Source organism: Podarcis tiliguerta (assembly GCF_965153285.1).
Source record: "Podarcis tiliguerta genome assembly, chromosome: 6".
NCBI lineage: Eukaryota > Metazoa > Chordata > Lepidosauria > Squamata > Lacertidae > Podarcis > Podarcis tiliguerta.
The window spans coordinates 3,659,461-3,800,367 of NC_139539.1; the positions used below are offsets into that span (position 1 = coordinate 3,659,461).

At 49.0% G+C, this 140,907-nt stretch overlaps 5 protein-coding genes across 11 annotated transcripts; 1 reads left to right on the top strand and 4 right to left on the bottom strand.

The window, feature by feature from the left end:
• Positions 1-18,253: 18,253 nt before the first annotated feature.
• Positions 18,254-35,544, bottom strand: REM1 (RRAD and GEM like GTPase 1). 2 transcript variants are annotated; one of them, XM_083447645.1, is made up of 5 exons: positions 35,388-35,544; positions 29,215-29,551; positions 27,654-27,736; positions 24,017-24,199; positions 18,254-18,978 (listed from the first exon to the last, which is right to left on the bottom strand). In XM_083447645.1, exons 2-5 carry the CDS (start codon positions 29,546-29,548, stop codon positions 18,742-18,744), a joined length of 837 nt encoding a protein of 278 aa, XP_083303771.1. In that variant the 5' UTR covers positions 29,549-29,551; positions 35,388-35,544; the 3' UTR covers positions 18,254-18,741. The 2 variants fall into 2 exon arrangements, with proteins under 2 accessions (XP_083303771.1, XP_083303770.1); XM_083447644.1 differs by having other exon boundaries at positions 23,989-24,199; positions 35,388-35,535.
• A 2,646-nt stretch (positions 35,545-38,190) lies between these two features.
• On the bottom strand, positions 38,191-53,474 carry LOC310680706 (epididymal secretory protein 4-like). Of its 3 annotated transcripts, none has more exons than XM_083447720.1 (7): positions 53,322-53,474; positions 51,172-51,312; positions 50,234-50,373; positions 48,483-48,553; positions 40,355-40,447; positions 39,899-40,000; positions 38,191-38,253 (listed from the first exon to the last, which is right to left on the bottom strand). In XM_083447720.1, the coding sequence occupies exons 2-7, from the start codon at positions 51,268-51,270 to the stop codon at positions 38,228-38,230; spliced, it is 531 nt and encodes a 176-aa protein (XP_083303846.1). In that variant the 5' UTR covers positions 51,271-51,312; positions 53,322-53,474; the 3' UTR covers positions 38,191-38,227. The 3 variants fall into 3 exon arrangements, with proteins under 3 accessions (XP_083303846.1, XP_083303845.1, XP_083303847.1); XM_083447719.1 differs by having other exon boundaries at positions 53,293-53,473; XM_083447721.1 differs by lacking the exon at positions 40,355-40,447 and having other exon boundaries at positions 39,899-39,996; positions 48,479-48,553; positions 53,293-53,462.
• A 6,348-nt stretch (positions 53,475-59,822) lies between these two features.
• On the bottom strand, positions 59,823-78,918 carry LOC310680640 (uncharacterized protein C20orf96). Of its 4 annotated transcripts, none has more exons than XM_083447573.1 (11): positions 78,807-78,918; positions 77,266-77,370; positions 73,313-73,451; positions 72,993-73,120; positions 70,753-70,911; positions 68,552-68,651; positions 66,943-67,100; positions 66,729-66,830; positions 64,226-64,312; positions 62,177-62,295; positions 59,823-60,123 (listed from the first exon to the last, which is right to left on the bottom strand). In XM_083447573.1, exons 2-11 carry the CDS (start codon positions 77,323-77,325, stop codon positions 60,063-60,065), a joined length of 1,113 nt encoding a protein of 370 aa, XP_083303699.1. In that variant the 5' UTR covers positions 77,326-77,370; positions 78,807-78,918; the 3' UTR covers positions 59,823-60,062. The 4 variants fall into 4 exon arrangements, with proteins under 4 accessions (XP_083303699.1, XP_083303700.1, XP_083303702.1 ...); XM_083447574.1 differs by having other exon boundaries at positions 78,719-78,829; XM_083447576.1 differs by lacking the exon at positions 78,807-78,918 and adding an exon at positions 78,702-78,735.
• Positions 78,919-81,209: 2,291 nt separating this feature from the next.
• LOC310680666 (purine nucleoside phosphorylase-like) lies at positions 81,210-96,367 on the bottom strand. The gene is made up of 6 exons (XM_083447643.1): positions 96,148-96,367; positions 92,372-92,535; positions 88,542-88,645; positions 86,989-87,164; positions 84,641-84,831; positions 81,210-82,077 (listed from the first exon to the last, which is right to left on the bottom strand). The coding sequence occupies exons 1-6, from the start codon at positions 96,168-96,170 to the stop codon at positions 81,824-81,826; spliced, it is 912 nt and encodes a 303-aa protein (XP_083303769.1). The 5' UTR covers positions 96,171-96,367; the 3' UTR covers positions 81,210-81,823.
• Positions 96,368-123,524: 27,157 nt separating this feature from the next.
• SOX12 (SRY-box transcription factor 12) lies at positions 123,525-125,988 on the top strand. Its single transcript, XM_083444690.1, has one exon. It carries the CDS (start codon positions 124,681-124,683, stop codon positions 125,665-125,667), a length of 987 nt encoding a protein of 328 aa, XP_083300816.1. The 5' UTR covers positions 123,525-124,680; the 3' UTR covers positions 125,668-125,988.
• Positions 125,989-140,907: the final 14,919 nt, after the last annotated feature.

The window sequence follows — 140,907 nt, forward strand, 5'->3', positions numbered from 1 at the left end:
GTATTTCCTGTTGTTTCCATTTCTGGGCCAGCAACACCCTTGCAGCCGTCACTGCATATTGGAAAAACTTGCTATCTTTTCTCTTAATTTCCTTTCCAAGAATACCTAACAGAAATGCCTCTGGCTTCTTTAAAAAAGTATATTTTAGAATCTTTTTCAACTCATTATATATCTTTTCCCAGAAGCCTTTCACTTTCTTGCATTCCCACCACATATGGTAAAATGAACCTTCTTTTTCTTTACATTTCCAACACTTATTACATGTCTTATACATTTTCGCTAATTTTACCGTTGTAATATACCACCTATAAAACATTCTCATCACATTCTCTTTCAGTGTCATACATGCTGTAAATTTTAGGTTTTCCTTCCATAGTTTTTCCCAGTCTTCAAACTGAATATTATAACCAAAGTCTCTGGCCCAATGTATCATTACCGACTTGACTTCCTCATCTTTCAAATTCCACTCTAATAACAACTTATACATTTTCGACAGGACTTTAACTTCCTTATTTACTATTTCTGACTGGAATATTGAATCTTTATATGTATAACCACATTCTTTTACATCTTTCCTGAACATTTCATTTGTTTGGTAATAATGCAACCAATCATATACATGTTTTTTAACCTGTTCGTATGGTTTCATTTTCCATTTTCCTCCCTCTTCAAATAGCAGTTGGCCATATGTGGCACCATATATGTGGTGTGTCTGGTTTTGTGTTGGAGGCCGGAGGTGGCGCATTCATCACGTTAAATAATTCTCAGTGCATTTTTTGTTACTGTATTTTCATTGCTTCTTTTATTTCCTATATTGCATTTTATTGCATCACAATTTGAGTTCTGTGTAATACAAATTGAATAAAATGCAATGTGTAAGATGTGCATTAGAATTACTACAGCAGACAGAAAACATGTCTGCCGAGAGCTTCAGCAATTTTCAAGTGGGCTGTAAAGAGAAAAAAAGTTTGAGAACCGCTGCTCTGAAACATCTTCCATAAAAGGAAAGCACAGTGTGTTTGGGACCTCCTAGCTTTGTTTTTCAATTTTTAAAAAGGCGGTTGTTGGAGGTGTATCAATTTATGCATGGAGTAGGGAGATAAAAATGCAGAAAATTCAGTGCAGGCAAAGAAATAAGCAAGCTTTTTCCTCTTGGCCTAGCTAAGTTTTAGTGTGTTTCTGCATGTTGTTTCTACACATTGCTTGGTTAATTTATGGAATGTCCTCTCACAAGATGTGCTCATAAGCGCCAGCCTAGATGCCTTTAAAGTGGAATTTGACAAATTTGTGGGGGAATCAGTCTGCTAATGGCTATTGGTTGTGATAGCTATACCTCTATATTCAAGCAGGATGCCAAAGGTGGATGGTTCCTGACTTTAGGTTCTGCATATCTATAGAAGGATCTGTCTGGCCAGAAACAGGATGGTGGACTTGTCCAGTAGGGCTTTTACTTTTACACATGCACACACATTTCATGTATCGAGCAAAGTGTCACTAGTCTGGCCTTTAAGGTGCTACAATGCACTAATCGCCATTTTTCAGCCAATCAGTGTGGGACTGAATTGTAGGTGTCCTGAGCAAATTTGGTCCAAAATCTGTACCTGGAACTGCAAGCTGCAGATGGGTTAGGGCAGTGGTTTTTCCACCAAGAACTGCTCTCCTCTGTCACTTGACACAAACACACACACAGGGCTGTGCTTGTGTCTGATCAGCTCTGCTGGAGCCTGAGAAAGACCGAGACAGAGATAGGAGGAGCTGGAGAAAAAGGACACTTCTTGCTCATCCAGGACCCAGTGGCGTAGCGTGGGTTGTCAGCACCCGGGGCAAGGCAAGTAATTTGTACCCCCTAACCTGTGGATTTGCACCCCCTAACCCGTGGATTTGCACCCCCTAACCCATGGATTTGCACACCTAACCCTACCCCCCAGATGTTGCGCCCGGTGCGGCCGGCCCCCCTTGCACCCCCCACGCTACGCCACTGCCAGGACCTACTTTCTCCCTTTTGGTTCTACTTCTGCCATTACTGTCTCAACCAAGGGCCTTTGATTGCTCCACTCGGCTTGGAAGTCTCCAGCTGAACCACTCCCAACACAAGATGAATCAAGTGACAGCAATGAGGATGTGAAACAGAGAAGAAAACCGTGGCCAAGACAACCAGCACACTTCTCCAGCCATGGCTGGCTCCCCTCCAGGGCCAGCTGCAAGTTCATGACTGGGCTGGTTGGGACCGACAGCTGTAGTTTTCCAAAAGAACTGCAGAGCTCCAGGTTGGCAAAAGCTGCTTCGGGATGTTGTTGTTGTTGAGTCGTTTAGTCGTGTCCGACTCTTCGTGACCCCCTGGACCAGAACACGCCAGGCACTCCTGTCTTCCACTGCCTTCCACAGTTTGGTCAAACTCATGCTGGTAGCTTCGAGAACACTGTCCCACCATCTCGTCCTCTGTCGTCCCCTTCTCCTTGTGCCCTCCATCTTTCCCAACATCAGGGTCTTTTCCAGGGAGTCTTCTCTTCTCATGAGGTGGCCAAAGCACTGGAGCCTCAGTTTCAGGATCTGTCCTTCCAGTGAGCACTCAGCAGTGGTGTAGCGTGGGTTGTCAGCACCCGGGGCAAGGGAAGTAATTCGCGTCCCCTAACCCTAACCCCCAGATGTTGCGCCCGGTGCGGCCAGCCCCCCTACACCCCCCACGCTACGCCACTGGCACTCAGGGTTGATTTCCTTAAGAATGGGGAGGTCTGATCTTCTTGCAGTCCATGGGACTCTCAAGTGTCTCCTCCAGCACCATAATTCAAAAGCATCCATTCTTCGGCGATCAGCCTTCTTTATAGTCCAGCTCTCACTTCCATACATCACTACTGGGAAAACCATAGCTTTAACTATACGGACCTTTGTCCGCAAGGTGATGTCTCTGATTTTAAGATGCTGTCTAGGTTTGTCATTGCTTTTCTCCCAAGAAGCAGGCATCTTTTAATTTCTTGACTGCATTTCACCATCTGCAGTGATCATGGAGTCCAAGAAAGTAAAATCTTTCACTGCTTTGGAATGATCTTCTGATAATCCTCATAGCCTCCAGAGGGCAGCAGAAACCCATTGCATGGACCGGTCAGTCATGATGCCAAGAGAGACCATCCCAAACTCAAAGTGTGCATACCCTCCAACATTTCTCCAATGAAAATAGGGACGTCCCATTCCATAATGATAATTTTGCTATTTATACCCCACAGATCTTACTGGGTTGCCCCAGCCCCTCTGGGCAGCTTCCAACATACATAAAAACAAAATAAAATATTAAACATTAAACATTAAAAAAAACTTCCCTGTACAGGATTACCTTCAGACAGGGGGTTGGCTAACTCCATACCCTCCAACATTTCTCCAATGAAAATAGGGACATCCTAAGGACATTCTGGGATCAAATCAGAAACCAAGATATCTTCTCTAAAGCAGGGATGTCCCTGAGGAGCACTCAGAGGGTCTGCGTGTGTTTGGGTGCTGTGGAGTTAGATCAGGGGTCAGCAAACTTTTTCAGGAGGGGGCCGGTCCACTGTCCCTCAGACCTTGTGGGGGGCCGGACCATATTTTGGTGAGAAAAAAACGAACGAATTCCTATGCCCCAAAATAACCCAGAGATGCATTTTAAATAAAAGGACACATTCTACTCAAGTAAAAACATGCTGATTCCTGGACCATCGGCGGGCCGGATTGAGAAGGCGATTGGGCCGGATCAGGCCCCCTGGCCTTAGTTTGCCTACCCATGTTAGATTAACTGCTTTTTCCCATTGGTGGCATTTTAATTTTGGGGCAGGCTCCTGTTTTGTCAACCTTTTGGAAACAACTGAGAGTGAAAGAAAGAAAAGTTGGGAGTTCCTGCCAAGCCCCAAAGATCAGCAAATACTAACATAACAGAAGTGAGTTTGCCCAGTAAAGTCAGAGTATTCAGAATTTTATTTCCTCCTATTCTGAAGGCTTGGTGTGGATTATAAAGTAACAACAAAACTCAAGCCAAAAAAATGAATACAAGAAAGCAATGCTATAAAACTAATTCTTTTTTTTTTTAGATTAGAGTCTATAATTGCACAATAATATAGAAGTGTGTGTGGAGAAACAGCTACACAACAAGTTCCCAACATTATTGGACACAGCTACTAAAATTCTCTTTGCTCACAAAGAGCGATAGCCTCCACACATCCAGACTATGACATTCTCTTCCCTAACCTCGATTGCAAGGGGGGAAAGACAGAGATTTCAGTGGCAGGCTGCAATTGTTGTTGTTGTTGTTGTTGTTGTTGTTATGCCACCCACCTGACTGGGTTGCTCCAGCCACTCTAAGAGGCTTCCAGCAAATTATAAAACCCCAGTAAAACATCACACACTAAAAACGTCCTGATACAGGGCTGCCTTCAGATTTCTTCTAAAAGTCGGAAGGATGTTTATTTCCTTGGCATCTGTAACTGAAATATGTATCTGGGTTCACTGGAAAGAATAACCTCAGGAATGAGCAACGCCACAATCATCAGCCCATTTCACAGATTCTTCTTTTGGCTGAACGGCGCACGAGTGGAATGCCTCATTGCTGCTGGAACAATTAAACCCCTTGGGTGCTGTACCTCGTGAGAAGCTATTTATGTGACGCTTCCCATAGTTTGACCACTCTCAAGCACATCATTGCCTTCCCTCAGCTACAAAATGAGACCAGGAGTCGCAGCCATCAGAAGGTCAGCGGCTCAAATCCCCACGATGGGGTGAGCTCCTGTTGCTCGGCCCCTGCTCCTGCCCACCTAGCAGTTCGAAAGCACACCAGTGCAAGTACATAAATAGGTACCTCTCTGGCGGGAAGGTAAACGGCATTTTCATGCGCTGCTCTGGTTCGCCAGAAGTGGCTTAGTCATGCTAGCCACATGACCCAGAAGCTGTATGCCGGCTCCCTCGGCCAATAAAGCGAGATGAGCGCCGCAACCCCAGAGTCGGCCACAACTGGACCTAATGGACAGGGGTCCCTTTACCTTTACCTTCCCATAGTTTAACCACTCTCAAGCACATCATTGCCTTCCCTCCGCTACAAAACGAGACCAGGAGTCGTGGCCGTGTGGCTGAAATAACCCAGGCTATGCAGAAAGCCATTTCACACAAGCAGATTCCCACAATACGTGAATCTTTCCAGCCGCCTCTCTCGGGGACCTTCTCCTCTCTAGATCCACCTGGGTGCCATCTGCAGCACAACCAAGTGACCAGGTCCCCAATGAAACTGCCTTGTAAATGAAATCAAATGTTCCGCATAGCTGGAGGGCAGCCAAGGAGCTCTGGAATATTGGCTGCAATATGTATTTTCTTTCGGAATACTTCCCCCCCTTCTGGGTTGCTGGCAAGCCAGTTGTGTTTGTGTGCACGCACGCAAACTGTGTCACGGTTTCCTATCCCTCTGTGCTCCTCGGCGTAATGTAATCTAGCCTCTCCTGTTACTCAGAAGTCTGTGGCTATCAGCGGATCGGGGCGGCATCTGCTTGCGGAGTGAGTGACTCCTTTCCTTCAACTCTGCATGAACCCGACTTGAAAGGTGCAGAGGGCTTGTCGATTCACACCCCAGGCCATGTTTGCTTGCCTATCCTGAATGCCAACCTTCTATTAATGGAGGCGGAGGCAACTCGGCATGCCAGATCCCTCCCCTGATCCCATCACTGGCTCACACAAATGGTCGTGATGACCATTAACTCACAAAGACAAGCTCACAAAGGGGAGGAGGGACACCTACAGAAATCTTGTGGAGCAGGTGCTTTAATACGGTTGCTGGGAAATGACTTTGTTGTTGTTTATTGTTTAGCCGTGTCCGACTCTTCGTGACCCCCTGGACCAGAGCACGCCAGGCACTCCTGTCTTCCACTGCCTCCCACAGTTTGGTCAAACTCATGCTGGTAGCTTCGAGAACACTGTCCCACCATCTCGTCCTCTGTCGTCCCCTTCTCCTTGTGCCCTCCGTCTTTCCCAACATCAGGGTCTTTTCCAGGGAGTCTTCTCTTCTCATGAGGTGGCCAAAGTCTTGGAGCCTCAGCTTCAGGATCTGTCCTTCCAGGGAGCACTCAGGGCTGATTTCCTGAAGAATGGATACGTTTGACCTTCTTGCAGTCCATGGGACTCTCAAGAGTCTCCTCCAGCACCAGAATTGAAAAGCATCAGTTCTTCACGATCAGCCTTCTTTATGGTCCAGCTCTCACTTCCATACATCACTACTGGGAAAATCATAGTTTTAACTATACGGGCCTTTGTTGGCAAGGTGATGTCTCTGCTTTTTAAGATGCTGTCTAGGTTTGTCATTGCTTTTCTCCCAAGAAGCAGGCATCTTTTAATTTTGTGACTGCTGTCACCATCTGCAGTGATCATGGACTTAGACACTACTTAATTGAACTTTGTTGTTCTGACTTGGTAGACGAAACTGGGCCATCTTTGTTTTTTTAATCCTAACCATTTGGAAGGTGTAGCACCTCAGACAGCATGGGATGGATCAAATTGATCCCATGACTCCTAACTGACGTGTCCTTAAAAGCAAAGGCAGAGCAGGATGGAATTTATGGAGAGAGAGAGAGAGAGGATGATATTTATGATGGATAATACATAGCATCTCTAGATGGGTTTATATCAACTATTGTAATCTTGCTTAGGTAAAGGTAAAGGTACCTCTGCCCATACGGGCCAGTCGTGTCCGACTCTAGGGTTGCGTGCTCAACTCGCTCAAGAGGCCGTGAGCCGGCGCCGTCTGAAGACACTTCCGGGTCACGTGGCCAGCGTGACGAAGCTGCAGCTGGCGAGCCAGCACCAGAGCAGCACACGGAAATGCCGTTTACCTTCCCGCTATAAAGCAGTACCTATTTATCTACTTGCACCTGGGGGTGCTTTCGAACTGCTAGGTGGGCAGGAGCTGGGACCGAACGACGGGAGCTCACCCCGCCGCGGGGATTCGAACCTCCGACCATACGATCAGCAAGTCCTAGGCACTGAGGTTTTACCCACAGCGCCACCCTAGCTGGATGTTTTTACAGTGCGTGCTTGTATTGTTCTTTTTAAATGTCAGGTGTATGTTATCACTGACATGTTGGAAACTGAGATCTTGTTTTTGAAAAATCTCTCAATAAAATCAATTTTACAAAAAATAATAATAATGCTCTCAGTACCTACTAGTCATAATGGCTAAGTCCTGCCTCCCTTGTCGGAGGCAGTGTGTCTCTGAAGACCAGTTGCTGGGAATTACAAGTTGGGCGAGTGCTGTTGCAGTGCATAAACTACGGAACTCCCTGCTACAGGACACAGTGACGGCTACCAAGCTAGGTAGCTTTAAAAGAGGATGAGACAAATTCATGGAGGTGAGGGATGTTGAAGGACGCTAGCCATGATATCTATGTTTTCTCTCTGCTGTTGGAGGCACTATGCTTCTGAACGCCGTTTGCTAAAAACCACAAAAGGAAAGAGTGCTGTTGAACTTGGGTCTTGCTCATGGGCTTCGGAAGGGTTAATATAGTTGTCCACTGTAAGAAGGGAATGCTGGACTAGATGGGCTTTTTGTCAAATCCAGCGGCTAGGCTCGTTCTTCTGCACTTGCTGCAATGGGCTGTGATATATACTCAGAGTTGAGTGTGAATTTCACGCTCTTTATCCAGCTCACAGTAGCAATGAATGAATCTTTCCCCAAAACGTCCAGCTATATATACATTATTTACACAATGTGCCCCACGTGATTGGCTAATTCCAGGCTGCTCCTGTACGCCAATCAGGTTGTGGATTCACCTCCTCCAGAAGTCTGATTGGCTGCTCCTGCAGGCCAATCAGGTCGCTGATTCACTTCCACCTGGAGCTGGATTGGGTGGCTCCTGCGGACCAATCAGACTGCTGCATTCTGGATCCTATTGATCTAGGATTCAGCTCAGTACATAACAGGCTGGCCTCTGGAAATTGGTGGTCCTACAATTTCAAAGCCATATTTCCATTCATCGCCCCATAACTACAGGATGCCAGAACAGGCCATAACGTTCCTACATCCTCTCCGTGTTCTCCAGTTTGGAAATGGACCGGTCCCCTCTCAATACTCCTGGGACACGATGCTTTCCATTCCTTGCCTCTTCTTGACTTGTTCTCGTGACCCCATCAAAATTCTGAATGGACGCAGAACCTGGGTGAGGGAGAGGGAGATTCTTCCGAAAAGCACCCTTAAAAAAAAGAAAAAAAAGTCCAACGATCTATTTTAAGGCCCTAGAAGGGATGATTCATCATTGCACATTTCAGCCTAAGAGCAGAGATAAAAAGGCTCAAAGGACCGTTGGCTGTGTTTTGTTTATTGAGGTCTGGCCTTTTTCCTGGCTCTTTCCATTGGACAAAAACCGCCCATAAATTCTCTCGCACAAGTCCCACTGAAGTGGAAAGAAGAAGAAGTCGCCTCACACTGAGTCATAGCCTTGCTCCATCTTGCTCAGTAAAAAGCTGGACTTTGGTATTTCAAATCTCGGCGGTGCCCTGGAAGAGGTCAGAATTTGGCACTCCACCCAACTCTCGCCTTCTGTTCTGCTCAATCCTCTACATCACAGTTGCGATGCCCTGCAGCGCCCACAAGGCTTCCACTGCCCTAAATCCGCCTCTGCTCAGTATTGTCCTCATTGATGGACTGCAACTCTGCTGCATTTTGGATGGAAGCTAGCGGATGAAATTGCCAGGCTGAAGCTCGTGGAGGGACCTGGGTGTTGTGCTGTCATTCCCCAATTGCCTCTGATAGATAGATGAAGAAGAAGAAGAAGAGTTTGGATTTGATATCCCGCCTTTCACTCCCTTTAAGGAGTCTCAAAGCGGCTAACATTCTCCTTTCCCTTCCCCCCTACAACAAACACTCTGTGAGATGAGTGGGGCTGAGAGACTTCAGAGAAGTGTGACTGGCCCAAGGTCACCCAGCAGCTGCATGTGGAGTAGCGGGGAATCAAACCCGGTTCACCAGATTACGAGTCCACCACTCTTAACCACTACACCACACTGGCTCTTTATTCGCATTAGCCAACGGCCATGGCAACATAAAACAAGCAATATATACAAATAAAAAGACAGCAATGGGTAAAAAGGGCAATCAAATGACCAAGCCAATTGTCTCTGTTTTTTTTTTTCCTTTTTCTTTTTTGAAGGAGCATCTCCACCTCCATCATTCTGCCTGGACACTGAGGTCCAGCTCCAAGGGCCTTCTGGCAGTTCCCTCACTGCGAGAAGCCAAGTTACAGGGAACCAGGCAGAGGGCCTTCTCAGTAGTGGCGCCCTCCCTGTGGAACACCCTCCCACCAGATGTCAAAGAGAACAACAACTATCTGACTTTTAGAAGATATCTGAAGGCAGCCCTGTTCAGGGAAGCTTTTAATGTTTAACAGACTACTGTATTTTAATACTTTGATGAAAGCCGCCCAGAGTGGCTGGGGAAACCCAGCCAGATGGGTGGGGTATAAATAATAAATTGTTGTTGTTGCTGTTGTTGTTGTTGTTGTTACTATTATTTTCCATGGATGTCTGAGGTTGCTGAGGTTGCCTCAAGTCCCCCCTTGAGTAACAATAACAGTAATTTTATTATTTATACCCCACGACTCTGGGCAGCTTCCAACATAATATAAAAACATAATAAAACGTCAGACATTAAAAACTTCCCTGAACAGGGCTGCCTTCACATGTCTTCTAAGAGTTGTGTAGTTCTTTATCTCCTTGACATTGGATGGGAGGCAAAGCTGCGTTCTGGATTAGTTGTAGTTTCAGAATCACCTTCAAAGATAGCCCCATGTAGAGCACATTGCAGTAGTCCAAGTGGGAGATAACCAGTTTTACCTCATTCGGGACCAGGGAGTCCCCCATCCCACCTCGTCCACCTCAAACAGTACTTTTGCCTTGTTGACAGCAGCGAAGAGAACTTCAGCTCTTAAGCAAACCAGCAGAATTTCTAAATAAATGACTTTCTAGCTTTATAGTGCCTGATTGGTTCAAAATTGGGAAGGAGTGCGACAAGGCTGTATATTGTCTCCCTACTTATTTAACTTATATGCAGAATTCATCATGCGAAAGGCTGGGCTGGATGAATCCCTAGCCGGAATTAAGATTGGTGGAAGAAATATCAGCAACCTCAGATATGCAGATGACACAACTTTGATGGCAGAAAGTGAGGAGGAATTAAAGAACCTTTTAATGAGGGTGAAAGAGGAGAGCGCAAAATATGGTCTGAAGCTCAACATCAAAAAAACGAAGATCATGGCCACTGGTCCCATCACCTCCTGGCAAATAAAAGGGGAAGAAATGGAGGCAGTGAGAGATTTTACTTTCTTGGGCTCCATGATCACTGCAGATGGTGACAGCAGTCACAAAATTAAAAGATGCCTGCTTCTTGGGAGAAAAGCAATGACAAACCTAGACAGCATCTTAAAAAGCAGAGACATCACCTTGCCAACAAAGGTCTGTATAGTTAAAGCTATGGTTTTCCCAGTAGTGATGTATGGAAGTGAGAGCTGGACCATAAAGAAGGCTGATCGCCGAAGAATGGATGCTTTTGAATTCTGGTGCTGGAGGAGACTCTTGAGAGTCCCATGGACTGCAAGAAGATCAAACCTCTCCATTCTGAAGGAAATCAGCCCTGAGTGCTCACTGGAAGGACAGTTCCTGAAGCTGAGGCTCCAAGACTTTGGCCACCTCATGAGAAGAGCAGACTCCCTGGAATAGACCCTGATGTGGGGAAAGATGGAGGGCACAAGGAGAAGGGGACAAGAGAGGACGAGGTGGTTGGACAGTGTTCTCAAAGCTACCAGCATGAGTCTGATCAAACTGCGGGAGGCAGTGGAAGACAGGAGGGCCTGGCGTGCTCTGGTCCAGGGGGTCACGAAGAGTTGGACACGACTAAACGACTCAACAACAAACAACAACAGTACCTGTTATCAAAGACAGATAATGGAAGATCATACCAAGTTTTATGGTATTCTCAGGTGGGCGCCATTGCCATTATAACAAGGGAGGCGTTCATGGTGAGTTCTGGCAATTTTTCCAGAAAAATAGCATTGGCTGGAAGGCACCAGGTTTGCAAACGCTGCTCTAAGTCAAGAGGCCCTGGCGTCCTGTTATGTACTGAGTTGAATAGGATCCAAAAGGCAGCAGTCTGATTGGTCCTAGAACAATAGGATTCAGAATGCAGCAGTCTGATTGGTCCTAGAACAATAGGGTCCAGAATGCAGCAGTCTGATTGGTTCTAGAACAATTCAGCAGGATGAGTGGTCCACAGGAGCCACCCAATCCAGCTTTAGGTGGAAGTGAATCCACAACCTGATTGGCCTACAGGAGAATCCCAGAATTAGCCAATCATGTGGGGCCCATTGTGTAAATAATGTATATAAAGCAGATATTTTGGGGGAACTTTCATTCCTCACTACTATGAGCTGAATAAAGAGCATGAAATTCACATTTGACTCTGAGTATATTTGACCTCCATAAAGGATGGAACAGTCTGAAAAGAGGCAAGCTTGCTGCAAGGTATGCAGCCCAGCTGCAGAGAGAAGAGGAGCTCTGTGGGAGTCTCAGGCTGGCACTAACTTGCTTTGCTCTGCAGTCTCCCTGTCAAAGCTCCCAGCTGGGCTTCTCTCTCTCTCTGTGGTTGAAGCTGCTGCCCTCAATAACCACGCAAGATGGGAATTGATCTTACAACAGGCGGAGCGCTGTGACCAGAGGGGAAGAGGTTTGAAGCAGTGCCAACCCCAACGAAATGGTGCGTCGGGCCACTTGCCAGCAATTGCCGAGCGCTTTGTTTTAGCTGCTTCGACACGTCCCTGCTTTATCCCCAATAAGCAGATGCGATAAAATCAAAACAGCCCCGGCCGCAAATCCGTCGGGAAGGTCTCTTGCACAAGGGAAACCGAGGTGGTGCGATAGCCATCTTCAAATATCCAAAGGGCCGTCACATGGAAGACAGAGCAAGCAAGTTCTGAGTACGGGAGCTCGTTCAGGGTGCTGGGAACTGTAGCACTGCTGGGTGCTGTAACATGGTTTTCTTTGTGTGTGTGGGGGGGAGGTGCTTTAAAGGTATGGGGTGCATGCAGACAGCCTGGTTTGTACATGCACTGAAAAAATGAACCCATGCTGCCAATTCTCGTAGTAGACCAGTAAAAAGTAAGCAGCACATAAGCAGCACACAAAACGCTACCAAGCCATTCTGCGTTCTAAATCTTATATTAATAACCCAAAAATTGAGAGAGCAGTGTACAAGATCTACTACAGAAGCCACAAATAGAAAACTCATTCAAATTGTGTCTAAAAGGAAGATTCACTCTTTAAAGTTCCTTTAGCCAGGGATATCACCGATGTCACTGACACTTCGTTTGATCAAACCTATCTTCGTTGATATCTACAGGAGCCTGATTAAAGGAATTTTAAAGACCGAATCTTCCTTTTGGACACAATTTGAATGAGTTTTCTGTTTGTGGCTTCTGTAGTAGATCTTGTACATTGCTCTCTCAATTTTTGGATTATTAATATAAGATTTAGAACGCAGAATGGTTAGGTAGTGTTTTGTGTGCCACTTAAAGGTAAAGGTAAAGGGACCCCTGACCATCAGGTCCAGTCGTGGCCGACTCTGGGGTTGCGGCACTCATCTCGCTTTATTGGCCGAGGGAGCCGGCGTACAGCTTCCGGGCCATGTGGCCAGCAATGACTGAGCCGCTTCTGGCAAACCAGAGCAGCGCACGGAAACGCCCTTTACCTTCCCGCCAGAGCGGTACCTATTTATCTACTTGCACTTTGTTGTGCTTTCGAACTGCTAGGTTGGCAGGAGCAGGGACCCAGCAACGGGAGCTCACCCCGTCGCGGGGATTCGAACCGCCAAGTTTCTGATCGGCAAGTGGTTTAACCCACAGCGCCACCCGCGTCCCATGTGCCGCTTATGTGCTGCTTATTTTATACTGGTTTGTACATGCAAGCACACACACTTTGGGTCAGACCTGTTGCTGGCTTGCGGCCCCCAGCAGTTTGGCCAAGGTGGCTTGCGGACCTCGGGCCAAAAATGGTTAGCCACCCCAGTCACATCCGCTTCGCCTCCCCCCTAACCCGCCCTGCCGCTATCTCCCCCCTGACATGCTCCCTTTGGGCCCTGCATTTTTCTGGGCTAGACCTCACTCTTTCCACTCTGCCTAACTCCTCTTGCCAATTTTCCATCAAGGCAGCCGTGCTCCTTTCCTCTCCTCCCGGTCCACCCCCCCCCCTCCTTCTCACCTCCCACAGCCGGATGAGAACATGGATATTTTCCTTTGGGGGGGGGAGAGTGAGTGGGGTTGGGGGGAAGCAAGCAGCCCAGCCATCTCTTGGAGGAGAGGCCCTTCCGTGCCTGCGGTGCATGAAGACATCTGTTGCATTGCAAGGCTGGGGGGGGGGGCGCCGTTTGGTTGGAGAGAAGCTCTGAGGCTCCAACAATAACAAGACGCTTGACGGTTTGCAGAAACCCTGCTCCAGCCGGCGACAGAGCTAGCCTGGGGTTGTCCCAGGAATGGAACCACAGACCCGTAGAGCTCAAAGGGACCCCTGCAAACCATCTAGTCCATCCCCCCGAAATGCAGGAATATGCAACAATTCCGTTCGGGAATCGAACCTGCAACCTTGGCGTTATCAGCACCACCAGCTGATCTATCCACACATGCCAGGCCAAAAAGAAGCCAGAAATCACAGAACCATAGAATCCTAGCATTGGGTGGGACCCCCCAAAGGTCATCCAGTCCACCCCCTGCAATGCAGGAAATCTCATTCAAAGCATTCCTGACAGATGGCCATACAGCCTCTCCTTTAAAACATCTGAGGGAGGAAGGCTACCCAAGTTGGTGGCCTTCACTGCCTCCTGCATCAGTGAGTTCCATAGTTTTCATTATATGCTGCTGAACCCACCCTCAGTGCCCAAGCTAGAATTTGCAGCCATCTCCTGCCAGGCCAAAACTTTAATTTATTATTTATACCCCGCCCATCTGGCTGGGTTTCCCCAGCCACTCTGGGCGGCTTCCAGCACAATATTAAAATACAGTGGTACTTCGGGTTAAGTACTTAATTTGTTCCAGAGGTCTGTTCTTAACCTGAAACTGTTCTTAACCTGAAGCACCACTTTAGCTAATGGGGCCTCCTGCTGCTGCCGCACCGCCAGAGCACGATTTCTGTTCTCATCCTGAATCAAAGTTCTTAACCCGCGGTACTATTTCTGGGTTAGTGGAGTCTGTAACCTGAAGCGTATGTAACCTGAAGCATATGTAACCCGAGGTACCACTGTACAGTAATGCATCAAACATTAAAAGCTTCCCTAAACAGGGCTGCCTTCAGATGTCTTCTAAAAGTCTGGTAGTTGTTGTTCTCTTTGACATCTGGTGGGAGGGCGTTCCACAGGGCGGGTGCCACCACTGAGAAGGCCCTCTGACTTCTCACTTGACTTCTCACAGTGAGGGAACTGCCAGAAGGCCCTCGGTGCTGGACCTTAGTGTCCGGGCAGAACAATGGAGGTGGAGACGCTCCTTCAGGTATACTGGGCCGAAGCTGTTTAGGGCTTTAAAGGTAGCACCAACACTTTGAATTGTGCTCGGAAACGTACTGGGAGCCAAAGTAGGTCTTTCAAGACCGGTGTTATGTGGTCTTGGCAGCCGCTCCCAGTCACCAGTCTAGCTGCCGCATTCTGGATTAGTTGCAGTTTCCGTGTCACCTTCAAAGGTAGCCCCACATAGAGTGCATTGCAGTAGTCCAAGCAAGAGATAACTAGAGCATGCACCACTCTGGCGAGACAGTCCACGGGCAGGTAGGGTCTCATCCGGCGTACCAGATGGAGCTGGTAGACAGGCACCCTGGACACAGAACTGACCTGAGCCTCCATGGACAGCTGTGAGTCCAAAATGACTCCCAGGCTGCGCTCCTGGTCCTTCAGGGGCACAGTTACCCCATTCAGGACCAGGGAGTCCTCCACACCTGCCTGCCTCCTCTCCCCTCAAAACAGCACTTCTGTCTTGTCAGGATTCAACCTCAATCTGTTCTCTGCTGGGCCTGCACACCAGAAACTGGTCCAGGCATGGCAAGGATGATCAGCTGCTTGTTTCGGTGAGAGCACAGTTGCCTTTCTCCTCCTGACAAGATTAATGTCTGCGGAGTGCGTCCTCCGCTCTGCTCGCCTCCTTAAACAAAGCCTGGCTGCTCCCACCAGCGATGGAAACTTCTGACCTGACCCTGAGAAGGAGCCGATCCCCTGAGCTGAAATCAGCCCTGCTGGCTCCGGGCCCCGGTTTTCCGATTAAGCCACCCGTAACCTCTCCTTGCGAAGGCAGCACATATTCCCTGCTTAACCCTCCCAAGGGGGAGAAGCTCCACCAGTTTTGAGACCACCAGTTTTGCTTTCGCTTGGAGGAGTAAAACCAGGAGGCTCGGCCGTAGTTGCTTTATTTACAAATGTACAAGCAGTGCCTACTGGAAAAAAGCAGACACTTACTAAACCTTTTCGTTTTTGTAAAAAGGCAGTAGATTCCCAGAAAACCTTTTGGACAGTTCTAAACACACACAAACATACCCTCTTGCGGAATTTTGCACCACCAGTTCTGAATACAAGAAGAGACCCTCCAATTGTCCCCACTTTCTAGGGATAGTCTCGGATTTAGAAAAGCCGCCCCGGTTTTGGATTTGATCCCAAAATGTCCTGCTTTTCCTTAGGACGTCCCTGTTTTCAGCAGAGAAATGTTGGAGGGTATGGAGTTGTGCGACCCCCCCCCCTGCGAGCCAAGGAGATAAGTACCGTACTTTTCGCTCTATAAGACGCACCAGACCACAAGACGCACCTAGTTTTTGGAGGAGGAAAACAAGAAAAAAATATTCTGAATCTCAGAAGCCAGAACAGCAAGAGGGATCGCTGCGCAGTGAAAGCAGCAATCCCTCCTGCTGTTCTGGCTTCTGGGATAGCTGCGCAGCCTGCATTTGCTTCATAGGACGCACACACATTTCCCCTTACTTTTTAGGAGGGAAAAAGTGAGTCTTATAGAGCAAAAAATACGGTAATTATACAATATTTTGGAAGACATCTGAAGGCAGCCCTGTATAGGAGAGGATTTTTTTTGACGTTTTATGTTTTGTTATGTTTTCATATAAGGTGGAAGCTGCCCAGAGTGGCTGGGGCAACCCAGTCAAATGGGAAGGATATAAATAATAAACTTATTATTATTATTATTATTATTATTATTATTATTACAGTCATACCTCGGGTTGAAGTTGCTTCAGGTTGAGCGTTTTCGGGTTGCGCTCTGCGGCGACCTGGAAGTAATGGAACGTGTTACTTCCAGGTTTCGCCACTCGTGCATGCAGAGATGCTCAAAATGACATCATGTGCATGCGCAGAAGCAACGAATCGTGACCCGCGCACACCCAGACGCGGGTTGCATTATGCTCTGGATGCAAATGGGGCTCCGGAACGGATCCCGTTCGCATCCAGAGGTACCACTGTATTATTATTATTGAATAAAGGTAAAGGTAAAGGTACCCCTGCCCGTACGGGCCAGTCTTGACAGACTCTAGGGTTGTGCGCCCATCTCACTCAAGAGGCCGGGGGCCAGCGCTGTCCGGAGACACTTCCAGGTCACGTGGCCAGCATGACATCGCTGCTCTGGCAAGCCAGAGCCGCACACGGAAACGCCGTTTACCTTCCCGCTAGTAAGCGGTCCCTATTTATCTACTTGCACCCGGGAGTGCTTTCGAACTGCTAGGTTGGCAGGCGCTGGGACCGAACAACGGGAGCGCACCCCGCCGCGGGGATTCGAACCGCCGACCTTTCGATTGGCAAGCCCTAGGCGCTGAGGCTTTTACCCACAGCGCCACCCGCGTCCCTTTATTATTGAATAGGACCTCCCTATTTTCATTGGAGAAATGTTGGGGGGTATGCAAGAACCCTGTGGGTCAGGCCTGTCTAGTCCAGCATTCTGTTCTGACAGTGGCTGACCAGATGCCCCCAATTGAAGCCTGCAAGCAAGATCTGAGCGCCAGAGAAGTTGCCTCACCTGTGGTCTCTAGAAATTGGTATACAAAGGCATAGTGGGTCTGACGATGGAAGCAGAGCACAGCCTTTGTGGATAGCAAAGGTAAAGGTAAAGGGAACCCTGACCATTAGGTCCAGTCATGGCCGACTCTGGGGTTGCGGCGCTCATCTCGCTTTACTGGCCGAGGGAGCCGGCGTACAGCTTCCGGGTCACGTGGCCAGAATGACTAAGCCGCTTCTGGAGAACCAGAGCAGCGCACGGAAACGCTGTTTACCTTCCCGCCGGAGTGGTACCTATTTATATACTCACACTTTGACGTGCTTTCGAACTGCTAGGTTGGCAGGAGCAGGGACCGAGCAACGGGAGCTCACCCCGTCACAGGGATTCGAACCGCCGACCTTCTGATTGGCAAGTCCTAGGCTCTGTGGTTTAACCCACAGCGCCACCCACGTCCAATCAGATAGACGCTGTCAAAAGAAAGGCGTACTCCATGTCTGTACAAGAGGGAACCCTAGCCTGGCATCATAGTCCTATTTCAGAAACAGGGCATTTGAAAGATCGAGCAGGATAATGGCCTATTCTGGGATGCTTCCAAAATAAAACCATGGACCAGATGCAGGGGTAGGCAACCTAAGGCCAGGGGCCAGATCCGGCCCAATCGCCTTCTAAGTCTGGCCCACAGATGGGTGAATCAGGGTGTTTTTACATGAGTAGAATGTGTCCTTTTATTTAAAATGCATCTCTGGGTTATTTGTGGGGCATAGGAATCCGTTCATTTCCCCCCCAAAATATAATCCAGCCCTCCACAAGGTCTGAGGAACTGACCCCCTGCTGAAAAAGTTTGCTGGCCCCTGCTATAGAATTTGGGGGGCTAACACTTTAAAGGCCCTGTGAAGCTCACAAGCAAGGCGGTGGGTTGGGTGTTGCTGGAAACAAAACGCTGGGCTAGAGGGACCCCCTGACCCAGGGGTGCCAACCATTTTAGGCCCATGGGCACAATGGGATTTGGGCAAGATGTCCATGGTACCATTGTGGCCACAGGGACCGGGTTAGCAACCCGCACATTTCTGACCCATCAATGCAATAATATTCCCAACTGCAGCCTTAGAACTGTAGAATTGTAGAGTTGGAAGGGACTCTGATGATCATTCAGCCCAGGGCCCAGATCTGCCCCAATTGCCTTCTAAATCCAGACCAGCGTGTTTTTGCATGAGTAGAATGTGTCATTTTGTTTTAAATGCATCTCTGGGTTATTTGTGGGGCATAGGAATCCATTCATTTTTTGCTCTCCAAAATATAGTCCGGCCCCCCACAAGGTCTGAGGGACGGTGGACCGGCCCACTGCTGACAAATTTTGCTGACCCCTGGGCGAGAGCCTGCCATCTCCCCCAGAATCCGCACTATGGTCCCAGTTCAATGCGCTGCCTTCCGATGCAGTCAGAGGTGCCGCTCCAAGTCCTTCCTCCATCCCCCAAAATGGTTCTGAGAGGACCCCGCACATCTCCTTCCGGTTCCCCCACAGTTTTTGGCTTCTCCCTATCGGAAGGCCGTGTCCCAAGAGACTCAAAGAAGAGAGTTTGCAAACGCCTACGGACATGTGGGAATGAAGCCCAGGAAAACCCCTGGAAAAAACAGAGGCAAGAGCAGGAGGAGGAAGAGGAGGAAGAGGAGAAGATCAGCGGTGTCCGGTTCGCTCAGAGCACAGAGAGGTCATGGCAGGACTTGGAGCGGACTTTCAGCGCCACCTTCTTGTTGTTGCGCGCCACCAGCCGGTCGAGGAAGCGGCGCACCTTCTTGGTGAGACTCTCCTTGCGCTTGTAGAGCGACATGCGCCTCTCGTTGGCCTCCTTGCTGTCGCGGCGAAGGCGGATCTGCCGCACCACCCCCTCAAAGAGCTCGGACACGTTGTGCTGCAGGGCGGCGGACGTCTCGATGAACTTGCAGTCGAAGACCACGGCGCAGGCGCGGCCCTCTGCCGAGAGAAAAGGGGCAGCCGGTTAGGAGATGCTCCAGGCGAGGGGCAGAGAGAGACCCTGAGAACGTGAGGGTGTCTAAATAATAATAATAATAGTAATAATAATAATAATAATAATAATAATAATAATAATAATAATAATAATTTATTCTTTATACCCCGCCCATCTGGCTGAGTTTCCCCAGCCACTCTGGGCGGCTTCCAGTCAAGTGTTAAAAACTATATAGCATTAAATATTAAAAACTTCCCTAAACAGGGCTTCCTTCAGATGTCTTTTAAAAAGAAGATAGCTGCTTATTTCCTTCACATCTGAAGGGAGGGCGTTCCCCAGGGCGGGCGCCACCACCGAGAAGGCCCTCTGCCTGCTTCCCTGTAACTTGGCTTCTCGCAGCGAGGGAACCGCCAGAAGGCCCTTGGCGCTGGACCTCAGTGTCCAGGCAGAACGATGGGGGTGGAGACACTCCTTCAGGTATAGTGGACAGAGGCCGTTTAGGGCTTTCAACACTTTGAATTGTGCTCGGAAATGTACTGGGAGCCAATGCAGGCCCATGGCCCCTCGAGCCCACAGTGGCCAACCAGATGCCCCGGGAAGGAAAGCAGCAATCAGGATTCAAACACAAGAGCCCTCTCCCCTCCTGTCATTTCCAGCAGCTGGTATTCAAAACCATTGCTGCGGCTAGTAGCTATCACAATCCTCTCCTCCTGCTTAATCCTCTTTCAAAGCCAAGTTTGATGGCCATCATTGCCTCCTGTGGGAATTCCATAGTTTAACTATGTGCTGCATGAAGAAGAACGTCCTTTTATCTGTCCTGAATCTTATAACATTTAAGGGCAGGCCTTCCCATCTCTGGACCGCACCCAACACCAGGAAAACCCAGCTACAAAACCTAAAATCGTGGTAACTTCTACCATATGTGGTGCATGCTCTAGTTATCTCCCGCTTGGACTACTGCAATGCGCTCTACGTGGGGCTACCTTTGAAGGTGACCCAGAAACTACAACTAATCCAGAATGCAGCAGCTAGACTGGTGACTGGGAGCGGCCGCCGAGACCACATAACACCGGTCTTGAAAGACCTACACTGGCTCCCAGTACGTTTCCGAGCACAGTTCAAAGTGTTGCCGCTGACCTTTAAAGCCCTAAATGGCCTCGGTCCAGTATATCTGAAGGAGCGTCTCCACCCCCATCTTTCACCCAGACACTGAGGTCCAGCTCCGAGGGCCTTCTGGCGGTTCCCTCACTGCGAGAAGCCAAGTTGCAAGGAACCAGGCAGAGGGCCTTCTCGGTGGTGGCACCCTCCCTGTGGATGCCCTCCCACCAGATGTCAAAGAGGAAAACAACTACCTGACATTTAGAAGACATCTGAAGGCAGCCCTGTTTAGGGAAGCTTTTACTGTTTAATAGGTTATTGTATTTTAGTGTTCTGTTGGAAGCCGCCCAGAGTGGCTGGGTAAACCCAGCCAGATGGGAGGGGTATAAATAAATTATTATTATTATTATTATTATTATTATTATTATTATTATTATTATTACTTGTAAAGCTGTTGAGACTTTCTGGGAACTGTTATATAATGAGTTAAAGAAAATGTTTAAAAACACTTATGTTAAAAAAACCAGAAGCCTTTTCACTGAGTATAGTAGGTGAAGAAATACCACAAAAAGAGAGATAAAAGACTGTTTATGTATGCAACAACTGCTGCAAGAACTCTTTTAGCCCAAAAATGGAAACCACAAGAAGTACCAATGAAAGAAGAGGGGCAGATGAAAACGATGGGACTTTGCGGAACTGGCGAAGCTGACGGGAAAAATCCAAAACCGGCACAATCAAGTATTCCAAAAAGACTGGAGTAAATTTAACAACATTAGTAGGGTCATCTGAAGACTTGTCATGAGAAGTTTCTTACCTTTCTATATTTAAATTATGAGGTATTTTGTAATGAGTTATATTAGAAGTGGAAAATATATAAAATGCTGTGGTATAAAGGTTAGTTTTGAAAGCCAAGTGGTGGGAGGGAAGGAAGTTGACAGGCTCTAAAGAGCCAAAGAAGTAAAGTGGATAATAATGGTGTGATTATATATGTTTAAATAGAAAATTAATAAAAATTATTTTTAAAAAAACCCAAAACTTAAATCGGACCCTTCCACGCATGGGCATAGCCAGGATTTTTGTTGGGAGGGGCAGGCCTTTGTGGGTGGGGGAGAACCTCAGTTAGCTATGTATTTTTCTTGATTTTTTATTGATTGGGGGGGGGGGTAGCTGCCCCTCCCTGCCCCCCTGGCTACACCCATGTCTCCATGCAACCCGTTTATTCAGTGTTATGTACTAAGTTGAATAGGATCCAAAATGCAGCAGTCTGATTGGTCCTAGAACAATAGAATCCAGAATGCAGCAGTCTGATTTGTCCACAGGAGCCACCCAATCCAGCTCCAGGTGGAAGTGAATCCGCAACCCGATTGGCCTACAGGAGAATCCCGGAATTAGCCAGTCATGTGGGGCCCCTTTTGTAAATAATGTCTATAAAGCAGACATTCTGGGGGAACTTCCATTCCACCTCACCACCATGAGCTGAATAAAGAGCACGAAATCCACTCTCGACTCTGAGTATATTTCATTCAGGTTTCATCCGAATCTGCTTGCACAAAGTTTATGAAGGGGTTAGATTATATCCGGTCTTTATAGGGTGGAAACCCTGTGTCCATCCTAATACAGTGGTACCTCGGGTTAAGAACTTAATTCGTTCAGGAGGTCCATACTTAACCTGAAACTGTTCTTAACCTGAGGTACCACTTTAGCCAAAGGTCCTCCTGCTGCTGCTGCACCACTGGAGCACGATTTCTGTTCTTATCCTGAAGCACTATTTCTGGGATAGTGGAGTCTGTAACCTGAAGTGTATGTAACCTGAAGCGTATGTAACCCGAGGTACCACTGTATTGTCGTGGGCTGTTTGCACATCTTCCCGCTAATAATTCATTCATCCCAAACTTCTCTGTGCATCTCACTGTCGCTTTCCAAATGGCAAAGGGCAAAATGGTTTTTTTAAAAAAAATGATTTGTTGCACTTGGGCAACTGAAGGCTTTAATCCACTTTAAATATGCAAAGCATTAAGTTCTGGTACATGTGCCTTCCTTCCCACAAAATACTGTCAGTCTGGAGGCACCCTCGGTTATTTCTAGGGATTAAAGAAATCTAAAGTCAATTAATCAAATGTGCTTTTATCAAGTCTGTGCGCAAACATTTGCTTTTGGCCAGGAGACCAGCGGGGGCTGTGGGGAGTCACACTTTCGCTTGTTTCCAGACATTCCAAGACATCTCGGGGGAGGTTGTGCTATCAAGTAGCTTTCATTTATGGATATTTCTCTTAAAATTATGTGCCATACTTTTCCGTGTATAAGACGCCCCTATGTATAAGATGCCCCTATATGGGGGGACTCAAATTTAAGATAATGGGGGGACATGGCAGAAAGTTGTGGAGCTTTTTTTGCGGAGGATTGCCCAGAGTTGTTAAGCCTAAAATCGCTTACCCACCCGCATCACAAAATCTGCATATGTCTGTCCCCTTCCTGGCAGAAGCCAATTGCCTGCCCAAATGATGCAGCGTCGGACCCTATGCACGATCTACCCATGTATAAGACGACCCCCACTTTTTAGCGTGCTATTTAAGGAAATAAACCTAGTCTTATACAGTGGACGCTCGGGTTGCGAACGTGATCCGTGCAGGAGGCACGTTCGCAATCCGCAGCATTCTCAACCCATGACCTGCGCATCTGCACATGCGCGGTTCTGGTACTTCCAGGTTCGGTGCAGTGTGCAACCCAAAATCGCACAACCCGAAGCGTCTGTAACCGGAGGGATGACTGTACACGGAAAAGAACGGTACAGTCATACCTTGGGTTACAGATACTTTAGGTTGTGTTTTATTGGGTTGCAGGCAGCCGAAACCCAGAAGTACCAGAATGGTTGGCTTCCGGGTTTTGGCGGTCGAGCATGTGCAGAAGCGCTAAATCATGCTTTGCGCATGCACAAAAGTGCCAAATCGCAACCCGCACACCCACTGTATGTACTGTTTTTTTTGCTCCATAATATGCACTTTTTTCTCCTAAAAAGTAAGGAGAAATGTCTATGCATCTTATGGAGCGAATGTGTGGTTGATCGCTGGCTCCCTTTCCACCCCCACCCCCATGCCTAGGCCTCCATTGTTGAATGTTCTGCAGACGGAGACTATTTCCCCAGCAACATGTGACTGGCTGGTTAGATTGTCTGGAAACTGTAGAAATGGCTCCCTTTCCTTTCCTAAAGAAGCTGTAGAACTGTGAGTTGAACCCCATAAAAACAGGATTTTTTCCCTTTGCAAAGTAAGCTCAACAACTTTGAGCTGATCCTCAAAAAATGAGCTTTTCCCCTTTGCAAAAGAAGCTGCACACTGTGAGCTGATCCCCCTTTCCTCCTCTAAAAATTAGGTGTGTCTTATGGTCAGGTGCATCTTACGGAGTGAAAAATATGGTATTCCACAGTTTGAAAACCACTTTTCGGGGCACATTGCCGTCAGAAGGCAGCGTAGGATAAATTGAGAAACAAAACAGCATACAGTGGTGCCTCGCAAGACGAAATTAATCCGTTCCGCGAGTCTCTTCATCTTGCGGTTTTTTCGTCTTGCGAAGCAACCCTATTAGCGGCTTAGCGGCTATTAGCGGCTTAGCGCTTAGCGGCTATTAATGACTTAGCGGCTTTAAGAAAAAGGAAAAAAACTCGCAAGAACTCGCAAGACGTTTCGTCTTGCGAAGCAAGCCCATAGGGAAATTCGTCTTGCGGAACGACTCAAAAAACGGAAAACTCTTTCGTCTAGCGAGTTTTTCGTCTTGCGAGTCATTTGTCTTGCGGGGTACCACTGTACCAGCAAACTGCCATTCTCCCTGCTTTTTTCCTTCTCCCTCCCGCCGCCCCCCGAAATAAAGCAGGATTCCTCCCGAGGCCCCACAGGGTCCAGCCCAAGCCCTTTTCCACCCACCTTCCACAGACACCTCTCGGGAGCGCACCAGGTCTGTCTTGTTCCCCACCAGGATGATGGGGATGTTCTCTGCCTGACGAGTCCTGCGCAGCTGGATCCGGAGCTCGGAGGCGCTTTCGAAGCTCCCCCGGTCTGTGATGGAGTAGACGATGACGTAGGCGTTGCCCACCTGCATGCAGTAGTTGTGGAACCAGTTGTCTTCTTCCGGGGCCTGTGGGAAAGGCAAAAGGGCAACTTAGCACGGCTCCCCAGGGCAGCAGCGGTGGCTCTGGGAAGCGACAAAGGGAGGTTTCAAACTGGCATGGTCTCACAGCCTACAGAGATGAGCACCCCACATTTATTAGTGCATCTGTAGTACAAATCTAGTACAAAGACGCAGGTGGCGCTGTGGGTTCAACCACAGAGCCTAGGGCTTGCCGATCAGAAGGTTGGCGGTTCGAATCCCCGCGACGGGGTGAGCTCCTGTTGCTCGGCCCCTGCTCCTGCCAACCTAGCAGTTTGAAAGCACATCAAAGTGCAAGTAGATAAATAGGTACCACTCCGGCGGGAAGGTAAACGGCGTTTCCGTGCACTGCTCTGGTTTGCCAGAAGCGGCTAAGTCCTGTTGGCCACATGACCCGGAAGCTGTACGCCGGCTCCCTCAGCCAATAAAGCGAGATGAGCGCCGCAACCCCAGAGTTGGCCATGACTGGACCTAATTCACTGGACCTTCCTCCACTGGAACGGAGGAAGTAGTGGCCCCCCCAAAATTTGGGAACCAAATTTTCCTGAGTGATTTGTGGGGCATAGGAATTTGTTCAATTTTTTTTTTTCAAAATATAGTCCGGCCTCCCACAAGGTCTGAGGGACAGTGGACCGGCCCCCTGCTGACAAACTTTGCTGACCCTTGGTTTAGACCACAGGACCAGGCTAGGATCATGGTGGTCAGAGGTGGTCTCTGGCTTCTGGGTGACTGAATTGTCTGCTCTGCTTCATCCAACCCGCCTCCTGTTGGAAGTGCCATTGTCCTTTTAAACACACACACACAGCAGCAGCCCTGTGTCTGTCTGCAGATTAAAAGCTTCTGCCTCTGGGCCCTGTTTGACACAGCCTCCTTTTCGATCTGTCAGTGGCCTCTTCCTGCCCGGGGAGCTTCTCTTCCAAACCATGCCGGGCTGCCTGCTCAGCGCAGCAGAAGCAACACAGAACCGACCCAAACAAGATGCTGCCCCGCAGGAACAGGAAATGCAACGGCAAGGTACCGGCCTGATCCTGCAAGTGTCCAGCATCTGGACGGGGAATGGAAGCAGCCTGGCTTTGTCCCTGCAACTGGGTGCAGGGATAGCAAAAACACTTTTCTGTTTGGAAATGGTTAGGCGGCCCGGCAAAGCTGCAAGATGGAACTAGCTTGGGGACATAGGGAAGGAAGGAAGTTGCAGCTCATTTATGCTGGCTAAAATAATAATAATAATAATAATAATAATAATAATAATAATAATAATAATAATAATTTATTATTTGTACTCCGTCCATCTGGCTGGGTTTCCCCAGCCACGCTGGGCGGCTTTCAACAAAGATTAAAAATACATCAAAATGTCACACATTAAAAACTTCCCTGAACAGGGCTGCCTTCAGATGTCTTCTAAATGCCAGGGAGTTGTTTTTCTCTTTGACATCTGGTGGGAGGGTGTTCCACAGGGCGGGCGCCACCACCGAGAAGGCCCTCTGCCTGGTTCCTTGTAACTTGGCTTCACGCAGCGAGGGAACCGCCAGAAGGCCCTCGGAGCTGGACCTCAGCATCCGGGCTGAGTGATTGGGGTGGAGACGCTCCTTTAGGTATACTGGACCGAGGCCATTTAGGGCTTTAAAGGTCAGCACCAACACTTTGAATTGTGCTTGGAAACGTACTGGGAGCCAATGTAGGTCTTTCAAGACCAATGTTATGTGGTCTCGGCAGTCACTCCCAGTCACCAGCCTAGCTGCCGCATTCTGGATTAGATGTAGTTTCCGGGACACTAGACCTCTCTCTCTGGCCCTTGAGATGCTGGCAGCCACTTCCACTCCCCCAGCCTTACAACAACCCTGTAGGATAGGCCACTCTTATCTCCATGCAACAGAAGCCTGACTAGGGCAACCTCATGATTTGAGGGAACTGAATCGGGAACACTGTAGTTTCCCCCCCCAGCTGTGTGCCTCTCCGCCCGGCCGGCTCTCAATCTAATGGAATGTTTTGCACTTGTTTTTAATTGATTGCTCCCCAACCAAGGCTTTTGGAGATGAAGCAGCCGTGACAAATGTAAAGCGATCAATGGATGCTCCCACAAGCAACGCGGGCAGAAACTCACAGCCGGGACTCCAGCCTGGGAAAAAACCACAGACAACGAGCCCCATGCTGGATCACCTGGCCCAGATTTCACCAGTCTGGTGTCTTTCCAGATGTTTTGGACTGGAGATGATGGGAATGGTAGCCCAAAAAGTTCTGGAGGGCACCAGAGTGGAGAAGGCTGAGCTAGTTTGCCACGTTTCCAAATAATGGTGGCAAGCTGGATGCTTTGGGGAGGGTTCTAAGCAGAGCAGAACAGGGCCATTCACTCTGTTACTAAAACCCCAGTGCCTGCTAGTCAGATCTAGGCCTTTTCTGGAAATGGATGAGGCCCTCTGTTAAAAGCAGGATCCCCTAGCACAGGGGTCAGCAAACTTTTTCAGCAGGGGGCTGGTCCACTGTCCCACAGACCTTGTGGGGGGCCGGACTATATTTTGAAAAATAATAATGAACGAATTCCTACGCCCCACAAATAACCCAGAGATGCATTTTTTTTTAAAGGACACATTCTACTCATGTAAAAACACACAGATTCCCAGACCATCCGTGTGCCGGACTGAGAAGGCGATTGGGCTGGATCTGGCCCCCAGGCCTAAGTTTGCCTACCATGTCCTAGCAGATCTCTCCTCAATTTAGATCATTTGTCCATCGCTTTTAGTAAGCTTCCCATGTAAAATAATTATTTTGTGTTGCACCTTCTGAGTGTGCATCAAACAGCCAGAGAATAATAATAGTAATAATTTATTATTTATACCCCGCCGATCTGGGTGGGTTTCCCCAGCCACTCTGGGCGGCTTCCAAAAGAACACTAAAATACAATAACCTATTAAACATTAAAAACTTCCCTAAACAGGGCTGCCTTCAGATGTCTTCTAAAAGTCTGGTAGTTGTTTTTCTCTTTGACATCTGCTGGGAGGGCATTCCACAGGGCGGGGGCCACTACCAAGAAGGCCCTCTGCCTGGTTCCCTGGATCATACTTCCACCAGGCTCCTCCCTGCAATGTCCCCTGGCATCAGCTATTCCATCAGGCTGCAGCAGAGGAAGGAAAGGGAAGCGCTTCTCTATCAGCTTAGTTTAAGAGAGCAGCAACTTTTAGCTCCTCCTCTCCCTGAAGCTCTCCCCTTCTGTTTCCCCATTCTATGAATCCTCCTTGCTAGTTGTGCAATCTAGTCGTGATCTATCAAAACTGACAAACTGGAGTGTGGTGGAGTCTCCTTCTTTGGAGGTCTTTAAGCAGAGGCTTGACAACCATATGTCAGGAGTGCTCTGATGGTGTTTCCTGCTTGGCAGGGGGTTGGACTCAATGGCCCTTGTGGTCTCTTCCAACTCTAGGATTCTATGATTCTATGACCATTGGCCTACCCGCTTCTCAGCTTCCCAGGTGTCAATCACCATCAACGTTGTCTCCTCGCCGTCCACCGATAAGGTGCGCTCGTAGGTATCCTCTGAAAAGAGCAGACAAGGTCAGGATCAGCCGGGAATGGTCACCCCGAAGAACAGAAGCTGCACCTACCCCAGAAAACCTCATTGGGCCCAGAGCATGACACCTTATTCATGCAGCGCGTCGTTAGACTGTGGAACTCCCTCCCACAGGAGACCGTGACGGCCAAATTCAGGGATGAGAGAGGGCTATTGAAGACTCCTAGCCAGGAGGTCTATGCTTTGCCCTCCACAATTGGAGGCAGCAGTTGGAGGCACCAAAGACCACCTGCTGGAAACTACAGGAGGGGAGAGGGCTGCTGCTCTTGTGCCTGAATCCTGTTTGTGAGTTTCCCATAATGGGTAATAATAATAATAATAATAAATAATAATAATAATAATAATAAATTCCTCTCCAGCCGAAGCCAGGCTCAGGGCGGCTAACAACACTAAAATAGTGCAACATTATAAAAACATTATAAAAATTAATTAAAATCAAAATTGATGGCAACCATAAACTAAAGTTTTGTAAAGATTGCCAAAGGAGGGAGTCAGGCTGCACCCTGACCAAAGGGCCTGGTGGAACAGCTCTGTCTTGCAGGCCCTGCGGAAAGATGTCAAGTCCCGCAGGGCCCTTGTCTCTTGGGACAGAGCGTTCCACCAGGTTGGAGCTGCGGCCGAGAAGGCCCTGGCTCTAGTTGAGGCCAGCCTAACTTCTCTGTGGCCTGGGACCTTCAAGATGTTTTAATTTGAAGACCGTAAGTTTCTCTGTGGGGCATACCAGGAGAGGCGGTCCCGTAGGTACGAGGGTCCTAGGCCATATAGGGCTTTAAAGGTTAAAACCAGCACCTTGAACCTGACCCTGTACTCCACCAGGAGCCAGTGCAGCTGGTATAGCACCGGGTGAATGTGATCCCATGGCAAGGACCCCGTAAGGAGTCTCGCCGCGGCATTCTGCACCCGCTGGAGTTTCTGGGTCAGTCTCAAGGGCAGCCCCACGTAGAGCGAGTTACAATAATCCAGTCTGGAGGTGACCGTCACGTGGATCACAGTGGCTAGGTCAGGGCGAGAGAGGTAAGGAGTATCTGGGTATCTGGTTGGCCATTGTGAGAACAGGATGCTGGACTGGGTGGGCCATGGACCTGATCCAGCAAGCTCTCCTTAAGGGCAAGAGGTGTAAATGATCCTTGTCAAGAGAAGCAGAGGTGACCTCAGTGGCCACGAGCGGGAAGGTTTGCCGGCCAGGGGCCGGATCACTCCCACAGAGATTGTCCGTGAGCTGGACTGGCACAGCTTTGTTAGAAGCCACCCAGAGTGGCTGCAGAAACCCAGCTAGATGGGCGGGGTATAAATTATTATTATTATTATTAACAAGGAAATAAACTGAGTGATGCTAGTTCACACCACTGATACTCCACAAGGGCTTTTTCTAGGCAGTTGGAACCCGCCCCCCGGCCCCCTCTCATTCCTCCCCAGCCCCCCACCAATCACACGACAGCCCTACCTCTCTGCTGCTCAGGCAGATCCTTGTCTTGAACCCCAGCAAAGAGGTACATCAGGCTGGTCTTGCCCACGCCAGGGTCGCCCAACAGCACCACGCGGTACAAGGATTCCCAGGATTCCTCAGAGTCAGAGGACTCGGACGACCAGCTGCCACGGGGCTCAGGCAAGTGGACTTTGGGGTCACAGGAGGATGACTGACCCAGCTGTGGATGGCCTGGTTCAGCCTGGCTGGGACGGACGCCCAGCATCCCTGGGCGAGACCCATAGGGCATGGGCAGCGGGGTGCTGGCACGCCTTCTGGCAGGGCTGCCTCCTCGCTGGGTGTTCAGAGTCATCTTCTGCAACAGCAGGGAAAGAAAGAGAGAGGGAATTGATCTGAGATCAGCTTTTTTTTTTGCCAATGGCTGCTTCCTCCCGAAGTGAGTGGACTAGAGTGCCCGGTCCACTTGCGGTGGAGAAGTAACTGCTCTCAGAAGCCCTGCTTCTGTTTATCTGCCTTGGACACCAGCCCAAGGCAAACAGGCATAAATCATTCCCATCTGGGGCGGGGGGGGGGGGACCGTCCCGGAAGACGTTGTGTTACATCCAAACAACTTTCAAACTGCTGGGAGCAGGAGATTTCGACGGGCTGCTTGCAGAACTTCAAGGTAGCACCAGGATTGGGAAAGAGGGAAGTCTCTCTCGGGCAGCGTCCCAAGAAGCATCTCGTGGTCCATCTGGGATGCCGAGGCAGCACCCAAAAACGGCCTTGAGAACGACAGACCGTGTATATATGTATGTGTGGGTATAAATATATATCTCATGTATAAACATGAGTCAGCAGGAGGGAGGCTCCAATTAGAAGCAGCTAGCCAAAGATGAACTTTTTCCAAACTTTGGGAGGGGGGGGCACCACCCCCTTAGTTCCATAAACAGACCCCACCCTACCCTATAAAATGCATTTCTCAGAACAGCAGTTTGCACAACCCACTAAGGAAGAGAAAAGCACGGCGGGGTTCGAAACAGCAGCAATTGATTGCATTCAAAATCCGGGTCCAACTCCTTGGTTGAATTAATCCAACCAAACTGATGAACATGATCCGGCAACGCCAGCCTTGCAAAGCCTGAGGGTCACCTCCAGAGCCCCCACCCCAGCCTCTTAGTGCCCCCACCAGGGAATCCCGCCACTGATGAAGCCCAACAACATCTGGAGGGCACCAGTTTGGCAAAGGCTGCTCCTGGTCAGTCAGTTTTATTGCACATAGCCAAAGGCTGCCGCAGTGAACACAGAATCATTCAACAACGAAAAGAAAATACGCTGGATTAATACAAAAAAACTTAAAACATTTATATTATCAAGACATTACCTATTCTCAACAGAGCTCTAAAAGTACCTTAATATACAGGTTAAGACATTAAACAATAAAATCTATAGGCTAAAATCGTCACATGGCCACTAATATATGAAAAAATAATTAATACAATGTGCAATTATATTTGGAGTTTGGTGATAAAGATAGACTATAGCTTGATGTAAAGGTAAAGGGACCCCTGACCATTAGGTCCAGTTGTGGACAACTCTGGGGTTGCGGCGCTCATCTCGCTTTACTGGCCGAGGGAGCCGGCATACAGCTTCCGGGTCATGTGGCCAGCATGACTAAGCCGCTTCTGGCGAACCAGAGCAGCGCACGGAAACGCCGTTTACCTTCCTGCCGGACCGGTACCTATTTATCTACTTGCACTTTGATGTGCTTTCAAACTGCTAGGTTGGCAGGAGCAGGGACCGAGGAACGGGAGCTCACCCCTTCGTGGGGATTCGAACCACCGACCTTCTGATCGGCAAGTCCTAGGCTCTGTGGTTTAACCCACAGCGCCACGCGCGTCCCTTTTAGCTTGATGTAGATAGGGTCAGGGACACGGGTGGCGCTGTGGGTAAAAGCCTCAGCGCCTAGGGAAAAAAACCCGCAGGAAGTCGCAAGACATTTTCGTCTTGCAAAGCAAGCCCATAGCAAATTCGTTTTGCGAAGCACCTCCAAAACGGAAAACCCTTTCATCTAGCGGGTTTTCCGTCTTGCGAGGCATTCGTCTTGCGGGGCACCACTGTATTATGTTTTTACTGTGATTTTATTGGTGTTAGCCGCCCTGAGCCTAGCTCTGGCCGGGGAGGGCGGGGTATTATTATTATTATTATTATTATTATTATTCTTATTATTATTATGCTCTAACCAACTGAGCTGCAAGTCCCATATGATGCTGACGCTTCTGGGAGCCTGATTAACGGTCAGGCATGTGCATGGTCACAGAAGCTCACTGTATGACAAAAAATATGTTATTGTAATGATCCTCATCATCACCATTTTTATTGCATTTATAGCTCCCATTTTTCTCCAAGGAACTCAGTCTGGTGTACCTGGTTCTCCACTCCGCGGTTAACCCCCACAACAACCCTGTGAGGTAGAGTAGGCTGAAGGACAGTGACTGGCCCAAGGTCACCCAGTGAGCTACATGGCCAAGTGTGGACTGGAGTCCTGCCCTCCCAGGTCCTAGTCCGACACTCTAACCCAGGCATAGGCAAACTCGGCCCTCCAGATCTTTTGGGACTACAACTCCCATCATCCCTAGCTAACAGGACCGGTGGTCAGGGATGATGGGAATTGTAGTCTCAAAACATCCGGAGGGCCGAGTTTGCCTATGCCTGCTCTAACCACTACACCACACTATTGCCCATTTTTACAACAAAACAGTGCTTATTCCCAAGTACAGTGGTACCTCAGGTTACAGACACTTTGGGTTACAGACGCTTCAGGTTACAAACTCCGCTAACCCAGAAATAGTACCTCGGGTTAAGAACTTTGCTTCAGGGTGAGAACAGAAACAGTTTCAGGTTAAGAACGGACCTCAGGCATGAATTATGTTCTTAACCAGAGGTACCACTATAGATGTGTTTCACATCAGGGCAGCAGAAGCAAACTCCATTTTCCTCATTGTAACCGTAAGGATGCTATGCTTCAAGCATTCTCAAAAGCACAAAAGTTCAACTTTTGTTTTACAATGAAGACTAGCAAACTGTTTCTTGTTTGTTTCTGTTTTATTTTGGGGTTTGTTTGTTTTTGCGCTGACATGTCAGGAATGAAGCAGCAGTTGTCAAGCGTGGAATGGCAAGCATTTCACCCCAAGAAGAAAAAAAAATAAAGTCAAGCGTGCCTGGGCTCTCAGCTTCAGCCCTTTGGGTGTAAAACTACAGGATGTCAGAGTTCTGCCTAGCAAGGTTGCTGCGGCACCTTTGAAGACTGTCACAAAGCACTGGCTACCATAAATTATAGTTGGCAGAATGCATCTCCCTTTCCAAAATACAGTGGCTCGACTGGTTCATTCTGCACATCTGGGATCAAGGTCCTGCAAGCAGTTTTGCTGCCTGGCACAAAGTGAAGCGCCCCAATTGTCGCAAGACTCCTTTTCTCTAAGTCAAGTTCCTAGCCCTCGTGGACGCAAGGAAACTTGAAACCATGCAATTGGGTGGAATATCAGAGAACCAAAGGGGAACCTTGTTCTGCTCAGAAGGTTAAAGGGAAATCGAAAGCAGGTGACTTGTTAGGGCACAGCTCATAGTGTAGCAAAATAAGGAACATACTGTATATTAGGGCACAATAAAATCACCATGGTCTGGGTTTACAGGGAGCATTCCACACTCTGCAAAGCAATTTCCCAAGGCTCGCAGAAGAGCAAACTAACCAAAAGTCACTACGCACAAAGTTTTCCTGGGTGCAGAATCCAGATGCTACAGAACAATTTAGGGAAAAGGTGGGCAGATTGCAGGCTTTTTTGTGGGGGCACTGGAGCCCCAATCTCCACCAGCCAAATCCTGGTGCAGAATTAAAGAACACTGAGACAGAATTAATGAAACCCTGAGCCCAGGAATTTGCTGTTGAGTATCCGAAGTGAGCAGCGATCACACACAAAATCCAAGCCTGGTTACTGTTCAGTATAATTTAGGAACGTGAGAGTTGCCATCGTTTTGTTGCTGGTATTGTTAAAAACAACAGGGGATCAGAAACCGTCCCCGATCTACTGCAAATCACGCAGAGATCTGCCAGTAGATCCTGATTTCACCCCACACCCTGGCCTTTAGGGACAGCAGACCAGAGAGGAAAAGTTATCTCGACACACTTCATAAATGGGTGCCAGAAATGGCAGGGTTGGAGAGAAATGTCCAAATTTCAGTGTCAGCTCTTCAATCTCATCAGACTAGAGTCACACACACACACACACACCGCACAAAGGCTGGAGACGAGATGGAGCGTTAGAGCAGCTCCATTTCCTTTAGAACAGTTTCTATCCAAATGTGATTTTGGTTTTCAATGCAGTGTAAGGTAGTCTCTATGGGAGTATATTATATTTAATTATGGGGTATCAGAGTTTTTAGGGGGCTAACCAGGCTGGGATAGCTGGGATAGCAGGCTTGTTGGTTTGTGAATGTCTGATGTAGATTTTTCAGTTTCGTTGTTCTGTACGGGACAATGACACTAAAGATTATTGTATTGTAAAGGAGGGGGAGGAACTGTGCTATTTTTCTAGAAAAAGAGGTGCCAGGTGTTCATCACGAACACTTCCCTTGTTCTCTTATAACGGCAATGGCACCCACCTGAGAGGGGGCCTGAACTGAGTTATGGTGAGTTCTGCCTGAAAAAAGCCCTGGGGAGGAATATGGCTTTGCTTACTTCCCAGTTAGCAGGAGCTGAGCCCCCGCTCCCCAGTTCCTATGTCTTAAGGAGGGAGGGGGGCCTGGACTTTATTTATAAGTTGGAAAGGAAGCAAAGGGCAAAGGATGTGAAAGTTAGCCGTTGGAAACAGATGGAAAACATCTCTGAATTGCTGGGAAGAGCCAGCCTGGACGGTGGGGGCTCCAGGGTCCTGGGGGAGAACCAGCAACCCCCATGCTAACCCACCCCCACTTTGCACATTGAGGAGGCAAGTTCAGTCTTGTTTAGGGCGGCTTTCAAGAATTGTTCCTGCCTCTCAGTTTTGCTTTGCTCCCGATGGCCTGGCTGTTTTCAGATTTTTGCCTGCTGCCGAATCAGCTTTATCAATATTCACCGCTGCCTTCCTTTTCCCCTCATTATAACCATTATCTCTGTCCTGACTTTGAGGATATAAATCCCACCAAGGGGGCTATGTATTCTATTTTGCTGGGGACCATTTTTTAACAGCTGAAGTTGTGGATTTTTAGCAGCTGACAAACAAAATAGCTGGAGCCCTTCTCACTCCAAAAATAGTGTGTGTGTGTGTGTGTGTGTGTGTGTAACACAAGCAACAACATATCCTGTGGGGTTGTTTTCTTTTTTTTCCAACCCAGGGTCTGGTTTCATGGCAGTACCAGTAACCCAATGCCATGGCATGGTTTTGCCAGATTCCAAAACATGGTTAAAAATTCAGAAGGAAAGTTGTTTGCAATGAAGGACGCCATTGTCGTCGCTGCGGTGGCATCGAATTACACACATACACACACTACGCAGACCCTATGAACTGGCAACCAGTTTTCACTTCTGGGGTCCCGACCCTGGCATAAGAAGAATAAAGGCAAGAGTGCTCCAGAGCATGTGCAGAGAACATTTCCTTTTTGCTGATCTGAGCCCCACCACCGCCAGGCTAGGGCAAGGCAGCGCCAGGCCTTGGCACGTCTCAGAGTATTAGGGCTGGGGAGGGGGATATTCGGAAACTCTCTCTCCGAGGGGCCACGGCTGCACCAGCGGTAGCCCCCCCAAGCCCCGAGGGAGAGATCCAATTTCTCTAGCGGACCCGGTCGCTCTGGACGAATACAGTCCTATCTGAAGCAAGAAGAGGTGGGCAGGCAAAGAGGCTGTCCAGAAGTCGTCAGCCCTGAGCGCACTCTGCGCGCGCTCAGGAGCCCTCTCGCCCGCATTCTTATCCCCCAAAATTCGGAGCGGCGCCCTCCGCAAGTTTCCAAGAGAGAGCCCCACTTTCCAGAGCCGGGCACTGCGAAGAGAGACTCCGGGATGGCGAGGGCTGCCGCGCCCGGATTTGGAGAGAGGACCGAGATGGCGGAGAGCGCGGACGGTCCTCGGTCTTCCTCGCCGGGGAAAGGCGACTCGCCATCCGCCCCGTCTCCCGTGAAAGATATCCAGCCAGCCCTTCTCTGCGGAAAGTCTTTTTCCCCCGCCGCCCTGATCTCCTTACCTCCGCCTGCTGCTGGCGGCTCCGTCGGCAGGGCGCTCTCAAGGGGTCCCCACGCGCGTAAAAGCGCACCGCCTGTGCGCCCCGTCCATCGTGTCCAGCTCCATTGCGCAGCGCCGCGGCGCGCCGAGGGAGGGACTTTTAAGCCCGGGGAGGTCCCTGCGCGCCGCTCCTGGTGGGACACACCCCCTGCCAAACCCCAGCCAGCCGCCCTCCCGGACTCGGCCGGCGAGACGCTTCTGAGCTCGTACAGACGGCCCCGCGTCTCTCCAGCGCGTGACTGCCGGTGGCCTTGGCGAGAGCCTCCGCTGGAGAAGCTAAAAGGATCTGGATCAGCCCGAAGGTCCTTGAAAACGCGGGCGGGAGCGGGGTAACGCAGGCGCGCGGTGTTTATTCCCTTTTTATCAGATTAGAAAACTCCTCGCTTCTCAGGCACACGGCTCGGTGATCTCCGCTGTAGAGCAAGCAAGTGAGGAATAAGCAGTAAATAAACATCGCCAGGACCCGTCGGACAAAGTCGATGTTGGGGGCATCCGAAGTTGTTGAGCATCTTTAGCGGATTCGCCAAAGTTGTTGAGGGTTTTTAAGGATATCGCCCCCTGTTGAGCTTTTTGGGGGGAAACCACAGGTAGAAATACCCCCCCCCCCGCCCCAAAAGAGGACATCGCCCGCCCTCGCTTCCAGCCTGCTAAAAAGATCACAAAGAAATAGGAACTCGGCAGCCTTTTCCAGCCAATGGCCCGTCTAGTCCAGCGTCCTGTTCCCACGGTGGCCAACCAGATGCCTGCGGGGAAAGCAGCAAGCAGGATTCGAACACAGGATCCAGCACACTCCTGGGGTTCCCACCAACTGGGATTCAGAAGCATGGCTGCCTCCATCTGTGGCGGCAGGAATTACAGAAGTTGTCCCGGTTTCTGATTGGATCCTGCACCGTCCTGCTTGTTCTCATAAGGTAAAGGTACCCCTGCCTGTACGGGCCAGTCTTGCCAGACTCTAGGGTTGTGCGCCCATCTCACTTAAGAGGCCGGGAGCCAGCGCTGTCCGGAGACACTTCCGGGTCACGCGGCCAGCGTGACAAAGCCGCATCTGGCGAGCCAGCGCAGCACACGGAACACCGTTTACCTTCCCGCTGGTAAGCGGTCCCTATTTATCTACTTGCACCCGGGGGTGCTTTCGAACTGCTAGGTTGGCAGGCGCTGGGACCGAACGACGGGAGCGCACCCCGCCACGGGGATTCGAACCACCGACCTGACGATCGGCAAGTCCTAGGCGCTGAGGCTTTAACCCACAGCGCCACCCGCGTCCCTTGTTCTCATAGGACGACCCTATTTTTCATCGGGGAAAATGTTGGAGGGTAGGGAGGTGCCCGTCAGAATTTGTTGGGCACTGACTCCATCAGTCCCAGGGAGCCTGGCCTCTGGGCATGGAAGGGGAGTTGGAGATGAAGCTGGCATTTTCTGGAGCAGAGCATCCAAGAGGCAGCTTGATGATGATGATGATGATGATTATTCTTATTCTTATTTTGCGGACGAGGGAGCTCCTGACAGAGGGTGGCGCTGTGGTCTAAACCACTTGATGATAATATAATAATAATAATAATTCTGCAGAATTGCGGAATTGGCAAATTGACACGCAAACTATGTGATAAGGACAACTGTGACTTTAAAGAAGAATGGGAACCTTTTACAAAGTACTTAAAGAAACAACAAAATGAACTGGACTCCTTGGCATGTTTTTAATAATAATAATAATAATAATAGGAATAATAATAATAATAATAATAATAATAATAATAATAATAATAATTTATTATTTATACCCCGCCCATCTGGCTGGGCTTCCCCAGCCACTCTGGGTGGCTTCCAACAAAATATTAAAATACAAAATATTAAAATACATTATTATTATTATTATTATTATTATTTTGGGGGTGCGGGTGGTGCTGTGGTCTAAACCACTGAGCCTCTTGGGCTTGCCGATCGGAAGGTCAGCAGTTTGAATCCTTGCGACGGGGTGAGCTCCCGTTGCTCGGTCCCTGCTCCTGCCAACCTAGCAGTTCGAAAGCACATCAAGCGCAAGTAGATAAATAGGTACCACTCTGACGGGAAGTTAAATGGCATTTCCGTGCACTGCTCTGGTTCGCCAGAAGCAACTTAGTCATGCTGGCCACATGACCCGGAAAACGCCGGCTCCCTCGGCCAGTAAAGCAAGATGAGCGCTGCAACCCCAGAATCGTTCGCGACTGGACTTAACTATCAGGGGTCCTTTACCCTTTATAATGATAATGATTATGATAAAAATAATAATAAATAATTTATACTCCGCCCATCTGGCTTGGTTTCCCCAGCCAATGTGAGCAGCTTCCAACAAAATATTAAAAATACATTAAAACATCCGTCATTGAAAAATTCCCTAAACAGGGCTGCCTTCAAATGTCTTCTAAAAGTCAGATAGTTGTTTATCTCCTTGACATCTGATGGGAGGGCGTTCCACAGGGCGGGCGCCACAACCGAGAAGGCCCTCTGCCTGGTTCATATGTGTTCACCCCCCTCCCGTCATAGCCATTCTGCTCCCCCCAGAATAATGCTTCGGGCCAAGAGGGGAGCTTGCAAAGTCTGAGCTATAGATTTATTTTAAAATCAGTTTTTTTGGGGGGGGAGGGGGAAGCTGAAGGAAGGTTTGTTCTTGTCGTTGTTGCAGCACCAACTTTTAGAGGTCGGAGACAGGGAGGGGAAGACTTCGTTCCATCATCATTGTCGCCATCATCCGGACAGAGTAACTATTACCAAGTGCTTCTGATTAGTGTGAGAGAGTAAAGAAATGCCATTTCTGGGTATTAGAAATTAATCCACTTGTGGGGTGCATTGTTCTGTGGAAGAAAGGAGAGAAATTGGTAAAGAGGAAGAAAACGGGATGATTGATATTTATTTATTAGGAATATTAGTATCTCGCCATCCTAGTTCAAAACTGAGCCAACAAACAGATAAATTTAGAAACAGTAGTTCTTGTGTGGGTTTTTTTTGGGGGGGGGCGCTTATTTCTTCATTTCGTTCTTGTTTTTATTCTTTGTGTTTTTATCTTATATTTTTGTCTTGTACTTTTATGTTGTGAAACACCCTGAGGTCTTCAGATGAAGATAATAATATAATAATAATTTATTATTTATACCCCGCCCATCTGGCTGGGCTTCCCCAGCCACTCTGGGTGGCTTCCAACAAAACACTAAAATACAGTAATCTGTCAAACATTAAAAGCTTCCCTAAACAGGGCTGCCTTCAGATGTCTTCTAAAAGTCTGGTAGTTGTTTTTCTCTTTGACATCTGATGGGAGGGCGTTCCACAGGGCGGGCGCTACCACCGAGAGGGCCCTCTGCCTGGTTCCCTGTAACTTGGCCTCTCACAGTGAGGGAAGCACCAGAAGGCCCTCGGAGCTGGACCTCAGAGTGGTATACAAATTTAATAGCTAACTAACTAACTAAATAAGAACTTACAAACCTACAGTGGACGCTCGGGTTGCGAACATGATCCGTGTGGGACGCATGTTCGCAACCTGTTGGGTTGAAATAAACGACAGACGAGTGATAAGTGTCATACGGGAGGCATCTCTCGAGCAAGTCTCAGAGAGTCCCTTTTATTGAATATTACAGCATTGCCATGTATGTGCTTGTTGCTGATTGGTTAACACAAAGACAAGGCAAGGGTTGCATATAGGCTGCATATAGGCATTAATCATCAATAGATTAAAGGTTGGGAAAGGAACACAGAGTTAGACAGGTATGAAAACCTCCATTACTAAACTATCACTAATGATTGATATGCTCCTTTATTAAACTACTGATTGATATAGCAAAACTTAAAAGGGCATAACCATCGCATTCCATAGATGTGGTCAGCCGCGCATTAAGAACAGGAACAGAACAGGAACAAGTCACGGTACGATGTTTCATGAACTTAATATGAACTGAACATTCTAGGCAAAACAAAACATCTGATGGATGCAGCCTAAATGCAATCTGAGACTTGCTCGAGAGATGCCTCCTGTATGACACTTGTTGCTTGTCTGTCGTCTATTTCAACCCAACAGCAACCCGCAGCGCCCTCAACCCGCAGCGCCACATCTGCGCACACGCGGGTTGCGATTCGGTGGTTCTGCGCATGCGCAAAGCGTGATTTAGTACTTCTGTGCAAGCGCACACACCGAAACCCAGAAGTAACCCCTTCTGGTACTTCCGGGTTTCGGCACATCCGTACTCCAAAAATGCGCAACCTGAAGCGTCTGTAACCCAAGGTATGACTGTATTCTGCCCGTGAAAGAACAGGAGATAAAGTAAGTGTGTGTGTGTGCATGCATGCGCACACATATTTAATAACTGAATTGTAGGGTTGGAAGGGACCCCAAAGGCCATGCAGTCGAACCCCTTACCATGCAGGAATATTTTGCCCAACGTGGTTATCGAACCCACAACCCTGAGATTGAGAGTCTGCTGCTCTGCCGCTGAGACCTGCTTGCCTTACCGGCTCTTTCAAAGAATATGATGTTCCCCTCGGGAAATCCTTGAGCCAAGGCGAAATTCTTGAATTTATCTTCAATGGCGCCTCCAACGTCCAGTCTCCTACCTTTAAACACAAGCAAAGGTTGGGTAAGTCTTCCAACCTGGAAAGGCCCAAATCTCTGTTCGACATTCATAAAACATCTAAAGTATCTTCTTCCTGCCATCTTCCCCGGATGACCCATCAGACAGTCAGGAACAGGTTCCATCATGGAGCCAAGGTAGTGCTTTGATGGAGGGTCGAAAGGAGTCGAAAGCCTACAAAGGCGCTGACTTGTCCCCAGCGCTGGGGCAGAAATAAAATTGAAAATTCTTGGACAAGGAGCTTTGCAGAGCAAAGCTAAGTGGGGATGAGCCCAAAGGAAGCAAAGAGCTTTCTACTCAACCCCAGATATGCCCCATCCGATATTAGAACACGTACCAGACAGATACATCGCCGCGTAAGTGTCCAACGTCGCATGTAAAATTATATATCTATCATAATCAGCAGCCATGAAGTGAACTTTGCCTTTGTCTGCACAAGAAACAACATAAGATGTTAGCTATAAGACAACTTTGCCCCATATCTGTTCAGTTTCTGTTAATTGATTCTCATGGAAACTTACAGATTCTGGCTTCACACAATTAACTCAAGGCAGTGTCAATTTACTCTTGGCAGAAAGCCAAGGTCTGCTTGACCTAGAAACTACTTACTCTGATTGGTTAACGACCAGCACTCAACTCTGTTATCTAGGAATGCTAGCACAGTTTGTTTGTGTTAGGTGTGGTAGGAGTAGGAGTGCTGTGTATGGTTAAGAGAGAGAGAGAAAGAAAGGATTTATTTTGCTTTGTTTTGTATGCAGAAACTCTGCTGTTTTCTTTTCCCTTTTTAATAAATCCTGTAAATAGTTATTCTGAGTCTAGCTGACTAGTCATTTCCACCTCAACTAGCTTCTTCGCTGTGCAGGAAATCTCTGCTACGTTTGGGCTAAAGCCATTAGAGCTATGCCTGACATTTCAAAGTTCCATGAGGTTATGGGTATTGTGCTGCCAGCCTGAGTTGTGGTGGTGTCAGCATCAACGGTGTTGGTTCCAGTAGTTCCAGAAGTTGTTGTTCCTGTTGGTGCAGCAGATGGACACTGGCTGGTTCCTGACTGTTGTGAGCTGGTGACGCAGTGGACACAAGGACAACAGACGCAGTGTGTGAATGCTGGTTGCTGTGGTTCCTGTTTTCTCTCTCGGTGGTCGTGAGTAGCTGGTTCCGGGTTCCAGGGACATCGCTCTCAAGATGGCCTCACAACCAGTTCAGATGGCTTTTGAGCGTCTGAATGACTCCAATTACTTGCTGTGGTCGGAACGCATGCAGGCAGTGCTGCAGAGGGATCGTCTCTGGCAAGTGGTGAGTAAGTTTCCTGCGAAGCCTGATGATGAAGACCTCGATAAAGACCAAAGAGCAAGGGCCACAATTGTCTTGGGGCTGGAAGATTCCCAGTTGCCGTATGTGAGGGGAATCAAGACAGCTAGAGGTGTGTGGCAAGCACTTAAAGAACTCCATGTGCGTGAGACAGCGGTTTCCAAGCTGTTCATTCGCAAGGCATTGTACAAGGCAGTGTTACAGCCTGGGGTTACAATGCAGGAACACCTACACAGTTTACAGTTAAAGTTTACTGCGCTACAGGAAAGAGACTGTGCATTAGACCAGCAGGAGAAGGTGGCTATTATTTTGAGTTCTCTCCCGGAAAGCTGGGATAATTTAGTTTTGTCTCTAGAAGGTTTACAGGAGCGTGATTTATCAGTCAGCTATGTCACTGGGCGTTTGATTGAAGAATGGCAGAAGAGGCAAGAAAGGTCGTTTGCTGCAGAGGCTTCTACAGGCGGGCGGTTTGGAAGGAGTTCTCATGCCGTGCCAGAGGTGACGCAAAAGCAGCGTACCGGTGAGGAGTCAGCGTTTGCTGTTAGGCGTTGTTTCCGATGTGGGTCTTCAGCGCATCTAAAACGACAATGTCCGGAGTTGGTGCAGGAGCAGAGACAAGATCAGCAGCAGCAGCAGCAGCAGCAGCGTAAAAAGAAATTCTTCAAACGAAAACAGTCGGCTCAGCTGGTGACTGCAGAGGTCAAGATTGCTGATGAGAAACAAGCTGTCTGGGTGGTCGATTCGGGAGCGTCTCGGCACATCGTAAATTCAGATGAATTGTTTGTTTCCAAGAACTCAGCACAGCGCAGCCAGGTGGCTCTAGCAGACGGAAGTACTTCCGAAGTGATTTCGGGGGGTGCAGTTTTTGTTCCTTGTCTTCGTGAATGCCTGCAAAATGTACTTTGTGTACCTTCATTAAGGAGCAATCTGATGTCTGTAGATTGTTTGCTAAAAGCTGGGTTTAAAGTGTATTTTGAAGGAGACAGTTGCATTATTAAGAAGGCTGGTGAGATTTTAGGCACTGCTAAGTCAGAGGGAGGCTTGTTTTGGCTTAAAGCAGGATCTCAAGTTGCAGCAGTAGTCAGTAAATCTCAGCCTGCAGTGAAGAACAAAGCTATACATGACAACTGTGTGCACTTATTGCATAGGAAAATGGGGCATGCTGGCTGGAAAAGTATACTAAAAATGTCTGAATTGGCTGATGGGGGTGATTTAAAGAGTTGTAACAAGTACCTTGATTGTAATGTTTGTAAAAAGGTTAAAACCCACAGAGTCTCTTACCCCAGAAGTGACAGAGTTAGTGAGTCACCGCTACAGCTGGTTCACATGGACGTAATTGGTCCATTTGCTGTAAGCAGGGGTGGATCGCGTTTTTCATTAACAATTGTGGATGACGCCACGCGTTACTCTTGGGTTTTTCCCATGAAGAATAAGGGTGACGTGTTCACTAAGTTTAAAGGCTGGGTGGCATCTGTGGAAAGATTTCTGTCCACTAAACTCAGAAGGATTCAGACGGACAGAGGTGGCGAATTTATGTCAAATGCTTTTAGAGATTGGTTACAAAAGCGTGGCATTGGGCATAGAAAAACGAACACTTTTTCCCCAGAGGAGAATGGCGTTGCAGAGCGAAAACATAGATCTTTACAAGATATGATGTTTGCCATGCTTGATGATGCTGATTTGCCCATGTCTTATTGGGGGGAGAGCATGCTCACCGCATGTTATCTCCAAAATAGGCTCTTCCATCAAACAATAGGTACAACTCCGTACTTTAAATTGTTTCACAAAAAACCCAAAATTGACCATTTGCATGTGTTTGGATCAAAAGCCTGGGTATTAATTCCAAAACAAATGAGAAAGAAGGGAGATCCTAAGACCAAACAATTAGTGTTTGTGGGTTACCAGGAGCTGGGAAAAGGTTTCCGCTTTGCTGAAGGGACAAATGGCATTGTGATCTCCAGGAATGCCAGTTTTTGTGAACATAGTGGCTGGGAGAGACTACATGCCAATACTGAGGTTTGGTTTGAACCTTCTCAGGAGCTTCATGACTCTGAAGGTAAACATAGAGAATCAGAGTCTGAGGGGGAGGAAAGTTCAGATAAGAGCTCTCAAGAAAGTGGAATTAGCCAGAGACCAGTTGCTAAGCAACAAAAGAGAGGTCGTAGTTCTGAGGAGGAAAGTGGGTCAGAAGAAAAATTTTCTCCCAGAAGATCTAAAAGACAAAACAAAGGAGTGCCTCCGGTGCGTTTTTCTCCGGATACTGCAAATGTGTTTAGTGTAATTGCAGAGCCCAAGAGTTTTCAGGAGGTGTTAAAGTTACCAAAAGAGGAGGCAGAGCTCTGGAAACAGGCAATGGAGGAAGAGATGTCCTCTCTGAATGAGCACAAGGTCTTTACACCAGTAGCAGCGCCTGAGGGGGCAAAGATTGTAGGCTGCAGGTGGGTGTACAAACTTAAACCTCTGGTGACAGGAAAGTACAAATACAAAGCTCGTTTAGTGGCTCAAGGATACTCTCAGAGGCCTGGAAAAGATTATGACGAGACTTTTTCCCCTACTGCTAAGGCAGAAAGTGTAAGGCTGATTCTAACGCTTGGAGCAAAGAGAAAACTTCTGTTAAACCATTTTGATATCCAGACTGCATATTTACATGCACCAATATCAGAAGACCTGTATCTAGCCGAACCGCCTGGTTATGAGACAGGTTCCAATAGAGTGTTGAAATTAAACAAAGCTCTATATGGTCTCAAACAGGCTGCAAGATCTTGGAACAAATGTTTCCATGAGGCTTTAGTGTCATTTGGTTTCAAGCAGAGTACAGCTGACAATTGTGTTTATGTACGTGGTACAGGCAGTGATCAAGAGTTTTGTCTGATTTATGTAGATGATGTATTGTATGCTTGCAAAACTGATAAACAAACTAAAAGGTTTGCCAAGCAATTGTCCAGTAAGTTCAAAATGAAAGACTTAGGCCCGGTTAGGACATATCTAGGGTTGGAAGTGTGCTGGGCCCAAGATGGCAGCTGCCTAATTAGTCAGCAGAACAAAGTTAAACAACTACTGACTACATACAGGATGCAGGATTGCAAAGGGGCAGTGGTGCCTATGGATCCAGGTTTCATAAAAACACTTCATATAGATGAGAGTCCTGAATTTGAACATCCTGATGTATATCATTCTGTAATTGGAAGTTTATTGTATCTAGCACAGTGGTCCAGACCTGATATTAGCTATGCAGTAGGCATATTAAGTAGATTGGTCTCAAAACCCACACTAAATGCCTGGAAAGGGGTAAAACAAGTTCTGAGATACCTCAAACAGACAATTGGCTATATGTTACAATTAAATTCTTCAGAGGATGAAATGTTGGTTTGCTATTGTGATAGTGACTGGGGAAATTTGCCAGATAGAAAATCTGTCACAGGACTAGTCATAATGGTCGGTGGAGCTTTAATCAGCTGGCGGTCACGCAAGCAAGACATTGTAAGTGTGTCATCAACGGAATCCGAGTATGCCGCATTGAGTGAATTGTGCAACGAGGTGATTTATTTCAAGCATTTGTTAGCAGATTTAAATGTAAATTGTGGAGAACCAGTACAAGTTTACATTGATAATCAGGCTTGTATAACCTTAAGTAAAACAGAGGGTTTCAAATCACGTTCCAAACATATCTCTGTAAAATACCAAAATGTACGTTGCTGTGTACAAGACAATATAATCACATGTACTTATGTATCAAGTGAAGAAAATGTAGCAGATGTATTAACTAAACCATTGGCAAAGATAAAGAACAAGCAAATGTGCAAGAGTTTAGGTTTGCTGGAAAAATAATCTCCTACATAGGTGTTATTTGATGTTAATTGTCCAGCAGAATCTGTGAGGGGGTGTTCAGTTTCTGTTAATTGATTCTCATGGAAACTTACAGATTCTGGCTTCACACAATTAACTCAAGGCAGTGTCAATTTACTCTTGGCAGAAAGCCAAGGTCTGCTTGACCTAGAAACTACTTACTCTGATTGGTTAACGACCAGCACTCAACTCTGTTATCTAGGAATGCTAGCACAGTTTGTTTGTGTTAGGTGTGGTAGGAGTAGGAGTGCTGTGTATGGTTAAGAGAGAGAGAGAAAGAAAGGATTTATTTTGCTTTGTTTTGTATGCAGAAACTCTGCTGTTTTCTTTTCCCTTTTTAATAAATCCTGTAAATAGTTATTCTGAGTCTAGCTGACTAGTCATTTCCACCTCAACTAGCTTCTTCGCTGTGCAGGAAAACTCTGCTACGTTTGGGCTAAAGCCATTAGAGCTATGCCTGACACTTCAAAGTTCCATGAATATCTGTGCTCAAAGGTCTAGGGAGCAGCAGAAGCAACATTCTTAGGCACTTTAAATATTCACAAGATCTCCCGCCACCTCATTTGATATAGCTTTCTGGGGGGGGGGGTTTACAAAGATGAAACTCTGAGCCCGAAGAAGTGTCCCCCGCCTTTGCCACGACCGACCACTGTTAAAAGTAATGGTAAATTCTAACACTGAACCCTTGGAAATCCACAAAGGTGCTGTCCCCCTCCCGACCCTCTCCCCCAGAACGGCTCACTTTGGTTCCTCCCATGGGTAGGACTCGAATCCATGGCTCCAAGTTACAAGAAAGGAGATTGTGATTCAACATCAGGAAGAACTTTGTGAAAGTAAGAGCACTTCGACTCCTTCAAGAGGGGGTGAACTCTTGGTTCTTGGTGGTTTTGGAAGCAAAGGTTGGATAGCCATCCATCAGGGATGCTTGAATTGAGATTCCTGCCTTTTAGGGGGGTTGGATGAGATAACCTGGGGGCAGCGGAGCTGGACCTCAGTGTCCAGGTAGAACGATGAGTGTGGAGACGCTCCACAATGAGTGGAACAATGAGTGTGGAGTGTGGAGATATACTGGACCAAAATAAACAACAATCTGACTTTTAGAAGACATCAGCTCCATCTGGTACGTAGGCTGAGACCCTATCTGCCTGCAGACTGCCTTGCCAGAGTGGTGCATGCTCTGGTTATCTCCCGCTTGGACTCCTGCAATGCGCTCTATGTGGGGCTACCTTTGAAGGTGACCCGGAAACTACAACTAATCCAGAATGCAGCAGCCAGACTGGTGACTGGGAGCGGCCGCCGAGACCATATAACACCGGTCTTGAAAGACCTACATTGGCTCCCAGTATGTATCCGAGCACAATTCAAAGTGTTGGTGCTGACCTTTAAAGCCCTAAATGGCCTCGGTCCAGTATACCTGAAGGAGCGTCTCCATCCCCATTGTTCTACCCGGACACTGAGGTCCAGCACTGAGGGCCTTCTTGCGGTTCCCTCACTGCGAGAAGCCAAGTTACAGGGAACCAGGCAGAGGGCCTTCTCGGTGGTGGCGCCCTCCCTGTGGAACGCCCTCCCACCAGATGTCAAAGAGAACAACAACTACCAGACTTTTAGAAGACATCTGAAGGCAGCCCTGTTTAGGGAAGCTTTTAATGTTTGATGTATCACAGTATTTTAATATTCTTTTGGAAGCCTCCCAGAGTGGCTGGGGAATCCCAGCCAGATGGGCGGGGTATAAATAATAAAATTATTATTATTATTATTATTATTATTATTATTATTATTATTATTATTATCTGAAGGCAGCCTTGTTTGGGGAAGTCTTTAATGTTTGATGTTTTGTCATGTTTTTAATATTCTGTTGGGAGGCGCCTGGAGAGGGTGGGGTGTAAATAATAATATATTATTATTATTATTATTATTATTATTATTATTCGCTCTGCAGCTGGCAGCAGCCTGGCAATGTGAGGGTGCTCTCGGGCTCGGCTTCAGGGCGCGTAGCGAGGACACCATTTGCATCCTCAGCCCCTGGCTCAAAGGGAAGCTGAAGGGAGCCTGCCTCCAGGGGGCAGTGCCACCAAAATGAGGGAGAGAGGGAAGGGGTGAGGCTCCACTGTTGGCAGGGCTTCCTGAAGAGAAGAAGAGTAGTAGTTTGGATTTGATATCCCACTTTATCCCTACCCGAAGGAGTCTCAAAGCGGCTAACAATCTCCTTTCCCTTCCTCCCCCACAACAAACACTCTGTGAGGTGAGTGGGGCTGAGAGACTTCAGAGAAGTATGACTGGCCCAAGGTCACCCAGCAGCTGCATGTGGAGGAGCGGGGAAGCGAACCCGGTTCACCAGATTACAAGTCAATAGGAGTATACTCAATAGGAGTATAGCATCTAGATCAAGGGAAGTAATAGTGCCACTGTATTCTGCTCTGGTCAGACCTCACCTGGAGTACTGTGTCCAGTTCTGGGCACCACAGTTCAAGAAGGACACTGACAAACTGGAACGTGTCCAGAGGAGGGCAACCAAAATGGTCAAAGGCCTGGAAACGATGCCTTATGAGGAACGGCTAAGGGAGCTGGGCATGTTTAGCCTGGAGAAGAGGAGGTTAAGGGGTGATATGATAGCCATGTTCAAATATATAAAAGGATGTCACCTAGAGGAGGGAGAAAGGTTGTTTTCTGCTGCTCCAGAGAAGCGGACACGGAGCAATGGATCCAAACTACAAGAAAGAAGATTCCACCTAAACATTAGGAAGAACTTCCTGACAGTAAGAGCTGTTCGACAGTGGGATTTGCTGCCAAGGAGTGTGGTGGAGTCTCCTTCTTTGGAGGTCTTTAAGCAGAGGCTTGACAACCATATGTCAGGAGTGCTCTGATGGTGTTTCCTGCTTGGCAGGGGGTTGGACTCGATGGCCCTTGTGGTCTCTTCCAGCTCTATGATTCTATGATTCTATTCTATGATTCTAAGTCTACCGCTCTTAACCACTACACCACACTGGCTCTCACACTGGCTCCTGGGCACAAACTTGCTTGCTCAAGGCCAAGTGGGAGACATGGGCAGTTTCCAGCTTGCCCCTAAGAAGCAGCCATGTGGCAGAAAGCTTTCCTCCTACCCCTGCAATTGCCCAAGCTGGCGTGAAAGGGGCTTCCTGCTTCTGAGGTCTGCTTAAAACAAAATGGGGGGGGGGTTGACACATCAAAGCTACATGGCACTGGGCTCCATCACGGGCATGCATGACACGACACTGACACCCCCCAATCTCAGACCCAAGCCGCACCTCCATAACAAGATATGAGCATGACTCGTGGCTCTTATACCTACTGGGAACTTGGTATATACCGGGTCGGTTGGTGTGCATTAAGGTCTTGGTTGTTTGGGTACAGATGCCATTCCTGGAAAAGAAAGCTCAGTTGAAAGACTTCCACGCAAGAGACGCGGCCTTGTTTGGCCCTCCCTCTCCTGCTTGTGTTTTCTAGGGTTTGGGAAATAAGCATCGCAGAAACCCACGGATTGGGGATCCATCTTGTCACATGCCGCCCCGATCTCCATGCATCGCGATACCCCAGGGATCCCAGTGTTTCCCTCGCCTTTGTGATTCCTTTGAGAAAGGAGGCACAGCGGAGACGGGAGCGTCTTTAGGGTGCAAGCTGAGCCTACAATGGAGAGGTTCCTGGCCTCAACACCCTAGAAGGGTCTTTATTCTCCCACAGGTGCAGCTGTGGGTTCAGACAGATATGAGCCATGGACACCTTGACCAAGTCAGTCACCTTGCAGCCAACTCCAATCCAAGACTCAACTCTCCAACTCTGCCTGTTCTTCAGACTCAAGGGCATAGCTGTCAACGTTTCCCTTTTTTAAAGGGAAATTCCCTTATTCTGAATAGGATTCCTCGCGAGAAAAGGGAAAAGTTGACAGCTATGCTCAAGGGAGGCTGCCCTTTCATTTGCCATCCATTTGGGTTTCTGAATGGCTCGTCGCCTTCCTTTCGCTCTTCCCAATGGCTCATCTCCCAGGCGATTTCCTGAACTCGGATTATATTTTAACTTTTGCTTCTGTGCCCAGGTTAACCCTCCAAGCAAGGATTCAGTTCTAACTCCTGTTGGACCCGGGAATTTTGGGGAGTCTTGGTGCCTCCCAACTGTACCATCTTATAATTCTATGATTCTGTTACTATTGGCACATAAAACCCGTAATGATTTGGGACTAGTTTACCTATGAGATTGCCTTACTCTACATGTGCTCTCTCAAACATGTCGATCAGCAGAATTGGCACAGACACAAGTGTCACATATGACCCATTGTGCTGTTGTACGAACTGGGTCATTCGGTGTGGCAGCCTCAACACTTTAGAACTACTTGTGCTCTTTGTGGTGCCTGCTAAAAAATTCCCAGGGTTGAAAGTCCTGCCCAGTATGAATGAATTTTATTATTTCGGTCACAGACCAGTTGCAGCCCACATACAATAGCAAGGAAGTCATAAAACACGATAGGGATACATTTGAATTTGCAATTAGGTATAACAGGGACAATACAGATATAGCAACAGTTAAAAAATATATAAATTAAGGAACCGGCATTTGCCCACAGACAGCTTTCCAGGTCATGTGGCCAGCATGACTAAACCACTTCTGGTGCAACAGGACACTGTAACGAGTGCCTGAACTCACGGAAATGCTGTTTACCTTCCCAATGCCATGGTACCTATTTATCTACTTGCACTGGCGTGCTTTTGAACTGCTAGGTTGGCTTGAGCTGGGACAGATCAATGGGAACTCACTCTGTCGTGGGGATTCGAACTGCCAACCTTCCGATCGGCAAGCCCTAGGCTCAGTGGTTTAGACCACAGCACCACCTGCGTCCCTCTATAACCTCTTAAGATAAAGGAAGATAAAGAACTGGATCCTGTGACCTTCCCTAGGGACCAGCCTCATACCAAATTGGACCCTTCTTCCATCGAGCTCAGCATTGCCTAAGCAACCTGGCAAGACCGAGCAATGGCCAAAACACCACCCAATGATTTCAGGAAAAGGGTCCTAGGCCAGCATTGATTGGGTCAATTTGAGGGTACTAACAGCATAACATTAGCAGTGAGTTTCAAGTCGCCGCTATCAGAAACCGTCACACGGTGGTCCATCTGCGCCGTCAGATTGTCGAGTTCCGGCACCTCGGATGTAGAGGAAACCATTGCGACGGGATGCCATAAGCCTGCAATCTGAAACAGAATAACTGCATTGAGCAGCCAAACTCCTCCCGAGTATTGTCCTACCAGGGGTGAAAGCAGCAGTGATCTTGTATCTGGGAGAAGGGGAACCCCAAAGCAACAGGGCTTCTACTCTAGAGCAAAGCTGCTCAGAGGAAGAAGGCTGTCCAGAGTCTCAAGAAAGGCAAGACCAGGGGAGTAAGCAAAAGGGTCGCCATTATCTCCAGGAGAATCTGCCACTGGGTTCTGCCTTCTCTGCTGCTGATATCATCCCCTCCAACATTTCTCCAATGGAGATAAAGGTAAAGGGACCCCTGACCATTAGGTCCAGTCGTGGCCAACTCTGGGGTTGCGGCGCTCATCTCGCTTTACTGGCTGAGGGAGCCAGCATACAGGTTCCGGGTCATGTGTCCAGCATGACTAAGCCGCTTCTGGCGAACCAGAGCAGCGCACGGAAACGCCGTTTACCTTCCAGCCGGAGTGGTACCTATTTATCTACTTGCACTTTGACGTGCTTTCGAACTGCTAGGTTGGCAGGAGCAGGTACCGAGCAATGGGAGCTCACCCCGTCACAGGGATTTGAACCGCCGACCTTCTGATTGGCAAGTCCTAGGCTCTGTGGTTTAACCCACAGCGCCACCCCTGTCCCGCCAATGGAGATAGGGGCATCCTATTCCATCACCTCCAAAATTTCTCTGATGAAAACAGGGGCATCCTATGCCCACTAAACGAAGCGTTTGAGGGCCAAGCTCTTGGGGGCTTTTTCATCATGCCAATCTGGCTTGAAAGTCCCACCTGAAAATCACTTACCTTTCGGGGCTCGAAGTCTAACTGCACAGGGATGTGCGCAGCGACTGGGAATATGCAGGCAGGAGACAGTCCCAACACCAACAGCAGCACAGGCCTCATCCTGGAGGTGTCTTTCTCCTGATTTTAGCATGAACGGAGAACCTGGGAAGATGAGAACGAAGGATCAGCATCACAGCAGCCCAGTTTATAGATTTGCCTCCAAATGTCTTCCAAGCGAATCCACCCAGCAACGTAGGGGGCGAGACTGAGAGCAACAGGCTATGCTGTGGGCTGATGGAGGAATAATAGCAACACTTTTGATTGCCTTCCACCCTATACCTTCATTTACAAAGATGGGTGGAGAACTGTCTTGCCCAAGGGGCCGTTTGGTGTTGATCAAAGATTGTGGAGATCTCTTTGTGCATCAGAAGAAAGGAGTATAACACTCCTTGTTCTTTCAGAGAAGGGAGGTTAAAGACTGACACATGCCAGTTCTGGGTAGGAGCTGAGATCACAGGGGTTTAAAGACCTAAAGAAGGCTGATCGCCGAAGAATTGACGCTTTTGAATTATGGTGCTGGAGGAGACTCTTGAGAGTCCCATGGACTGCAAGAAGATCAAACCTCTCCATTCTGAAGGAAATCAGCCCTGAGTGCTCACTGGAAGGACAGATCCTAAAGCTGAGGCTCCAAGACTTTGGCCACCTCATGAGAAGAGAAGACTCACTGGAAAAGACCCTGATGTTGGGAAAGATGGAGGGTGCAAGGAGAAGGGGACGACAGAGGATGAGATGGTTAGACAGTGTTCTCGAAGCTACAAACATGAATCTGACCAAACTGCGGGTGGCTGTGGAAGACAGGAGTGCCTGGCGTGCTCTGGTCCAGGGGGTCACAAAGAGGCGGACACGACTAGGCGACTAAACAACAACAACAACGATTCCCCCCCCCCCAACAAAGGAGGGGGAAGAATAGACGTGTGCAAGTGTACATCCCCTCCAACATTTCTCCAATGCAAATTGGGGTGTCCTATTGGTTTGCCTTTCTGCAAAAGGGCAGTGAAGTGTCAAGTATCCTGATACCACTGCGAGAAACTTCAAATGGTGCAAGCAAAAACTTCCAAAACATCACAAAGTCCCCCATGACTATTCTCGCAAGAAAGCTGGTAAATTGTGGGTTGAATGAGATAACTGTTAGGTGGATTTGTAGCTGGTTGGCTAACCAAACCCAAAGAGTATTCATTAATGGTTCCTCATTATCCTGGGGGGAAAATAACAAGTGGGGTGCCACAGGGTTCTGTCCTGGGCCCGTTGTTGTTCAATGTCTTTGGAAACGACTTGGACGAAGGAATTGAGAGGATGCTCATCAAATTTGCAGATGGCACCAAATTGGGAGGGGTAGCTAATGCCGCAGAAGACAGAATCAGGGTTCAAAATGACTGTAGCAGACTGGAGAACTGGGCCCAAGCTAACAAAATTAATTTTAATAGGGACAAATGTAAGGTTCTGCACTCAGGCAGGAAGAACCAGATGCACAAATATAAGATGGGGGACACCTGGCTTACTAGCAGGACATGGGGAAAGGATCTAGGGGTCTTGGTGGACCACAAGCTGAACATGAGCGGCGAAAAAGGCTAATGCTGTTCTAGGCTGCATCGATTGTAGTGTCCAGATCAAGGGAAGTAATAGTACCACTCTATTCTGCCTTAGTCTGAACACACTTGGAATACTGTGGAATACCACAATTTAAGAAGGATGTTGAGAAGTTGGAATGTGTGCAGAGGAGGGCAACCAAGATGATCAAGGGTCTGGAAACCAAGCCTTATGAGGAGTGGTTGAAGGAGCTGAAGAGGAGGCTGAGAGAAGATAATGACAGCCATCTTCAAATATCTTAAGGGCTGTCACATGGAAGAGGGAACAAGCTTGTAGTCTCCTGCTCTGGAGGGTAGGATTCGAACCTTGGGAGGTTGTGGACTCTCCTTCCTTGGAGGATTTTAAGTAGAGGTTGGGTGGTCATCTGTCAGGGATGCTTTAGGTGAGATTCCTGCATTTTGGGGTTGGACTAGATGACCCATGGGTCCCTTCCAACTCTACAATTCTATGAACTCTGTAAGTGGCAGAAAAAACTACACTTTTTTATTATCTCACACAAAAAGCCAAGAATAAGCCCCAAATACCTGCACCACCGCTCCTCAGAAGGAGGTTGAGGAATTATCAACGTAGAATTATACTACATCGCCAACCAAGTGTGCCACATAATCCCAGGCATTCTAGAAGACAAGATGAAACAATGGGTTCATGTGGAGAGAGACACAGTCGAACCCACAGCATACCCATTTATCCAAAACAAACTAAAGAAAATCCCCACAACACTAAAAAGGTTCGCACAGTCCATGTGTAAAGCATGGAAGGAAAATACAGGCAAATTGTCCCCATCCCCACTCCCCCCCCCCCCCGGCTCATCAACCCACTATTCCATCATGCAGCACAAAACTTCCAAATAAAGACTTGCCAAGCCAAAGGCTGATGCCGCTTAGCAGACTCCTAAAAAAAATTACAAACCCTTATCATTTTCATCCCCGAAAAGTTTTTGATTTGCGTTTCTACTGAAATGAGGCTGCATTTTAATGTTGTACTTAATCTTGTTTTTAAGTTGTATTTTAATCAATTGTTTTTACCCGGTGTTAGCCGCCCTGAGCCCAGTCTTGGCTGGGGAGGGCGGGGTATAAATAACAATTATTATTATTATTGACACAAGAAATACAAGACAAACTAAGGGACACCAGAATACCCTGGCTAACACACCACCAACTACATGCCTTCTTAAACAATGCAGTAGTAAATTCAGCAGCCACTAGGTCCTTGACCACCTTCGGAAACCTTCTCCTGGCAGCAAAAGGACATGGCAAGGGGATGTCACCCACAATATACAAAAAACTGCTCCAGAATCCCACAACCCCCCTTGACACAATCAAAAAACAATGGGAGCACACCACAGGCTATGAAATAAACCCCACACAATGGACCAGAATGTGGTCTATGTTAGGATATAGTTCCCTTCCACCTTTAGAACAGATGTGTGGAGTTGTTGTATGTCACATGTCTGCTTACTTCCAGCACAGTCTGCTGGGAACTTCCATTGTATATAGCTTTTGCTATGCTGCTGTTTGCTGGGACACGAAGGGAAGCAGACATGTTTTTCCTTTGTTCCTGATGCTGAATAAACGCCTGTAAATATGCTTACGTATGTCTCTGTCCGCCACCTCCGTTGTGAAAAGTTATTCACTCTGCTGATTAGAGTATGCTCAGTCTCTGAAGGCTTCTGAGGCTCGAGTCGCTGATAGATGCTGTTACAAAAACCAGAGTTCGCCTTGCTCCAAGACGGTGGCTGGAGCCAGCTGGGGGACTGCCAAATGCCCCCGTCTCCCCGGACACATCCCAACAGTCTAAACCTCCCTTTAAATCCATCTCAGCTAAAAGAAGGGAACTCACTCTGAAGCTCAGCTCCAGGTGGTACCTAACACCACGGAAACTGGTGCTGATACGCCAGGAACCTCACCAAAATGCTGGCGAGGCTGCACTTCTACAGGCCCATACCTCCACAAGTGGTGGGAATGCACCCAAATCCAACCCTTTTGGACAGCAGTCCTACAAAAAAATGTGCAAAATAACTAAACAGGTATTGGAAGCCACCCCAGAACTGGCCCTATTGAATACTTTCCAAGACAGCAATGCTCACTCATGCTATAAAGAGCTTATAAGCCACCTAATACGGCTAATTTGACCCAACAATCCCTTCCCCCTCACACATGCAAACAACTCTCATTGCAGTCAACTAAAGACAATATTGAAAGTGAGACTCCTGTCTTCAACTTCCTCCCACAGTTTGGTCAAACTCATGCTGAGCCAGTGTGGTGTAGTGGTTGAGAGCGGTAGTCTTGTAATCTGGGGAACCGGGTTCGCGTCTCCGCTCCTCCACATGCAGCTGCTGGGTGACCTTGGGCCAGTCACACTTCTTTGAAGTCTCTCAGCCCCACTCACCTCACAGAGTGTTTGTTGTGGGGGAGGAAGGGAAAGGAGATTGTGAGCAGCTTTGAGACTCCTGAAGGGGAGTGAAAGGCGGGATATCAAATCCAAACTCCTCCTCCTCTTCTTCTTCTTCTTCTTCTTCTTCTTCTTCTTCTTCTTCTTCTGCTGGTAGCTTCGAGAACAGTGTCCTACCATCTCAACCTCTGTCATCCCCTTCTTGTGCCCTCCATCTTTCCCAACATCAGGGTCTTTTCCAGGGAGTCTGCTCTTCTCATGAGGTGGCCAAAGTCTTGGAGCTTCAGGATCTGAGAAAAGACTCTACGGCTGGGGAAAAAGAGAAAATGCATGTACTTTTGTAACCTAAGAAAATCTTTTTTTCTTTTTTTAAAGAGACAAACCCTGAGAGATTCAACAGCCTTCTTTATTTATTGAGATGATTTATAAACTGCTTGATCAAGAAAGCTCTCCAAGTGGGATCTGCGAGCAGCCCCAAATTGCAATCCTGCTCCTTCAGAGGGAGTTCATTCCCACTCAGGACAGGAACCACTCAGCCGCAGAGATTCCATCTCATCAGGGCTCAACTTCGGCTTATGTCCTCTTATCAGATTGCAAGCTCTTTGGGGCAGGGACCTCTCTCCCTCTCTTAAGGTGCCATGTACAGTGATCACATTATAAGAACAATAGAGCAGGGGGGTGCCCAGTCAGAGTTCCTTAATGAATGCGAATGTTTCATGGGAGCTTCAACAAGAAATAGATGCCGTTTTCAAAAAGACTGAGGGGAAACTGGTCCGTCCCCCCTCGTGCATTTAAAGTAAGTTTTGCTCAATAAAAGAACGCATCTGAGTAGGGCTGCCATACAGTGGTACCTCGCAAGACGAATGCCTCGCAAGATGAAAAACTCGCAAGACGAAAGAGTTTTTCGTTTTTTGAGTTGCTTCGCAAGACGAATTTCCCTATGGGCTTGCTTCGCAAGACGAAAATGTCTTGCGCCTTTTTAAAAAAACCGTCAATGCATTCCTAAGGGAAACCGTCAATACACAGTGGTGCTTCCAGTGGCGTAGCGTGGGGGGTGCAGGGGGCCCGGCCGCACCAGGTGCAACATCTGGGGGTTAGGGTTAGGGTGTGCAAATCCACAGGTTAGGGGGCGCAAATACTTGCCTTGCCCTGGGTGCTGACAACCCACGCTACGCCACTGCGTGCTTCACAAGACGAAAAAATTCACAAGACGAAAAAACTCGCAGAATGAATTAATTTCGTCTTGCGAGGCACCACTGTATTCTGAAGAGCAAAAAAAGAGGACACATTTGCCAACTTCTACTGTTAACAATAGATCACTGTGATGACTCTCATGTTAAACCGTGAAAAAGAGGGTGTATCCTGGGAAAAGATGACACAGGGCAACCCTACCTCTGAGTCATTAAAATGGAGAAGGAGACAGCACAGCATATTTCTCTGAATGGACAGGATACTGGTAGTCTCCACCCAGCGGCAGATGAAGAGGCTGCAGGCAGATGTGCAGGATGGAGAAGACATCGCTGGAAGACACAAAATATCCCACAGAATCTCGACTGTAATGCAGACACGTTCCTGGGTCTCCGCATTCAGAAGGTGTACGATGTGTTTGTGTGTGTGTGTGTGAGTGTGTGTGTGTGCATGGGGGGACAGGAGAGATAGAGAGAGGTATTTTAAAAAATTCCCTTTTGTAAAAAAAGAAAGAAATGCAAGCATGAAAAAGCAAAGAAAATGAAGAATAAGAAATTTAAACCATAAAGTGTCTGGAAGGATGAAAGTACAAAGTACAAAGACAGAGGGGTCGGATCCAGCCAAGCTGGTGTGCCAGCAGAAGCCAGTGTAATAAATAATAATAATAATAATAATAATAATAATAATAATAATAATAATAATTTTTATTTATACCCCTCCCTCCCAGGCCAGAGCCAGGCTCAGGGCAGCTAACATCAATAAAGTCAGTAAAAACATAATGGGGGGGGGGGACCAATTTAAAATACAGGTTAAAATGCAATTTAAAATGTAGCCTCATTTTAAAAGTAGCTGATAGATCGAGACCATAAGGGGAGGGAAACATAAAGGTCAGACTGAGTCCAAACCAAAGGCCAGGCAGAACAGCTCTGTCTTGCAGGCCCTGCAGAAAGATGTCAAGTCCCGCAGGGCCCTAGTCTCTTGGGACAGAGCCTTCCACCAAGTCGGGGCCAGTACTGAAAAGGCCCTGGCCCTAGTTGAGACCAATCTAACCACCTTGTGACCTCGGACCTCCAAAATGTTGTCATTTGTGGACCTTAAGGTGCTCCGTGGGGCATACCAGGAAAGGCGGTCCCGTAGGTACGAGGGTCCTAGGCCGCATAGGGCTTTGAAGGTCAAAACCAGCACAATTGCTTGCGGCAATGGGACAATTGGAAGAGAATGAGCCTGATTTTCTTCCTGGGTTTTGGATTCCACCCATGGGCCCAGAGGAGGAGCGTGCGCGGGGGGGGGGGGGGAGCTGCCGGGAGATTATGGGCCCTCGCATCGCTCGGCTGTGTGGCGCCCCCCATCGGTGGGGAAGGTGGGCAGATGGCGAGACTCATGGTGGCACCCCATCCTCAGGAGGCACCGGTTAGGGGGCACCATACGTTCCTTGCCCCGGGCGCTTGGCAATCCATGCTACGCCACTGTTTGGGCCAGTCCGCTTCTCTCAACGTGAACTAGCTCACAGGGTTGTTGTGAAGATAAAATGCGACTGTGGGGAGGCAGGCACTCCTTAGATGAAAGATGATAGAGGAATGAAATAAACAGCAATATTGGGGGGCTTGGATTTTCACCAGGGGCAACCCTTGCGCTAGGCAGTGTGAGGCAACCACTTCAGGCAGCAGATGTGGGGTGGTGGCTGTGAAGGGGGAAAGCTGTGGGTCTCACGCCACCTACCCAAGACCCCCAAAGCTGACCCTCAAGTGCAGAGGAAGCAGGCGGTGTTGAAGACCCAACTTCCATCTGGGACACCTTTGGGAAGCGGAATTACGGTGAGTGCCGTTTCCAAGGCATCTGACCTCAGAGTATAGGAAGCTGTGACGCGGACCATAATTGCAAGCAGGTCAAATGGGAAAAAATATATATGAGACCCTTAATATCAGGATTGTGGGTTTCAGCCCCACATTGGGCCAGATTCCCGCATTGCAGGGGGTTGGACGAGATGGACTCCCAGGGTCCCTTTCAATGATTCTATGCTCAAAGTGCCTTTGGAAGAAGCTGCCTTGACCTCTCCAGTGTGTTTGACTGATTGTACTATTGTACAGTGGTGCCTCGCAAGACGAAATTAATTCGTTCCGCGAGTTTTTTCGTCTTGCAAAGCACCACTGCATTTAAACACTGACAACGGCGGGGAGGGGCGGGGAGAAGCAGGGCAGCTGCCGCAGCCGGTACCTCGGACTCACCCGCGCCTTGTGGCCACCGTGCAACGCGGCTGCTGGAGGGCAGTGGGGCTCAGGAGCGCGACTCCAGGGAGAGAGAGGCGCTGGCAGCAATGGCTCTCTGAGGGGAGCGCGTGAGGGGGGTGGGCAGCGGCGCGAGGCACTAACCGTCAGCCGGAAGGTGGGAGGGAGCCGGAGGAGGGGGGAAGCGTGCGTGCGTGCAGTGACCGTCGCCATGACACGAGAGGCAGGGCCGTTTCATCTAGCGAAGCAAGCCCTTAGGGAAATCTGTCTTGCGAAGCACCTCAGAAAACGAAAAACCCTTTCGTCTAGCGAGTTTTTCATCTTCCGAGGCATTCGTCTTGCGGGGTACCACTGTACTACCAACCTTACTGTATGCTTGTGAAACATGGACCACTTATAAACGCCAACTCCTTGAAAGATTGCATCAATGGTGTCTCCGAAAATTCTTACACATCACTTGGGAATACAGGCAAACTAATACCAGTGTACTGGAAGAAGTAAAGATCACCAGTGTTGAAGCAATGATTCTTCAACGTCAACTTCGTTGGACTGGTCATGTTGTGTGGATGCCTGGTTATCGTCTTCCGAAGCAACTACTCTATTCCGAACTTAAAAATGGAAAGCGTAATGCTGGTGGTCAACAAAAGAGGTTTAAAGACTATCTCAAGGCAAATCTAAAAAAATGTAGTCTACACACGGACAATTGGGAAACACTTGCCTGCGAGCGCTCCAGCTGGAGAACAGCCTTTACCAAAGGTGTCCTGGGCTTTGAAGACACTTGAACTCAGGACACAAGGGGAAAATGTGCTAAGAGGAAGGCACGCTTGGCAAATCCACACCGTGATCAACTCCCACCCAGAAACCAATGTCCCCACTGTGGAAGGACATGTGGATCCAGAATTGGCCTCCACAGTCACCTACAGACTCACTGTTAAAACTGTGTTTATGGAGACAATCTTACTCGGCTACGAGGGATCGCCAAAGAAGAAGAAGAGTTTGACTGATTATTTGCAACTGTTTTTCTGATGATTCCTTTATTCTATGAGATTTATGTTGTATCTGGGGCGTTCCATTACGTTCTCGTTATTTATCATTTGTGAGCGGATTTGTGATTCGTGTGAGTGAAAAGCGGCACAGAAATATCATAACCGAAACGAAAGAGGCAGCGTGGATAGTACGACTTCCATGGAGGAGTCGTGATTATTTGAGACACTGACTCTCTTTGAACAGTTAGGACTGGCTTTAATAGAATCTAATGCTGGAATATTTGCAGGCAGGGATGCCAAGGAAAGCCCCTGCAGCGATTCTTAGCAGGAAGGTTTAAAGACGACGGACCGGGAGTGAGGCAGGCTGCTGGTTTTGGGTGCAGCTCAACAAAGCAGGAGGGAAACTGGCTCCCAGAGGCCTACAGGGAGGGCGTTGCGTGATCAAGGTGCATAATCCCAAGCTCGTTTCCAGCAACTACAGGGGGAAATCCTCGTCCGTGGGGATGTTGAGAACAATATCCATATCTGGGGTGCACCTGGAAGGAAAGGGCAAAGGGCAAATCAGAGGCGAGGAAGCGCAAATGTCTGAGGCAGAAAATAGGGAGCAGAAGAGCAGCAGCAAAACTGCCATTTCCCTTGTCTCCTTCACAGAATAGAGGTCTTCATGCAGCGAAGTAAAAACTATGGGACTCGCTCCCCCAGGAGGCAGTGATAGCCTGGGTGGCTTTAAAAGAGGATTAGACAAGACTGTGAAAGAGGAGAGGGCTCTTGAAGGCTACTGGGAGTCATTTTGGACTCACAGCTGTCCATGGAGGTGCAGGTCAATTCTGTGTCCAGGGCAGCTGTTTACCAGCTCCATCTGGTACACAGGGTGAGACCCTCCCTGCCTGCGGACTGTCTCGCCAGAGTGGTGCATGCTCTGGTTATCTCCCGCTTGGGCTACTGCAACGCGCTCTATGTGGGGCTACCTTTGAAGGTGATCCGGAAACTGCAATTAATCCAGAATGCGGCAGCCAGACTTGTGACTGGGAGCGGCCGCCGGGACCACATAACACCGGTCTTGAAAGACCTACATTGGCTCCCAGTACATTTCCGAGCACTATTCAAAGTGTTGGTGCTGACCTTTAAAGCCCTAAATGGCCTCGGTCCAGTATTCTGAAGGAGCGTCTCCACCCCCATCGTTCTACCCAGACACTGAGGTCCAGCACCGAGGGCCTTCTGGCGGTTCCTCCCTGCGAGAAGCCAAGTTACAGGGAACCAGTAACTTCGGTTGTGGCGCCCTCCCTGTGGAACGCCCTCCCACCAGATGTCAAAGAGAACAACAACTACCAGACTTTTAGAAGACATCTGAAGGCAGCCCTGTTTAGGGAAGCTTTTAATGTTTGATGTATTACAGTATTTTAATATTTTTTCGGAAGCTGCCCAGAGTGGCTGGGGAATCCCAGCCAGATGGGTGGGGTATAAATAATAAATAATAATAATAATAATAATAATAATAATAATAATAATAATTACTACTACTACTACTACTACTACTACTGCTAGCCAAGATGGCTCTGATCTGCCTCCACATTCGGAGGCAGTGATGCTTCTGAATGCCAGGAGGGGAGGGGGCTCGGGGGCTCAGATCCTGCTTGCAGGTTCTCACACACATTTGGGTGGCCTCTGTGAGAACAGGATGCAGGTCTCGACAAGGGCTGGGGGATATATCGATATAGCGTCCAAAACTGGTTTCATAATTTCAGACCTGGCAACACATGCCAAAATCACAATGTGGGGGAAACCGTGAAGCCTGCCAATACTGCTCTCAATTCCTGCAGCCCTTGTTCAACTCTGCCGGCCCAGCTCTCCCCTGCCTCATGTAGGGGGGCAGCGAATCACAAGAGCAGGCGCCAGCAAAAATCAAGACGCAGGAAAAACCACAAAGGCAGCCAAAGTCTCTACATAGCTCCACCTTATTTCAGACATTGTGCTTTATTGTTATACAGTGGTACCTCGGGTTACATACACTTCAGGTTACAGACGCTTCAGGTTACAGACTCCGCTAACCCAGAAATAGTACCTCGGGTTAAGAACTTTGCTTCAGAATGAGAACAGAAATCGTGCGGCGGCAGCAGCAGGAGGCCCCATTAGCTAAAGTGGTGCTTCAGGTTAAGAACAGTTTCAGCTTAAGAAGGGACCTCCGGAATGAATTAAGTACTTAACCCGAGGTACCACTGTATATAGCAATGTTTAGCTGGTGATCTATCACGTTGTTGAAAACCAGATATTGCCCAGCCCTAGACTAAGATCTGCTTATGTCCTTGTGACTGGCAGCAGGAAGCTGGCAAGGAGGACAGGAACCAAAGTGGCCCCGTCAATTCTCATTGCCTAAAAACAGGATCCCACAAGAGACTATGAAGCAGCAGGCTCCTTTATTCCACCCTAGAAAGCTTCTTCTTGCTTCTTCCTGTTTTTCAGTCCCCGGGGCAGCCCCTTGGCCAACGCAACGCATCACACACACACACCCCGGGCTTGCTCAGCGTGAAAGCATGGCCCAAAGTGCCCCCAGAAAATGCTACTGCTTGGGACACAGGCTAAGGGACCTACTTGGGTCTACGGAGGAGGACGTCTGCAAAGATCACTTCCCGCGGATCCCTAGTGGAGTGATGGAGCGTGTTGAGGTTCTTGTGCAACGCGGTGACGTCTTTCACCAGTCCAGCAATTACCTGAAAGGAGAAAGAAGCAAGTCAGGGAGATGGGTGAAGAGGGTTCTAGCCCACGAAAGGTGACGCCATAACAAGCCCACGAGTCACTGTGGGGCCGCAAGACTTCTTCTTCTTTTTTTTTTAAAGGGGGGTTTCTGGGAACTAGCTTTCCGCACCGTTCACAGGATTCTCTCTCTTTTTTTTTAAAGTAATATTTATTAAATGTTTAGTAGTTACAGAAAGAAAAAGGGTAAAAAAGAAAAGAAAAAACAGTAAAATTTTTAACAAACAATACATCAAAAATAGAAAGAAAAAACAGTACAACAAAACAACAAGAAAAAACAAAAACATTTAAAAACACATCCAAATTTCATATCTTTCATTTGCTTGTTTCCTCGACTTCCTCACACCTCCCTTTTTTGTATTCTAGTTCAAATTAGCTGGTTCAGCAAATCCTTTCCCTCTTTCTCAATTTTTGTTCTATAATTTATCTTAACAGTTTAACTTTAAATTTTCCACTTTAGCCCATTAACAATCAATTTTTATATAATCTTAATAACACTTCTGCTAAAACCATCTAACTTCATTCCAGTATTCTTCTAGCATTCATTAATTTTACAATATTTCTGTAAATATTCTTTAAATTTTTTCCAATCTTCTTCCATCGACTCTTCTCCCTGGTCTCGGATTCTGCCAGTCATTTCCTGAGGTGCCGCAAGACTTCTTGCTGCTGATGTAACAACTCCTGCCCTTGCAGTCCGGCCCCAAACACTTCCCATTCCCCTGCTCCAAATTGCCTTCCCCCTCTATGGAGTTTTAAACACGTCGGGCTTCCAGATCTGAAGTTGACCGCTTACTCACAGGTAACTCTGAGGGTGCCCTATTGCTGCCTCCACCGAGTCGTAGAGAAAACCTCTGCCTGAGTTTAGCTACCACCATCAGCCCGAGCCGGAGGTGTGGAAGATTCTCTCCATATGATGATCCAATTATTTTAGCTCCACCTTCAAACTACACTCGGCTCAGGATCTCAGCCGACAATCCACCGGGGGTGGCATTTCATGTTCATCGCGAAAGATAGAACGTCCTCCCAAGGCACCTCCATGCCAAAAACCAGCCTCCCCTCATGCCAGCTCCAGTTGTGAGATCATTCCCCAGGGATGTTGGGAGTAATGACCAGTCAGGGTGGAGTAATGGCCAGGAACACTAAGCCCCTTCTCGGGACTCAGTCCACCTCGGAAGGTGCTGGACTCTACTTCACTGGTTGGACGGTCACCTGTGAGTGATTCTTCAGCGGCAATTCCTGCATTGCAGGGGGTTGGACAAGATGGCCTTCGAGATCCCTTCCAACTCCACAATTCTATGACAAGGAGTGTTGGGAGGTACCAGCTGGTACTCAGGGAACACACCCCACCCCACCAAGGAGGAAGGCTCCGAGCCCAGAGATTGCTGGTGGGACACTGAGGAGAGGTCAGAGGAGGAAGGGTTGGATGCTGAAGGAGCAACAGGGTTTAGTGAGCAGGGAGAGCCGGTGATAGAGAACAGTTCAGACTCTGAGGCTGAAGCAGAGGGGGGCAGAGATTAAGAGCCTGCTGAAGAATCCAGGGAGTCTCCCTCTCCTGCTGAGACAAGCTCTTTCCTCCCCGCCCTGTCTCCAAGAGTACACAGGACAATGAGGAGGGCAAGACAGAGACCAAAGCTGCACAGGTACAGTTTGGGGCTGCTGGGACATGAGGCGCCTTAGAAAGGGTGGAAAGCAGGGGCCGTCAGTCCTGCTCTATAGGGGCAAGATCTACTGGAAAGAGTTGCTGAGTTTTATGTTCACTTCCTTGAATAAAAAGTGAACTTCGCTGGCAACTGGCTCTGCTTCATCTGGCTCCAGCCCTGACACCCCAGCCCAGACATTGGCAGAATTCCCCGCCGAGCCATTTGCTGCCGTCCCCAAGCCTCTTGCCTCCTTTTGTTTGCTTATTTGTCTTTTCAGCTCCAAATTGTTCTTATCCATCTGGTGAAGGCCGTCCTTGTATTCCATCAGTTTCTTCTGCACAGAGAAAGGGGGAAATGCGATTTAGAAGCAAAGATGGACAAAGGATCCCAGAAGTCAACAAGAGGGTACCCTGAGCCCCTGGAAGGTGCGAGTTCCCAGAGGACAGTTCGACAGATCGCTTTGCCAAGCCGCACGCTGTGGCTCAATTGACACTCAAGCTGCCACTTGACTATCATAAATAAAATCATTTTTCAGAGGGCATGAATCTCCATGCCAGAGATTGGGGGGGGGGGCGGGGGGGGACTATTCCTCCTGCACTTTCTGCTCCAGTAGACAGAAGATATTTTGAATTATATATGCATATATGTGTTACGATATTCCGTTCCACCTTAAGAAGAACAGGCTGTTGTGTGTCACATGCCTGTTTACATTCTAGCACAGCATGCTGGGAACTTCCGTTTGAGTATAAAAAGGTAAAGGGACCCCTGACCATTAGGTCCAGTCGTGGTTGACTCTGGGGCTGTGGCGCTCATCTCGCTTTATTTGCCGAGGGAGCCAGTGTACAGCTCCCGGGTCATGTGGCCAGCATGACTAAACCGCTTCTGGCGAACCAGAGCAGCACACGGAAACACCGTTTACCTTCCCACCGAAGCGGTACCTATTTATCTACTTGCACTTTGACATGCTTTCGAACTGCTAGGTGGGCAGGAGCAGGGACCGAGCAACGGGAGCTCACCCCGTCGCGGGGATTCGAACCACCGACCTTCTGGTTGGCAAGTCCTAGGCTCTGTGGTTTAACCCACAGCGCCACCCGTATAGCTTTTGCTTATGCTGTTTGCTTGGACACGAAGGGGAGCAGACATGTTTCTCCTTTGTCGTGATGCTGAATAAAATGCCTGTAAATACACTTTACACAGCCCCTAACCTGCCCTTCTGTTGCGAAGAGTTCTTATCTCTGCTCGCTTGCGTGCTCAGCTTCTGAAGCTCGGGTCGCAGTTACCTGCTGATCCAAGGACCGGAGTTTGCCCGGTTGCCGGCCGGTGGGCTAGAGCCAGCTGGGGGCCTGTCAATTGCCCCTGTTTCCTTGGATGCATCCCAACAACATGTACACAGTTCCCTTATCTTGCATCGGGTCATCTGTGGATCTAGGCCACTTATCTCTGGGCCTAGTGGCGGCCCAAACAGAAATGGCATGAGAAAACTGTGATCAGATCCCCTGTTGTTCTGCTTTTTACTTAAAAGCATCTGCCAAGGTTTGTGGGTTTGTTTGCAACAGCAACACCGGGGAAGGGAGCGTTTGAGAGCCTTCGCTCAAAGGCAGAGCATGTGCTCTGCGTGCGAAAGGTCCCAGGTCAATCTACAAGTAGGACTGTGCCCTGTCTGAAAACCTCAAGAAAACTGCCTGTCAGAGGAAGACCACAATGAGCAAGATGGGCCAATGGTCTAACTGGGTCGCAGGGAGTTCTCTTCCCTCTCACTTGCTGCTGCCACACCTGTTGGCTCCGCTAACCTGTCTTGGACCCTGTGGGCACTGCACTGGAAACTCCCAATGTAGGGAAATAATTTACAAAAAAGTCCTCAAGTGCTGCTTGAGAGCAGTACATGTGAAAAGGATCTAGGAGTCTTGGTTGACCACAAACTTGACATGAGCCAACAGTGTGACGCGGCAGCTAAAAAAGCCAATGCAATTCTGGGCTGCATCAATAGGAGTATAGCATCTAGATCAAGGGAGGTAATAGTGCCACTGTATTCTGCTCTGGTCAGACCTCACCTGGAGTACTGTGTCCAGTTCTGGGCACCACAGTTCAAGAAGGACACTGACAAACTGGAACGTGTCCAGAGGAGGGCAACCAAAATGGTCAAAGGCCTGGAAACGATGCCTTATGAGGAACGGCTAAGGGAGCTGGGCATGTTTAGCCTGGAGAAGAGGAGGTTAAGGGGTGATATGATAGTCATGTTCAAATATATAAAAGGATGTCACATAGAGGAGGGAGAAAGGTTGTTTTCTGCTGCTCCAGAGAAGCGGACACGGAGCAATGGATCCAAACTACAAGAAAGAAGATTCCACCTAAACATTAGGAAGAACTTCCTGACAGTAAGAGCTGTTCGACAGTGGAATTTGCTGCCAAGGAGTGTGGTGGAGTCTCCTTCTTTGGAGGTCTTTAAGCAGAGGCTTGACAACCATATGTCAGGAGTGCTCTGATGGTGTTTCCTGCTTGGCAGGGGGTTGGACCCGATGGCCCTTGTGGTCTCTTCCAACTCTATGATTCTATTCTATTCTATTCTAAAATCCGCAACTTTGCTTTTTTCCACTGTGGTAACAAGCTTGTAGCCCAGGAGAAGATCTCTCCGGACCTCTGGCCAAGTGAGGAAGCCCAGACACATTGCACGGAAAGAAGACAACCCTAACCAGCCCCACCCAGACCCATCCACTGGGCAAAGCACAGACAACCAGCCCTGCCCCACGGACCTCTGTAACGCGCTGCATAAAGCGCTCCCGCTTCTTTTGCGCCTTCATTGCCATATTGTCCAGGCACTTTTTGAACACATCCTCCATCTCCTCCAGTTCGTCCTGGGGGCGGCAAAGCAGGAAAAGGGATCAAACCGGTACCCAAGGGCTCTTTGCTGCCAGCCCCGCGCCCAAGAATACAAGGCAGAGGCCAGCAAGGGCTCCCTCGGCTCACCTGTTGCTCTTCGTTCAGGTTTCGGACGCTGCGCATCAGAGAGGCTATCTGGACGGCTTTCACCGGGTACTCCTTGTCCATGTAGGTTCTCAGGATGTTGAGCTCCTCCTGGAGGACGTGGACTTTGGCCTGCATGCGTTTCATCTCTTGATCCAGTTCTGGGGTGGGAGGAAGAGGACAAGGCAAGAGGAAGGAGATAAAAGCAAAAGTTGCTGTTGTTGTTTCTATACTGCATATATATATATATATATATATATATATATATATATATATATTCTTTTATTTCCCCCCGCCCATGTTCTCCGCACCCGCGTGGTATAAAATAGGGTCTCCCCCTCCCCCCGCCTGTCAGGCAGTAGAGACCCGAATGGAAAGACGCCTGATGGGTGCGTGAGGAGCAGGACTGCAGACATGGAGCTCGGCCCAAAGTGAGAGAATACTATGACCATGCATATGAAGCGCACACTTTGTTTTCTTTTAGAGCAGACGGCGGGTGAAGAGAAAAGTTTCGAAATATAGATATACAAACAGCCTCCCTTCCTAATCTCTTCGTCACTTCGTCACTGACTGCGCGCCGGTCGCGGGAAAGTGACGCAATTCCGGGCCGGCCGCTGTGGCTGAGGCCTATGTACAAATGGCTCTCCCAGGGGCTGCGCTCCTGGCTGCTCCCTTCTCCCCCTTATCGCCGCGAAGCGGAGCCTTCGCTCCCTCGGCCGCGGAAAAGGCCCTGCTTTATATTTTTAAGAAAAAAATCTCAAAGCGGTTTACACCACTTAAAATGTCAAAGAAAACAACCCAGAAGAAAACATTACTGAAGAAAGTCAAATATAAAGTATACAGCCAAAGCAACATAATTAACTAAAACATTGTCTTAAAGATTTCAAAATAAAAATTACAAAGGAGGTCAACTACAGAATACGTGTTTAATACAAACAAAGTTAAGGGAAAAAATCTTAAACATTTCAAAAGAAAACGTTGCTAAATGAGGTCAAATATAAAATGCACATTTAAAACAGCAGAATTAACAAGAGAATAAAACATCCCTCTTCTCCCAGGCCTGTGGCTAATTAAAACAATCTATGGTATTTAAAACTGTGTGTGTAGCAGGGCATTGTTTGCATTTGTTACTATGGTTTGTATTTTTCTGTTTTCTGCCAAATTTCTTTCTCTGCTTTCCTTTGGACCCCATCAGCAAGGACAAGAGGGAGGGTCTTGTTGTCTGGGCAGCCCAGGACCTCCATACACACTGCCCAGGCTTGTGTCCCAGCACCTCACGTTGGTGCTGCTAACACAGATGTTTGACTTCACCCCTGGAGGGGCACTCCATTGTCTCTTGAGAAAGACGCATGCAAACAACAAATCTCCTTGGTCCCTCAACTTCTATGGAAGCTAGCCTGGATTGCCAATGCATTGCCTGAGGTTCTCGCATCTGTGTGTTCCACCCCTTTTGTAATGAGAGGCAACAGACAGGGGAACACAATCTGAATGGGCCGGGCAAGCTAACTTTCCACTACAGCTAAATCCAAAGATCTCCTTGGGTTTACTGGTTTGGGCTCCTTCTCTGCCCAGCTGGGAGCAGGCAGGGTGTCTGAGATCGGGTGCTGCTTACTTCCCAAATTCTTCTCCACCGTTTTCTCTGCTGCCGCCAGATCTGCTTTTGCTACTCCAGCTTGGTTCTGACTTGAGTCCTGAAGAGATCGGATGATTGTCTGCAGAGACAGGAGCAAAAGGCACCAGTTCTTGGGACTGCCAAGAACCAAAGCTAGTTCATGAACCACTTGCAGCTCCTAGTTTGTACAGAAAAGTCAACTGGGAAGAAATCCAAAAGGATCCCTTCAAACTGGGGGCTGGGGATTAGAATAGCCATGTGAGCAAGTGTCAAGCAATGCAGGTTGGGAGAAAAATATCCTAACTTCCCAAAGTTGCTCCTGGAGTCTGAACTAGTGGTGACTGGCCAGGGAAAGTGCCTGGGAGTCATAGTGGAAAGCCTGATGGAAAAGACAACCCATGGAAAAGTCAAAATCTGTGTTGGGGTTGTTGGGAAAGGGACTGAAAATAAAACTGCCAATATCACAATGCTGATATTTGTGGTGAACTACATAAATTGGATTTTTATAATACTTCAGAGCGAGTAACACAAAACAAAATATTTAAAACATGCACAGCATTCAGGATTAACACTCACTGTGCTCAGTGGGAATTACTGCCTAGTAGGCGTATTAAGGATTGCAAGCAAAATTGTTGGACTTCTTATCCAATGATTTCGGTTGCAACCATAGTGCATAAGATTGCACTAAGTTTGTTTTCCATAGCGATACGTTTCACCGCCTCAGAATGCTTGTGAACGTTCCATGACATCACAGCAGGCTGACCAATAAATTGCAGATGGGCAATTTATAATCTCATTGTATGAACTTCAATCGCTCCTGGTTATATGGGAAGAGCTGTTTAGTCAGTGGCAGAGAACACGCTTCGCTTGGTGTGATGGCCTAGGAATCTGATTCAGAAGCTGAACCTGAGGAGTCCCAGCCTGCACAGGAGTCCCCGCCTCCAGGGCCGGCTGAGCCAGGGCAGGGGCTTGAACCTGAAGGGCCTGCACCTGTGCCAGAGCAGACACCAGATGAATCCGCTCTGGCTCCGGAAGGTGATGGAGGACCCATTGCCTGCAGGTGCTCCTCTCCCAGCTCTGTCAGGAGGTGAGGCTGCCTCTGGGTCCAGTAACCCTCCAGCCTCCCCTGAGCTGCAGAGGCTCAGGGCAGAGAGGCGGAGGGAAATAAGTTCTCTCAGGAGGAGTGCTCGCCTTAAGGCCAGGAGAGGCGAGTCACCTGTGGGCCGGGACCACCCTAGGTCCCAGAGGAGATAAAGGCCAGTCAGCCCAGTCCCAGGTTGCGGGAGCAACGCTGATGGAAACCTGTTTCTGCCAGCACCCAGACCTGTTTTTCTGGAGTTCCCGACTACGCCCGGCTTCTTGCTTTGGACCCCGCTTCGCCCTTGGTGGACAGTCTCCAGACCCTCAGCCCAGGACCGGACTCTGACCACACCTCACGGTAAACCCCCCCCCCCGGGACCAGCACACTTGCAAAACCTGAAACCTGACCTGAAACCCTGGGAAGTCACCGCTAGTCAAGACAATCCTGTACTAGATGGACCATTGCAGGGGGCTGGACTAGATGGCCTTTGGGTGTCCTCTCCAAATTTACTATACAGTGGTGCCCCACAAGACGAATGCCTCGCAAGACGGAAAACCCGCTAGACGAAAGGGTTTTCCGTTTTGGAGGTGCTTCGCAGGACGAATTTGCTATGGGCTTGCTTCGCAAGACGAAAATGCCTTGCGATTCCTGGGGTTTTTTTCCCCTCCCCCCTTTTTCCCAAGCCCCTAAGCCGCTTAACAGCTGATCGCTAAGCCGCTTATCAGCTGATCTAAGCCGCTAATAGCCTTTTAGCAGCTAATCCGCTAATCCCTTAAGCCTTTAATAGCCGCTAATAGCCGCTAATAGCCGCTAATAGCTGCTAATCCGCTAATGGGCTTGCTTCGCAAGACGAAAAAAACCGCAAGACGAAGAGACTCGCGGAACGGATTCTTTTCGTCTTGCGAGGCACCACTGTACTATTATTCTATGACCAATACTCTAACTCAATATCAGGCAGCGTCTTACGTTTCTAGAAGCATAGAGAAGCTGCTTAGTTCAAGCAAAAGGCTGGGATTCAGGAACTTCCTTCCCGTGCCAATTATCACTGGGTACAGCCACATGGTCCTGACGCAGAGCGATTCAGGTGTCTAAGGCCGCTTCCTGACTGCGCCAGCCTTACCCTAAACATGTCGTACTGCTGGAGAAGGCCCCTGGCCTGGACGACGGTGTCTGCATCCATCTCCTTGATCTCCTCCATCAGCGCCCGGTTCTTCTCCAGGAGAAAGTTGGAATGGCGTTTTATTTCTTCCAAGCTGTTTGTCTTGTGCTTGATAAACCGCTGGGGAATTTTTGGAAGGAAGGGGTTACCAAACAGCTCACCTCTTCTTCTTCTTTTAAAATATATTTTTATTGAACAATTTTAACAAAACAAATTATCAACCAATATATCCGATTACATTCCCCCCTTTTTATTCCCTCCCATCCCTCCCTCTCCCGTCCTCCTAAGACTTCCCTCAGCTCCCCTCTATTATTATTTTCTGCATGTTAAAAAGTTGTGCAGATCATTACCTTATCTATCCTATGTTCTACTAATAAATTTGTGAATGTTTATTCAAAACCTGCCAAGGAATCCAAGTCCTTTTGTTGTCTTTATAAATAGTTTGTTAAAAGTTCCCATTCTTCCTTAAAGTCACGGTTGTCCTTCTCTCATAGTTTGTACGTTAACTTTGCCAATTCCGCAAAGCTCATCAGTTTTTCTTGCCATTGTTCTTTCGCTGGGACTTCCTTGTTCTTTTCAGCTCACCTCTTCTTAACGCCACCCAAAACCGGAGGATGCCAGCAGTCCGAGAACGCTGCAACCCTCCCACACCCTTTTGCACTGTCGTGGAAACTGCACAACTGGTTCCCGTCGCCAAATTTGGAGTTTCTGGTCAGAAATGCAGAAATCAAATCTACAACCGATTCTGGGCACACCCCAAGGCTTTTACCAGACTACATGGAGTCCTGTGTTCAGGACCGCAGTTTCAGAAGGATATTGACAAGCTGGAAGGTGTGCAGAGGATGGTGACCTAGATGGTCAAAGCCTGATGAGGAACGATTGAGGGAGTTGGGTATGAGAGCCAGTGTGGTGTAGTGGTTAAGAGTGACAGACTCGTAATCTGGTGAACCGGGTTCGCGTTTCCGCTCTTCCACATACAGCTGCTGGGTGACCTTGGGCTAGTCACACTTCTCTGAAGTCTCTCAGCCCCACTCAGCTCACAGAGTGTTTGTTGTGGGGGAGGAAGGGAAAGGAGAATGTTAGCCGCTTTGAGACTCCTTAAAGGGGGTGAAAGGCGGGATATCAAATCCAAACTCTTCCTCTTCTTCTATGTTTAGCCTGGAAAAGAGGAGGCTGAGAGGAGATAGAATAGCCATATTGCTTGTTTTATGTTGCCATGGCCGTTGGCTAATGCGAATAAAGAGCCAGTGTGGTGTAGTGGTTAAGAGTGGTGGACTCGTAATCTGGTGAACCGGGTTTGATTCCCCGCTACTCCACATGCAGCTGCTGGGTGACCTTGGGCCAGTCACACTTCTCTGAAGTCTCTCAGCCCCACTCACCTCACAGAGTGTTTGTTGTGGGGAGGAAGGGAAAGGAGAATGTTAGCCGCTTTGAGACTCCTTAAAGGGGGTGAAAGGCGGGATATCAAATCCAAACTCTTCCTCTTCTTCTATGTTTAGCCTGGAAAAGAGGAGGCTGAGAGGAGATAGAATAGCCACCTTCAAATATCTGAAGGGCTGTCACATGGAATGAGCTTGTTTTCTGCTGCTCTGGGGGGTAAGCCCTGAACCAATGGATTAAAATTATAAGGAAGGAGATTCCAACAAAACATTACAAAGAACTTTCTGAGGGTTAGAAGAAGAAGAAGAAGAGGAGTTTGGCTTTGATATCCAGCTTTATCAATAACCGAAGGAGTCTCAAAGCGGCTAACATTCTCCTTTCCCTTCCTCCCCCACAACAAACATTCTATGAGGTGAGTGAGGCTGAGAGACTTCAGAGAAGTGTGACTGGCCCAAGGTCACCCAGCAGCTGCATGTGGAGGAGCGGGGAAGCGAACCCGGTTCACCAGATTACGAGTCAACCACTCTTAACCATTACACTGGCTCTCTTTATTTTGGAAAAATGGAAAGTTAGCGCTGTTTGACAGCGGAAGGGTCTCCTTCGAAGGTGGTGGACTCTTTATCACTGGAGATTTCTAAGCAGAGACTTGATGCCCATCTGTTATGGGTTCTTTGGTTGTGCTTCCTGCATTGCAGGGGGCTGGAGCAGATGATGCTTAGGGTCCCTTCTAACTCTACAATTCTATGTTTCTGGACTATCCCTATGTCTGTATCAGCAGCACCTGATGCCACAGTTTCAACGCAGGGTATCGCTTTATGTACCTGAATGATTCTGATATTCTCAAGTCTCTTGGCCCGGGCCATTTCCTTTGTCATATTTAGATTCCAAGTGGACTTCTGTCGCATAGAGGGCATCATTCTCACAACCGTTCTTGCGGTCGTTGCCCATTCTGAAACAGAAAAGCGGCATTAATTTGTTTTGGGTAAAACCACTCAGTTTACAGCTGCTGGGGACAACATGGCAGAGAAGGGGAGAATGTGCTGAAAGTTTCTCCAGCACAGAAGAGTTTGGGGTAGCAACCAACTCCTCCTCCTCCACCCAGGGGCCGGAGTCCAGGCACACAAGCGAAACCTTTCCCAACCTATTTTCTTCTCTTTCGGCTTTTCTGGAGAACTGACACCCCCTTTCTTCTTCAAGTCCTTTGATGCCGAAATTGGAGGCATGTTTAATTTCAGTGCGGACTTCCGCGCCACATTGTCTCTTTGCCATTTGCTGTAATCCTAAAGGCGACACAAGAAAGGGACAGGCTCATATGGAGGAAGCAGACAATTTTCAGCAGAAGAACACCCTTTAAGACAAAAAAACAAACAAAAAAGGCCCTAAAAGCAAATGTATCCCTGGGCATGTGCAGAGTGCCTTTCTGTTTGTGAAGCAAACTGTTCCTTGCCTGTCTGAAGAGAGTGTAACAGTGGCGTAGCGTGGGTTGTCAGCACCCGGGGCAAGGCAAGTAATTTGCGCCCCCTAACCCGTGGATTTGTGCCCCCTAACCCTACCCCCCAGATGTTGCGTCCGGTGCGGCCGGCCCCCCTGCACCCCCCACGCTACGCCACTGGAGTGTAATCTAGTGTTCCGCACCTCAGCCTATTCCGCTAGAATGGCAGGGGCCCCACAAAGGCTCTGCTGCTTCTCACAAATAGCTGGTAGTCATTCAACTGGGAGAAAGCTCAAGGGAGACTAACACATGCAATGACCTACTAGTTATAGAATCATAGAATCATAGAATCATAGAGTTGGAAGAGACCACAAGGGCCATCGAGTCCAACCCCCTGCCAAGCAGGAAACACCATCAGAGCACTCCTAACATATGGTTGTCAAGCCTCTGCTTAAAGACCTCCAAAGAAGGAGACTCCACCACACTCCTTGGCAGCAAATTCCACTGTCAAACAGCTCTTACTGTCAGGAAGTTCTTCCTAATGTTTAGGTGGAATCTTCTTTCTTGTAGTTTGGATCCATTGCTCCGTGTCCGCTTCTCTGGAGCAGCAGAAAACAACCTTTCTCCCTCCTCTATGTGACATCCTTTGATATATTTGAACATGGCTATCATATCACCCCTTAACCTCCTCTTCTCCAGGCTAAACATGCCCAGCTCCCTTAGCCGTTCCTCATAAGGCATCGTTTCCAGCCCTTTGACCATTTTGGTTGCCCTCCTCTGGACGCGTTCCAGTTTGTCAGTGTCCTTCTTGAACTGTGGTGCCCAGAACTGGACACAGTACTCCAGGTGAGGTCTGACCAGAGCAGAATACAGTGGCACTATAACTTCCCTTGATCTAGATGCTATACTCCTATTGATGCAGCCCAGAATTGCATTGGCTTTTTTAGCTGCCGCGTCACACTGTTGGCTCATGTCAAGTTTGTGGTCAACCAAGACTCCTAGATCCTTTTCACATGTACTGCTCTCAAGCCAGGTGTCACCCATCTTGTATTTGTGCCTCTCATTTTTTTTGCCCAAGTGCAATACTTTACATTTCTCCCTGTTAAAATTCATCTTGTTTGTTTTGGCCCAGTTCTCTAATCTGTCAAGGTCGTTTTGAAGTGTGATCCTGTCCTCTGGGGTGTTAGCCACCCCTCCCAGTTTGGTGTCATCTGCAAATTTGATCAGGATGCCCTTGAGTCCATCATCCAAGTCGTTGATAAAGATGTTGAATAAGACCGGGCCCAAGACAGAACCCTGTGGCACCCCACTAGTCACTCTTCTCCAGGATGAAGAGGAACCATTGATGAGCACCCTTTGGGTCCGGTCAGTCAGCCAGTTACAAATCCACTGAGTGGTAGCATAGTCAAGACCGCATTTTACCAGCTTCTTTACAAGAATATCATGGGGCACCTTGTCAAATGCCTTGCTGAAATCAAGGTAGGCTACATCCACTGCGTTCCCTTCATCTACCAGGCTTGTAATTCTGTCAAAAAACGAGATCACGTTAGTCTGACATGACTTATTTTTCAGAAATCCATGCTGACTATTGGTGATCACAGCATTCCTTTCTAGGTGCTCACAGATTGTTTGCTTGATGATCTGCTCCAGAATCTTCCCTGGTATTGATGTCAGACTGACTGGGCGGTAATTATTTGGGTCCTCTCTTTTCCCCTTTTTGAAAATAGGGACAACATTTGCCCTCCTCCAGTCTGCTGGGACTTCGCCTGTTCTCCAGGAATTCTCAAAGATGATTGCCAGTGGTTCTGAGATCACATCTGCCAGTTCTTTTAATACTCTTGGATGCAGTTCATCTGGCCCTGGAGACTTGAATACATCTAAACTAGCCAAGTATTCTTGTACTATCTCCTTAGTTATTCTGGGCTGTGTTTTCTCTACTGCATCATTTGCTCCAAATTCTTCAGGTCGGGCATTGTTTTCTTTAACGGAGAAGACTGAGGCAAAGAAGGCATTGAGGAGTTCAGCCCTTTCTGTGTCCCCTGTTTGCATTTCACCATCTTCTCCTCTGAGTGACCCCACTGTTTCTTTGTTCTTCCTTTTGCTACGAACATACCCATAAAAGCCTTTTTTGTTGCTTTTAACCTCTCTAGCAAGCCTGAGTTCATTCTGTGCTTTAACTTTTCTGACTTTGTGTCTACACGTGCTGGCTATTTGTTTGAATTCCTCTTTGGTGGTTTCCCCCCTTTTCCATTTTTTGTACACATCCTTTTTTAATCTTAACTCAGTTAAAAGTTCTTTAGATAGCCACCCTGGCTTCTTTAGGCACCTTCCATGTTTCCGTCTCATTGGTATTGCCTGAAGTTGTGCTTTTACTATCTCCCTCTTAACAAACTCCCAGCCATCATGAACTCCCTTTCCTTTTAGTATTACTGTCCATGGGATCTCACCCAGCACTTCCCTAAGTTTTATGAAGTCGGCTTTCTTAAAGTCAAGAAATTGAGTCCTAGTATGCTTGGCTGCTCCTTTCCGTTGTATAGTAAACTTCAGAAGAGCATGATCACTTGCGCCTAATGATCCTTCCACTTCTACCCCATTAACCAGGTCATCGACATTGGTTAGGACCAGATCTAAAATGGCTGTTCCTCTTGTTGCTTCTCCCACTTTCTGGACAATGAAGTTGTCTGCAAGGCCAGTGAGGAATCTGTTTGACCTTATGCTCTTGGCTGAGTTTGACATCCAACAAATATCCGGGTAATTGAAGTCCCCCATTACTACTATCTCCCTTCCTTTTGCATGCTTGGCCATCTGTTCCAGGAAGGCATCATCTATGTCCTCCGTTTGGCTTGGGGATCTATAGTAAACTCCCACAATGAGGTCACTGTTATTCTTCTCTCCCTTAATTTTGACCCAAATGCTCTCACTTTGGCTTTGAGGTTCTAAATCTTGGATCTCTTCACAGGTATACACATCCCTGACATATAACGCCACTCCTCCTCCTTTCTTGTCTGGTCTGTTTCTCTGAAATAGATTGTATCCCTCCATTTTTACATTCCAATCGTGGGACTTATCCCACCAGGTTTCAGTGATGCCTATTATGTCATATTTAGTTTGCTGTACCAATATATATATAAGGGATAAGGTGATCTCTCAAACATAGGACTTTATAGGTTCACATCAACACCTTGGATGTTTCTATGCCACCAATCTTATGCAGGCAATTAAGAAATCATCTTTCTGCAATTTCCAATACTACTTTTTTTATTGTGTATAGATATTCCTGCAAAATGCTTTGATATCTATTTTATTTATGCACTTATTAAATTTGCATACCGCCTTTCATCCGAAGATCCCAGGGTGGTTGATAACAGAAGAGAAAATGAGAATTCAAAATACATAATAAAACAAAAACAAAATACATAATAAAAGGAATCCTTAATCGCTCTCTCACAAACACATTTAATACAGTATTCTATGATAAAAGTTGTATGCAAGTACTTTTATAAATATATATGTAAATACATTCGGGGAAGAAAGAAGTGTGGGCAAACTGGATTTAGTTGTTTTATTGTTATTTATTGGGCTAATGCAAACTCACAGCGACTTACAATATAGTTGCCGTACTGTTTTGTAAAATTGCCCCCTCCCCACTTTCTAGGACTCACAGTTTGTCTTATGGAGCTGATGAGGCTCTTGGGGAAGATCGTTGGACTCTGGAAAGCCATCTTTGGAGCCTGTGGCCAGGCGGGAGGGAAGGAAGTCGGCAGGCTCTAAAGAGCCAAAGAAGAAAAGTGGAGAATAATAATAAGAATTTATTATTTATACCCCGCCCATCTGGCTGGATTTCTCCAGCCACTCCGGGCGCCTTCCAACAAAACACTAAAATACAACAACCTATTAAACATTAAAAGCTTCCCTAATCAGGGCTGCCTTCAGATGTCTTTTAAAGATAGAATAGCTGCTTATTTCCTTCACATCTGGTGGGAGGGCGTTCCACAGGGCAGGCGCCACCACCGAGAAGGCCCTCTGCCTGGTTCCCTGTAACTTGGCCTCTCGCAGGGAGGGAACTACCAGAAGGCCCTCGGCGCTGGACCTCAGTGTCTGGGCTGAACGATAGGGGTGGAGACGCTCCTTCAGGTATACTAGACCAAGGCCGTTTAGGACTTTAGGTCAGCACCAACACTTTGAATTGTGCTCAGAAACATACTGGGAGCCAGTGTAGGTCTTTCAAGATTGGTGTTATGTGGTCTTGGCGGCTGCTCCCAGTCACCTGTCTAGCTGCCGCATTCTGGATTAGTTGCAGTTTGCAGGTCACCTTCAAAGGTATCCCCACGTAGAGCGCATTGCAGTAGCCCAAGCGGGAGATAACCAGAGCATGCACCACTCTGGCGAGACAGCCTGCGGGCAGGGAGGGTCTCAGCCTGCGTACCAGGCTGCACACCTGGTCCTTCAGGGGCACAGTTACCCCATTCAGGACCAGGGAGTCCCCCACCCCTGCCCGCCCCCTGTCCCCCCAAAACAGTACTTCTGTCTTGTCAGGATTCAACCTCAATCTGATGTGAACCTCAATAATGATGTGATTAAAGGTAAAGGTAAAGGTACCCCTGCCCGTACGGGCCAGTCTTGACAGACTCTAGGGTTGTGCGCTCATCTCACTCTATAGGCCGGGGGCCAGCGCTGTCCGCAGACACTTCCGGGTCACGTGGCCAGCGTGACAAGCTGCATCTGGCGAGCCAGCGCAACACACGGAACGCCGTTTACCTTCCCGCTGGTAAGCGGTCCCTATTTATCTACTTGCACCCAGGGGTGCTTTCGAACTGCTAGGTTGGCAGGCGCTGGGACCGAGCAACGGGAGCGCACCCCGCCACGGGGATTCGAACTGCCAACCTTTCGATTGGCAAGCCCTAGGCTTTTACCCACAGCGCCACCCGCGTCCTTACAACGATGTGATTATATATGTTTAAATGGTTATGATGATGATAACAACAACAACAACAACAATAATAATAATAATAATTTTTTTTAAAAAAAAAAAAACATTCAATGGCCCTTTCTGGGAGGGAGGCGAACCAAGCGCAGCCTCCCGCTTGTTCTCCTGGACCTTTGGATCCCGTTGACCTGCCGTGCTCCAGTCGTGTCTCCCGCCAGCGCCGCTCCCTTCAGGGATAGACTGCCCCTGGCCAGGGAGGCTCCACGCGGCCTTTACCTGCTGCCGCTCCCCGTCGCGCTTTTCCTGAGCCTCCCGCGTCTCCTAGCAACCGGCGAAAGCCTCCAACCTCCTGCGCGTCCGCCCGCCGTCTCCATGGCAACCGAGGGAAGTACGGAAGCCGAGCCGGGGCGGATGAGCCTAGCGGGGGTACCGTCCGCAAATTACAACACGCTCTCGGAAGCGTTGCGCACCCTAAAGAGCAACCGGCGTGGAAAGGATCTCCTCATCATCATCATCCTCCCTGCCAGCAAACCCTTTGGAAACATTTAATGCTGTATCTGAGATTTCGGCTTCCCTCTTTCGCCCTTTCCGCAGAATTCTTCGCCTCCAGAGATCGGGTACTTTATGGACGGTCCCTGGAGGTAAGGAAGGCCCCGCCCCGGCAGTGGCCACGCCTCCGCCCTCCAGCATTCCGCGCATGCGCGATCGGCCTTTCGCACACGTGCGTTTCCCGAGATAGTGCGGGTGGTTGCAGACGCTGCAAAAGCGCCTTATTTAATGTTGGTTTGTCTATTTCCCCGCTCTCTCCTCTGCAAAGCAAATTGCACCGAAGGAAACGCCTTGTCTTCTTAAGTTTCAGCCCCATATTTCCTAACCCCGTTAGGTGGGAAGCTGCTGTATGCTGAGTTAGGCTGCTGCTCAATTTAACTCTGTATAAACAGCATCTCAAAAAGCAGAGACATCACCTTGCCGACAAAGGTCCGTATAGTTAAATCTATGGTTTTCCCAGTAGTGATGTATGGAAGTGAGAGCTGGACCATAAAGAAGGCTGATTGCCGAAGAATTGATGCTTTTGAATTGTGGTGCTGGAGGAGACTCTTGAGAGTCCCATGGACTGCAAGAAGATCCAACCTCTCCATTCTGAAGGAAATCAGCCCTGAGTGCTCACTGGAAGGACAGATCCTTAAGCTGAGGCTCCAAGGCTTTGGCCACCTCAGGAGAAGAGAAGACTCCCTGGAAAAGACCCTGATGTTGGGAAAGATGGAGGGCACCAGGAGAAAGGGATGACAGAGGACGAGATGGTGGGACAGTGTTCTCGAAGCTACCAGCTTGAGTCTGACCAAACTGCGGGAGGCAGTGGAAGACAGGAGTGCCTGGTGTGCTCTGGTCCATGGGATCACAAAGAGTCAGACACGGCTAAACAACAACAACATTGCCTGCACGGACTGGCAGCAGCCGTCCAGATTTACAGACAGGGAGCCTTGTCCATCGCACCTGGAGCTCTATGCAGTGTGCACAAGATGCTGAAATATGTGTGTTTTTGCTCAGCATTAAATTAATTTATTGCAGTTGTGATACAGGAGCCTTTCCTGCACAGCATGATTATTGCTTTTTATTAAATTTGTATACCACCCTTCATCCTAAGATCACAGGGCAATTCGCAGTATAAAAATAAAAAATGAAAACACAAAACAAAATCAAACCGATCACCCCCCCCCCCAAAAAAACACATTTAAAAAACCATAGGACATTAATAAGTTGAATGCCTGGGAGAAGAGGGATGTTTTTGCCTGGAGCCTAAAGATATGTAGCAAAAGTGCCTGGTGAGTTTCCCTGGGGAGAGCATCCCACAAATGGGGAGCCACTGCAGAAAAGGCCCGTTCATATTGCTGCTCTCTGGACCTCTTGTGGAGGAGGCACATGAAGAAAGGCCTCTGACGAAGATTGCAGGGTTTAAGTTGGACCCACTTGAAGATGCTGACGATTAAACATGGGACCTTCTGCATGCCAATGCTCTCCCAATGAGCTGCTTGGGCCTTGCCCATGTCCCACATAGTGCACTGCATTGGCAAATAAAACTATGGCCTTCTAAACTGTGTGGGGGGGGGGTTCAGAAGATAATTGCTCTTGTTTGTTACTATGTTATGTATGGCTCCTGGTTTTTTCCAAGGCTCAGGTGGCCTACTACAGTGAATGTGGTTTAATTCCCATAGTTGCCACCTCCACCTGCCCTCCCACAACAAGAGACTCATTTCTTTTGCATTTTTTAAAATAAGACGCTGAGAATAAAGGGATTCCCCCAGCTGTAATGCCACCTAGAATGGCAGTTCCCAGGTTTGCAGGGTTAGCGTGAATGCTTGGACCCCGCTTCTAATTCCTGGATCCAGCACAGATTCTAATGCTGGAATAGCCAGGCCAGCCTGGTAATCGCCTGGGAGATGTGCTATTAAGAAAGACAAAGGTAAGGTAAGGAGTCATTAGGAAAGCCAAAGAGAGGGAACTTTGTGCCAGATGCAAAAACTCAAGAGTTCACTTGGAAGACAAAGGAGAGTTTGAATTAGAGTTTCAGAGTTGGCTGTGACAGTGACCTGGGAAGGTTGCAGTCTAAAACGCCATGCCTGGAACCTTGCTGCACTCAGAGATTAGGATGGTGTGTTGTGCTATATTTTAAATCCCATGTGCATTTTTACAACATTTATTCCTCCAGGACAGCACAGAGCAGTTGATATGGACAGTTTGTTTATTACTTTTATATTCCACCTTTTCTCCAAAGAGCTCAAGATTATGTATATGTTTGCTGTTGCTCCCCATTTTATCCTCACAGCAACAACCACTCTGCGAGGTAGGGCAGGCTGAACGGCAGTGACTGGCCCAAGGTCACCCAGTGAGCTTCATGGCCAAGCGGGGATTTGAATCTGGATCTTCTCCCAGGTCCTAGTCCAACACTCTCATCAATGTACCACCGCTGGCTCGCCCAGGCTCAGCGGGCTTTGTGGGGCTAACAAGGGACAGGCCAGCTTACAATAAAGAATTAAGACACCTGCAAGGTTGGTGTCAAACTGCCTTTGCCAACCTGGTGCCCACCAGATGTTTTGGACTGCCAGACCTGGGAGCTGCCGTCCAAAACATTTGGAGGGCACTAGCTTGGCAGAGGCTGGTGATTTGATTGAGACAGGCATGGTCAAAGTTTTGGATTCTCAGTCCAGATTTTGTTTGGAGTATACGATGTGGAGCGGCTAGCTCTTCCCTTGCTGCCAGCACACTCCTGGGTCCACAGCAGATGTCTGGCGTTTTTAGACTCCATTCTGATAGGTCTCGCCGTCCTTCTGGCCGCTGCTGCCGCCGCAAGAGTCCAGCCTGCCCACCAGGGCTGTGATGAGCGCCTGGAGCGTGGAAGCTCTTCTCCGGCTCACTTCGAGCACCCCGTGATGGTTGACGTTCTCTTTCGCGCTGTAGTCCTTGGTCACCTTGTTGGTGATCAGCGAGATACCAAAGACCCGCAAGCCACAGTGCCTGGCCACAACGACTTCTGCTGCGGTGCTCATCCCTAAAAGGAAGCAGGGCGCTGTTAATGGAGAAATCTGAGGGCTCCTTTGGAAGAAAAGAAAAAAAACAAGGACACCAGCCAGGAATACCAGAGCAAAACAGCAGCCAGTAGGCTTGGTCTTTCTTGAAGACTGTTGCGACAGGACTCCCACCTGCCACCTGAAATCCAACAGGAACAAGATAGAAGCCCCGAACGAAAGAGAACCCAAACTTTTATTAGGTGCTAATCCCCATGTTACATCCCTCAAACTACATCACTCATACATCACGGTTACATCATGAAAGGGGAGGTCTGGTGGCAGTAATCTGAGCATCCTGGACCCTGCCCCATGGTTCTCCTTGCCCTCCACCAAACACCCATCAAATGTAACAAAAAAGATATTTACATTTCCCTGTTTCCCAGCCAAGTTAATCACACCCTTTTGACTTCATCTGGGTTTGTTCTTTCTGGAATGGCTACCTGTCTGGCACACAGGTATCAGGATGCCAGGGATTATCACTCAGGCAGAGGGGCTGCTGAGCAGCTGAGCTCACATGTCTAGATGAATTTCTGAAGTTTTCCCTGTGAGCCAGTACAGAGATACATTTATCAGTGAATTATTATATTTGGTATTGTGCAGCAAAGGCCCTTTGAATAGATAGGAAGAAACTGTGATGAAGTGTTTTGTGGGGACAAATCACAAAAGTGATTGTGCTGATTTTGGTAGTGGGCTGCATGTGCAGGATATCTGCTGGAGCGGCAAACCGCCCCCCTCGACCTATACATAAATTCCTGCAACAGCACAATCTTGTTGTGAAGTCCTGCACCAAGTTAAAGGTAAAGGGACCCCTGACCATTAGGTCCAGTCGTGGCCAACTCTGGGGTTGCGGCGCTCATCTCGCTTTACTGGCCGAGGGAGCCGGCGTACAGCTTCCGGGTCATGTGGCCAGCATGACTAAGCTGCTTCTGGCGAACCAGAGCAGCGCACGGAAACACCATTTACCTTCCCACCGGAGTGGTACCTATTTATCTACTTGCACTTTGACGTGCTTTCGAACTGCTAGGTTGGCAGGAGCAGGGACCGAGCAACGGGAGCTCACCCCGTTGCAGGGATTCGAACTGCCGACCTTCTGATCGGCAAGCCTTAGGCTCTGTGGTTTAAACCACAGCGCCACCCGCACAACAAGTTACACCTCTGCATAACAAGAGTTTGGCTCAGGAGTTGTCAGCCTGGTGCCATTGACTCCCTCAGCAAAGGCGTTAGACTTGGAACTTTCATATTTTGTTAAAGGAAATATTTAGCTCTCCTACAAAGAAAGATATGAAGCTAAATGCCCAGGTACATGTCTATGCAATTCTTGTGAAATGAGCCAGCTTGGATCAGTGATTTTAGCCAATGAGTGAAGTCAGAGCAGTGATTGATGGTTAAGTGAGTTGTTTGGACACCAGGCAATAAGAATTCCTGAGGTCCTATAGAGCTTCTGGTTTCTCCTCCCCTTCAGGCACTTCTGTCTTATTTTCTAGCAGTCCTTGGAATCTCTAGTTTGCCCTCTCTTTGCCCCCTAGCAACCCAGATGCATCTTTCCTGTGGCGCATTTGTCTGGGATCAGGTACTCTCTAGAAGTTATTTTTTTGCAAATACAAGCATCCCTGCCTCCCAGTTATGCGGGGGTTACGTTCTGGGCCCCAAGCAAGGGAAGGCCAGTTTATCTATTTTGTGGTGACCCATGTGAATTCAGTTGCATGCAAGTGGGATTCACATGTGGGGGGGTGACCTATAGAATTAATCAATGAGTGCAGGCGCTTGCTAAAAAATCCCCCCTCCATGGCAACTAGGCCTAGGACCCACGTACCTATGGGACCGCCTCTCCTGGTATGCCCCGCGGAGGACCTTAAGGTCCACAAATGACAACACTTTGGAGGTCCCAAGCCTCAAGGAGGTTAGATTGGTTTCAACTAGGACCAGGGCCTTTTCAGCACTGGCCCCGATGTGGTGGAACGCTCTTTCACAAGAGACTAGGGCCCTGCGGGACTTGGCGTCTTTCCGCAGGGCCTGCAAGACAGAGCTGTTCTGCCTGGCCTTTGGTTTGGACTCGGTCTGACCTGTATGTTTCCCTCCCCTTATGGTCTTGATTTATCGGCTACTTTAAAATGAGGCTGCATTTTAAATTGCATTTTAACTTGTATTTTAAACTGGTTCCCCCCCTTCTCTTTTCCCCTAATTTGTTTTTACTGTGATTTTACTGGTGTTAGCCACCCTGAGCCCAGCTCTGGCCGGGGAGGGCGGGGTATAAATAAAAATTATTATTATTATTATTATTAACTGCAAAATAATAAAACTTGGCAACCAAATTAGTGCTATAAAGAAGATGGATAAAGCCCATGGCAGGCTTTGCCAACCTGGTGCTCTCCAGCGGTTTTGCCCTACAGCTCTGGCTGGGGCTGATGGGAGTTGTAGTTCAAAACATCTGGAGGTTACAAGGTTGGCAAAGGCTGGCCATAGAGAAGAAGGCCATTTAGCAGGTGCAGAACAAGGCCAAGGGTTACCGGACGCGAAGAGACACAGCTTCCTTTCAGCTCTTACCGACAGCGTCCGCCCCCAGCACGTGAAGGAGCCGGGCCTCTGCGATAGATTCGAAACTGGGCCCCCCGACCATGCAGTACACCCCCTCTTTGACGAAAGAGCTGTAGCCAAGGCGCCGGGCTGTGTCCATGGCCAAAGCGCGGATCTGGCTGTCGTACGCATCCGAAAGAGCAGGGAAGCGAGGGCCAAACCTGGAGAAAGAAGGGGGTGTTCTGAGCAGGGAGGAAAACGGGCATGGTGGCTTGGTGCCAGATCCCAGGGCCAAGCAGATAGGCAGCCACTCGTGCCAGCCAGCCAGGAGGCAGGCAGACGTACCAGATATATCCCTTCCAGAGGCTGCTGTGACGAGGGGAATTGGATGTTTATGCTGAGCATCAGGCAATGGCTTTTCCCGCCTGCCTTGCCTTCAGAAGGGAGATGCTGCCATGGGCAATATGCCTATGCGTCTTTTGATGAACTGAGTGGAAGGCTGTGATTCACAGAGGGGAGAGTGTGTGTGTGCCAATTCAACAGTGCTTAGGTTGTTAGTTTGTCAATGCTGTTAATATTGTTTTGCCAAGGTGCTTTGTGAATCTTAGGACTTTTGTTGTGGTTATGCTGTTCAGCTTTTCTGTTTGTTGTTCCATTAATAGTGTTTTATAGAAGGTGGCTGTTTTACTGTACAGTCATATCTCGGGTTACAGACGCTTCAGGTTGCGTTTTTTCAGGTTACAGACGCGCCGAAACCCGGAAGTACCAGAACGGGTTACTTCCGGGTTCTGGCGGTCGTGCATGCGCAGAAGCGCTAAATCTCGCTTTGCGCATGCACAGAAGCACTGAATTGCAACCTGCGTGTGCCCAGATGTGCTGTTGCGGGTTGAGAACGCTGCGGGTTGCGAACGTGCATCCCACACGGATCACGTTCGCAACCCGGGCATCCACTGTAATTGTTTTGCTTGTGATTTGTTAATTATTCTGTATGATTTACGTAGTAATTGTGAGGTCCTATTATATTATTTTTTTTTATTATTGTTTGTAAGCCTCTTTGTGACTCGTGCCAAAGTTTTAGCAGGAAAGGATTGCTGATCTCATGAGGAAGGATAAGAACGAAATGTGATATATACTCCCCCTAGTGTCCCAAAGAATTAGCAGAATTTGTTTTGGTATGCAACTATTGCATCCTAAATCCAATATGCTCAAAAATGGAGGGAGGGGGCAATTCCCATGAAGGAGCAGCTGAAGTTGATGGAGTCTGCAGAATTGGGAAGTCTAACCAGCAGAACCAGAGATCAAGATCAAACAATACTGCCCACCCTGTGGAACGCCCTCCCATCAGATGTCAAAGCGATAAATAACTACCTGACATTTAGAAGACAACTTAAGGCAGCCCTGTTCAGGGAAGTTTTTAATCTGTGATATTTTACTGTATTTTCGTTTCTATGGAAGCCGCCCAGAGGAGGAGGCCTAGCCAGATGGGCGGGGTACAAATAATAAATAAATAATAAAAATAATAATAATATTTATAATTATAATTATAATTATAATTATTATATAATATGTAAGGAGGATTGGAAAATGTTTGTAGAGCATATGAAGAATGATTGTAAACAAGTGAAATTGCTAGTAGGTTCAAATTCAGCTGTGAAGGTTACATTGAGAGTAAAATGAGAAAAAAGGTGTGGTTTGATTACAGTATGCAGCAGTAACTGGTAACTTGGAGGAAACCATGGAACAGCCCAGCAGAGTGTACTGCTCCTGTTAAATTGATTTTAATTTATTTTTCTTTAATATCTTAAAAACATTTTTTTTAGTGTTTTAACTGTTTTTATCCTGATTTTATCCTGTGAACCTCCGTGGGACATCCAAGTATAGGGACATATATAAATTCAATAAATAGAAATAATAAAATATAGAAAGGCAGAAGGGAAGTCAATGTTTAATTGTTCTTATCAATGCACAAATAACTGCATTGGTGTGCATGCGTGCATAATAAATAAATATTTTTTTATTTATACCCTGCCCTTCCCGGTTCAGAAAACTGGGCTAACAACAAATTTAAAACACTTGATGCAACAAAAAAACTGCATAAAATACAGTGTGTGTGTGTGTGTGTGTGTGTGTGTGTGTGTGTTCATTCCATTCTTACAACTATCAGGGGATTAAAGATATCCCAGCTACCTTGAAACATTGGGGGAAGTGAAGCAGAGCTGGTGAGAGGTGTGGCCTGGGAAGAGGGAATGTGATTTGGGTAGTCCTGAGAGCTAGAAAAAGACTATCCACAACCCCATGCTCGTGCAAAGAGCTCCTCTGCATGTCAAGAGCTCCCGTCTGCCATTAATCGGGCAGCCAACCGGAAGTCCGGTACTCACCTTTCCTCATTGGGCCCCAGCAAGGGGTTTAGCCCGGCCAAGCCCAGCAGGTTGATGTGGTCCCGAATAATCATGAGGTCCCCGACGCTGTACGAATCCGCCAAGGCCCCGGCCGCGTTGGTCACCAGCAGCGTCTCGACGCCCAAGAGTTTGAGAACACGGATCGGGAACGTGACCTGCCAGAGAGCGCAGAGCGGAGGGATGTTTACATCAGCTGCAGGGAGGTGTCCCTGCTCTCTGTACGAGGGTGAGAAGAGCCCGGCAGCTGGCTCAGGCCTGCGGCCCGTTTAATCCGGCGTCCTGCTGCCGCGGCGACAAACCACCCATCCTAATGGGAAGCCGGCAAGCAAAAAAACCTAAGCACGACAGCAGATTTGTTAAATCTGGAAGATTCGGGATAAAACAAAATACTTCATTGCACAAGGCAGAGTTAGTTAAGATACGGAATTATGGTGATGGGCATCAACCTTTAAAAGTTAACTAGCTGGCATCTGTCTGTCGCTTGTGAATGGAGTTGTAAAATCAAATAAAAATTATTCCAAAAATATAAAACAGGAATAAAGGTAAAGGGACCCCTGACCATTAGGTCCAGTCGTGGCCGACTCTGGGGTTATGGCGCTTATCTTGCTTTACTGGCTGAGGGAGCCGACATTTGTCCGCACTTTTTCCAGGACATGTGGCCACCATGACTAAGCCGCTTCTGGCGAACCAGAGCAGCACACGGAAACGCCTAGGACTTGCCGATCAGAAGGTCAGCAGTTCGAATCCCCGCAACGGGGTGAGCTCCCATTGCTCAGTCCCTGCTCCTGCCAACCTAGCAGTTCGAAAGCATGTCAAAGTGCAAGTAAATAGGAACTGCTCCGGCGGGAAGGTAAATGGCGTTTCCATGCACTGCTCTGGTTTGCCAGTAGTGGCTTAGTCATGCTGGCCACATGACCCAGAAGCTGTCTGCGGACAAACACCGGCTCCCTCGGTCTATAGAGCGAGATGAGCGCACTGTTGAATGGTCTCTTTAAATGTGAAGGTTCATTATTGTTCCACAAGATGTATATGTCTTTAAGGGCCAGAGCAAATAACGTGACCTAGTTTTACAGCTGTGAAACGGTATAGCAGGTGCTGCTAAGTTGTGTTAGTTAAGCTGTGTCAGCAATTGGGTATAGTATATAAAGAGCAGCGCCTAGCTCTCTCAGTACCCTGGTGGTTGGGTCATGCTTATCGATATATTTAATGTAAAAGGAGTTTTTGTTTTTGTTATTAAAACCTAGCTAAAATTATTTTTGCGTTCCTTGTAATGTGTGGTCTCCCCAGCAAGCTTTCTGCAGCGCAACTAATCTGCAATTAACCAACACGCGCAACCCCAGAGTCATCCGCAACTGGACCTAATGGTCAGGGGTACCTTTAGCATCCATAAATTCTTTGTTTTCCTTGGCAGGTCTTGTCCTACAATCCCTAACAAAAATGCTTCTGGTTCCCTCTCCTCCTCTTCTTGAAGCCATCCAAGTTGGCGCCCATCACAGGAGTAACGCTTTGGGCACCGCAGCCCCTCCGCCTACCTTCCAGAGCGGGTAGCCCTCGTACATGTGGAAGCGCCCCTTCATGCAGACGCACGGCTTGCCCTGAAGCTCCCCAAAGAGAAGCTGCCCGTCGTGGCCCGACACTGTGGAGAGAGGAAGAGAGCAGAAAGAGAAGGTTAACATGCCCCAAATGTCCTTGGAGGCCCCTTCTCCCAATCGTGGTCCTTCCTAGTGTTACCGGAAAAATCCGAGGGCTCCCTTGGACAAAAAGTAAAGACACCAACCAGAGTAAATTGGAGCAAATCAGCAGCCTGTAGTCTTGGCCTTTATTGAACTGTTGCAACAGGGTGTTCCCCTCACTTGCAGGAGAGAGGAAAGACACAGAAAAATGGTGTGCAAGACCTTATAAAAACTTTTGAAATTCCCATCCTCTAGGTCAAGCCCACCCCCAAAAGCATCATGCATACATTACAGAAAGGAGGGGTTGAGGGAGGAGTTGTGGTGGCAACCCGAGTGTCCTGTCACCTGGCTGGTTCCCCTCTTTCCCTCCCTCCCATGAGTCATTTTCTGAAGACAAAGGTAGTCGCAGTTTCCTGCCCCCTGAGGGAAGATCTGATCATTGTCCTTTGTTCCAGTCTGTGCTGAATCCACTCCCATATGCAAGTTCTTTGTGATCTTGATTGTCTTCTGTCTGGGATCATCAGGGTTGGCATAGCAACTGGGCAGGGCTCCTGTGGATGTGCTGGTATGGTGAAGGGATTATGGCGCCCTGTATCAAACCTTCCCCTTCCCCATTCTTCATATAGTAAAATAAAAGTGGAACAGTGCAAATCCGATGTATGGTTGATTTTCCATGAATTTATAACAGAAGTGTAGCATATGTAGTGTGTGAGTGTGAGTGTGTGTGAAGTTTGTACAAACTCACTAGGAGGTCCACCAGGAGCAGAACTGACACTCGCATCTCGGCAATGGCTAATAATAATCATAATAATAAATTTTTATTTATACCCCGCCCTTCCTGGTTCAAAAACAGGGCTCAGGGCGGCTAACAACAAATTTAAAACACTTAATTGTAAAAGCAGCATAAAATGGAGTATAAAAACATGAATAATAAAATTCAAAAAACCATAAATCAATTTTGGGGAAATCCATCTAATAAGCATTAGATAATCCCCAGGGCTAGCTTAGCTGAATTGGTCCTACTTGAGCCAGCGAGGAGGGCAGGGGAGAATTAGCTGTGGGGTCTCAGAGCAGGCGATCTTCATAAAAGGGGAGGGGGAGGGAAGAGAAGGGAAATAAAAGATCAGGCTGAATTCAAATTAAAGGCCAGGCAGAATAGCTCTATCTTACAGGCCCGGCAGAAGGAGGTTAAATCCTGCAGGGCCCTGGTCTCATGGGACGGAGCATTCCACCAGGTCAGAGCCATCACTAAGAAGGCCCTGGCCCTGGTGGAGGATAGTCTGACTTCCTTAGGGCCCAGGACCTCTAAACTATGATTATTCATGGACCTTAAGGTCCTCTGCGGGGCAGACTAGGAGAGGCGGTCCTGTAAATACGAGGGCCCTAAGCCACAAAGGGCTTTAAAGGTCAATACCAGTACCTTGAACCTGACCCGATACTCCACCGGGAGCCAGTGCAACTGGTAAAGCACTGGGTGAATATGCTCCCATGGCAGGGACCCCGTGAGGAGCCTCGCTGCAGCATTTTGCACCCACTGGAGTTTCTGGGACAGCTTCAAGGGCAACCCCGCATAGACAATTACAGTAGTCAAGCCTGGAGGTGACCGTCGCATGGATCACTGTGGCCAGGTCGGGGCGAGAAAGGTAAGGGACCAACTGCTTAATGCGGTGAAGATGGCAGAGATCCTCAAGGTGCTACTTCTATGTTATATTACAATTAAGTGTTTTAAATTTGTTGTTAGCCGCCCTGAGCCCAGTTTTCTGAACTGGGAAGGGCAGGGTATAGATAAAATTTTATTATTATTTATTAAGGAGAAAAATAGAGATCACGCACACTGCATGCAACTAAGCCATTGTCTATTAAACCAGTAGTTCCCAAAGTTGTTGGGCCAGCACCCCCTTGGTCCCATAAATTCATCGCCAAGGCCTGCTGCCCTTCATTCAGCATTGTTCAGAACAGTGGTTTGCACGAACCACTCAGGAAGACAATAACGCAACAGAATTCAAAACAACAAAACTAATTGCACATTTATTCAAAGCCCATTGAAAACATAGTGCAAAGGGTTCAGTGAAAGAGCAGAAAATGCCAGGTTGAATTCCCAGTGTCTCCTGGATGGGCTGAGAATGCTAACACCTTGGGAGTGCAAGGGCTTGTCCGCAATTCTGCTTGCCCCAAATTTCAATTGTTCTGTGCACCAATTAATTCCTCCGGGTCTGAGAGTGTTTCCTATTCTGTGCCTCTGCTTTGCAAAAATCCAAACTTACCCACTGAATTGGATCTTATGCGTGGAAAATCCTAAGAAAGATTTGCTTAACTGAGCTTCAATCCAGTGGGTCAGATCAGGATTTCACAAGGCACAGCTGTGGAATGACAAGGAAGCTCTTGGACCCGGGTGAATTCATCAATGCACAATATGATCCTAGGTTCCTAACATAATCTCAGAGTCCCTGCTGTCTCTTTGTCTCTAAACACACAAACCCTCCAGTTACCTACACAGCTTTTGCACTACCAGGTAGGAAAATTCACATGCACTCTGCCATGCAAAATCATAAAAGTGCAGATGTGTCCATTTCGCCACAAGAGGGTAGCCAGATACCACTATTTTAAACTCAGAGGTAGATCCTTACTATGATGGGTTTTGCATTCACATGCGAGGCTTGAGAAATTCAAAGCGGGATTTTAGCACCCTGGGTGAAAATGCCCTCAAGCTAAGCTGACAGCCAACCCGGCCCCAAAACATGGAGCTGATCTCTTGTTGCAGTTTTTTCTGCTTAATAATTAATAATAATAATAATAATAATAATAATAATTTTATTTATACCCCGCCCTCCCCTGCCAAAGCCGGGCTCAGGGCGGCTAACAACCAATAATAAAAACAAGTTGAATGAATACAACTTAAAAACAAGATTAAAATACAACATTAAAATGCAGCCTCATCACAGGAGGAGAAAGGAAAAAAGAAAGAGGGGGAGGGAATCAAATTGACTCCAAGCCAAAGGCCAGGCGGAACAACTCTGTCTTACAGGCCCTGCGGAAAGAAATCAGATCACAATCTGCACAATTCATGCACAATCAGTTCCGGCTGGCCAGCGAGGAAGCAGACCCGAGGCCCCAGGACGGCGTGAAAAGACCCTGGGAGGAATTGCAGAGCAGCGGCACACAGCAAGGATAGTTCTCCATCATAGCTGTCAACTTACAGATTTGAAAATAAGGGACCAGCAGCCAAAATAAGGGATTTTCCAAGCACAGGTATCTTCAACTTCTGAGCCCCTCCAAGCCAAAGGCAGAAAGCCCAGATAGCAGCCAAACAAAGCCTCAAGCGGTGGTTCCCACAGCGCAGCAACCCGGCAAAGGGGATGCAGCAAGGAAAACCACCGTCACCTCTCCGCTGGGAAGCGCTGAGCAAAGGCAAGTCCCCAGGCAATGCAGCTGATTTGATCAGCACAAGGCATGCAAGCTCCACCCCCCAGTTGTTCTTAGACTCCTTATTGGGTGAGCAATGCAGCCAAGCAACACAGTTGGGGCCTCCCTCCTCCCTGGCCAGCAGGGAGGGAGGGAGAGGAGCTGCTTCCTTTGAAACCCGGGAAATTTAAGGGACATCATCAATAAGGGACAGCAGCTGGACACAGCGCTGGGATAAGGGTCTTTCCCGCCAAATAAGGGACAGTTGACAGCTATGTTCTCCATACCTGTGCTGTGCGGGAAGTTGGGGATGTCCATGTACTTAAAAGACTCCGGGTTCTTCAAACTGTCAGCGAGGGGTCCCAGTCCAGAGCCACAGATGATGGCGATTCTGGGACGCTGCCTGGTCCGAGCCAGGAGCCAATCGGCCGTCTCTCTGCAGAGCTCAAAGCTGCAAAGAGAGATTGGAAAAGAATGGCAGCCATGTTGAATCAGAATCATAGAATTGCAGGGTTGGAAGGGACCCTGAGGGTCATCTAGCCTAACCCCAGAGGGATCTTCAGCCATGAAATCTGTTTCCAATGTGATAAGAATTTTAAGGTCTTTGTTATATGTTAAATGTTCATGTGTACCAACCAAGCACGTGCATAGATCAGCACAGGAAGACCGATCTGAAACCATTTTTGATTCCCAAACTGACCAAATGTTTTCTCTGCAAGGTCAAAAGAAAATGGAAAAGCCTCCCCATTGTCTTTTCCTTCACAATTCCTGTCTTAAGGGTATGTCTGTCTGTGTTTGAATAGGGTGAACCTGTGACCTGGCTAAGGAACTAAGTATTTTTCATTACAAAAGACTGGCCAGACTCCCCAGGGTATCCAATCAAGTGAGCATTAACAGGTAACCTATCAGACGAGATAAACAACACACTCAGATTTCTGCTGTAGACCGCCTTTTCTGTGATGTATGTATGATGTACGGAGGGGTGGTCTTGAGCTCCAGGGCAGGGAATTTAAAATGTCTAGATAAAGGCAGGCACACCTTGGTTCTGGGTTCTTCCTCCTTTCCTGCGGGTGAGGGGAACACCCTGTTGCAACAGATCAATAAAGATCAGGCTTACTAGCTGCTTTGCTTCTCAATATTCTCTGGCTGGCCTCTGTTCTTTTCTCCTACCGATAGGGAACCCGTGTAAGGACTCTATACAGGCTCTTGGGGAAAAAGGGTAGTTTTTTGTTTACAACACCAACAGGTGAGGAAAGGGCCAAAGCCAATTAGTAGAACATGTGACTGTTAATGTCAGGGTTGTGCGTTCGAGTTCCACGCTGGACAGAAGATTCCTGCATTGCAGGGAGCTGGACTAGATGACCCTCGTGGTCCCTTCCGTCTCCTCAGTTCTATGATCCCATGATTCTTCTGTGCAGGATTATGACTATTTATTGCATTTATATCCCACTTTTTCCTCCAAGGTGCTCCAGGTGGCATAAATGGCCCTCCCCCGCCTCACTGATTCCTCACAGTGACCTTGTGAGGTAGGTCTGGCTGAGAGGCAGTGACCGGCCCCCAGGGTCACCCGGTGAGCTTCATAGCCAAGCGGGGATTTGGACCAGGTCTAACCACTACACCACACTGCCTCTCAATGCCCAAGGTTCAGTCCTCAGCATTTTTGGGCAGGGCTGGGAAGGAGAGACCCTTTCCTGAAATTCTGGACAGCCACTGCTCATGAGTGCAGCCCAGAGGATGGAGAGGCTGTAGCCCTTAGGTGTTGCTGGGCTGCAACTCTCAAGAGCCCTTGTTGGGGGCTTCCATCTTGTTCCACCTTGTGGCAGGTAGGAGTCCTGTTCAATAAAGGCCAAGCCTACTGGCTGCTGTTTTGCTCTGGTATTCCTGGCTGGTGTCCTTGTTTTTTTTGTCCAAGGGAGCCCTCAGATTTCTCCGTTAACAGCTCCTGTATTCCTGGCTGCCATCTTTGTTTGGTAATCCAAGTGAGCCCAAGGATTTGCCTATAACAATGTGACCGGTGGTTTTCTTTTTTAAAATATTATTTTATTAATTTTCCAAAAACAACACAAAGTAAAAAAACAATACATATTCAAACACAGAGAAAAGAATAGAGTTGACTTCCCCCTATTCCCTTCCCTGGTTCCATTGTTTATCATCATACCGCATGTCCATTTTATATTATAAAATCATTAATATTACTTATCGTCCAGTCAATGTCGTTACAAGTATTTTTGTGACTGGTGGTTTTCAATGGAAACAGTTTGCACCAGTCCACGTCACCAAAAATGTTCAGAAACAAAATGATGGACACACACTTGTTGTGAACAGCACCTTCAGATATCAAAGAGGATAGACCTCCTATTTGGGGACTTCCCTGGCTTTTTTCTGGCCCATGTAGGACCAGTTTGGATAGTTAGCCTTTGTAAAGACCTGATGTTTTCATCCCAAAAAAAGTTTTTGATTTGAGTTTCCATTGAAATGAGGCTGCATTTTAATGTTTTAATGTTGTATTTTAATCTTGTTTTTAAGTTGTATTTCAATCAATTTGTTTTTATATCGGCTGTTAGCTGCCCTGAGCCCAATCTTGGCTGGGGAGGGCAGGGTATAAATATTATTATTATTATTATTATTATTATTATTATTATTATTATTATTATTTATCGTTGGAATCCAATCATTTAGCCCATAGCACCAAACAAATTGTAAATAGGCGAAGCCACGTTTTACAAGACTAACCAGGGTGTCAAAGAATTCCTAATGTGGGTTTTTGTAGGACGCAGAATTTGGAAGCCACCAAGGGACAAGATTGAATTGGAAATTACAAATGTGGACGCCTTCACATGTTGCGTTTAAAGTTTAGAAACTACAGAGATTGTCCACTAGGTGGATAGCAGGAACTTTATGTCTAGATCTTCCACCAGCTGTAATTCTGCTTGTGGTATTTAGGTGCCCATGTGCAAAGCTGTATGTTGGGCAGAATACCAGGAGTCACTCAAAGTGAGGATTACAAAACAAAAGTTACAGATTTGCAATGGCATTTTTGGGATGCTATTGTAATAAACAAAAATCTGCCCTTATTCCCTTATGGGGGACACAGGAGCCTTGAGCCAGATCACAGGCTCACCCTATTCAAACACAGACATACCCTTAAGACAGGATTTGTGAATGAAAAGACAATGGGGGGGGGAGGCTTTTCCATTTTCCTTTGACCTTGCAGAGAAAACATTTGGTCAGTTTCGGAGCCAAAATGGATCCAGGGCTGCCCTCCCGTACTGCCTCAGACATGTGGCCCATACATTTATGTACGTGTTTGCCTTGCACATTTATTATATACACAAGACCTTAATTTTTTAATTTCAATATAACCATTAAAAAAAAATTCTTATTCAATTTTTCTTTTTGCAGTTGCAAGTTTCCATACAAGACCTTATACTACAAGAAACTACAAGAAAGAAGATTCCACCTAGACATTAGGAAGAACTTCCTGACAGTAAGAGCTGTTCGACAGTGGAATTTGCTGCCAAGGAGTGTGGTGGAGTCTCCTTCTTTGGAGGTCTTTAAGCAGAGGCTTGACAACCATATGTCAGGAGTGCTCTGATGGTGTTTCCTGCTTGGCAGGGGGTTGGACTCGATGGCCCTTGTGGTCTCTTCCAACTCTAGGATTCTATGAAAAGGATATCTTTAAAGGGCTGCTGCTCACACAGCAAGGGGCCTTCTGGAGACGCACTTTAAACACCATGTCTCCTGATGATTTAAATGCTAAACCGAATCCATCTCTCAGGCATGCAATACTTGATTTTCTATTGCAGCACCCACACCCCACGCCACCGCTCACCAAGATGCTGTCACATATTATTTCCCCATTTAATCTGGATTTGTATTCCCAGAGAACATATGGTAAGATTTTTTATTTATTTTTTAAAAGTGGGAAAAGTAAATTTTAGCAGCGAATGTGATCGCATTTTCAAGAGGTGGAAGCCTGGGGATGCATGCATAAGCAGCACTAAAAATCCCAGTAAGTGTGAAGGAGTCTAGAGAGGAGAGGAGATTCCTGATTTGTGCTTACCTGAAGTTTTCGGTGGGTTGCATCCTGGACTGCAGATGAGCGCAGACTTGAAGAGAGGATGGAGATCTGGGCTGGAGAGCTTTTCCTCAGGACACCTGACCACAACCTTCCCCCACTGCTTCTAAAGCCCAGGAAGCCAGCTTTTTATATGCACAGAGAAGGCTTTGTTTTCCCCTGGGGGTTGGCTATTGGCTGCAGAGCTGCAGAGTGAAAGCTGGAAGGGAAGGCGTGGATCTTTCCCCCCTTCGGGCTTTCCTTCACAGAAGCCATCCAGGCCCTTATCTCCTCTTTGGGATGCAGCCAGGACGTCCCGTGGGCCCAAGGCAGACAGGAGGTCCTATGATAAACCCATGATGGGGGAATTAGCTGCCCTCTCTTGTATCCTGCAGGAGAATCCGTTGTGTTGCAGCCCTTTCCCACCAATGCCACGTTGGGGACACCAGCAAGGTAAAAAAGGTTAAGTCCAGTCAAAGGGGACTATGGGGTTGCGGCGCTCATCTCGCTTTCAGGCCGAGGGAGCCGGCGTTTGTCCACAGACAGCTTTCCGGGTCAAGTGGCCAGCAGGACTAAACCGCTTCTGGTGCACGGAGGACAGTGACAATTGCCAGAGCACACATAAATGCCGTTTACCTTCCTGCCACAGCAGTACCTATTTATCTACTTGCACTGTGTTACGGGAGGTCGAAGTCCTGGCGGAGAACGTCGGGACCGGGGGCAAGATGGCAGGGTTGGAGCAGGAACAAGTGTCCGGAAGCCAGGAGTAAGGAAGCCCAGAGTCCGAGGGTCCGAGAGCCGGGAGTCAAGAAGCCGAGGGTCAGGAAGCAAGGAGCCAAGAAGCCAAGGGTCCAAAGATCAGGAAGCAAGAAGCCAAACTCAGCAAAGCAGGAAGCGTGTTGCTGTGGCAAAGAGCCAAAGGGAAATGCTGACCTTTTATCCCTTCCCGGCTCTTGCCACCAGGTGCTGTGAGTTACCAATTGGCCTCACCTGTGCAGCAGCACCTTGCCTTTTGAGAACAAACTTAGGAAAGCCCCAGTCCTGCAAAGTCCTATTGGTCACAGGGCCTGGCTCCTGCACGCACTCCTGACACACTGGCCTGCTTTCGAACTGCTAGGTTGGCAGGAGCTGGGACCGAGCAACGGGAGCTCACCCCATCGCGGGGATTCGAACCGCCGACCTTCTGATTGGCAAGCCCAAGAGGCTCATTGGTTTAGACCACAGCGCCACCCACGTCCCGGGGACACCAGGACACTCATAGCAAAGGCATAACATAAGAGCTGGCTGTTGGGTCAGGCCAAAAGCCCATCTAGTCCAGCAACCTGTTCTCACAGTGGCCAGGCAGATGCCCCAATGGGAAACCAGCAAGCAGGATTCGAACACAATCCTGGAGCTTCCAGCAACTGGCATTCAGAAGCATTCCTGCCTCCAGCTGTGGAGGCACAGCATAGGCATCCTGGCTAAAAAAAGGTAAAGGTACCCCTGCCCGTACAGACCAGTCTTGCCAGACTCTAGGGTTGTGCGCTCATCTCACTCTAGAGGCCGGGAGCCAGCGCTGTCCGCAGACACTTCCGGGTCACGTGGCCAGCGTGACAAGCTGCATCTGGCGAGCCAGCGCAGCACACGGAACGCCGTTTACCTTCCCGCTGGTAAGCGGTCCCTATTTATCTACTTGCACCCGAAGGTGCTTTCGAACTGCTAGGTTGGCAGGTGCTGGGACCAAACGACGGGAGCGCACCCCACCGCGGGGATTCGAACCGCCGACCTTTCGATCGGCAAGCCCTAGGCACTGAGGCTTTTACCCACAGCGCCACCCGCGTCCCATGGCATCCTGGCTAGTGGCCATCAATAGCTCTCTCCACAGATTGGTCTAGTTCTCTTTTAAAGCCATCCAGGTATGTGGCTGAAATAAAAAAATTAAGGTCTTATATATATAATAAATGTTCATAAATGTACCAAGCAAACACGTACATAAATATATAAACCACATGTCTGAAGCAGCACAGGAAAACAGCCATGAAGCCATTTTGGCTCCCAAACTGACCAAATGTTTTCTCTGCAAAGTCAAAGGAAAATGGAAAAGCCTCCCCATTGTCTTTTCATTGACAAATCCTGTCTTGAGGGTATGTCTGTGTATGAATAGGGTGTGAGCCTGTGACCTGGTTCAGGAACGAAGTATTTATCATTACAAAAGACTGGCCAAGCTCCCCAGGGTATTCAATCAAGTGAGCATTAACAGGTAATCTGCTAGCCAGGAGGTAAACAACTTCTGTTGTAGACCGCCTTTTCTGTGATGCACGTATGATGTTTCTGGGGGTGGTCTTGGACTCCAGGGCGGGCAATTTAAAATGTCTATATAAGGGCGGACACACCTGGGTTCTGGGTCCTCCTCCTTTCCTGCGTGTGAGGGGATCACAAAGATCAGGCTTACGAGCTGCTTTGCTTCTCAATATTCTCTGGTTGGCCTCTGTTCTTTTCTCCGACCGATGGAGAACCTACAAAGGACTCTATATGGGCTCTTGTGTCTTCCATAAGGGAATAAGGGCAGATTTTCGCTTATTACAATGGCCATCCCTGTCTCCTGTGGGAGGGAGTTCCATAGTTTAACTGTTAGGTGGATTTAGTGGAGGAACCCAAAGAGTGTTCACTAATGGTTCCTTGTCATCCTGGGAGATGTCACAGGGTTTCGTTCCTGGGCCCGTTGTTGCTCAACATCTTTGCAAACAACTTGGATGAAGGAATAGAGCAGATGATCATCAGATTTGCAGATGACACCAAACTGGGAGGCGTAGCTAATGCTATGTTCTTTTTATGGTGAGACTGGCGTGCTTGTCAAGCAAAACACTGTTGCAACCACCTATACCAGGGGTCAGCAACCCGCGGCTCCGGAGCCGCATGTGGCTCTTTTACACCTTTGCCGCGGCTCCGGGGCGGATACTAGCGAGGGGAGGAGGCGCATTGTGCTCCCCGACACTCTCCACTGTGGCGGGCGCTGTACTGGCTGTGACGTCGCATGGGGGCGGTGCGTGCGTTAGTCACGCACCGTCCCGACGCCACCTTCCCGCCCGCTGTCAGATTGCGGCTCCGGAGATATGTTTGTTTTAAATGTCGCAATGTTTTTGCGGCTCCCAGGTTTTTTTTTCTTCGGAAACGGGTCCAAGTGGCTCTTTTTGTCTTAAAGGTTGCAGACCCCTGACCTATACGATACCTGTGCAAATAAATTCACATTGATCCATAGCAGGCACCTTCTGTGCCAGCTTTTAAATGCCTACAGAAAACTTTTCTGTTGCACCAGGCCTACATAGGAAATTCAGGATGCATCTCTCCCACAATGGTCCATTGATGTTTGCTTTTAATTTATTTTTGCTTTTAACCTATTTTTAACTTGTTATGCTGTTGCTGTTTGCTTGTATAATGTCATAAACCACTGTGTTACGTTTTTACGATACTGCCGTAGATAAATATTTTTACGAATAAAGAAAATAAACAGATCTGAAATCTGAGTTTGAGGGCAATGATGTTGCACCGCTGGTTATATCTGGAGGGCAGAAGATTGGCTAAGGCTGGACTAGGAACTTGGTGCTTCTCATTACGGAAAGAAGGTTCATCTGGCTGCGGCATGCCTCCCCTTTCCGCCAAGGCAGTAACAACCATCAGGGGATAGTCATGTGCTGGTTTAAGAAGCTCCTTGTGATTTAGCTTTCCTGGGCTGGAGATGGTGGCTATCACATGGGCTCCTAAGCTGCTGGTGGTGAAGTGCCTGTTTCGCTCACAGAAGACCCCCAGTGCAATCCCTGGCAAATGATCACCACAAATGATCTCCAGGAGCAGCTCCGGGATGAATAATAATAATAATAATTTATTATTTATACCCCGCCCATCTGGCTGGGTTTCCCCAGCCACTCTGGGCAGCTTCCAACAGAACACTAAAATACAATAACCTATTAAACATTAAAAGCTTCCCTGAACAGGGCTGCCTTCAGATGTCTTCTAAAAGTCTGGTAGTTGTTCTTCTCTTTGACATCTGGTGGGAGGGCATTCCACAGGGCAGGTGCCACCACTGAGAAGGCCCTCTGCCTGGTTCCCTGTAACTTGGCTTCTTGCAGTGAGGGAACCACCAGAAGGCCCTCGGTGCTGGACCTCATTGTCTGGATGAACCTTTTGCCGTAGAGATTCTGCAGGGCTGCTGACAGTGCGAGTAAAGTAGGGTTACCTGATGTCCCCGTTTCCCGGGGGACAGCCCCCGGATTTGCAAATCTGTCCCCGGACAAATTCCATCCCTGGAATGTCCCCGGATTTCATTAAATGTCCCCAGGAAATGGGACACCCTTCTTTCCTGGAGTAACATGCAGCTTGAGGGGTGGGAAGGTAGTTTTTGCACAGGCGAAACTTGGGTGGGGGATCGAAGCGTGTGAAAGAAGGGCTTTGCACCTTGCCCGGCAGAAAAACCGTGTGCCTTGCGCCCCTCCTGGGCAACGGCGCACCACCCACCTGTGACTCCTGAGTCTCCCCCACACTCCTGCCCCTTCCCCCTTCGCTTTGAGAGATTGCAGGTGGGCGGCCGTTGCCCAGGAGGGGCGCAAGGTCTGTGGTTTCTCTGCTGGGCAAGGTGCAAAGCTCTTTTTTCGCACCCTGTGAAATTCTCAAAACGAAGGGGGAAGGGCACAGGAGATTGGGGGAGGCTCGGGAGTCACAGGTGGGTGGTGCACAGCTGCCTAGGAGGGGCGCAAGGCGCATGGTTTCCCTGTGGTAACCCGTGCAACGCAGTCCAGGACCGGTCCAGAATCCAAAGGTTCCGCTAGGAGTCAGTCCGACAGGGCCAAGGCAGGACACGAGGCAGGAAACCAGGCAAGGACAGGCACAGGATCTCAGGCAGGGTCTGGCATACCCCAATGTTGCTCCTGTAACCTGGGGTGGGGTCTGACAGCCTTTTATCTTTGTCGGGGTAACAGCCGGTCCTCATCCCCCGGCGACTCACCTCCCTGTCTCAGCCGAAGGCGAGCACTCCTCCTGCGAGTACTCAGGTCTCTCATTCTCTCAGACCTCAGTCTCTGCAGCTTGGGAGATGTCAGTGGGTGACTAGACCCAGAGGCCACCTCAGCCTCCCCTGACCCAACCGGTAGTAGAGCAGCTGTAAGTGATGGCCCAGCTGAAGGCAGCAAGGTAATCCCCGCATCTGGAACCAGGGTAGGCTCAGGCCCCGGACTCAGCCCAGCTGGTGTTTGTTGCAGGGGAACCTGTGCAGACTGGGACTCTTCAGGATCAGGCCCCAGACTTGGTTCAGATGATGCCCAAGGCAAAGGATCCAACGCAGACTGAGTCTCCTCTGCTTCCGAGTCCCAGGCCATCACACCAAGTGAGGCCGTTGGTCCATCTAGCATAGCCCCGAAGATCCTGGCAGGATGAGGCCCATAGCCCATCTCGCCCAGCATCCTGTCCTCACACTAGCCACCCAGTTGACCTGGTGGGAGGCCCGCAAGCAGGACCCGTGCACAGCAGCACCTCTCCCCATAGAAGCGTTGGACGGGAGATTGGGGGAGGCTCAGGAGTCATGGACAGGCGGCGTGCAGTTGTCCAGGAGGGACGCAAGAGCTGTGGTTTCTCTGCTGGTCAAGGCACAGAGGGGTGAGATGACTTCAATCCCCTTGGCCAACTGGAGCGGCGGCTGACGCAGAGCTGAGCAGCTGAGCGTGAGAGAGAGCGTGAACAAGAGCGTGTCCCCGATGGCCGGGAACTGCAGAAGTCAAATTGGAGCAGGGACTCCTTATGCTCTTTTAAGTTGAGGCTGCTTGAGTTGAGTTCCTCCATTGCAAGGGGTTGGCTTAGATGTCCCTCAGAGGTCCTTTCCAAATCTGTGATTCTGTGAACATCCCGCAGTCGTGTTCTCAAACTCTGCTTCCAACTCCACCCCCCAGGATTCTCTCCCTGTCCGGACTTCTCGAGACAGCAAAACAGCTGATGTATAGATGTAATTAGGGATAATAAAGCATGTAACTTTTTTTTAAAAAAGTGTCCCCGGATTCATTGAAAAAAATCTGGTAACCATAGTCCCATAGTCAGTAAAGGCAGGGCTATGTTTGGATAGACCGCCGAGGAGCTCAGAAAACGAGGCTGCTTTCTGCCGTTGCCTGCTCCTGTCTTAACTCATAGATGCTCAGAATTGTAGAGTTCAAAGGGACCCCAAGGGTCATCCAGACCAACCCCCTGAAATGCAGGAATCACAGTGAAATATTCCCTGGCAGACGACCGTCCAATCACTGTTTAAGGACCTCCAATGAAGGTCCAGCACCTTCTGAGGCAGAATGAGTCCTGAGAAGGGAAGCTCTCTTGGGCATTGTTGCGGGGAGGCACGATGTTTAGAGCCCAGTGGCGGGCACAAAGCTGAGAAGATCCATACTCAAGAAGACCCATTTGAGGGCGTCAAATTTTGGCCTCGTTCAGGGTGCTGTATTACCAAAGATTACCAAAGTCTGCCCCTGCTTCAGTCTTAAGCTCACAGATCCATCTCTTGTTTTTCTCTCTGTCTCCCAGCTGCTCTGTCTGTGCGTCTGGGCTGTGTGGGCACCATACATTTGAAGTCCATTGAAAGCACCCTAAAAATAAAATTCAGGGAACTGTTGCTTATCTCTCACTGAGCAACCATTCCCAACATCCTTAACTCGCTAAATTTCCCAGGATTCTTTGTGGAGGGGCGTGCTTTGAATGTTTGATGTGTATGCAGTCTCAAGAAATCATAAAATCAAGGAATCTTGTGATTGGAAGGAACTCCTTGCAATCCAGAAATCACACAGCTAAGATCTCGCATCAGTGTCCCTCCCAAATGGATCCTTTCTTCCAGGTGTATAACGCCTGACCCAAGCTCTGATAGGATTCCCATTGCATAATGTATTCAAGAGATACCATTTTCTTACAATGGCTCCCCTAAAGAGACATTCTCCGGCTATCTTGGACCATTAGGAAAAATTAAGCCTCCTTTGTCAAGTCACAGAGTGATCAGATTTTACCTTCCTTCATCCCACCCACAGTCATAAAGGCGGGCAGGAAGGGTGGAGTCTCCATCTATCGCTTAAATAAATCTTGCCAAATTTGTTGTTGGCACCCACCTGCCTCAAGAGACTATGGGTGAAGTCAAACCACTGCATAAGCAGCATCAAAGTGACCTCCTTGGGCAGTGCAAGATTTATATACAGTGGATGCTCCGGTTGTGAACGTGAACCATCATAGAATCATAGAGTTGGAAGAGACCACAAGGGCCATCGAGTCCAACCCCCTGCCAAGCAGGAAACACCATCAGAGCACCACTGACATATGGTTGTCAAGCCTCTGCTTAAAGACCTCCAAAGAAGGAGACTCCACCACACTCCTTGCAGCAAATTCCACTGTCGAACAGCTCTTACTGTCAGGAAGTTCTTCCTAATGTTTAGGTGGAATCTTCTTTCTTGTAGTTTGGATCCATTGCTCCGTGTCCGCTTCTCTGGAGCAGCAGAAAACAACCTTTCTCCCTTCTCTATGTGACATCCTTTTATATATTTGAACATGGCTATCATATCACCCCTTAACCTCCTCTTCTCCAGGCTAAACATGCCCAGCTCCCTTAGCCGTTCCTCATAAGGCATCGTTTCCAGGCCTTTGACCATTTTGGTTGCCCTCCTCTGGACACGTTCCAGTTTGTCAGTGTCCTTCTTGAACTGTGGTGCCCAGAACTGGACACAGTACTCCAGGTGAGGTCTGACCAGAGCAGAATACAGTGGCACTATTACTTCCCTTGATCTAGATGCTATACTCCTATTGATGCAGCCCAGAATTGCATTGGCTTTTTTAGCTGCCACGTCACACTGTTGGCTCATGTCAAGTTTGTGGTCAACCATGCGGGACGCACGTTCACAACCCGCAGCTTTCGCAACCCACGTCTGCACACGCACGGGTTGCAGTTTGGTGTTTCTGTGCATGTGCAAAGCGCAATTTGGCTCCCCTCAGCTCCCCTCACCAGGTTCAGCCAGCCAGTTAAAGGTGTTCCCAGGGTGTGACCGCTGTCACATGCTGACAGCTTCTCGGAGCCACAGGTGAGAGCAGAGTGCAGGGTGGGGACCAAAGGTGGGCAAACTGCCATAGATGGAACAACCCCCACTACCTAACACCCCACATACTCCTACATGCTAAATGCTGTCCGGAAATTAAAGTGTTCCTGGGTGGTAGAGTGGAGGAGGGACATGGTACAGATTGACAGTGGAGTCTATGGTGGGAAGGAAGCCCTTTTGCTTCATGAATTTCCGCTGTTCCACAGAGTAAAGGGGACCCCTGACCATTAGGTCCAGTCGTGACCGACTCTGGGGTTGTGGCGCTCATTTCGCTTTATTGGCCGAGGGAGCCAGTGTACAGCTTCTGGGTCATGTGGCCAGCAGGACTGAGCCGCTTCTGGCGAACCAGAGCAGCGCACGGAAACACCTTCCCGCCGGAGCGGTACCTATTTACCGTATTTTTCGCTCCATAGGACGCACTTTTCCCCCTCCAAAAATGAAGGGGAAATGTGTGTGCCTCCTATGGGGCGAATGCAGGCTTTCGCTGAAGCCTGGAGAGTGAGAGGGGTTGGTGCGCACCGACCCCTCTCGCTCTCCAGACTTCAGGAGAACCCCAGCGCCAGCCCCACAAGGTCGGGGGACAGCGGGGAGGCGGAACGCCGCCATCCCGCTGTCTCCCGATGTGGTTTGGAGGCTGACGACGGGGAGACGCGTGCTTCTCCCCGCTGCCAGCCCCGTAAGCTCCGGGGACAGCGGGGAGGCGCAGCGCGTCTTCCCACTGTCCCCGGACCTGGTCTGCATGCGGGCGGCGGGGAGAAGAGCGTTTCTCCCCGCTGCCTGCCCCGCAAGTTCCGGGGACAGTGGGGAGGCGCAGCGTGTCTTCCCGCTGTCCCTGGACCTGGTCTGAAGGCAGGCGGTGGGGAGAAGAGCGCTTTTCCCCTCTGCTGGCCCCACAAGCGCCTGGGGGGGAAATAATTCCCCCCCCTTTATTTCCCCCCAAAAAAACTTGGTGCGTCCTATGGGCCGGTACGCCCTATGGAGCAAAATATACAGTATATACTCACACTTTGACGTGCTTTCAAACTGCTAGGTTGGCAGGAGCAGGGACCGAGGAACAGGAGCTCACCCCGTCACGGGAATTCGAACCACCGACCTTCTGATGGGCAAGCCCTAGGCTCTGTGGTTTAAATCATAAGAAAGGCAATTCTGTCCAAAAAATCAGGAAGAACTTTCTGATGCTAAGAGCTGTTTGATAGTGGAAAGGTCTCCCGGGGAAGGTGGAAGAAACTCCCCTTTCTTGGAGACTTTTCAACAGAGGTCGGAGGACCATCTGTTGGGGATTCTTCACCTGTGATCCCAGCAGGGAATCGGGCTAGATGACCCTCAGGGTCCCTTCCGACCCTGCAGGGATTCTGTGATTCCTTCGCAATGTCTGGAGACAGGCAGTTCCTCAGCAGACCCAGCAGAGGGGGCCATGAAACAAGGACAGGCTCCAGGGAGGCCTTGAAGACATGAGCCTTCAGCTGAGGATCATCGGCCGCTGCAACCTGGCAGGAGCCTGAAAATGCCCCCTTTTTACTTGCCAACTTACTCCATAACTTAAAGAAAACAAGAGAGATTATTGTGGACTTTAGAAAATGTAAATGGAATATTCAGCCACTTATTATTGAGGGGAACAGGTCTCGGTGTTTCGATTTCTGGGAATGGAGTTGAGATATGACCTAACCTGGGGAGAAAACAGCAAAGACCTGGTGAAGAGAGCACAGCAGAGGTTATATTTTCTGAGAATCCTCCGGAAAAACAATCTCTCAAAGGACCTTTTGATGGCATTTTACCATTGTACTGTGGAGAGTGTATTAACTTAGGGTCTGTGCGTGTGGTTTGGGAGCTGGACAGCCAGGGGAAAAACAACGCTGTCCAGGGTCATCAAGACTGCGGAGAGAATAATTGGGTGCACTCTTCCCACCTTGGATCAAATCTATGCTTCCGGGTGCCATAAGAAAGCTGCAGAGATAGCGCAGGATAGTGCGCACCCCGGAAACGATCTCTTTCAGCTTCTGCCTTCTGGAAGAAGGTACAGGGTTATAAAGACTCGGACTAGCCGCCTGAGAAACAGTTTCTACCCAAATACGATTTTGGTTTTAAACACATTGTAAGGAGTCTGTATGGAAGTATATTGTACAGTAGTACCTCGGGTTACATACGCTTCAGGTTACATATGCTTCAGGTTACAGACTCAGCTAACCCAGAAATAGTACCTCGGGTTAAGAACTTTGCTTCAGGATGAGAACAGAAATTGTGCTCCGGCGGCACGGCAGCAGCAGGAGGCCCCATTAGCTAAAGTGGTGCTTCAGGTTAAGAACAGTTTCAGGTTAAGAACAGACCTCCGGAACGAATTAAGTACTTAACCCAAGGTACCACTGTATTTAAAAATGGGGTATCAGAGTTTTTAGGGGGCTAACTAGGCTGGGATAGCTGGGATAGGAGGCTTGTCGGGTTTTGAATATCTTATGTAGATTTTTCAATTTCGTTGTTCCATATGGGACAATGACAATAAAGAGTATCGCATCGTATCGTATAATATTTATATTTTATATCTGAAGAATTTCATCGTTTCCACACCTGTTTTCTAAATATGAAGCTGGCAATTTTTTTGTGGGGGTGCAAACGATTAGCCAGTCAACTTGGTGGTGCCCACCGCCTCTAGTAGCAAGGAGTTCCTCAGTTCAACTCCGCGCTCCACCAGTGCAAGGAAGGGTCTTTTGCAAAGTGAACCAGCGGATCGAGGGGGATCCCTTTCCCGCCATCCCTGCTCAAGCCTGGCCAGACGGACCACTGCCTGACGTTGCAAAAAGGGTCCTTTTTGCAATGAGAGCCTGGCAGACGCAGCCATGCATTTCTCCAGCGGTTATCCCTTCTCCTCCACAACATCCCTTTTGACATTCAGGCAGCCCTTTGGAGCCACATGGAAGGGATCTGCTACTCTCCGCCTGCACCTGTCACTTTAAGTTAACTCCTTGGGAACTGAAGCTTGCAGCAGAGCAGAGCCAATCTGCTTTCCCTTGAAATGGAGCTTAATGGAGGGGTGGGGGGAGGAAGAGGGGAGGGGGTGGGAGGGAGGGAGGGAGGGAGGGGGAGGCTAGGGCAGAACCTAGGTAGCTCCTGGATGACATCACCGGCAGCCAATCGCAGCTGCCCTGCTGGGCCCCGGGTCCTAATGCCATTTCCCATCAGAGAGTTCGCCTTGGGCAAAGAGTCTGGGATGGAGCCTGGGAACAAATTGGCTCAGGTCCCCAGCAGTCAGTGTGGGGCTGAGCACAAGCCAGCAAGCAGCTGTTAAGGAAGGTGGCATCCGGGTTTTCATCCTGGAAGGGCCAGGGCAGAGCCTCTCTCTAGCTGGAGGAAGTGGGGCATCTGGTTTTTGGAGGGAGAGGGGGGTCTCCCATAGAGTTGGACATGGGATGGATTCAGACATCAAGAATGGGATGGGTGGTTGAGAGGCCCTAAAGCAGCCTTTCTCAACCTGTGGGTCCCCAGATGTTGTTGGACTACAACTCCCATCATCCCTAGCTAGCAAGGCCAGAGCTCAGGGATGATGGGAGTTGTAGTCCAACAACATCTGGGGACCCACAGATTGAGAACCACTGCGCCTAAACCGTGGGTAGGCAACCTAAGGCCCATGGGCTGGATTCGGCCCAATCGCCTTCTCAAGTTCCGGGAATCAGCGTGTTTTTACATGAGTAGAATGTATCCTTTTATTTACAATGCATCTCTGGGTTATAATCAGGGCGTTTTTTTCAACCGGAGCTCACAGGAGCTCAGTTCCGGCATCTCTCAGGTGGGCGCCTTTGTCATTCTAAGAGAAGTTCCTCTTTTTCTAGAAAAAATAGCACTGGTTATAATAGATTTAAATAATAGATATAGAAGTAGAGAAGGATACCCAAGGATGTGCTCTATGGGGAGCTAGTTCCGGCACCGGGCCTGTTGGCAAACCAACTCTGCATTACAGAGTAACAGAGCTGTAGAGGTGGAAGGGACCCTAAGGGTCATCCAAACCAACCCCCCTGCGATGCAGAGATCTTTTGCCCAGCATGGAGCTTGAACCCACAACCCTTAAAGAGTCGCATGCTCTCCTGACTGACCTATCCCAGGTTGGTGGTTTGAGCCCACTCAGGGACAGCTGTGACCCTAGACCATGGGTAGGCAAACTAAGGCCCAGGGGCCGGATCTGGCCCAATCGCCTTCTAAATCTGGCCCGCGGACGATTCAGAAATCAGCATGTTTTTACATAAGTAGAATGTGTGCTTTTATTTAAAATGCATCTCTGGGTTATTTGTGGGGCATAGGAATTCGTTCATTCCCCCCCCCCCCAAATATAGTCTGGCCCCCCACAAAGTCTGAGGGACAGTGGACTGGCCCCCTGCTGAAAAAGTTATCTGGCCCCTGCCCTAGGCACTGGGGCCAATTCTAGGGGGCCGTGGGTGCTTCGACACGCACAATAACATATTTGCCAATGGGCAAAGCTCTGGGCACCTGCAATCTCCGGCGTGAGATGGCACCTATCACCTTCCAATTCTACAATTCTGCGTTTCCACGAAATGCAAACATTTAAACTTGGCTCTGACCAGGATCGTAAAAATGTACCAAGATTTCCCGCAAAGATGCACAGAGCCTAGCATTCTACACACCCGCCCACACCCCAGAAATCTTGCCTGCAGAATTTGGGCGCAACAGGTTTCCATCCCTGGTTGTGCCTTGGTGATTACAATCCAGAGGTAGACTGCTTTTCAACCTGGAAGCTCCACGGCCAACCTATCTGCCTTTAAACTTGCGCCGTAGATACAAGGAGCCTCAATAACTCCGGCTTCTTCTTTCAGCAGAGCGGGAGGAAAGAACAGGGCGGGTGTCAATTTCCTCCATCATCTTAATTCTTCGTTCCCCCCTCTATCTAACTCAGCTGGGCTATTTGCTCTAGTGAAAGCTGCCTGGGCACACCATGGCAGGAACACTAATTAGCATGGTAATGAAAGGAATATAGAATATATCTGCATAGCAATAAGTACCATTTTTGCTGAAGAGGCTCCAGGCTTCTCCTCCTCCTCTTTTTTTCCTTTTCCTTTTCCTTTTTGCATGATTAGAAACAAAAATTCCCCCTTCACATGTAATTCTGACAGCTAAGCTTCTTTCCAGCTTATGTTGCGGGATCAGTTCCTATATATCGTGGAGGAAAACTAGCCTTGCTGTAGAGCAGGGTGGCTATCTTCCTGTCCATCCTTTGGTAAAAGGAAGAGGCAGTGTGGTATAGTGGTTAGACTAGGACCTGGGAGACCAGGGTTCAAATGTCACCACTAGGGGTGACCTTGGGCCACTTACTGCCTCTCAGTCGGACCTACCTCACTGGATTGTTGTGGGGGTTAAATGAGGAGGGGGCCGGTAGATCTCTGGGTCGTGGGTTTGAGCCCCACACTGGGGAAACGATCCCTGCATTGCAGGGGGTTGGACTAGATGACCCTCAGGGTCCCTTCCGACTCTACATTTGTATGAAAGGTCTGTGCAAGTCCTCCAACACTGCCTTGATGCACGGTTGCCAACTGACCAAATCCTGGCCTGCACTTGTGCCTTTAATAGAAGATGTCCGATGCACAGAAATAAGCAGATGGGGTGAAGCTTTGCATATCCTGCTTCCGTCTACACATTGAGGAACTGCTTTTTTAAAAAATGAAATAAAAAAGGCAGAGCCGCAGGGGTTAGCCTGTTTATTTGCTTATTTACTTCCTTACTTCCATTATTTATAGGCTTCTCTATAACAAGACGTTCTCCAGGCAGCTCACAGAATAAAAATAACAAGCTAAAAATACAACAAATGCAATAGAAACAAAACACAGCGATAAAGGCACCAAATAAGATAATTTTGAAAAGAATAAATAGAGCAGAGAATAAAAAAAAAGCCGAACAGAGCTGAAGCAACATTAAAGGTTACAATGTGCTACTTGGGGGAAATGAGAAAACTCTCCAGGGGCCGGAAAGACATTAAAGTAGCAACCGTCTGGTGACAAGGGCATTCTGCATTTGGGGTGCCAACACTGGCAAGGCCCTGCCACCGACTGCCATCTAGGGCGCCTTATTGGACAGGGCACTCTGACAAGGGCATTAGATAAAGATTGCAGGGTCTGGGTAGCCCCCTCCTGCCTGAATTTGCCTTATCCTCTTTTGTTGTTGTTTAGTTGTTTAGTCGTGTCCGACTCTTCGTGACCCCCTGGACCAAAGCATGCCAGGCCCTCCTATCTTCCACTGCCTCCCTCATGCTGGTAGTTTTGAGAACACTGTCCCACCATCTCGTCCTCTGTTGTCCCCTTCTCCTTGTGCCCTCCATCTTTCCCAACAGCAGGGTCTTTTCCAGGGAGTCTTCTCTTCTCATGAGGTGGCCAAAGTCTTGGAGCCTCAGCTTCAGGATCTGTCCTTCCAGCAAGCACTCAGGGCTGATTTCCTTAAGAATGGATAGGTTTGATCTTCTTGCAGTTCATGGGACTCTCAAGAGTCTCCTCCAGCACCAGAATTCAAAAGCATCCATTCTTCGGCGATCAGCCTTCTTTATGGTCCAGCTCTCACTTCCATACATCACTACTGGGAAAACCATAGCTTTAACTATACGGACCTTTGCTGGCAAAAGAGGATATCTCTGCTTTTTTTTTGACAGTATCTTAAAAAGCAGAGATATCCTCTTTTAGAGCCATCCAAGCTTTTGCAAAGTATGGAGTTCCATAGTTTAACAATTCTCTTTTCTCCTTCCTGAATCTCCCAACATCGGGTCAGTGTCAAAACAATCAGCCGGAGCTTCGGGCTGCAGGTCTGTAAGACTTGAACACTGACATGAATTGGGTGAGATAGGGGGCACAGGAATACATCCACGATGCTCCTGGACGGATGTGGGTCCATCTCTCCCCATATGACAGTAAGTTTAGGCCTCACACGCCTCTTTTTGCTAACCCATCCCCTTTCTATCCCCCCGCAAGAAAGGTCTGTTTCCTTATCGCCAAATGACAGATTATGGGAGATGGGGAGCTTGTGCTGCAATATAGACACTGGCCATGATTTCATGCAACAATATTTTAAATTGTATTAGCAAAAGGGGTTAGACCCAGAAGCAGAGCAAAGAAGACAGCTTTCTACTCTGTACAGAAGGCAAACCAAATAAGGGTTGGGCATATTTCATATAACATGATCTGTCTTGGGTTTTTTTTACCATGGTTGTGAGATCCACCAGCTGCACACAGGAATTAAAGACAAGAGTTCCTCTGAGCATAATCAGCCAGGAATTTGTTTTTTGGTCCCAGAAATGAACCCACTGTCCTTTCATCATCATCATAATTTATTATTTATACCCCGCCCATCTGGCTGGGCTTCCCCAGCCACTCTGGGCAGCTTCCAACAAAATATTAAAATACAGTAATGCATCAAACATTAAAAGCTTCCCTAAACAGGGCTGCCTTCAGATGTCTTCTAAAAGTCAGATAGTTGTTTTCTCTTTGACATCTGGTGGGAAGGTGTTCCACAGGGCGGGTGCCACCACTGAGAAGGCCCTCTGACTTCTCACTTGACTTCTCACAGTGAGGGAACTGCCAGAAGGCTCTCTGCGCTGGACCTCAGTGTCCAGGCTGAACGATGGGGGTGGAGATGCTCCTTCAGGTATACTGGACCAAGGCTGTTTAGGGCTTTAAAGGTCAGCACCAACACTTTGAATTGTGCTCGGAAACGTACTGGGAGCCAATGTAGTTCTCGTGGTCTCGGCGGCGGCCGCTCCCTGTCACCAGTCTATCTGCCACAGTCTGGATTAGTTGCAGTAGTCAAAGCGGGAGATAACCAGAGCATGCACCACTCTGGCGAGACAGTCTGCAGGCAGGAAGGGTCTCATCCTGTGTACCAGATGGAGCTGGTAAACAGCCGCCCTGGACACAGAATTGACCTGCGCCTCCATGGACAGCTGTGAGTCCAAAATGACTCCCAGACTGCGCAACTGGTCCTTTCAGACATAAACCACAGGCTAGTTATTTACCTATTAGTAACTGTTTCATTTTTAGAAGAGGTGCTGAAATGTGGCATATTGATCTTTTAAAGAAACACCCCCACACCCTCCTGGTTCCTCCCAACTCAGTTCACTTTATTTCAACAGCCTATGGGGGGGGGGGGGCTGGGGTTAGAGAGGGACCACACATTTTGTCGTTGTCATCACTATTGTTAAACAACCAGTGGTCAAAAAGCTAGGGGAAGCCACCAAGCAGTTTGCCAGTAGATGTGGATCTGTGCCCTGCCCAGCCCTGTGTGAGAAAGTATCTCAGATGCTGCCATTCATAGAATCGTAGGGACCCGAGGGTCATCTAGTCCAACCCCCTGCAATGCAGGAATCTCAACACATGCCCCCCCCCCACACAATCCGAATCCATTCCGGACCCTGCTTAGCTTTGCAAATGTGCTGGCAGTTTGATTGCTGCGCCGTTGTGCACCTGCTCTCAACCAGAGATACTACCCGGGGAGAGAAATACAGATATGTGTTATATTTCAGACACCTTATTAGATGACAATAAATAATATAATCATCCGAGGTCTGGCTGATCCGTGGCCTGCCAGGAAGGCGTGTAAATCTGCAACCCACGAAGGAAGAATAGCAGCCTTGAGAGTTGTCCTACAACTCCTCCCTCTCCCTCTCCCCCTTCCCATATATTCTTTATCTTCTCTCTCCCCCCCCCTTTCCAATACTGCCAATTGCGGCCTAGGCCCCTGGTTCTCCTTTGCAACTCTTGTTGCCACGGAAACTGCCTCCACAGGATGAGACAGTCGGATAACCCATCACTCAGCCCAGCAGCCAATCAGAAGCACCCCCGAGCCAGCATCCTTGCAGTCGCCCAGGCGACCAATAAGCACCTCACCTGCTCCGGGAAGTCCTCCGCCTCCGGAACAGCCAATGGCAGCCTCACCTGCCCCAGGAAGCTCCCAGTCGCTCAGGCAACATCACCCAGGCGCCTTCTCTGCACCCCCATTTGGGCGTCCCTGCAGCCAGCAGCACACTTAGCCGGAGACAAATCACCGAAAAGGAGGCAACTCTTTTAAGTTGGGCATGATTAATGTTAACACATCTGTCAGTCCTGGCGCTGCTGCTGCTGCTGCTGCTGCTCCTATCTCCACGGTGCTCCGTAATCTCTGCCTCTGTTTGTCTCCTTCAATATGCCTGTGGGGTGCTGGGAGGAGAATCTCAAACCCAGATAACAATAAGCATAATAAAGAACAAATTACGGCAAGCTGTTTTCTTTCCCCTTGTCTCCATGCCTCCGCCAAGACGGGTTCGACAAAATGCCCCCGTTGCTACCGTAATTTGGAGTTTGAGACTACAAAGGCAGAAGATGCACTGAGTAGCGGGTTTTTGAAACACATCTGGTGGAGTTGGGCTGGTAAAGTGGCAGAGCCAAGCAGACAAAATGGGATGGTTCAAGATTTAGCAGCTTCTGGAGGTGGTTTCCGATGGAAACCAGAAATCTGCCCCGGTTCAAAACGCAATGTTTGGTAAAAAGTTTGGGATGTGGTTCTGACGGCGAATTTAATGCATCAGGCTGTGTCACAAGGGAGGCAGAAAGAAAGCAGTGTGGTATTCTTGGGGTTGCGAGAGGAAGGCAATTGGCAATGAGACACCTGAGCAATTTCTGCACCTTCGTTTTGCGCTAGTGGGACATCAGTTATACAGAGCTGTAAAAGCTGCAGGGTGTGCTGTGTTGCCTTTTACTGTGCTGGGCTTCATAGCACCCTGTGCAGCAGGGAGCTCCTATCCCCATTATGCAGATGGAAAAACTGAGGCTGAGAGAGGAAATGACCTAGAAAGGCCCACAATGACCATGCTAGGACTTGGCCTCTGAACTGCAAGGCCAATTGCCTTCTTATTTGTTTATCCTGACGCGATTACATTGACTGCCAATTAATTTCTGGGCCCAATTCAAAGTGCTGGTTTTGACCCACAAAGCCTTACATAGCTCAGGACCTCAATAACTTAAGGTCCCCCTCTCCCCATATGAACCAACCCAGACAGCACTTGTTATACGTCCCCCACACTGAGAGGTTCGGGGGGGGGGGCAACAAGAGACTGGGCCTTTTCTGTGGTGGCTCCCTGCTTGTGGAATGCTCTCCTCAGAAAGGCTCGCCTGGCGCCATCATTACATATCTTTAGACACCAGGCAAAAACTTCCCTCTTTACCCTGGCCTTTGACCATTAAACAATCTATGGCCTGTTATTTTATTATTATGGTCTGTGTTATGGTTTTTTATGCTCACTAAATCATATCCTTAATGTGGTACACTGGCCTGGGAACTTTGGATAAAGGGTAGCATATAAATGGATTAAATAAATAAAAATAAACTCATTTATATTGCTTATGTTTAAGCGGGAGGCATGAATAATCATGAATGGAGCATAGGATTTGTGGGTGTACAGTCCCAAACGTGTCTTAGGCTGCATTCCTGGGGAAAGCCCATTTAATGGATGGCGGTCAATGGTTCTAGATTCAGGTAGGTAGCCGTGTTGGCATGACGCAGTCGAAATAAATAAATAAAAATTGTTCAGCAGCACCTTAGAGACCAACTATGTATGTTCTGGGTATAACATATGCACACGAAAGCTTATACCCAGAACCTATTTAGTTGGTGGCGCTGTGGGCTAAACCACAGGGCCTAGGGCTTGCTGATCAGAAGGGCGGCGGTTCAAATCCCCGCGACGGGGTGAGCTCCTGCTGCTCGGTCCCTGCTCCTGCGAACCTAGCAGTTCGAAAGCACGTCAAAGTGCAAGTAGATAAATAGGTACCGCTCCGGCGGGAAGGTAAACGGCGTTTCCGTGCGCTGCTCTGGTTCGCCAGAAGCGGCTTAGTCATGCTGGCCACATGACCCGGAAGATGTATCCCTGCTCCCTCGGCCAGTAAAGCGAGATGAGCGCCGCAACCCCAGAGTCGTCTGCAACTGGACCTAATGGTCAGGGGTACCCTTTACCCTTTTTAAGGTGCTACTGGACAATTTTTTTTAATTTATTTCGGCGGTCAATGGATTGAGGTTGAAGCCCAACAAGACAGAAGTGCTGTTTCTGGGGGACAGGGTGGATGTGGGGGACTCCCTGGTCCTGAATGGGGTAACTGTGCCCCTGAATGACCAGGTGCGCAGCCTGGAAGTCATTTTAGCATTGCAAAGACTGCTGGGTCACTGTGGGGTCAACTCTGCAATGCTAGGATTCTAGACCAGAGCTCAAGTCCTTTGCAACATCTGAGCTCCTCTGCTGGGCCAGTCAAAGGAGTTTTGCTCAACACCAAGGTGCTACCTAAAAGCACACCTTCTCACAAGACCTTAACTTAGCTTTTGCCAACCCGGTGTCCTCCCATCTGTCCCAGGCTGCCAAACTCTCTTCAAGGTTAGCAGGACACTTGCAGAGAGAGAGAGAGAGGTTCAGCAGCGATTTGCAAATCAATTGCAGCGAACAAAAGAACATGGGGAACAAAGGCCCAAATCTCCAGAGCAGCCTTAAAAATGTGGCAACGGGAAGAAGCAACTTCCTCCTTTTCCCGGCTTTTCTGTAAGAACCTGCCCCCGAAATTTGCAATTCCACACCTTTAGGCATGCAAATGCAAGGAGCTGGGAAACAACTTGCTTTTGCAGATTGCCCAACAGTGTGAAAACATGTTTGGGTGCCATAGACATTTGGCCACAAATTGGTGGCTAGCTGGCCACAAGTTGCCCCGTGGTCTTGCACCTAGCAGGGGTGAATTGGTGGCAGCAAGGGGGCGGAGATTTCAGGAAGAAATGGAGGAGCCACGTACTCCCCAAAACATCTCTGCAAAGGGAGCATGAGGCTTGCAGTAAGAAGTCAACTTTTCGGGGGGTGTCTGCCAAAGTTGCAGCCAGTGACTGTCCTGCTGGACTCTACTGGAAGTTTGATGGGGGGAGCTGGCCATAGGTCTGACCACGACCAGATGAGGATGGCCAATTTGGGCTGCAGCAAGGATGGGCAAGGAGCTATGCAAGGACCGGAGGACTCTGAATGCAAGATCTGGAGGTACTCAGGCTTCAAGAAGAGAAGCAAGGATGGAGGTATGTCTGGGGAGCCACCTAGGGTAACCTGGTGCCCGCCCCCGGAAAGACTACAGGCACGCTGGCTAAGGCTGCTGGGAGTTGTAGCACCAGGTTGGCAAAGGCGGACCGAGGGCACAGCTGAGCAAAAACCTTTGCCGCAAGATGCCCCTTCTGCACTATGCATTTAAAGCAGTTTCCTATCATTTGAACCAAAGGATCGTGGGAACTGTAGTTTCTTAAGGGTGCTGAGAGTTCGGAGGAGACGCCCCTATTCCCCTCACAGAGCTCAGCTGCAATTCAGGGTGGGGGTTTTTTTACCAAGCAATCTTTCCTTGTAGGGAACTCTGGGAATTTTAGCTCCCAAGGGGTCTCCATGCACTCTCAGCCCCCTGAACAAACTACCACTCCCAGGATTCTCTTGGGGAAAGCCGGGGTGGTTTAAAGTGGTTTGATATGGCTTTAGATTTATAGTTTAGAGGGGGCGTGAATTGAAGGGGAAGCTCTGAGTCAACTGTGCCCCAGCCAAATTGACCAGGTGTGTCAGCAAACTAGTATTTTCACTATTTTTTGGGGGGGGGCAGAGGCATCCGATTGGCTGCTGCTATGAGACAGGAGCACTTCCAGATCCAAAAAAAAGTGATCATATTATCAATTCCTTCCTGAGCATCACTTGCTTCTGCCAGTGACCCAAACAGCCCAGTTCTGCCTCTCCAATATTGAGCGTGGTGCGGATAATGCCAAGGTTGCAGGTTCGATTCCCGGCTGCATATTCCTACATTGCAGGGGGTTGGACTGAATGATTGTCAGGGTTCCTTCCAACTCTGCAATTCTACGGTTCTAAGGCTGCAGTTGGGAATATTATTGCATTGATGGACCAGAAATGTGCAGGTTGCTAACTCGGTCCCTGTGGGCACAATGGTACCAGGGACATCTAACCCAAATTCAAATGTGCCCATAGGCCTAAAATGATGGCACCCCCTGGGTCAGGGGGTCCATCTCGCCCAGCATTTGTTTCCAGCAACACCCAACCCACTGCCTTGTTCATGAGCTTTGCAGGGCCTTTAAAGTGGTAGACCCCCAAATTCTATAGCAGGGGCCAGTAAACTTTTTCAGCAGGGGCCCGGTCCACTGTCCCTCAGACCATGTGGGGGGCCGGGCTATATTTTGAAAAATAAATAAATGAACGAGTTCCTATGCCCCACAAATAACCCAGAGATGCATTTTAAATAAAAGGACACTCATGTAAAAACATGCCGATTCACAGACCATCTGCAGGCCGGATTTAGAAGGCGATTGGGCCGGATCCGGCCCCCAGGCCTTAGTTTGCCTACCTATGGTCTATAGCATTTGGTATATTGAGGTCTACTGCCACTAAAAGTGGAGGTTCCTCTTTTGCTGTTTCAAGCACCCTGTGCCCCAGCACTGCTGCAACAATCCAGTCTGAGGATGCTGTTTGGGAGATGGATATTATCTGCTGCATTTTGGGGAGAAAACCCAATGGAATGGTGTCAGAACCCGGAAAGAACAGGTAAGGTTTTGTGATTTATACTAGCCTTGCAAAAGAAAAGAATTTGGCTGGCTGGCCTGTTTTTTTTGGGGGGGGGGGGCGGTGTTTAGTCATTTGAAACACAATGACTCAGAGGGACTCTCAATAGAAGTCCCTTCTGGAGCCATTAACACCCCTCCTTGCCTGGAGACATGGGGCAAGCAATTTATTTATTTTATTGCTTTTGGCAATAAAGGTTGCAAGGTAGAGGCATTTTCACAGGTACTTGGGTGTTGGGGGGTCCCCAGCCATTTCCAGTCCAGGGACACCTTTGGTGTGGACATCACGAACATACCCATTTCACAGAAGAAAAACTGGCAATGCTCAGAGCCTTCCCCTCCCCAAACAACAAGCAAAACACCTACACTTCCCCCAACACAAATACAGCAAAGGAGAAAAACACACAGACCTCCAGCCCCCGCAAAAAACAGGTAGCCCTCCCAACCAAACAGCTCAAAGAAGCCAAACTCCCTAGTTTTTTTTAAAAATGGGAGATGCAGGAAGGGCCTTGGTGGGTGGCAAGAGGATCATCTGGAGATGTCACATTGAGGACCCCAAGCCTAACCTCAGGGGCAGCATGGTGTAGTGGTTAGAGCTTTGTTGTTTAGTTGTTTAGTCGTGTCCGACTCTTCGTGACCCCCTGGACCAGAGCACGCCAGGCACTCCTGTCTTCCACTGCCTCCCGCAGTTTGGTCAAACTCATGTTTGTAGCTTCGAGAACACTATCCAACCATCTCGTCCTCTGTTGTCCTCTTCTCCTTGTGCCCTCCATCTTTCCCAACATCAGGGTCTTTTCCAGGGAGTCTTCTCTTCTCATGAGGTGGCCAAAGTCTTGGAGCCTCAGCTTCAGGATCTGTCCTTCCAGGGAGCACTCAGGGCTGATTTCCTTAAGAATGGAAGGTTTGATCTTCTTGCAGTCCATGGCATCCACAAACCCGGCCCTCCAGATGTTTGGGGACTACAACTCCCATTACCCCTAGCTAACAGGACCGGTGGTCAGGGATGATGGGAATTGAAGTCCCAAAACATTCGGAGGGCCAAGGTTGGGGATGCCTGGTTAGAGTGTCCACCTGGGAGACCAGAGTTCGAATCCTCATTCGGACATGAATCAGACTGCGTGACTTTAAGTCAGCCATTGCCTCTCAGCCCAGCCTGCCTCAAAGGGCTGTTGAGGGGCTTAAATGAGGAGAACCATTCGTGTCACCTTGATCTCTTGGGGGGGGGGGGAAGGGGGCATTTAAATGCAAACAAATGAGAATATAAAATAAAATAGAGTCTTATGGATCAAAATCAGCAGCTTTTGCCGCAGTCTGATGGCTGCACAGGTGCTGGGTGACTTTTGTGAACAGAGACAGTGATGGTAAAGGTTGCCGAACTTGAGCTCTTCGATTCTTGGCTCTCTGTCTTTGTCTTAACCAACCCTGGGAACAAAGGAAGCCTGCCTTAAATTAAGGTCATTTTATTTGTCTATCCAAGGGGATGCGGGTGGCGCTGTGGGTTAAACCACAGAGCTAGGACTTGCCCATCAGAAGGTTGGCGGTTCGAATCCCCGCGACGGGGTGAGCTCCCGTTGCTCGGTCCCTGCTCCTGCCAACCTAGCAGTTCGAAAGTCCGTCAAAGATAAATAGGTACCGCTCCGGCGGGAAGGTAAACGGCATTTACGTGCGCTGCTCTGGTGCGCCAGAAGCGGCTTAGTCATGCTAGCCACATGACCCGGAAGCTGTATGCCGGATCCCTCGGCCAATAAAGTGAGATGAGCGCCGCAACCCCAGAGTAGGCCACGACTGGACCTAATGGTCAGGGGTCCCTTTACCTTTACCTATTTGTCTATCCAGCCCAGGATCCCTCTACTGGAATGGCTGGAAGAGGGGGCTGATGGGAGTTGTAGTCCACAGCATCCAGAGAGCGCCAGGTTTCGTAGAATTGTAGAGCGGGAAGGAAGGGACCCCAAGGGTCATCTAGTCCAACCCCCTGCAATGAAGGAATATGCCGCTGTCCCATAAGGGGATCGAACCTGCAACCATGGCATTATCAGTACCACGCTGTAACCAACTGAGCTGTTTCTGTATTGTTTGTTTGTTTGATTGATTGATTTATACCCCGCCCTCCCCGGCCAGAGCCGGGCTCAGGGCGGCTAACACCAGTAAAATTACAGTAAAAACATGAATGGGGGGGGGGACCAATTAAAATACAGGCTAAAATGCAATTTAAAATGCAGCCTCATTTTAAAAGTCAAAACCATAAGGGGAGGGAAACATAAGGGTCAGACCGAGTCGAAACCAAAGGCCAGGCGGAACAGCTCTGTCTTGCAGGCCCTGCGGAAAGATGTCAAGTCCCACAGGGCCTGGTCTCTTGTGACAGAGCGTTCCACCAAGTCGGGGCCAGTGCTGAAAAGGCCCTGGCCCTAGTTGAGACCAACCTAACCACCTTGCGACCTGGGACCTCCAATGTGCTGTCATTTGTGGCATTTACGTCTCCCCTTTTCCTGCAGGGAGACCGAGGCAGTTTACGTGGTTCTCTCCCCCACTCCTCATTTAATCCTTGCCACAACCCTGCGAGGAAGGGTCGGCTGAGAGGGCAAGGATTGGCTCAAGGTCACCCAGTGAGCTTCGAGTGGGGATTCGAACCCTGGTCTCCCAGGTCGTAAAGGTACCCCTGCCTGTACGGGCCAGTCTTGCCAGACTCTAGGGTTGTGCGCCCATCTCACTTAAGAGGCCGGGGGCCAGCACTGTCCGCAGACACTTCCGGGTCACGTGGCCAGCGTGACAAGCTGCATCTGTCGAGCCAGCGCAGCACACGGAACGCCCTTTACCTTCCCGCTGGTAAGCAGTCCCTATTTATCTACTTGCACTTAGGGGTGCTTTCGAACTGCTAGGTTGGCAGGCACTGGGACTGAACGACGGGAGCGCACCCCGCCGCGGGGATTCAAACCGCCGACCATGCGATCGGCAAGTCCTAGGCGCTGAGGTTTTACCCACAGCGCCACCCGCGTCCCTGAGCTCCCAGGTCGTAGTTTGACACATTAACACACATTAACACACCATGCTGCCTTTCCTGTTTCTAGTGTCTGCGGCGAGAATGCTTGAAGAGCAGCGGTTAAGAGCGGGAGCTATGAGTCAGGATGCCTCCACTGGTTTAAATAAAAATAATAATAATAATAATAATAATAATAATAATAATAATAATTTTGTATTTATACCCCGCATATCTGGCTGAGTTTCCCCAGCCACTCTGGGCGGCTTCCAATCAAGTGTTAAAAACAATACAGCATTAAATATTAAAAACTTCCCTAAACAGGGCTGCTTTCAGATGTCTTTTAAAAAGAAGATAGCTGCTTATTTCCTTCACATCTGAAGGGAGGGCGTTCCACAGGGCGGGCGCCACCACCGAGAAGACCCTCTGTCTGGGTCCCTGTAACCTCACTTCTCGCAATGAGGGAACCACACAGAAGGTCTTCGGCGTTGGAGCCAGAAGACCCTCGGTGCTGGATCTCAGTGTCCGGGCTGTATGATGGGGGTGGAGACGCTCCTTCAGGTTAATTGGACCGAGGCCATTTAGGGCTTTAAAGGTCAGCACCAACACTTTGAATTGTGCTCGGAAACGTACTGGGAGCCAATGCAGATCTCTCAGGTGGTCCCGGCGGCAACTCCCAGTCACCAGTCTAGCTGCTGCATTCTGGATTAATTGCAGTTTCCGGGTCACCTTCAAAGGTATCCCCACGTAGAGCGCATTGCAGTAGTCCAAGCGGGAGATAACTAGAGCATGCACCACTCTGGCAAGACAGTCTGCAGGCAGGTGGGGTCTCATCCTGCGTACCAGATGGAGCTGGTAGACAGCCGCCCTGGACACAGAATTAACCTGCGCCTCCATGAACAGCTGTGAGTCCAAAATGACTCCCAGGCTGCGCACCTGGTCCTTCAGGGGCACAGTTACCCCATTCAGTACCAGGGAATCCTCCACACCTGCCCACCTCCTGTCCCCCCAAAACAGTACTTCTGTCTTGTCAGGATTCAACCTCAATCCATTAGCTGCCATCCATCCTCCAACCGCCTCCAGACACTCACACAGGACCTTCACCGCCTTCACTGGTTCTGATTTAAAAGAGAGGTAGAGCTGGGTATCATCCGCATACTGATGAACACCCAGCCCTGTATGTTGCCATAGGAAAGCCGCTGTCTCTCAGGCACCTTCTGCAACTTGGAGGAAGTAATTCTGGCCTTCCTTACTGGGCTGTTGTTAGGATAATGTCAGTTAGAGCAGGGGTAGGCAACCTAAGGCCCGGGGGCCGGATGCGGCCCAATCACCTTCTCAATCCGGCCCGCGAACGGTCCGGCAATCAGTGTTCTTACATGAGTAGAATGTGTCCTTTTATTTAAAATGCATCTCTGGGTTATTTGTGGGGCATAGAATCATAGAGCTGGAAGAGACCACAAGGGCCATGGAGTCCAACCCCCTGCCAAGCAGGAAACACCATCAGAGCACTCCTGACATATGGTTGTCAAGCCTCTGCTTAAAGACCTCCAAAGAAGGAGACTCCACCACACTCCTTGGCAGCAAATTCCACTGTCGAACAGCTCTTACTGTCAAGAAGTTCTTCCTAATGTTTAGGTGGAATCTTCTTTCTTGTAGTTTGGATCCATTGCTCCGTGTCCGCTTCTCTGGAGCAGCAGAAAACAACCTTTTTGCAATAGGAATTTGCTCATATTTCCCCCCAAAATATAGTCCGGCGCCCCACAAGGTCTGAGGTTCAGTGGACCGGCCCCTTGCTGAAAAAGGTTGCTGACCCCAAGTTAGAGCATTGGAGATTATAAAACGGAGCGTTGTGTGCTGAGTGCCATTATCAATGTGAACTGTAAAGCTTACTAGGAGCATAAGAAGCTGCCTTCTACTGAGTCAGGCCTTTGGGGCCTCTCAGTATTGTCTACACGGACTGGCAGCAGCTCTCCAGGGTTTCAGGTCGCAGACTCCCCTAAGCACACCTGGGGATTAAACCTTAGACCTTCCTTGGAGGTTTTTAAGCAGAGATTGGATGATCATCTGTTCTGGATGCTTTAGCCAAGATTCCTGCATTGCAGGGGGTTGGACTAGATGACCCTCAGGTCCCTTCCAACTCCAAGATGGGCGGGGTATAAATAATAGATGATGATGATGATGATGATGATGATGATTGGATGATTCTGCTTGCAAGATGGATGCTCTGCCCCTGAGCAATGGCTCTTCTGAAAGTGCAAGCAGTTTTTAAAAATGCCAAATTAGCATTTACACTTCGGGGGAGGGGGAAGGAGTTCGTGCAGGAAAGTGATTCCCACGTGTCACAATTGTGGGTTGAATAGACTGACCTGTGGCCGCAGGAAGGATGAGCTAGATGGCCTTTGGTGTCCCCTCGCCTTGTGCCTGTCACAGAATCCTAGCGCTAACTTGGGGTCTTGCACTGGGTGTGGGAAGGGAGGTTGTCGGCCCCCTGTCCTGGATTCTGAATCTCCTGTGCCCAGCTGACCAAACGCTATCCTGAAAACCCCCAGGTGTTCAGGGACTGCCAACTTTCCCGCTGACCTCTGCAGCTCTGCCTTTTTAACAGCCGCCGCATCTGCAGGCATCGTTGAAAAGTTGGCATTTGCCTGCGCGGTCTTGGGTCGAGGTTTAAAACATCTTTTTTTCTCTCTCGATCCATTCCTCCAAACACCCACACACAAACACAGAGCATATTAGCACACACTTTCCTGATGCTGAGGAATCTGAAATATTTTTTTGCAAAAACTCCTTTCTCTTTTCCCTGCAGAAAAAAACAGCAAATGAACCAGGTTTGCCTGTGAACTTGACGGGAACAGAAAGCCAGACAGTGGCACAGGAAAGGTCTGGCGATTAAACCCCCTGCCTTGGGTCAATCCTGGGGGGGGGGGCAAGGAAACAGAGAGAGCGTTGGTGGGGGGTCCGGTCTCAGGTAACAGATATGCTCTGGGTGGGCTGCGGAGGGGGCGGTGGTCTGTGCTTAGGCTGGTGGCGAGAAAGTTTTTGACATTCTCTCCAGCAACTCCTTCCCCGTTGCGCCCCTATTGGGGGATGCAAATGCTCCATTCCTGCCCCGCAACCAATGACGTCCCCGGGTGGGCGGGGCTTCCCATTGACAGAATGAGCACCTGGGTGTTTACTCCAAGCGAGCAATGTGTGTGCAGCAGCCCCTAGACTGTGCAGGAGGGGAGGGGCCCGTCTGGGAGGGGGGAAGAGGAGGAGGAGGAGGAGGGGGCTGTCGGCGGGGATGGGCTATAAGAGAAGGCAGCCGAGAGGAGCCAGCGAGAGGGGTGGGCGTGAGCTGCCTGGCTGGGGAAAGAGAGAGAGAGAGGCGTGGAGGGCAGCCGAGGGGCAAAAGACCGAGACCCTCTGCCGTTCCCTTCCTTCCTCCGTTCTCAGGTCTTGCCAGGGAAGCTCAGCGGCCGTGCAGCGAAGTCGCGACTCTCCTTCGCCTTCCCGAGCGATTCAGCACCCGAAGAGCTCGCCTGCCTGGAGCAGACGTTCAACCACCCCTTCCTGCCCTCCGGCCGGCTTTTCTTGCCAAAGATCACCCCTCTCTCTTTCTTTCTTTCTCTCCACCGCCGGCCCGGCTCCCTCTGCCGCTCGTCTGGCGCCTGTGGAAGGTGCCACAGCCGAGGTGCCACAACCACTTCTGTCAATTTGCCAGCCAGCTGCTTCAGCGACTGAGTTAAAAGGGGGGGCGTGGACGCCCAGGCAGAGCTCGCCGGCAGCCAGGGTGGGCGTGGGGGAAGAGAGAGAGGAGCTCTCGCACCCGGACGAGCGAGCGGCAGATCCGCCCACCCCTCGCCGGATGATGAGAAAATAACCCGGGGCTCAGCGGCGCCTGGAACGTGGAAGACCGGGGGGGGCAGGATGGTCCAGCAGAGGAGCGGCGTGCGGAGCCGGGGGTCGGAGGGCAAGCGGGAGGTGTGCCCCAAAGATGCCCTGCTGCTGAAGGATGCCAAAGGGGAGCCGGGCTGGTGCAAGACTCCCAGCGGGCACATCAAACGCCCCATGAACGCCTTCATGGTGTGGTCCCAGAACGAGCGGCGGAAAATCATGGACCAGTGGCCGGACATGCACAATGCTGAGATCTCCAAGCGCCTCGGCCGGCGTTGGCAGCTCCTTCAGGACTCGGAAAAAATCCCCTTTGTCAAGGAGGCAGAACGGCTGCGACTGAAGCACATGGCTGACTACCCAGACTACAAGTACCGGCCCAGGAAGAAGGGCAAGGTGGGCACCGCTAAGTCCCGCCCCAGGGTCTCGGTCAAGATCAAGCCCTCCGTCCTCGGGAGGGTGGCGTCCGGCAGAAGGCAGCCCCCCAAGCAGGGTGGCAGCGGCAGCCAGGAGGGACGCTCGACGCCCGAGCTGGACGACGACCCGCTGGAAGCGCGGTTGATGGAGACGCCTTTTGACGACGGCCCGAAAACTCCCGGCAAAGAGTTCTGGCACGTGCTGCCGGCGAGCGGCGAGAAAGGAGCGTGGGTGGGCAGTTCCGGCGACCCAAAGGACCACGAGGTTGGTTCTGCTGCTGCTGCTGCTGCCACCAAGTCCTTTTCGGACCAGGCAAGGTCCTCGGAGACCCCTTCCCCGGCGTCCACCCGGTCCCCGCTGTCTTCCTTCGCCTCGTCGGACGAAGAGTTTGAAGAAGAGCTCTTGAGCTTCCTGCCCGCCCGAGCCCAGCCCAACACGCCCTGCGGGACGCCGGACTGGTCCGTCTTCGACAAAGACCTGGACCTCTTCCCGCTGGGCGCCACGTCTCACTTTGAGTTCCCGGATTATTGCACCCCGGAGGTGACTGAGATGATCGCTGGGGACTGGCTCATGTCCAGCATCTCAGACTTAGTCTTCACGTACTGAATCCCTTAGCCAGGTAAACTCTCACTTCTCCGCAATCAGGTTGTCTCAGAAAAAAAAGAAACCCAGCTGTTTACATGCAGGAATCAGGTATCTCCATTTTCTTGCCTTGGCTGCATTCAAAGGCGAGCTCTCCATCAGCCCATCCCCCGCTCCGCACACACCCACTTTGCCGGCACCCTCTGGCTCGGCAGGGCTGGCGTGCCGGGGCTGGGCTCCTCATCTCCTCTCGCCCCCCACAAGCCACGGAGGGATCCGGGCTCAATGCAGTGTGTATTTACCCATGAAATTTGACTGTCTAATCAGGTTTTTTCCCCCCATTGCAACCCTCTCCAGCCGTCTCCCCCCCCCCACACACCCTCCGCCTCTTCCTCCTCGCAGCTGCTTCCCAGCTCCTCCGCCATCCAAGGCGGAGGTTGCCCCCCCCCCTCAGTTTCCACACCGATCCATTCCTCTCCTCTTCTCCTGCTTGTCCACTCTCCTTCCTTTCGGCTCCTTATTCCTCTTGCAAGCTTCCAATTCTCCACTTTGATTTTCGTGCCATTTCAGCGCTTGTCTTGCGGTGGGCAGCCGGGGATGTGTTTGTGTGTTGGGGGGGGTGTATTCTGTCCTTCGGTTAACTGACACCCGCCCCCCCTAACTGCCCCCCCTTCCCCCCTTCTGTTTCATTTTAAATGGCTCCCAGGAAAGAGATCCTCCCCGTAGGATCGCGTCGCGTTCAGAGAGATGTTCAGGAACATTTGCCGCCCGCCTTGCACCCAGTGTGGGCAGGGCTTCCGGGTTCTCGTTTCACAATAACTTTTTTGTTTTGTTTTCTTTTCCGCACAAAAACACGCTCCCGAGCCGGGTTGGGGAAAAGCACAGCCGGGCGGCGCCCACGTGGTGTTCACGTGGATCCGATGCTCGCACATGCCCTCTTCTCGTGGGCAGCCGGTTCCTGTCACCGACACCCCGAAAATGCCACCCTCCCCAATTCCCCCTAGAGGTGCATGCCACGGGCATGAGCCATGGGTCCCTCCTTCCTCTCGTCTGCTGCATCCAAAGCAGACCGGGGTCTTGTTGGCATCCTTGCCTCCTTGCCACTCCCTCTCTGTTGCCACGTTCCAGCCTCTCTGGGTATTGGCCAAGGAGACTGCTAGCGCCAGGGAATCTCTCAGGGTGGGGGTCCCTGGGGCGGGAAGCTCAAGCCCACCTGAGAGTGACAGAGGGCAACACCCCCAACCTCCGGGGGGCCGTGACTTTCACCGAAGGTCAAATCCAGCCTCCCTGCTGGCTGTCGGCTACCCAGCGGCTTCCCTGGTGGAAAGGAGGGCAGTCGACGTCTCTGTGGCTGGCTAGCAGCAGGGAGAGGGTTTTCTGCCTGGGTTGGGTCCCTCCGTGTTGCCAGCTCCTTCCCACCTCCCTGTGCCCACGCCAGGGAAATCCCACTGGCTCTGGTGGGCGAGGGGCTCAAGGCATAGCCGGCTCGTTGCAAGGAGGGTACGGCTGGCAAGGGAGCCTTGAAAGCTGTCTGGGAGACACGGCGATGGGCTGTGGTCAGGCAGCGAGGTGGAAGGAGGTGCCCTTTGGCAACCGCTCCCGGTGGAAGTAGCAAGGCCGGTCCTGGCTCTTCCACCTGGGGAGGGAAGGCAGGTTTCTTGGCAGGGAAGCGTGCCTCCAACATTGGCATTTTTCAGTGCCTTTTTTGGACAGCCAGATTTGTCCTGTGGTCGCTGGGGAAAGATGGGCACAGAGCAGCACCCATAGCCCCGGCCGAAGCCCCTCCGTAGGGAGGAACGTCTAGGGAACTGCCTTGCGCTGAGTCAGACCCTTGGTCCATCTAGCTCAATACTGCCGACACTGACTGGCAACAGCTCTCCGGGGTGACAGGCAGGGGACGTCCCCTAGCCCTGCTGTGGATGGAACCTGAGACCTTCTGCATGCAAAGCAGGTGTTCTGCCAGTGAGCTGTGGCCTCTCTTTTTAAAGCAAGTCAAGACGCCAGTCCTCATGAGTCTGGATTCCTGATTCGGACACATGTTTCTCTCTCACAGCCCAGTTTCCAGGGATTAAAACCAAGACCTTCTGCATGCAAAGCAGGTGTTCTGCCCCTGATCTACATCCCCTCTGCAGTAAACTCCAGGGATTCTTGTTATCTGAGGATACAAATCCATTTCCTCTGGGTCTTGACCGGAGCTTTGCAGAACTGTGATTCCCAAGCCAGGGCAATTAACCCAGTTTAGCCTTACAGATCGCAAAACTCCAGCTTCACTTTCCCATCCCCATTCCCTGCGCTGCACGTTTAAGGTGACTTATGAAAGGGTTACTCCCTCCAGCAAGGAACTCTGGGAATTGTAGTTTTATTCTAGGGCAGCTGGCTGGAGCTGATGGGAGTTGTGGTCTGCTGTACATACAGCATGTGGAGGCTTTATGCCTGGGGGGAGATGCTGCTTAGGGGAAGGCAGGCCTAGATGAGGAAATTGGAGTTGAAACTTGACTTAACGCCTGGAAAGCATTGTAAACCACATTTTGGACCTCTTTGGGCACGCTTGTTAAATTTGGGCATGTTTCTGGCTAGGGGAGAGCACAGCATTTGCCAGCCAAGTGGACACCCTGACCGGCATTAAGTGTTACGTACACATTTAGGGAATCAGAACTGTAGAGTGGGAAGGGACCCAGAGGTCATCTAGTCCAACCCCGGCAATACAGGAATCGCAGCTCATTATTGCAAAGTGAGTGGGGCATGATTTAAATGTGTGCAACTGGCCGGAGCGTGGAAACGTCCACGGGGAGCAAAAGCTCCAGCAGTTGTTTTCCCAGGTGGTGCTCAGAGAGCTGGGAGTTGTAGTTCACAACACCTGGAGGGGCACCAGGTTGGGGAACGCTGCAGGAAGGTGCCATTCATGGAATCAGCCAATTGCCGTTGGTTTACAAATTGTACAGGACCTGCCGCCCGCCTGGCGAGTGGGCTTTATCCAAAAGGGCTGCTCCCTCTGCAAGGCCCGGGATCACAGAATTGTAGAGTTGGCTGGGGGTTCTGACGGTCATCCAGTCTAACCCCTGGCAAGGCAGGAATCTTCACTCAAGCAGGGCACTTGAGGAGGCGTCCGCCTGCAATTCAGGAGCCTGTGTTCAGCAATGGGGATAAATTGTGCCAATGAATGAGCAACTTTTGGGCAGCTGGGAATGTAAGGAAAGGCGGAAGCCATTGCCCTCCACAGCTGCCTCACTCTGTTACTCTCTGCAAGGCACTAGGGCACCCAGAAACGCCATGCGCAAATGCCAATGAACACGCATAGCAAGGGGTTGGGCTAGATGACCTTTGATGTCCCTTGCAGAATCCACCAGGGCATTTTTCTGCTCGGGTCTCATTTATCTGGGAACAAAGGAAGCTGCCCTATACTGAGTCAGACCTCGAGGCCATCTGTCTCAGTATAGCCTGCACTGACTGGCAGCTCAGATATATATTATGGGGGCAGGAGCACAGTGGCTGAACCCTGGCACTGAAAGCAGAGGCTAGGCCTTATCTGTGGCTGAAATTCAGCCACCGATTGTTGCCTTTGCAGGATCCCAGACCTCTTCTTGTCTCCCGGCACCCCTCAAAACAGCTGTGCCTAGTTTTCAGGGCTGGTTGTTTTTTTAATACAAAAAAAATCCCTTCCCTAGAGCAATCTCCATTCCCCGTTTATTTTAGACACAGCGAGTTTTGCTAATTATATTTGCTAATCTTAGAAAGCCCCCTCGCATTCCCAGAGCTCTAGGAACTCCCAAAGGACCATTGCTGCGCTTTGGACAATCCCTTTATCCTCATCTGGACACCAGCAGAGATCACAGAATCGTAGAATCTTGGAGTTCGAAGGGACCCCAGTGGTCATCTAGTCCAACCCGCTGCAGTGCAGGGATCTCAGCTAAAGCATCCCTGACAGATGGCAACCCAAACTCTGCTTAAAAGCCTCCAAGGATGGAGATTTTTTTGATGAATTTTTTTTTGATGCAGTTCAGGTAAACTGCAAAGTATCATTCGGATGCTAGATTGTCTGAATGTTACTTGCAGGTTTAAAGGTGGCTGCTTTGCTTTGTCCTGGCTCTCTGATTATCTTGCCTTCCATCCCAGGAGTTTTGCGATGGCACGTGGGGTTCTTCTTCCTCCTGTTCTATTGCCGCACAACAACCCTGTGAGGTAGGAGATAATAATAATAATAAAGCTTCCCTAAACAGGGCTGCCTTCAGATGTCTTCTAAAAGTCTAGTAGTTGTTCTTCTCTTTGACATCTGGTGGGAGAGAGTTCCACAGGACAGGTGCCACTACCTAGAAGGCCCTCTGCCTGGTTCCCTGTAGTTTGGCTTCTTGCAGTGAGGGAACTGCCAGAAGGCCCTCGGCGCTGGACCTCAGTGTCTGGGCTGAACGATGGGGATGGAGACACTCCTTCAGGTATACTGGACCGAGACCGTTTAGGGCTTTCAAGGTCAGCACCAACACTTTGTGTTGTGTTGTGCAGCCCTGTTTAGGGAAGCTTTTAATGTTTAATAGGTTATTGTATTTTAATGTTCTGTTGGAAGCCACCCAGAGTGGCTGGGGAAACCCAGCCAGATGGGCGGGGTATAAATAAATAAATTATTATTATTATTATTATTATTATTATTATTATTATTATTATTATTACATAAGACTTGTCTTGGCCAGGATTTGCATTTGAGTCCCTTTGATTGCTGCTCTGGATTTCGCTCACCTGGCGGGTGCATGTGAAAAGCCAGATTGCAGTCTCTGCAGCTGTCCGTTTCCCTGTTGCATTGCGATTCCTGCATTGAAAGGGGGTTGGACTAGATGACCGCCGGGGTCCCTTCCAACTCTAAAGTTCTGCTATTCTGGGGATGGAGCCCAAAGGCCTCCACTCCCGAGGTTGCAATGGGAGTGGTAGAGCCACGCCTGAGAGATGCATTCCAGGGTCTTTGCAGCCTCCGTGGGGATGCTGGGGTCCGTGGACCCTTCATGACGCAGCCCCGTGGGGGGCAGTTGTGGAGTTGCCAAGATCCTCTCCTGTGGGTCTGATTCCCCCATCGCTGCCCCCACATGCTCCTTCCTCCGTGCCTGGTCTGCATGCCAAAGTTCAATCTCTGGTGCCCTCCGTTTAAAAAAGGACTCGATGGCAGGTGATGGGTAAGACTCTGGAGAGGGTCCTAGCTGAGGGGTACAGCATTTGCCCTGCGTGCAGAAAGTCGCCAGGTTCAGTCCCCAAAAGCATCTTCAGGTAGGGAGAGGCTGGAATCCCTGGAGAGCAGCTGCCAGTCAGTGTGGACAATACTGGTCTAGATGGACCTATGGTCTGATACAAGGCAACTTCTAGTGTATGTTCCTACGAGAGCTGCGCCAGCCTAGATGTGCCCATAGCTTGACCCAGGATCAGGCCATTTCCTGTGTTTGTTTAGATGCCAGAATCTGTTCCGAGCGTGGAGAGCCAATCCCCGTATCGCGCTGGCGGTTGAAAAGTTGGCAGTCCTTCTGGTTTCCCCCGGTGTCGGTGGGAAATCCAGAGATGATGCGGATGCACAAATTGCATGCGCCGCAGTGCCCGTTACGGCCTTCTGCGTGCAGAGCAGGAACTCAGAGGGAAGCCACCTGCTTTGAGTGCAGAAGGTTGCAGGTTTAAACCTCCAGGTTGTGCTGGTAATTGCTCCTGTCCGAGCTCGACCGGGGAGATGGCTGTGAAGTACGTATTCCGTTTCAGCCCACGTTCTTCTGGGATGGAGTTGCACCCCTGGGATCTTGAACTCGAGACCCACCTGCTCTTTCCTTCCCAGAAACAGGGAGCCGTGCCAAATGTCATATGGAGAGGTTTTGGGGTTTGACGCACACTTGATTTCTACCCGGAAGCCCTGCCACCACTTCCTCACCCAGCGTGATGCAGAAAGCACTCTGCCCATGCCCCAAGCTACTCATGTCTTTCGTCACGTGTCTCGGGGCAAAGCCCTGGCTAGGAAACTTTGACGTACAGGGCCCTCTGGTTGGCGCTTCACCCGTGCCAAGGAGAGCCTCGGGTGTCGAGAACTCTGGTCTTCTCAAAGTAGGGGACAGTGGGGTGCAGAATCCGGCCCCACGCAGAAAACCCTCCACCATGCCAGCTCCTCCGAAATCTTTGCCAGTGTCTGCTCCCTGAAAACCCCCCATTTTTTTTTGTCTCGCGCCCGTCCTCAGTTCGGACGGGCGTTTCTCTCGCCTTGCCCGCAGGGGCCCCTACCCCATGCCCATGGGGACCAGCCTGGCCTCAAGTGCTACTCAAGAGTTTACAAATGTTTTCAGGCAAAAATAAAGAAAGATAGAAAACCTTCCTCAGGACCCAGAGTCCGGCAGGATCAAAACCTGCTGCGTCTCTGACTACAACCCCGGGGAGGCCGGGCAGGCGGTCCGTAAGCTGACTGCCCGCCTGCCCGCCGCCCTTCCTTCTGACTTCCAAGCACAAAGTCTCTCTCTCCAATGCTTCCTCTTGCCTGACTCTCTCTCGGAGCAGTTTATATGATTTTTCTCTCTCTTTCTCTCTTTCTTTCTCGGGTTGGGGTGGGTTGGGGTGTTGTGTCTGTAAGGGGGAGAACGTAAAAATAAAAAAATGGTGCTCAGTGGTGAATTCACACGAAGAAGAAGAAGAAATGTGTGCGATTTTAGTACATTAGAGATGTCTGGAGCTTGCTTCTCTTCCCTGCCGGTTCCTTTCCGCTGTGAATAACCTCTTTCCCCCTTCCTCCGCAGTCCTGCCGCCTGTAATTTTGCTTCCGTGGGTGTGCGTGCGTGGGTGTGTGGTTTGTCGAAGACTTAAAAATAAAATATTATAATAATTAAAAAAATAAAAAATAAAACTCTTTCTCAGGTACAAACTCCACAGATTGTGGCCAGCAGAGGGCCTGGGGAGGGGGGGCAGCACCCCCCCACCCAACCCTTTCTTCTAAACCTCTCCCAATGCTTGACAGTTTTTCTCCGCAGGTGCAGCAACAGAATGGATAATAATAATAATAATGGTGATGATTAATGATGATGATGATGATAATAATCACGTCCCACCTGCAAAGTGGTGCTAGAAAGCCCTGTTGGGTTTCCTTCTTGGTAAATGTCGTGTTAGTAGTGACCGTCGTCTTGGAAGAAGAAAAAAAATAGGCTTGTAGAAATTTTTTGGAAAAGGGGGACGTTAACGGCACTTGAGCCATCCGTGTGGTTCTGTGGCTAGCTCGGGAAATGGTGAAATGGTGGTTGTAACCCTGGAATAAAGTGTGTTCTTGGTCTGGAGCTCTGCTGTGTCGGCTGTTGATTTTTTTAAAAATACAATTTTATGATTTATTAAATGGGTTGGTTGAATTTACTTGCGTGCTGCTTTCCCCACAATCGGCTGTGTCTGAAGCGGCTTGCAGCCAAAAAAACACATTAAATTATACAAAATGCAAAGCATGTCAGGCTATTCAGAAATGACCAGGAATCAACAGTTTGGGAAACACAGAATAAATTCAGTATTGCAACAACAATCTAGGCTTACAAACACAAAGCAAAAGAAAGAGTTAACCGACTTTAAAGGTTTCATTAAGGGTCTTGCAAACCAAGGAGTTTTGCTCTAATGCAGTGCAGAGGGGAGAACTACAGGACATGCAGCTGGCTCCCCTAGCCCTACTCTAGAGGAGGCAGATGGCAGCAGAAGGCAAATGTCCGGGAGGGAAATGTTGGCAAGCCTCTTCCCCCAGCAGCCTGGAAGCACCATCAGTTGCTGCTGCTGCAGGACTTATTGCAACGCAACACAAATTGCAAAAAAAAATAATGAAACCCACATAGATGCATTAAAACCGGAGGGCAGGGAAGGAAATATATTAAAAACTTCCCACCCAGTTCTAAAAGGCCACAGGTAGTTAAAAAGCCAAAGTCCTGGTTATAGAGGAAAGGTTTTGCCTGGTGCCTAAAGCGATATTATGATGGCTTCAGGCGAGAGCGTCCCTGGGGAGAGCATTGCACAAACACGGAGCCACCACTGAAAAGGCCTGTTCTTGTGTTGCTGCGATTTTCACGATTGCTGGTTTTCGTCTGAAGATCGAAAGGGAGGGGACATCAACCATCTGGTCCCTCGCCAATTTTATCTTCCCAACAGTCCTACAAAGTAGACCAGCCCTGGCTGTCCCTCAAGCTCTTGGGGGGGGGAGCACATTTAGAAATCTTAAGGAACTGCCATGGACACCGCAGAATACATATTCTAGTCACAGAAGAGTGACTAGTGGGGTGCCACAGGGTTCTGTCTTGGGCCCGGTCTTATTCAACATCTTTATCAATGACTTGGATGATGGACTCAAGGGCATCCTGATCAAATTTGCAGATGACACCAAACTGGGAGGGGTGGCTAACACCCCAGAGGACAGGATCACACTTCAGAACGACCTTGACAGATTAGAGAACTGGGCAAAAACAAACAAGATGAACTTTAACAGGGAGAAATGTAAAGTATTGCACTTGGGCAAAAAAAAATAAGAGGCACAAATACAAGATGGGGGACACCTGGCTTGAGAGCAGTACATGGGAAAAGGATCTAGGAGTCTTGGTTGACCACAAACTTGACATGAGCCAACAGTGTGACGCGGCAGCTAAAAAAGCCAATGCAATTCTGGGCTGCATCAATAGGAGTATAGCATCTAGATCAAGGGAAGTAATAGTCCCAGTGTATTCTGCTCTGGTCAGACCTCACCTGGAGTACTGTGTCCAGTTCTGGGCACCACAGTTCAGGAAGGACACTGACAAACTGGAACGTGTCCAGAGGAGGGCAACCAAAATGGTCAAAGGCCTGGAAACGATGCCTTATGAGGAACGGCTAAGGGAGCTGGGCATGTTTAGCCTGGAGAAGAGGAGGTTAAGGGGTGATATGATAGCCATGTTCAAATATATAAAAGGATGTCACATAGAGGAGGGAGAAAGGTTGTTTTCTGCTGCTCCAGAGAAGCGGACACGGAGCAATGGATCCAAACGACAAGAAAGAAGATTCCACCTCAACATTAGGAAGAACTTCCTGACAGTCAGAGCTGTTCGACAGGGGAATTTGCTGCCAAGGAGTGTGGTGGAGTCTCCTTCTTTGGAGGTCTTTAAGCAGAGGCTTGACAACCATATGTCAGGAGTGGTCTGATGGTGGTTCCTGCTTGGCAGGGGGTTGGACTCAATGGCCCTTGTGGTCTCTTCCAACTCTAGGATTCTATGATTCTATTTCGCAGAAGGAAACTGACGGTGCTCATGCAAAATACCCTGACAGGTAACAATAATAATTAAAAATTGGGCGGTTCCACATGCTGCCCCCCCCCACGTAAAGGCAACCCCATCAACAACAACAACAGCTACCACTTTCAGTAATGAAGGCAACATATCTCTGAATTCCAGGAGCATCCGGGCAGCCCCTGTGAGAAGAGGGTGCTGGACCCCCTTGGGCCAGATGAGGCAAGCAGGTTCTCCCTTTTTTTAAAAAAATTATTTATTGAATTTATAAACCACCCTATATACCGTCTCAGGGCAGTTCACAGAAAAGATCACAATATATAAAATCAGAATAAAAACAATAACCCAGTAACACCGTCTCCAAAAACACCAGCCACATTCTAAAAGGGTGTTGGATGTCAGGTCACTCAAAGGCCTGGTCCAAAAGGGAGGTTTTTGCCAAGCACCTAAAGGTGTATAATGGAGGCGCCAGGCAAACTTCCCAGGGGAGAGCATTTCACAGACGGGGAGCCACTGCAGAGAAGGCCCTGCTTTCGTGTCGACACCCTCCGCACCTCTCGAAGAGGAGGCACACGACGGAGTGTTGGGAATTTCATTCCTCCGCGTTGCAGTTGTGTGGGATTGTTACATATCACATCACTGATTTTCTGTGATTGATGTACCAAAAAGGAGCGCCTCAGAAGATGATCTGAGGGTCCGGGTAGGCTCATATGGAAAGAGGAGGTCCTTGAGGTATTGCGGTCCTGAGCCGTTTAAGGCTTTATAGCTCAAAACCAGCACTTTGAATTGGGCCCGGAAACTAATTGGTAGCCAGTGCAGTGGACCAGGATCAGTGTAATATGCTCAGACTTGCTCCGGTTAGCGACCTGGCCGCTGAATTCGGCACTAACTGAAGTTTCCAAACTGTCTTCAGGGCAGCCCTACATATAACGCATTGCAGTAATCTAACCTTGAAGATACCAGAGCATAGACGACTGTAGTTAGGCTACCCCTGTCCAGATAGGGGCGTAGCTGAGCCACCAGTTGAAGCTGATGGTAGGCACTCCTTATCATAAAAGGTAAAGGGACCCCTGGCCATTAGGTCCAATTGTGGCTGACTCTGGGACATGCGTGGCGCTGTGGGTTAAACCACAGAGCCTAGGACTTGCCGATCAGAAGGTCTGCGGTTTGAATCCCTGTGACAGTCAGGGGTCCCTTTAAGTAAAGGTAAAGGGACCCCTGAGCATTAGGTCCAGTTGTGGCAGACTCTGGGGTTGCGGCGCTCATCTCGCTTTACTGGCCGAGGGAGCCGGCGTACAGCTTCCAGGTCATGTGGCCAGCAGGACTAAGCCGCTTCTGGCGAACCAGAGCAGCGCACGGAAACGCCGTTTACCTTCCCGCCGGAGCAGTACCTATTTATCTACTTGCACTTTGACGTGCTTTCGAACTGCTAGGTTGGCAGGAGCAGGGACCGAGCAACGGGAGCTCACCCCGTCGCAGGGATTCGAACCGCCGACCTTCTGATCGGCAAGTCCTAGGCTCTGTGGTTTAACCCACAGCATAGAACGGTATAATTGTTGAGTTGGAAGGAGCCATAAGCATCTGGTCCAACCCCCTGAAATGCAGGAATCTTTTGCCCAACACGGGACTCGAATTCACAACCCTGAGATTAAGAGTCCCGTGCTCTTATCAACTGAACTTCCGTTCTTATAAGATGTGTTTATGCAGAGGAAAGAGCTATTAATGGTTACTACCCACAATGTCTCAGACAGCGTCGCTGGGAATCTCAGGTGTGGAGAGCACCCATCTTATTTTGAATGAATGTGTGTAAATGAAAATGAAAATATCAAATGCTGTGGAACAGTGTGACTACATTATTACATGAACACTGTCCCACAGCATTTGATATTTTCATTTACATACATTCCTTTGAAATAAGATGGGTTTACGAAGCAATTCTATATCCTCCCACCACGCTGATGAAGAATTCTACGAAACAGTAGTCAATATCTGGAATCACTGTTCAGTGCTGGACATCATATTTGCTGAATACACAAAGCTCCACAGCTTGTCTTTCATTCTATGAAGTCTGGTACCTCGCTTCATTTAAAGATTTCCAGAGACTTTGAGACTAAAGATTTCATTTTGGACTTGTTATGGTTTGAAGGAATTCTATAAAAGATTGTTTATTGCGTATGTACATGGTCATCGTGTTGCCTGGACATTGCTGACGTTCTCTTTGCCACACAGGGGCTTGTTTGGGGAATGTAAGAACAGGATCGTTGAGGACGCAAGCTTTAGTCTGACCCAGCAGAGAACTGTTCACAACACTACCCGCTTTCTGCCGCCTGCAACGAGGCCGCAGATTTGTCGATGGAACCTACGATCCCTGCTATTATTTGTTGTTATTATTTGTTAAGTTTATAAACCACCTTCATCCGAAGATCCCTGGGTGGTTCACAGCACAAAAACACAAGATAAAAACATAAAAGACATAGTAAGACATAGTAAAAATAAGAACCGAAAACAAAGTACTGTATTTTTTGCTCTATAACACTCACTTTTTCCCTCCTAAAAAGTAAGGGGAAATGTGTGTGCGTCTTATGGAGCAAATGCAGGCTGCGCAGCTATCCCAGAAGCCAGAACAGCAAGAGGGATCGCTGCTTTCGCTGCGCAGCAATCCCTCTTGTTCTGGCTTCTGAGATTCAGAATATTTTCTTTCTTGTTTTCCTCCTCCAAAAACTAGGTGCGTCTTATGGTCAGGTGTGTCTTATAGAGCGAAAAATACGGTAATAATTCCCCCTCCATCAAACACATATAAAAGGCTGTAGGATATGAATCAAACAAAGACCTGGTTGAAGAGGAAGGTTTTTACAGTGAAGGCGCCAAGCAGGCTTCCCTAGGGAGAGCATTCCACAAACGGAGCCACTGAAGAAAAGGCCCCGTTCTCGTGTTGCCACCCTCCGGACTTCTCATGGAGGAGGCAAATGGAGAAGGGCTTTGGATGATGATCTCAGGGTCCGAGGAGGTTCATATGGGGAGAGTAGCCACTGATAGCCCATGAATTTGACCAGTCCTCTTTTAATGCCTTCAAGTGAAGGGTCCTAGGGTTTAATGTGATTAAATCTGCTCAGAACAATGAAGTTGAATCAATGACTTAGGGTGAGGAGGGGGGAATCTGTAGCCCCTTCCTCCAGACGCTGATGGACTACAACTCCCATCATCCCCCTGACCATGAGCCCAGCTGGATGGGGCCGAGGGGGCTTCAAGTCCAACAACACCCCAAAGGCACCACTGGTTCCCCACCAGCTGCTTTAGGGTGTGAAGAGGGCTCACACCTAAAATATAAATAAAGCATATCTTAATTTGTGCATTTATTATGCACCATTGCATTTACACCTCTCTTTCCCTCCATGGAGCCCAAAGCAGCCTCTGCAATTCTCCTCGCCCCCATTTTATCTTCACAGCAACCCTGTGGGGTAGGACAGGTTGAAAAAAAGAGCTGCAAGGTCAGGTCTTGCTAGCCGAGTTCCCAGAGGAATCGGGTCAGCTGGACTAAACCGGCCATCTGTTCTGACAGCGGCCAGCCGGACGCCTCTGGGAAGTCCACAGGCAGGGCCCGAGTGCGAGAGCCGCGCTCTCCCCAGGCTGCCTCCTGCAGTGAAGGGAGAATGCTGTCCTCAAGGATAAGAAGAAGAAGAAGAAGAGTTTGGATTTGATATCCCGCCTTTCACTCCCTTTAAGGAGTCTCAAAGCGGCTAACATTCTCCTTTCCCTTCCTCCCCACAACAAACACTCTGTGAGGTGAGTGGGGCTGAGAGACTGCAGAGAAGTGTGACTGGCCCAAGGTCACCCAGCAGCTGCATGTGGAGGAGCGGAGACGCGAACCCGGTTCCCCAGATTACGAGTCCACCGCTCTTAACCACTACACCGACACGAGCCGACACGAGAGAGCCTTACCCCCCAGGAATCAGTCAAAGATTGGCTCCCTTAAGAAGAGCCAGAGAGAGTTCTGCGCAGTGCTGGGATTTGAATCAATTCTTAATGTTAATGCTGCCCACTTCCCTGGGGTGCAGAGAAGTTCCTGAAGCGAAGCACAGCCTGATTACCGTATTTTTCACTCTATAAGACGCACCAGACCACAAGACGCACCTAGTTTTTGGAGGAGGAAAACCAGAAAAAAAATATTCTGAATCTCAGAAGCCAGAACAGCAAGAGGGATCGCTGCGCAGTGAAAGCAGCAATCCCTCTTGCTGTTCTGGCTTCTGGGATAGCTGCGCAGCCTGAATTTGCTCCATAAGATGCACACAAAGTGAGTCTTATAGAGCAAAAAATACGGTAGATGCCCTTAGGAGGAGCCAGAGAGAAGTGGCCCCTGCAATATGAGTCAGGTATGTTTGCAAATTTGCAAAGCAGAACCTATCTGAGGCAAGCGGACTCCAAAATGAGTACGGGATCCCTAGCACTCCCTCTAATATTGCACCCCCAGATCTAGCTAAAAGCTCCTTTCAGTCAAACCCTAAGCTCTCCTCTCTCTCTCTGCGAGACACACAGTGCATTGATGTGAGATTCCACCACCGAGTGCCTTTGCCAAAAGCTCTGAGCGCTCAGTTCACAGCAGATCACAGAATCATGGAGTGGAAAGGGACCTGAGGGTCATCTAGTCCAACCCTCTGCAATTGGAAGGGATCTCAGTACAGTGGTGCCCCGCAAGACGAATGACTCGCAAGACGGAAAACCCGCTAGACGAAAGGGTTTTCCGTTTTGGAGGTGCTTCACAGGACGAATTTCTCTATGGGCTTGCTTTGCAAGACGAAAATGTCTTGCGATTCCTGGGGGGTTTTTTTCGCTCCCCACCCCCTTTTTCTAAGGCACTAAGCTGCTAATAGCCTTTTAGCAGCTAATCCGCTAATCCCTTAAGCCTTTAATAGCCGCTAATCCGCTAATGGGCTTGCTTCGCAAGACGAAAAAACCGCTAGACGAAGAGACTCACGGAACGGATTCTTTTCGTCTTGCGAGGCACCAGTGTACATGGTTCCCCATCCAGTTTGAAACCGGACCAGACCCTAACAACAACAACAACAACAACAACAATAATTTATTTATACCCCGCCCATCTGGCTGGGCTTCCCCAGCCACTCTGGGTGGCTTCCAAAAAAATATTAAAATAGCGTAATACATCAAACATTAAAAGCTTCCCTAAACAGGGCTGCCTTCAGATGTCTTCTAAAAGTCTCATAGTTGTTTTTCTCTTTGACATCTGGTGGGAGGGCATTTCACAGGGCGGGTGCCACCACTGAGAAGGCCCTCTGCCTGGTTCCCTGTAACTTGGCTTCTCGCAGCGAGGAAACTGCCAGAAGGCCCTCGGTGCTGGATCTAAGTGTCCGGGCAGAACGATGGGGGTGGAGGCGCTCCTTCAGGTATACTGGACCGAGGCCATTTAGGGCTTTCAAGGTCAGCCCCAACACTTTGAATTGTGCTCGGAAATGTACTGGGAGCCAATGTAGGTCTTTCAAGACCATGGTCCCAACGGCCACTCCGTCACTAGTCTAGCTACCGCATTCTGGATTAGTTGCAGTTTCCGGGTCACCTTCAAAGGTAGCCCCACGTAGAGCGCATTGCAGTAGTCCAAGCGAGAGATAACCAGAGCATGCACCACTCTGGCCAGACAGTCTGCGGGCAGGTAGGGTATCAGCCAAGTTCACGAATGAGACTAGGAACCACGAAAGCAATTTGGAGCCTCCTGACTCAGAGGCGACACAGGTGACGGCAGACTTGGAGACGAAATGGAGCAACTGAACAACAGGAGAGAGGTGCTGGCCTGCTCAGTGGAACCCCTGTGGTTTGCAAGGCTTTTTCTTTTTTGTAAAGATCAATCAATCAATCAACCCCTTCCAAAACCTAAAGGTGGCAATGGCCCTGCAAGCACTCTGATGAAGATGCACCCTGATCAGTATCCAGCAAAACTGAGTGTCATTTGGAAAAGAAAAATAGAAAATGGGGTGGGAGCACAAGATGAACATGCTGGATCAGGCCCATGGCCTCCCTAGTCCAGCATCCTGTTCTC

Excerpts from the sequence above, each read along its gene's own strand:
- REM1 (XM_083447644.1), bottom strand. The coding sequence starts at position 29,548 with ATGACTCTGAACACCCAGCGAGGAGGCAGCCCTGCCAGAAGGCGTGCC. Across the intron at positions 24,200-27,653 it reads CCTGGGAAGCTGAGAAGCGG|GCCCCGGAAGAAGACAACTG; the intron begins GTAGGCCAATGG and ends CCTTTCCCACAG. Across the intron at positions 18,979-23,988 it reads CCGAGAGGTGTCTGTGGAAG|AGGGCCGCGCCTGCGCCGTG; the intron begins GTGGGTGGAAAA and ends TTCTCTCGGCAG.
- LOC310680706 (XM_083447720.1), bottom strand. The coding sequence starts at position 51,270 with ATGAGGCCTGTGCTGCTGTTGGTGTTGGGACTGTCTCCTGCCTGCATA. Across the intron at positions 48,554-50,233 it reads CTCACTGCTAATGTTATGCT|GAATGGCATCTGTACCCAAA; the intron begins GTTAGTACCCTC and ends TTTCTTTTCCAG. Across the intron at positions 38,254-39,898 it reads CATATTCTTTGAAAGAGCCG|AACAATGCACCCCACAAGTG; the intron begins GTAAGGCAAGCA and ends TTTCTTCCACAG.
- SOX12 (XM_083444690.1), top strand. The coding sequence starts at position 124,681 with ATGGTCCAGCAGAGGAGCGGCGTGCGGAGCCGGGGGTCGGAGGGCAAG.
- LOC310680666 (XM_083447643.1), bottom strand. The coding sequence starts at position 96,170 with ATGCAACCCACCGAAAACTTCAG. Across the intron at positions 87,165-88,541 it reads AGGGCTACCCGCTCTGGAAG|GTCACGTTCCCGATCCGTGT; the intron begins GTAGGCGGAGGG and ends GCTCTCTGGCAG. Across the intron at positions 82,078-84,640 it reads GCTGGGGGCGGACGCTGTCG|GGATGAGCACCGCAGCAGAA; the intron begins GTAAGAGCTGAA and ends GCTTCCTTTTAG.
- LOC310680640 (XM_083447573.1), bottom strand. The coding sequence starts at position 77,325 with ATGGCTTTCCAGAGTCCAACGATCTTCCCCAAGAGCCTCATCAGCTCC. Across the intron at positions 62,296-64,225 it reads AAATAAGCAAACAAAAGGAG|GTAATTGCTGGACTGGTGAA; the intron begins GCAAGAGGCTTG and ends TTCTCCTTTCAG. Across the intron at positions 60,124-62,176 it reads GTCCTCCTCCGTAGACCCAA|GTGCACCCCAGATATGGATA; the intron begins GTAGGTCCCTTA and ends CTTTCCTTCCAG.